Here is a 144,179-nt window from a genome sequence, read left to right as displayed (position 1 = left end):
AACTGGGCTGATGTGGTCCACTCTCTTAGTGTTAGTGAGGACTTGAGCAGCAGTTTTCTGAATAAGCTGGAGATTAAGAGACCAGTGCGCTGCTGTTAAAAGTAGTGTGGACTGGTCCGACTGAAACTGACGGCAAGGTTAGGTTGTGGAAGGATGGATCCTCATCCTGCTAAAAAAGGAGGAAAGTTGGCGCAGATAGGAAGAGGTAGAAAAAGAAAAATAGCATGCGAGGAGGAGGCAGAAAGTAAGGTAGCTAACATTATAAGCCATATTTTCACACAATTTCATATAAATTTGTATTGCTCTTGTTTCTATATTGTAGCCTGGTGTGCACACAGACTGTCAACTAAACAATTTCTCATTTCAACGTTAGGTTATGGCAGACCCTTTGTGACTGGAGACTGTGAGGCTACAAATAAACCACACCTAATGTTACATATGTAATATAATCATGAGACTCCAGCTAACTGTGGGGCTAAAGTCTAACGTTAATAGAACATATTGTTTTGACAGCAAATAATGTCAGATGAACACATTCTGATTGTGTGGGACTGATGTACACAATAAAATCTAGTAAATTCTAAGGACTTTTAATGCACATTTTTACTTCTTATATTTATGTACATATTTATTTACTTGGATTCTAGAATGTAAACTCAAAGTCACAACACCCTTCTGAGATAAATCATTCTCATACTCAGTATGTGAAAGGGCTGTATAACGCATTTTGTGGCTCCAGAGGGAGCGGTGAAGCCTGATGCATGTAGATCTGAAGACAAGTCTGAAAAAATAAATTGTCAGAGGATGTGAAGTTAAGCCCAATTCTTCATCCGTGTGTCCGCGAGGATCCACTTTGGTCTTCATTCCATCTGTGTGCAGCCCAAAATGTGTGACCGTCTGTATACGCTTAGCAAGGGCCAAATTTACATGCTTCAACTTCTTTTTTTTCTTTAGAGGTGAGTTGGTGGTCTGTACATATCTAGCTGGATGCAGAAAACAAGTAAGCCCAAACGTGTAGTGCGGATAAACTGGGAACATCTGGAGGAATCGGAAGTCCAGGAGTCCTTCAACTCACACCTCCGGCGGCGCTTTTCAGGCATCCTTGTGGAGGCTGGGGACATTGAACCAGAGTGGGCGGTGTTCAAAGTCTCTATTGCTTAAGCTGCGGCGGGGAGCTGTGGTCTTAGGTACCCAAAGGGGCGGTAACCCTCGAACCTCCTGATGGACACCGGTGGTCAGGGAAGCCGTCCAACTGAAGAAGAAGGCCTTCTGGGATATGTTATCCCTGGGTACTCCTGACACAGTTGCAAGGTATCGACAGGCCCAAAGGGCAGCAGCCTCAGCCGTGGCCGAGGCAAAGCAGCGGGTGTGGGAGAAGTTCGGAGAAGCCATGGGAAGTACTTTCGGTCGGCACCAAAGTTGTTCAGGAAAACCGTCCGACAACTCAGGAGGGGGAAGCAGGGAACCATCCAAGCTTTGTACAGTAAGGATGGGACGCTGTTGACGTCAACTGGTAGGGTGTTAGGGCGGTGAAAGGAACACTTTGAGGAGCTCCTGAACCCGACAACTCCGCCCTCTATGTTAGAGGCGGAGCTGGAGTATGAAGGGGGATCAACTCCAATCTCACAGGGGGAAGTCACTCAGGTAGTTAAACAGCTCCACAGTGGCAAAGCCCCGGGGGTGGATGAGATGCGCCCAGAAATGCTGAAGGCTCTGGGTGTTGAGGGACTGTCATGGTTGACACGTCTCATCAACAGGGAAGTCGGAAACAGTACCGAAGGAGTGGCAGACCGGGGTGGTGGTTCCCCTTTTTAAAAAGGGGGATCAGAGGGTGTGTGCCAATTACAGAGGCATCACATTACTCAGCCTCCCCGGGAAAGTTTACTCTAAGGTGCTGGAAAGGAGGGTCCGGACGATTGTCGAACCTCAGATTGAGGAGGAACAATGCGGATTTTGTCCTGGTCGTGGAACGACGGACCAGCTCTTTCACTCTCGCAAGGATCCTGTAGGGGGCCTGGGAGTACGCTCATCTGCTCTCATGTGCTTTGTGGATTTGGAGAAGGCGTATGACCGGGTTCCCAGGGAGATACTGTGGGAGGTGCTGCGGGAGTATGGGGTGAGGGGGTGTCTACTCAGGGCCATCCAATCTCTGTACTCCCAAAGCGAGAGCTGTGTCCTTCATGGACAGGATTTCGAGGCGTAGTCATGGGGGAGGGGGTCTGCAGTTCGGTGGGCTAAGGATTGTACCTCTGCTTTTTGCAGATGATGCGGTCCTAATGGCTTCATTGGTCTGTGACCTTCAGTACTCACTGGATCGGTTCACGGCCGAGTGTGAAGCGGCTGGGATGAGGATCAGCACCTCCAAATCTGAGGCCATGGTTCTCAGCAGGAAACCGATGGACTGTCCACTCCAGGTAGGGAATGAAGCCTTACCCCAAGTGAAGGAGTTCAAGTATATCGGGTCTTGTTCTCGAGTGAGGGAACAACGGAGCGTGAGATGGGCCGGAGAATCGGAACAGCGGGAGCGGTACTGCAGTCGCTTTACCGCACCGTTGTGACGAAAAGACAGCTGAGCCAGAAGGCAAAGCTCTCTGTCTACCGGGCCATTTTCGTTCCTACCCTCACCTATGGTCATGAAGGATGGGTCATGACCGAAAGAACGAGATCGCGGATACAAGCGACCGAAATGGGATTTCTCCGCAGGGTGGCTGGCATCTCCCTTAGGGATAAGGTGAGAAGTTCAGGTCATCCGGGAGGGACTCGGAGTAGAACCGCTGCTCCTTCACCTTGAAAGGAGCCAGTTGAGGTGGTTTGGGCACCTAGTGAGGATGCCACCTGGGCGCCTCCCTAGGGAGGTGTTCCGAGCACGTCCAGCTGGGAAGAGAGTACGAGACTGAGGGGTAGACCTAGGACCAGGTGGAGGGATTATATCTCTTCGCTGGACTGGGAGCGCCTTGGAATCCCCCAGTCAGAGCTGGTTAATATGGCCAGGGAAAGAGAAGTTTCTCTGAGAAGCTCTCTGCTGGAGCTGTTACCTCCGCGACCCTGATGGAAAAGCGGGATGGATGGATGAATGGATGGATGGCTAAAGGGGCTAAAAGTAGTTGATCAATCAGAGCAGACTGGGCTCTCGTTTCAGTCAGAGGGGGAAAAGAGGTGTCACAGGCACAAAATACTAATATGAACTTGAAAAGGAGCAGAATATTTTTCCTTAAACTCTTTAAAAACAACCCGTTTTAACTATTAGATTCACAACACTGTTAAATGTCTTTAATGTGTCTATCTTTTAATAGTGCTTAAGGCAGCAGTTGTCTAAACTAATTTGCTGGGGCCTTACTCTATTCAAAACTGCCTTTCATTTGTAACAGTACCTGTTTGTCATGTATCTTTGTTTATCATATCTTACTTTTGTCTTTGTCTTTTTGTTACTATTTAGTGGTTAGGTTTATTTTGTTGTTTGGGTATTTAATTGGAGGAAGATGTTTTTTTAATCTTGTAAATGAACTCATTCCAATTTCTACATGTGTTAGGAACTTACATTTAGAGACCTTTTTTTTAGTTGTCTGCGCCCCTATTCAAAGCTTCCAATAGCTTGACCATTAGGTCTTATAGTGAAATTTTAACTGCAATGTGAATAAACTGTGAGTATTTTTGCAATAATACCTTGGTGGAGTATTTGTTTTCACCGCTGACTTTCTGAAAGCACCTTAACATTATCATTGTGTTAGGAAATTATCTAGAGTGAACAACAATAGCTGCGACCAAAAAGATGTCATGTGTTTGTGATGGATTTAAATTCTCTTGACATTTTGCGTGATTCTCTTTGTTTCCTCTGTTGATTACAACAAAGACCCTGAGGTGACAAACAAATTAAATGTGAAGAAACTAAACAAATGGGAAATGAAATGGGATCATGTGTCACAGTATTGACCCCGGTCTGCTGCTGCAGACCAGTCGGATCAGGACATTTGGTCTTAGCTTAGATAAATAAGCAACAATCCCTGCAAAACACAAATATCTGTAGGTAAAAGAAAAAACACAATCATGTATCTACACCTGGAGCCTTGCTTTTCTTAAATTGCCTTTAGGATGCTACAAACTCAATGTAGAGTATATTGCTGTGGTAAATGTTACTCTTATTTAAACTAAATCTATCAAAACTAATAATACCAGTGAAGTAAAGCAGAAAACGATTGCATTGAATGAGACATTTCCGTGGGTAATCATGGTGATATTATTTTTTGCCCATGGTTGCTATCATAAACCATTTTAACCAACGCTTTATTATTATAAAAGTAAATACAAAAAGAAAGGAAGAAAAAGTAAGATCTTGTCCTGTGGTGTGTGCCTGTAAGCAAGGAGGGAAATCAAAAATATATAAGCTGCCATTTTAATAAAACATCTCAGGACGTTATGGCGTGCTTGCCTCACATTTCACGCTCCGCTGAAAAAGGCTGCTACGAAAATGTAATAAAAGAAAATGAAATCTAATAAATATTAATATTCTTCCAATTAACTGTGTTATCAATGTCATTTCTGTAAGACCCCAGCAATATCTCATAGTGAAAAGTCACACATTTGCAAAGCTCCACTGCACACAGGAAGAGAAGAGAGGTGAGGCGGTGACAAGCTCAGCATCCCCTCTCGCTGAGACTGATGACAGGTCATTGCCTTCAAAAAAACAGGTCACTTTTTTCATGTGTAGAATATGATAGCTGAAAAGCCTGTCTCGTACCTGCCTCTTTTTACCCTCTGTCTGTAACCAGAGCCCAGTCTGCTCTGATTGGTTAGCCCTGGCTCTGTTGTTGTTGGTAAACTGCTTAGACATGTCCCGCCCCTTAGCCTATCATGTACAATGTGTTGGAGCGCTAGCCAATAGAAGCATGAGTGTTACGTAGTGATGTCACTATGTTACGGAGGTCAACAAAGGAGACTAATGGAGTGTTTTCAGAGAGAAACTCCCTCTGGAGGGAAAACAGGGATTTTAGCTTCTGCAGACCATTAACATGAAAAAAAAATGTTTTTATACACTAGAGGAATGGGAAAACCCGAAAAAATAGTGCCCTTCAAAAAATTTGAAAAAAATTCCATTTGAAGTCAAAACGGAGTGATAAACTATTGGAGACCAATTCCTGGTCTTAAGGAACTACTTTAAATGAAGGGAAAGAAACTAACGTTCTAAGGGTGAATTAAAGCCTCCTCTATTGGGATCTTGCTCCGATAACAGGCTCTGCTTCCCCATACACCTCACACCACCGCACATCACTGTACATATATTTGAAAATGAGATGGTATTGTCATTGAAATGTATCTGTGATCAGTGCAGTATCTCATCTTTTGGGCTCCTTTGTTCTCCACCCACACTTAATCATGTCCCCCCTATATTTGTTTCCATTCTGTTCACTCAAGCGGAATTTAAATGCAATATAATTCTAATTAGCAATGAATAACAAGGCCTGATAATTACATTCGAGTGTCTGCAGGCGTACATTTACAAGAGCCACTTGTCATGTCGGAGGAAGAAAGATGAGCAACACACCTACTTTGTTCGTTTTAGAGTACTTGTGGGTGTGTGAATGTCTTGTGATCTAAAACAAAAATGAATTGATAGGACACATCTACATTCACACTTCTGTCCTGTGACGTCAGCAGATTTATGCCAAATACGGGACCTCTTGTACCTGGAAGATGTTATATAATATTTTAATGGATTTCTGATGGGTCTTTAAAAAAAATATGGTTTTCCTTTCGACCAGACTGTAGCAAAATTAGTAATATTTCATTCAGTTTCATGTCAACAGAGTAATTGATTTACTTTCATTTTAAATTTCACTTTTCTCTTTCTTGGACTCTTCAAATATATTCAGAATTGGCTTGATATGGTTTATTATTATATACTTTTCTACTGTAATGTTGTATACGTTTCCTGGTAATGTACATTTTTAGTATCTATATATCCATCTATCTTTCAATAATCCTGAAAAATGTGTAGATGTTGTACTCAAACATGACCTCATTGCATTAAGGATTTATTTAAATTGCAACTACTTTGCACACTTTATAATGCCGTAAATATCATATGTTACATATGTTTATAGTTTATCAAGTAGTGGTAGGTTATTCTTTTATAGTGTTTTCTATATCTTTTTATGTTGTGTATTTTTATATTTCCTCTAGAGATACATATCTCTTAACAGCAGGGTGAAAGACGTGGGCAGGTACTGCATACATGGAGCGCATAACCAATTGGCTGAAATGCTGTACAGGTACATCTGTGCAGATAATGGACTGGCAGCCCCGAGGTCAAAATGAGCGGCATCTCCAAAGGGGGCTGAGAATGACAAAGCTAAGATCTTGTGGGACTTCCAGATCTAGACTAATGAAATGGTGATGGCAAACTAAACGTACACCGTGGTAATTGACAAAAAGTAGGAGAAGGCAGTGGTGATAAACGTAGCAATCCCAAGCCACAGCAATCAGGAAGAAGGAACATGTGAAGCCTGGGAAATATTGAGGGCTCAGATATCCCTTTTCCAACCAAGCGTTTCCAGGGCCAGTTAGGAGCCGGTACCTTAATGCGAACCATTATTTCCTGTTTCCACTGCAGCACGGCCAGCACTAGGCCCCTAAAACTGGTTCGCATTAAGAACCAAAAAACAGTTTGTCAAGAAGGTTCCACCGGAGGCTAATTAAAGCAGCTATCAGGTGCATTCAATACACAGGTTTCCATGTCAGACTAGTAATGTCATGATAAAAAATATGACGGTAAAATATGAAAGTAAATTAGGCTTATGCCACAATATGATAGCAACAAGTAGTCAAGATAGTCAGATTAGCTTTAGTTGCTATGCTAACGTTGCCAATATAATAACAGAGAAACTTGAATATGGCGTTATGCTGCCAAAAAGTGTCAATTCAAATGGAAACAGATCAATTGATGGGGATGGGTGCTACGCATCAGTAGATGTTGCTTGTGTGACAGTCAGACCGTGAATTACTGCTTTTCCAGCCGCTGTTTCAGTGAGTAAAACAGTTGGTGGACGAGCAGTGTATCACTCCAGCGGTCGGCCAATGCCTAATCTAATTGGTAAATGGTCAAATGATATATGGACTGTAGTTATTATCAGGTCTTTTCAAAGCACTTTACATACAACGAGTCATTCACCAATTCATATCTCATTCATCCAGAGCAGTACACCTTGCTCTAGGGAAGCTAAGATTCATACACATTCACACATTGGCCATGTTCAGGGTGAAGTATTTTGTTCCAGTGATGATCAGAGCACTAACCCACAAACCTGGACAGGGTCTCCAGCAAATCCCAGGACCAACACCCGAGATCACTGTCCAGTAGAGTGCAGTCCTAGGAACAGCTAAGATACTGCAAAGAACCCTCGGGCTCACTTCTGTTTTGTAAATCCTTTTTGTATCCACTGTGATTAATACATTTAAAAATAATGAAAACATGTACAAAATAATACTTGTATTTCAACATTTCATAAGAGACTTGACATGCAATAGAATGATGTTTCCAGAGGATTTATTTTTATTAGTTACATTTTACAGTGCGTTTAACAGGGTAATAAAGTGTACTAGTTTCCTTACTCTCCTTTGAGGATTTTACTTCCGTTCTCCACAACATTATCCTCAAGTGCGCTTGATAGCACAAATGCTTCAAATATTTAGAAGACTTTATCATTGACAACCTTATACATCAGTTTAAAAGAATCTGACATAACAGCGGAGTCTTTGAAGCCATGTGCGCGCTGATAAATATGATTAAGTTGTCCACACGATTGACGGACCATGGGCGATGACTGGGCCATTATAGCTTGTATGTGTGTGTGTGTGTGTGTGTGTGTGTGTGTGTGTGAGTGAATGTTTTCTTAGATTCTGCATGGTTTCATCATGTGGCTGAAGATGCTGGTGAGTTCCTGCTAAAATATGTTATCTGTTAATTCAGTGAGCAGGGAGGCTGACTGAACACTTTGTGATGGTTTTAAATCAACAGTGTCTCAGCGAAGATGTGGGAATTAAGGCTTTTTTTCTGGGCTGAGAGCTTAGAAAGAGTTTTCATTTCTCTAGTTTATTGAAAGCTCAAGGTTATTTTTATTTGAAGACAGGAACACCAAAGACTGCAGACATCCATTAGCTGTGGGGATCAGCTCACTGCTCCCTGGGTGTGCTCTGTTTGTGTTTCCTTATTGCTAATTTCCTCCATTTCTTCCTTCCAACCACCTACCTTGTTATGCTACTTGGAGAGAATGAAAAAGTGAGGAAAGTGAATGACCAGAGAATTGAGGTAAAGAGAATTGGAACAGCTGCTTTTATTCATTGTGGGATAATGTGCAACATGACGCTCGCAGCTGGGAGCATGTATAGCACACTTTCGAAATGTTTCGGGTGAGGATTAGTTTAAATGAATTGCTTTTGTTTTGTTCTGGAAATACAGAAACTCAAGCACCTAGCAACGTATAGCTGCATACTATTGGCGAGGCCTAAAGCTGGATTCACATATGTGATTTGCTCTTTGCTCACCGTGAGGTTGTATGTAGAACCTTGTGGTGAAAACAGCTACTAACATTTTGTGGTTACGTTCTCTGCTAGCTTGCACCGCTACATACAGTTGTTATCTGATTGTTTGCCCTTCAAATGGTCAGCAGCCATATATGTCAAAGTTGAAATAATTTGAACTTTGAGGGCAGCACTTGTCGCCATGTGTGTTGGAGGAAATCTCGGTCTGGGCCAGTTGAATATCCGTACCTTCTTCTCAAATATTCTAACAACACTTTCAGTCAGATTCAGCAGAATTGTCTGGAGGCTGTCTACGTTTGATGCATAATAACTTTTATTACGTCAAAGACATAAATCAGGGCAGACCCTGGGATCTGCCCTGACTTTGACTTCATACTGCTATATAAACGTTGTTCTAGAACTTTATAGCTAAGCCTTCTTGTTGCTTATTGGTTGACCTTGGCAGAGGACGACAAACCACCTCCCTGTTTTTTTGTTTGCAACTGTTTTGCAGACGTTTGCATTTCTCTACACTTCCACACACGTATCCTGGACACATTACGTCACATTGACCGCTTCTTGACCTTCACCAAGATTCACGAAGTTAAAGGAGTTTTACTCCTGGTCCTTTCCAAGAGTCCACTACTCTCCTCCACATGAAGTTACACACTCATTCTGATGGAAAAACTGTTCTGACAGTGTAAACACCCTAACATTACATTATATTACTATACTATATTATTGTGAGTATTATAGAAGTATTATGCGGAATGCTTATTATTCCCTATTATTTTTCTAATAGATAGCATTTCTCCAAGGAAAGTTCTACTCCAACAAGCGGTGCAATACAACGATGACCCTTGACCTACATGTATACTTAATACTAAGTAGAAATGTCTGTGCCAGACTAGCCTTTATTAGAGCATGACAGTGATGAGGGGAGTGGGGAGGGGGGTTGGTATGCCTAAACGGAGAACAAGGCAGATTCAAACCTGTGTCTGCTGCAGAAGAGACTGAGCCTCATAGGCCGCCAGCTCTAACTAACAACAAAATACAGAAGAGCCAATTACAAAGAAATACAGTTTCCATGTTAAATGAGATTCCACTCTCCACAGGCCTACTGTAACACATGATTGTGTAAAGTAATAAGCCATAGATAAATGATATCCAAGGATAAAAAACATTGATATGTGATGTTCTATTCCTTCCACTGCTGTATTCTGATTGATCAGTTGGATGTAGATCCCGATGTTGTAATGCAGATGTTTTCTGTGTTTATACTCATGTAAAAGTAATGGAAAGCTATTTGGATAGCTGCAGGGAGACTCATATTTTCAATTTATCTTGCTTTATGGAAGTGCTCATCTGCACAAATCCTTTGTGCAAAGGTGGCATGACTTTATGGTCCCGGTTGAAAAAAGTTAATGGAAAAATATTATTGGATGGTGTGCAGAGGTAAATAAAATCCCAGGGTAATGTAAAAAGAACGGATAGGCTCCATGAACTATTGAGACTCATGAGGGCCAGCCTGGTTGGGCCAGGTAGGGAATCCAAAAACATGCTCATGTTTCACCAAGTAGTTTCAGTCAATTATAACTGTGATTGCGTTAATCAAACACAATAATCTGTGATAATGACTCATCACAAGTTTGAAATACTAATTTACTCAGGAAGCAAAACATACACATGTGGTGTTGTAATAAAGAAATGCATGACAAACTAGATAGAGAAGAGGGTTTTTGCTTTATAATAGCATGATTTCTGAATTATTGGCTTTAGTCCATCATTTTTTCGACAAAGCTTCTGTCCCTGAGAGCCACTGTGATCACCCTCTGTATTATGTGCACTACGCAGGGCAAATTCTCTCTGCTGCTATCATACTTCGAGCTCTATCGGTGCCTACACTGTTGACCCTGTCCACTATCTCACACTCTAAACCTGAGCATGGTCTAGCAAAAGGCCTTTCATCATCTATCACCTCACCTAAAGAAAGAATGCAGAACATTTGTCATGGATCAGGAGTGCTGTTACATCGAGGAAGAGACGGTTTTTATTTCATTTCCCTGCTTTCTTTGCCCTTTTCACTGATGTGCACTTCATATTAAACATTCGCACTGGCATTACGGGAGGAAGTTGGGGTGAAACTTGGTAATGTGATTCTTTATTTTTTTTTATGTGTAAAGGTTTCAGCATTAATCCTGAGCAATAATGTGGACAGCCCTAGTTTATTTTATGTGGCTCCTTCCTTGCATTGATAAACTTTACTTACAGTTATACACTTATATCTCATGATTGTTAAGTCAGACTTTACAACGATCACGGCCCCTGGTAGACCCCCCACCCACAACAACATCTCTTGTGCAATATCACTTATGTGTAATATACCTGTTGTGGAAATTCCACACTTAATCACCTTCTGGTAAGAAAAGAACAAATCTACAAGCTTCAAATCAAAGTTATGTTATTTAAAAAAGAGCAGAGCATTTAACAGAATCAATTCCAGCCGGAGGCCAGATAACATGCACAACCAATGTCGTAGAAGGATCTGACCCCGATCAAACATTAGACCAGATTCTTAAAGGGAAGGAAGAAGGGGAAGAGCCAATCAAATTCTACATTACAGGATACTAAAACAAAGGGAAAGAGGGTAAAGGGGGGGTTGAATCAAGGGACAAGAGGCAGACTCCCTACAATAAAGATCTGACATCAAAGGAGAGACAGCCAGTTGTCTGTCTCAGCAAAAGGATATTTTCTTAGCTGATACTAATTCAAACTGTGGGAAAGTCTAACATGCTAATTTACAAGACTAACACAAAAGAAACAAATGGTCACAGAGATACAGCCAGTTGTCTGTCTCAGCAAATGGATACTTTCTTAACAAGATTCAAACTGTGGGAAACTTTAACTGCAGAAGAAACTTACAGTGACGTGTATATAATTAAATGGGACTATTATTAATTTCTACGATAATACGTATATACAGTGATATATTTAAGTCCTTTGTACAGCTGCTTATCCAGAAATCCTTTAACTTGATTTATCGATACCCCTTGAAAAGAATTGTTAAAGGAGCTGTGATGCTGAGACTATGTTTCCGGTGGCAACCACTGTAGAATGTCCGATTAGAACAATAAAAGGAAACGGTGTCCAAAGAAATGAGTCTTTATTGAGTCTTCACACCCACAACACAGAGTAAGAATGATCAATGTGTGATCAGAGTTTGTATGTATTTATGTGTGTGGTTCTGAAATAAAGAAAGCAAACAAAAGACATTTGGCTAATGTCCTTGAATGACCTTACAGTTAACACAATGGTATTTAGCATCGCTAACTTAGCAGGGCTACATGTAACCTTTATAATAGTTAACTGAAACATGAGGCTAAACATGAAGCTAACCTATGGCTTGCGCCCATACATTATCAGTTAGGCTACACCTAGCATGACATAGCATTAAATAGCCAAAATTAGCCTAAACATAGCAAACCTAGCAATAGCATGCTAATCGCGATTAGCATAAATTAGCTTGAAATAGCATCTGAGGTAAAATACAAATTAACCCAAAATATCCCTATGATAGTTATGATTTTAGACTAAAAACTGATACACAATGATGCCCAAACACAAAAACTCACCACTAGATGCACGCACACCATCAAACACAAAAGAATCAAATTACTTCAACAGTCAGCCTGCAACAGCTGGACTTCGATCCCACTCCTGAAGATGCCAGAAAAGGAAGAGGTCCTAATGAAACCTCAGCTTTATAGTGCTCAGCCATAGGTGGCCAATTAACTGCCTGACCAAAATAACAATAGCCCAACTTACACATTACCAAAATAATATGAATCGATGGGCTTTTGTACACCCCTGTTGCAACACCTACTGTATTTACAATGTTAATTTTTAACCATCCTGTATGCATGTTTTTTTATGAATCTGTGTTTAATTACTGTGTTTCATTTTCTTTTAATTATTATTGTTTTTATTGTTTTCCTTCTGACTTCTGATTGTGTATTAATGTTGATGTAAGATTTACTTTATTAATCCCAGACTGGGAAAAAGCACTTTGAACTGCCTCTGTGTCTGAAAACACCTTACCTACCTTACCTTACTGATACTGTACTTATTGTTGTCAATCTGGATGGGTACTTTAAAAAAAGAAATATATATATATATATATATATATATATATTTGTGTAACTCTTGTCTTTAATATTTCATGCATGCCCCTCAATTAGTATTATCCCCTTTACTTTTGCTGTAACAATGTACATCTCTGTGGGACTAATAAAGGTATCCTGATTCTAAAACAATCTGTTGGTCCAAATGGAAGCAAATAAGTTTACTGTTCTCAGTAAATGTCAATGACAGTAAAACATCTATAAAGCAACACAACACTGTCCTTAAAAACCTCCTTCAATCAATCATAAGAGCTAAAATCCATTATCAGTTTCTAATCAGATGATTACGGGCATAAAATGAACCAAACCAAACCACAAATATTGTATTCAGAGGCCTGTTGCCATCTTATAACTGATAACTTTAATGAGTTTTCCCACTATGCTCAGCAGTCCAGATCCACTTTATTTATTGTTAACCTGAAGGCAAATATGATACTGCATCATCAGGAATTCAACAAAAGACGCAGTATTGACTCTCCTAGGCGGCTTGTACAAATAGCTACAATACAAACATCATTTTTTATTCATTGGTTAGATTCATGCCACCTTCTATGCTGTCTATCTTCCTCATTTCTGTCATTTGTGATTCTGCTTTTGTTGTTTCCTACTAGATTTGTTTATCCAGAAGGACATATGCGCTGGTTTGTAAACACAACGTGCAGCCGCACAATTCATCATCCCAGGTCTCTGTCTCATTAGTGCCATGTGAATGTAAGATAGACTGCCACAGTGAAGGTCAACCAGGCATTACATTTGGCGGGAACGGGCCTCTATAATTGATTGATGGGTCATTGCTTCATCAGTCTTCTTCAATCTGTTTTCCAGTCCATCCAATCTTTGCGTCGTTCCAATGTGTACACCATTGATGCTCAGATGAATGCACTGATTGGGATTAATTTCATATTCACTCATGCCTGTCTGTTTATTGTATTGAATGTTCCTCTTGCTGTGGCTTAAGCGTCACATATAAAAATCATTGGATCCAAACTCAAGACTATGTTGACGTTACCCTGTACCCATTGGTAGGAAACCATAGAGCAAATAAAAAAACACAATAGGTTGTTTTGATGTAGTGCTAGTTTTTATTATTATTCCTATCACTTAGCTGCCATCAAACCATTTTATACAAGCTAAACTTTGAAATACTGGTACTGGGTGCGTATTTTGTCAATTCTAATATGTATAGGGATGGAACAATGGAGCGTTAGATGGGCCGGAGAATAGCAGCTGGAGTGGAATTTCAACAATTTTTGTTGATTAAGTTTGGACCCCAAACAAACACAGCTATGTTGAAAAGGTACCAGTGCGGCAGCACTTCATCTGTATTTGGTTTCATCCATATCCATAAAATTAGTTGCACTTCTGATGTCTTCTTTTTACTTTGACCATGCATATTGTGTTATACAACAACACATATTTTATCATTTGAAGTTAAGGAAGTATGATTCTTCATCTATATTCATCAAGTGTTTCATACACAGCTCCGGCAAAAATTAAGAGACCACTCCAAATTGTTCTTAAATCTTTATCTCTGCATGTTTGGTAACCAGTTCAGTGTCTGTTGAATTCCAACACAGAAAAAAATGTCAGTATTTTATATAATATAATAAAAAATAATTTAACTCAAATACATAATATTTGAAGTAATAAAACAACAGCAAATGATAACGCTGAAGTGGTTGTTTAATTATTTTCTGGAGCTGTATATTAAAAATACCCATAAGGGTCACCTTGGGAGAAACAAATTGCAAAACAAGGATTTCCCTGAACAATTTAAAATTGAATGAGGATCAAGGGTCAAATTAATTAAGAAAAACGGAGTCAAACTTACTGTATATTGCAAAGAAATGCTGGAGGCTAGCTCTGAATAGTGCATACATGATAGCAATGTCAGACTGTATGTTATATTTAATAATGTAGGGTCTGTATAATTAAATTCAGAGACACAGGACGAGATATTTTATACAAATAAAACAAGTGAACAGGTTCTAGTAGAAGCAAAAAATATGAGTATGAACCTGGAAATGAGCATAATATCTCCCAATTAAGTCTCTATGTAGTTTCTCTTTTGTACCCAATTTATAATGATGTAAAAACAAATGTTTATAATATAAATTCAAGCATGGGTGATTGAGATTGGCTCTGCAGCATTGTGACAAACATTGACGGGGTCATCAGAGGGGCATATTACTTTCATATTAGTCGTGGTGACTGGTCAAAATGTACTCCAATCAAAAAACCACCAGCTAAACAGGGTTTTTGAGTGTACGCATTTTCTTTACATTTTTTTCTTTTCAGAGATCCATACTGATCTTCAAGTCCTGGGCCCAAACCTAGGTTCTGATTGCCGATAAATTAGCTATCTCACGGTCATATGACTTCACATCATTACCGCTAAGCTTACGCTGCTAATATTGTGTACGATGATATCAAGTCTCATTTAATAACTTGTTAGCAACTGTCCTTTTTAGGACACTTCAGGCTTTAGACATTCACCAGAGGAGTATTTACTGAGTTAATTGTCGTAGATCAAAACGTGAAAATCTTTATAGCTTGTGTTAACCACATAACTTATTTCAGGCTTACCAAACACAGACGAGGGAACCAGAAAGTGCCAAAACTCATTCCTGCTTCAATCTATTGACTTGATGTGATCCCCTGCTACATTAGTAACCATCCACAACTCTTAGGTCTTCCGGGCCATGTCTGCTTTCTGTCCCCGGAGTCAAAACTCAACATGGAGAAGCATTTATTTTTTTTGTTATATATCTGACGACTTTCCCGTTGACCGCTGCCTTCAATTAAATCAAACAAACCATATCAAACAACCTATTTATATGTTATAATGCGCTGTTTTTGTGTTGTTGTTATATTTGTATTCTTTTAAAAATGCCTTAAATTTATTTTAATGTTATTTTGTAACCTTTTTTGCCCCGTCTTAAATCTTTTAATGTTTTTTGTAAAGTACCTTGAATGGATTTGGTGAAACAGTGCCATATAAATAAACTTGTTTTTTACCTTGAAGAAAATCAAATTATTGGGGGCATTATGAGGAGTGACTAAACTGTTTCCCACTTTCTTTTCAAAAAGACTGTTCGTTGCAAGAGTATTATCAACTAAATGATTTGAAAAGGTCGTACCTCAAGAATACCCCATTGGAGACATTTGTATACTTTCTTACATCGGTTTTCAATCTGTGTACATGCTTTTCCTTTTTTCACAGCAGTGTGAAGACACAAGCAAAAAAGTGTTTGAAGAAACCGTTAACAAGAAAGATTAACAGACCAGCATAACTGAACTAGATTTTTTTGAGACTTGAGACTGTTCTTTTTCATAAATGTCACAAACATACCAGGGACAGTCTGTACTCCTCCAGTGTCCTGCTGGATATTGTTTGACTGCTATAAATAATTCTTCCCACTGTTTAATCATATTTTACAACCCACACACTACTTCTCCATATTTCTTTATCTCTCCCTCTGGTAATATATTTTGTTTAATTATGGTATTTAATGGGTATTTTTTTGGAAACCCTTCTCTGAAAAAGACTTAGCAGAGTCAAGAGCTAAAATGTAAGTGGTTGGAATTTAATTTGATCACATGCTCATAAAGTTGAAATCACAAATGTTTGCCTACAGCAATTGATCTATAAAATATACTTATGGGAGTTCACCACATAGTTGTGTCCAGCATTATTGTTTTTCTTGGAATGCATTATATTGTGTGTGTTTTTTAGAGTGTACATGCACACATGTTTCATAAATGATTTTCAGCGAGCCAGGGGAGAAAAAAAAGTAAAGGAATGCATTTAAACCCACAGTGCCTGGAGCACTTTGGACAACACTGAGTTGCTGGCTGTTCAGAATTAATAACTATACAGAAAAACATAAATAACAAAGAAATATGTTTTTATTGGTCTGGTGGTCCTTGATCTACTATGGTAGAGGCAGAGTGGAAGAGAGGGAAGAGGTCACAGGAATATTGATTCATATAATTACATTTCCCAACTGTATTATACAGGAGCAGACACTGGGGCTACCCAGAGGAGCACATACTGTCAGAAAATCAATAAAGGAAATATATATAAGTGCTTACATGGATGGAGATTGAGATACCCATGCTTGACCTTTGGCCTTCTCCACCTTCTTGTCTGTAAGGTTTGCAAAGACACGTGCTCAGTATACAAACAGGCAGCTCCAGTTGGCGGTATTGTTCATGTAACATAGGATGCGGCTGGGGATTGTGGTTTGCACAGGTCTCATAAAAAAGATGGTCCACCCTTCATAGCATAATCAGCAGAAATCAATGTTCTTAATATTTACGACTCTTTGACCCACCAATTTTGAATACCGACATATATATCCCATTAGCCTTGTTTGGTTCCTATTACTGAAAGAAGCCGGGAACCTTGTAATCCTCTCTCTTCCATTCTTCATACAGTACCTCCCACCACTTACTTCCATCCCATCTAACTCGCAATCTTTAGTGTAGTCACAATCCAGTATTGTCAATTAACACTTAGCACCCCCTCTAATCTCCAAAACCCTAGAAAGAGTGTGGTTGCTGCCCAACTTCAACAACACCATGATCCCATTTGTAAGTCAGGTGACCCTCTGATCAGCAACTACGGTCCAATTAACATCTTACCTGTAGTATCCAAGGAGGCCGAGAATTGGGTGTCAGAACAGCTTGACTCCTTCTTAAACAACAGTCAATTTCAACTTCATCCCATGCAGTTTGGCTTTAGCGCAAATTACTCCACTGAAACAGCCAACTGCTTTTTCATAGAAGAGGTCCGAGCAATGGTTGAAAAAACTAGGTGTTGTTGGTGCAGTATTCGTGGATCTCCGCAAAGCTTTTGATACAGTCAACCATAAGGTCCTTCAGTTCAAACTGTCAGCTTTTAACTTCTCTAACTCTCATATCATACCTCACTGGTAGGCGTCAGCATGTTATTGTCAATTATCAACTCTCTCCAGCTCTAGACTTAAGCATCGAAGGTTCAATACTTGGTCAATTCTTTTTACCTTACATAGTAATGACAGGCTGTCCTGATGTGGAAACACAGCTATATGCCAATGACACCATGATATATGTGCATGCCAACACAAAGCAGATGGCTGCTGCTAAACTGACCTTGGCTTTGTTGCAGATCACTAGCTGGCTGAACCACTCCTGCCTTCAGCTTAATGTAAATAAAACAGTAGGAATGTTTTGTACAAAAAGAAAATGCAACATTGTGTCAAATATAAGCATCTCAGGTGAAGATATTGATAGTGTGCTGCAGGCTAAGTATCTGGGAATCATAATTGACTCTAATCTAACATTCCAAACACAATAAAATGAGCCAAAGAATTAAGCTATTTTAAATACACAAGAAACACAATGACTTTGAATTCTGCCAAATGATACATGAATGCCATGATAATGTCCCACATACTGTCTCACAACCTGGGGGAAGACTAACAGCTCCACACTGAAGCCACTAGCACAAGCAAACCTAATAGCTCCCATCACTGTACCATCCTCAACAAGCATAACATTCTGAGTTGGGAAGATTAAAACAAATATAGGAACATTGTTCTGGTGTACAAAATCCTCCACAATACAGAGCACTTTTGTTCAGTTATCATTCTCGGTCACAGCAATACAAAACGTTAACTCTATACCCACTCAAAGACATACATACTGTACATATACCACCTTTACAGCTTAAAAACATGGTTCACTGAGAACTACACCTGCACACACTAATCTGTGTTGGATATGGCGTGTGTGTTACATGTTGTGTTCATGGATGTTGCCCCTCGTGTCTGTTATGTGATTATAATGTGCTATATGTGTGACATGCATGTAGTAACGTGTGTTGTTTGCATTTTATTGTTCTCTTTTATCCTTGTTTTTAACTAATGCTGTTGATGTATTGTGATTTTAAGGGTGTCTATTATCATCCGGCTGGGGACAACAGCTGGAAATGAGCAATCTTGGCTAAAGCTGCCCCATTTACTGTTATTTGTGAGAATTGATAAATGGGGACTGTCCACACCACTATAAACTAAACTAAACTAAACTAAATTAAACTTAACTAAACTAAATTAAACTAAACTAAACTAAACCCAAAAAACCTCCATGAACACTTCCAATCTAGGGTCAAATCCAAAAACAGTCCTGATAAAAATCACCAACAACTTCCTCCGTGCAGCTTACTCTGGACCTTCACACCATCTCCCACCCACTACTCATCAAACGCCTGGCTGACATTGGCATCCCTCAGGTGGCACTCACTTGGTTTGCATTTTAGCTCACTCACAGACAGCAATATGTTCACTCAAGAACCACAAATCAAGATGCTCTGCTGTTTCACGGGGTTTCCTCCAGAGGGGATTACTGGGTCCACTCCCTTTCATCATTTACCTCCTTCCCCTTGGCACTATCCTACGGCAACATAAGGTTTTGTTCCATCGCTATGCGAGGACACACAGGTATAACTCTCCACCAAACACAACACTACCCTGCCCCCCACCTCCCTCACCAACTGCCTCCAAGATATCGGGAACTGGATGAGCAGGAAGCTTCTTGAAGCTCAGTGGAGGTTAAACAGAGGGCCTGCTCATTGGCTCCAAAACCACCCTCAAGAAGTTGATTCCTCCACTACTCCATATGTCATCATCGATGCCTACTCCATTCCCTTCTCCTGCCAAGTAAAGACCCTTGGTGTCACTCTTGACAGCACCCTCTGCTTTGCACCTCGCATAAAATTATCACCCAGACTGCAGTCTTTCACCTGCGCAACATTTCTAGACTTCGCCCATCACTGTCCAAATCTAGCACACAAAATCTTGGTCAATGCATTCTTCACATCTAGCCTCCCAGGCGTTCCCACCAAACTTCTTAACAAGCTCTAAATGATACAGAACTCTGCTTCCTGAATCATCATCCGCACTAAATCGCCCCCATTCTCATTCAACTACAGTGGCTTCTTGTTACATACCTGATCGATTAAAAAAACCTCCTGCTCACTTTCAAATCCCTCCACAACCTGGCATCCAGGGGCGTCAAAACCACTGAAAGTGACATGAGCTGTTTAATCCGTGTATCAATTAAATGGAAGCACTTCCAATATAGACATTAATTAGCCCTGAGGGATGAGCATGTTGAATAGTTTCCCACACTTTCTGAATCCGCCTGTGAAAACATGTTCGGCATTCAATTTCTCTGAGATTTTGTCTCGAGTGACATTTATTAGGGTTAATTTAGGGTACTGTATATGTTGCCAAGAAAAAAAACAGGAAAGAGGGGAAAAGAAAAAGACTGCCAAAACATGTTTTGAGTGCAGTGACATTGGTTTTCTGTTTACACTGTTCCAGTATACCCATGGACCGTAGAACAAGTGACCATAAATAAGTGAGTGTCTGACCCTCTGGACTGGAAGACATTCACAGATGTGACACTTTAGCTCTCTGCTAACAATATACTGCCAACTCCGACTCCACTAACTCGCTTCTTTGTCAGCTCATGATTGAAGTGGCTACTTTCCACAGCCACTTTTTGTCTCCCAACACCTGTAATACTGTACTGATACATACAGATGATATACTTGGGTGTTTCATGCCAGGGTGGGCACATGAAAAGTATTAAGTTTTCCAAAGATAAACTTTGTTATTCTGTTATTGTTCATGCTCATTTCCCCGTCGGATTAAGTTTGAAAATACACTAATGAATTTACATAGAACTTCAAGCTGCAATACACTATAATTGTAATATATTAATGAAATGACCGTGTGTAATGTGAAAGAGATCACTCATAGTGACTACACAGTCCATTATCACTTCCTCCGCCTTGAAATAAGGAACACTGACCCTGTGGAAAACTTCAGGAAAGAACTCAAGAAAAAAGCCTTCGTCCTCAGTTAACCTTTTCCATCTACATTCATTGACATGTTTGTGTTACTGTTTTCCTTTTTGTCCCCCCCTCCGGCCCTTCTTCCTATTGTAAAGCGTCCTTGGGTTACATGAAAGGTGCTTTATAAATCCAAGCTATTATTATTATTATTATTATTATTATTATTATTATCATTATTATTATTATCATAATGTAAAATAATTTAAATGATGAAAATTCATTTCATTTATCCCACTTCTTTCTACAGGGTCCAGTCATTACTACTCTTTTCAGCTTGTTCTTGAACCTCATGTATCGGATTGTGACTCACTAACACGCTTCCCCACCTTCCAAACTGACTAAAAACACTTGGAGACAAACCAGAGCCTATGGCACAATGTGAAGCTGTCATTGGGACTATAAGAAACATTAAATTGTAATGGCATTTCCTGGGAAATGTTCCCTACTCTATAATGGCAAATGTTATGACTGACAAAGGTTTATGGCTGCGTAACAAATCACTTTAAAAGGTAAAATGGTATCCGGTGGAGTTCTTGATTGTTATTCTCCATGATGTTGTGTCTCATGCCTGTTTAAGGGTGAGGGTGACACAATAAATTATTACAGCTAGTTTCACAATATCCCACTGTTCGGCATTAGTGTGTCGCAGTGAGCCGATAAAAATATAGAGGAACAATTTTATATATCCCAAGAAACACATTTTTTAAAGGTTTAATGAGGAGGGAAATGCACTTGGCTCCTTTCAACTGTTAACACTATAAGAAACATGTTGTTATTGTCACCATTTGATGTTATATCATCAAATGGTGACAATAACAAACATCAAATATAGGTGAAAAATCTGTTTATAAGATGTCCTTATTATTCAATTCAAGAAACACAAATTGTGCTTTGAGAACACACCAGTTGAACATAAAACGCCATCTAACAAGGACTTTCATTGACATCACTGCTGTAGGCAGTCAGTGTTAGCTGTAGCCACAACTAGTGTCTTTGTTCAATAGCTGACAGGAGAACAGCTAACATTAGCTTGATAAAGACAGTTCAGGTTGGAATTTCATACTGATTGTGTAAAATTCGAAAGAGGGATTAATTTAGTTAGTGGTTAGGGATTAGTTCATATCATATATTACATCAAAGCTATTTTTTGCATGCTTTCTCTGACAGATGTCCAGAAAATCAAACTACTTTGTTTTAATAAGTATATTAAGCAAACAGCACATGTCCTATGTTTGTTTGACTCATCACTCAACTCAGAATTCCTCCTTTTGCAGACTTATACTATGTCACCCAACTTTGTAAAATATGCAGCCCTGCTGTCACAGGATAGTGGAGCAGAAATGGTCCTAGATGCAGGAGGCAGGATGGATTAACAACACCTTTAATGTTAAGGTTTCATCTTTGCAAGGTAAAAGACAAACACACAAAGGAACTACATGTTGCTTGACATACAAGAATCAGTCAAAGACTAAATAAACAAACAACAAAAACTTTAGTATAATCTGAACTAATGAGGGGATAATGTGCAGGTGTACAGGAGGTCAGGTGATTGCAGGGCTGATGGGAAACAGGTGGAACTAAGAAGGCCAGGCAATCAAACAGGAGGGAACACCCACAAAGGCAGGAAGTATAAACAGACAGTATGCAGGGAGAGAAAACTTCTCAAAATATAACAAAAACCAAAAACCAGCATCATGACACCTGCATGTCTTTTGATAGGAATAATTGTGAACAGTTGTGAATACCCTGCAAGTTTCTACTGTAGTTATACTCAGGTGCAGTGATCGCTCTGTACAATGATTACATAATTAATTGAAAGCTATTTGGCATGTTATTTACAACACTATTCTGTATATTTCATTCTCAAGCAGGTTAAATTCAACCTTTTGGTTTTTGTGAATGTGTAGAAACCCTGTAGGCAATAAACTGAAGGAAAGAAAGAATAGTGAGGAATGTGACTGAGTCATTTGTCCATGACCCAGCCATTCTGTCTGACTGCTTTCCTCCTCTGTCCGACTGCAGCTAATGAGAGTGACGGCTCCTCATGACAACCTGTGGGAAAGCCATCCCTAAGCTCCTGTGTTGGCTCTAAAAACAGTTTGTTGTGCAAATTCCAAGAGATGGATTTTAAATGCCTCCTGTGTTGGTTTACCTACCTCCATTAACTGGGCAGCACCATGCTGTTCATGCGCTTGACCACATTTCCTCCATCTGTCTGATTTACTTTTTTCTCCATTTTTGAGTGTTTCAAGTGTCAATCCTTGTCTTATTTCTCTTATATCTTCTTCACACACTTTGTTTTCATCAATTTGGATTTGGATTTGGTTGTTTTGAAGCTATTTTCTGCTTGGCTGTGTTCTTTTTCTTTACCGTGAAGAGCTTTGCCCTGGAAGAAGAGGAGAAGAAGTGAAGTCATGGTTCATTCACTCAGCTAGTGAGGAGAATGAAAAGGAAATCAAGAAACATGGCATGTTGCAGACTCTCATCACAATTTTGGAAACTATTCAGTCTAGTTGGCATGCTCCACAATAATGAAGTTTTTAAGTATTCTGCATGGCAGGAGAATGAATTTACTTATCACAAATGTGCTGCAAAGTATTTACATCTAAATCAAAACTCCAAACTTCCTCACTGCTTATAAATTGAAAAAGTATTTTATTCTTTAAAACGCTTGAACATATTGGGGACTGGAGGAAGCGGACAGAGTAATGATTCAGGACTTTTTAAATAAACCGCCCCTAAAGGCCTGGAGAAAAGGGGATGAGGGGTATTTTTTGCGGGGTTAATGTGTGTCCAGCAGATATTCGAGCCAAGAATTTTTTATTTTGGTTACAGTCTGTTGAACAACTTGAAAAGTGGGAAAGCTTTTAGAGTTGGGAGACGATGGATCAACTGCATTGTTTCAAAGACCATTCTAAGCTAATATAAGACTCAAACATCATTAGATGATAACTGTTTGATTTTCAGAAGCATATTTGCATACCTTTGTGTTTTTCTTGTACAATTGTGAAGTTCTTTACACTCCTAGAATCATCGCAATCTCTAGAAAGGGTTTCTGCAACTCAATAAAGACTTCTCAACACTTTTGAAGGAGATATAAGGCATTAAAATAACAACAACATGCACTCGAACTCATTGAATTTGCCAGGAAAATAAGCAACGTCAGTCAGAGGCAATTCACTCTTACTGTTGACTGCTTACGGAAACCCTGTTTGTTTCTGCCTCACACTCTCATACAACTGGCAACCGACAGAGATGGCGACCGTAAGCAAGAGTGAGTCATTGTTTGTCTTTGAAACTTATAATTCAACCCAATAAACAAAATATTAAATAGGCCCTTTGTGTGTTATATAGGTTTTTGTTCATGTAAATTGTCTGCAAAGGCTAAAATCCCTGTGTGGGAATTTCTCGTAACCTGTAACATATTATTTGCAAGCAATGGGGGCAGCCTTACTTCTTCTCCCTCTGGACTCTAGAGGAACTCAGTGGAACAAGTGATATGATAATACAGGAAAGGCTTTCTGCTTAGCATGCTTATGTCAGTATATATCTCTACAAAACAATACATATACATCTTTGATTAACTTTTATGTCAACACTGCAACCTCTGCACAATTTGTTTATACTGTTTGTTAATATTTATAAGCATGAATCCAGAATTCAGTAGCATTTATTTTAATTTGAGAAGCAAATATAAAAGCTTATGCTACAGTTCTTTTTTATTCCAGCTAAATTCTCTGTGGTATGTGCATGGACAGTGTCAGTAAGCTTCTTTTTAAGCATGCCATTAATTCTGACCAGCGGGCCTAACATTGGTCTCAACTGAACTGCAGCGTAAATGTGTTGGAATGTGTTTAGGTGTCCCGAGAGCATGGTGAGCAGGACTAGCCATGCGAGTGACAGACTAAGAAAGGTGGATTTTAGTTCCTCCTAACTAATAAGCAGTTTCTATCTAGTGCCACAAAGCTTTGATCCACTTCTCCTTATTAGTGGAATCTTCCAGTTTTTTGCAGTACTGAGGATTTCCACAGAACCAGGGGGAATTTATACAAAAGGCCAAATGTGAATAGAGCTGTTGAATGTGGGGTTTTCTGGCGACTGGACCAGGGTTAACTTGTCCTCTTGCCCCAAAATCTGGAAAGAAGGGAATGAAGTGAAAAAAAGGTAAAAAAAAGGAGAGTAAGCAGCTGTTTTTAAGTCAGACCAAATTAATTGATCAAGATGCATTAGAAAACACTTCTTTGCTTTCTCAAAACATGAAGTGCTACTCGTATTTCACAGCTTTATCACACTCAATAGATAGTAGTTTATATGGACTGGCTAGTTGTGTTCTGGCATGTGCTAAAATCTCCATTTGGCAGAGTGCAATAGAGTGGACAGGAAGCTGGCGATGGAGAAAATTGGAATTCCATGCCTACATGTACATCCAGCTCCTCATAGCAAAGGACAAAAAACAGACTTATTTCTCTGACTGGATAAGTTCACGCTCTTGAACAAGGAAAACTTACAGTAGCTACAACCAAAGTTTAAAATGTTGAGAATAAATGTGTTTGAGAAAGTACTGTGAAACTGTCCGCTTGGATGCCCCTATCATAGATAAAACATGATAAGGTTCCTTCTTCTGTCCCAAGGGGGTAAGGTTTGTTAAGCTAACTAGCCTTCTACTTAAAACGGTAACCAAGAGAAACTTCCAAATAATACTGAGTATATTAACTTCACAATGTCAGTTTGTGTAGTTCTAGTTAGTGTGACAGCTAAAAGCCCTGCTGACGACTAGCATTAAAATACAGTTAGCTTCCAGGCCGCCATTGACGTTAGCAGGGCTGTCCTGCTCCTTATTGTATTTAGGGAAGTTTGCACTAGCAATCACAGCTAATGCTATCTGAGTTAGTGTTTCATGCTAAACACCACAGTAAGCATTTGCTCTTGGGACTGTAAAGTAATAACATACTATTTGAAAATAGAAATTGGTATGCAAGCTGAGCAGCCATACAGTTTTACTTTATTTCCGTATCATGCTTATAATTGTAGGACTAGGGGTGGGCAATTAGTCTTATGAGCCTAATGAGAAACTGGGACTGCGGTGGAAGGCCGAACCAATACACTGAACTCAATTCTGCTCAATATCAATTTATTTCTTTACGTATAAAAGCATTATATTGTAAGGATTTGAGAAGATGACACTGGTACCAGATTATGAATTAAAGCTATAAAAAGGTGATGCAAGCATTGAAATAAAGCAAACATTGTATTACTATTGAACAACATTCACTAAAACAACGGAGCAATTTGAATTAAACTAAATTAACACGTTTCTACAGTATTTTGTGTCTTTGAATAAAGCAGTACATTTTAAGGTTTTAAGAACTTTCCAATTGGTAGAGAATATGAAATTGAGTTATATAAACTGTTGCAGACATACCGTAGTAACAAAGCCCACATTTGATCACTTTTTAAAGTTTATTCATTTGCAGTCAGGAAGCGGAGAGTGTCTTCTGCTCTGACTGTAGCTGCGGCGCGAGGATGCTGTGAGACGTTCAGTGTGTGATTGCTTTGGGATGGCTGAGGGGCTCAGCGCCCGCTGCTCGTTGAGGGCGATAACTGCAGAATGATATGTGCCTTCACATCAGAGTCTCTTAACAGCAGACAATAGGACAATAACACTAGAACAAGTTGCTAGGTTTGCTGCTGGTCGCTTTTGACAAAAGAAAAGGCACTGTTCGAGTATAATATTGTAGGAGAAAACCTCTGTATTAGAAAATAATAGGGAATAATACGTATTCAGGATAACTCTACTATAATACACAGAATAATACTGTTTACTAATATAATGTAACGTTAGGGATACACTGTCAGAACAGTGTTCACATCAGAATGTTTGTGTAAGTTCATGAGGAGGAGAGTAGTGGACTCTGCTGCTAAGGCTAATAAGCATGTCTGTGTACAGGCCCCTCTCTCCCCCACTGTGTGTGTGTGTGTGTGTGTGTGTGTGTGTGTGTGTGTGTGTGTGTGTGTGTGTGTGTGTGTGTGTGTGTGTGTGTGTGTGTGTGTGTGTGTGTGTGTGTGTGTGTGTGTGTGTGTGTGTGTGTGTGTGTGGGTGTGGGTGTGGGTGTGGGTGTGTGTGTGTGTGTGTGTGTATGTGTATGTGTATGTGTGAGTGTGTCTGTGACAGGTTGAACGAAAAGGCCACTTTTTGGTTCGGGTTTATTATTCTTCACACTGCCTGAAGCTAATGGGGTACGAGGTTACGATTGGGAAAAGACCACTCACTTGATAGTGAACTTCAGTGAAGGTCAAGAAGCGGTCAATGTGACGAAATGCCTCCAGGACACATGTGCGGAAGTGTAGAAAAATGCAAACTTCTGCAAAAAGTTACAGCATGAGGATATGGAAATCACCGGATAAAGCAAAGGAGGAAAAGAGCCAAATTGGCCACACTGCTTGTCTGTTCACCAAATCGGCACAGTGATTGTGAATATACACATGTATATACGTTACTTTAAAATAAAAATGTATTTCATACTATAGTGTTTTATTTGTCAGACAGTTTATAGATTCTTTATATTCATGGTTAACTGTATAATTTTTTACTCTAATGCTGAATTATTTCTATTTCTATTTTGAGATGTTTCTATTTTAGAATAGTTTATTTGTACTCTTTTTAATTGTAACTATGCAATGCCTTGTTTAGTTTTATGCTGCTGCAACAAAATAAATTCCCAATTTGGGTTCAATAAAGTACCTCTTATCTTACATTATGCCCAGGTCTGGAATAGAGGAACAACACCAGTAATTGTTTTCCATGAGTTATACACATTTCAATAACCAGAGGGTGTTCACTTTTCAAATGTTTTGCTCATTTACAGTTATTGTGTTTTTATATTAGATTTTTGATTCATTATTAACTCTAAATGCGTCAATGTTGGATTATCAATTACTCGTCAGCTCGTTAAGCAGTTTGATCAGCCTCTTGTATGAAATGAGAAATTCATGACGGCTGTTTTAAGGTCATGAAGACAGAAAATGACAACGACACAGCTGATACGGGTTGAGAGAAAGAAAAATGACAAACTTTGGATTTGTAAAACAATGACATCAAATTTTTTACAAATAAATAATTTCTTTTTTTCACAATGATAACGTGAAGTTTACCTTTATATTGCAAGGGTTTTCGAAACCCATGTCTTATGTGTAAGTTGAGACCGTGATGTACTTTTGTAGATGAAAAATGCGTATTCATATTTAAATTCAGTATGTACACAAAATAGGCCTTTCACTGAACGCCTAGATTTAGTTGCTGTGTGTTTATTACTGGGTCCCAAAGTCACAGTGAAAGAGCAATCAACACTTCTCCAAATGATTTCAAATGCTCACTAATAGTTACAGTCAGTCAAGCTGAGAGAATGAACACACAATCCATGCAAGGCCGAGATAGACATATCACAATGTTTGTTTACCATAACTGCAGGGTAGAAAATCCGTGCCTCATGTCAATACAATTTAACAATGCCGAAAATGCATTTTTGATCCTTTCATGTCACATTTATAAAAGCATATTCATAAACTGTAAGCTATGTATGAGCTTTGAGGCCTTGCTGAACATTTCCCATGTCATTTTAATTAGCATCATGTGTATGACATAATATTGTTCATAAGGGACCTTTGTGCAAGTGCCTTGTGAGTCACTTTTTTTTTCAAAGGCTGAAGCTGTACACTTTTAAATGTGTGCTTTAGAAAAAGTCAAACACTGCAGTGTGACGAGTGTGTGTGTGTGCCCTTGTGTAGACAGTCTGTGTAAACTCTCATTGTTTGCTTATCCTTTTATACCCGTAGTAGCCTGCGTAGCAAAAATAATAAAAAGGAAAGACAAAATGTTAACAGCAATGACAGTGCATTGGGATATGATATATCTTAATTTCTTTATTTATATATTTTTTCTACATTGAGGTTATACTATCCATTTACAGGTCTGTGCAAAGGACATACATAAGAACATTTTCCAACTGCATGCACAGTTCAAACAGTTAGCTAAATTAAAAGGAAGTTCTTTTTTTTTAATATTTCATTCAATATGTCTCATGGATCTTTGGGTTTCGGTGATGTTTGGCTAAATGAAGTTTGATTAAAGTATACATAAAGTGCCTAATTCCTTCACAGATTCAACAAGAACACAAATACTGTACAGGAATACAGTCATAGCAAACAATACCAAGCACAGAATTACTTTCACTAATAATAACTAAGTGCATTATAATAAAATGTCCAGCCATGGTATGTTGAATACAGAGATTGAGCATTTTTCTTTGTTAATATTGTACTGTTTTGAAAGCATCATAGCAGTGTTGAGTACTGCAACAGTAAAGCTAAAGTGTTGGGGCAAATTGTTGGTTGAGTGGGCAAAAGGAGATTGACAGTAACATTTGACGGTGATAAATACTGAATGCACATAAGTACATTTGCTGCTGTGTTTTAATTTTATAATTTATTGCATTGTCAGACGGATTTCCATGAACGTTTCTCTAGGTGTTGCTGATGTTGTGTAATTATGCCTGTGGTGACCCCCTCGCTTTACATTCGATGGCATAATAGTAAGGTGCAAAAGCGCTAAAGTGGCCCAAAGTAAGCCACTCCAGTTTCGAAAAAGCGATGCAAAAAACAAACAGAAATATGCTAAAACACAGGAAAAGGGAAGAAACTTCTTCACCAACTTAACAGAACATGCAAAGAAAAGCGCTTCATGAATGAAATGCTGCAAATCGAAATTGCTGTTAGAAGCTCAAAACACAACGGAAATGGAGACACCAAAAGGGAATGCACACAGCTGGGACCGGAGCACCGAGTGACGTTTGGATGTTTATGAAGTTGTATTTTTGGCCAGTAGCTGGGCCACAATTTCCCCTTCAGTGTGCTGCAAATGCACTACACTTTGATTAGAGCCCTGAGATGCAAGGGTTGGGATGCAAGAAAGTTGGGATTGAGAGACAAGTTCTAGAAACATATTGTTTCCCACATTGCAAAAACGTTACGCCAAAGGTTAAACATCTGAATTTAGCACCATCATCAGGTCAACCTTGAATTGGTGGCACAGGAATGAGTCCTTAAACCTGGAGAAGACTGAGAATTTTCCAACTTCTGGTTCAGTCGTCCTAAACTGAATGGTTTTTTGAACGTGTTTATGGTTAGACGCCTGAAATAAGATCTGTGGTTAGCATACCACAAATTACTTTTGTTCTAAGTCATAAAATACATTGGTAAATACCCCAGTCGTGAATGTCTGAGCTTTCATGAGTCATACTGTAACAAAATGATGGTTGCTAACAAGTGACTATATACAGTAAGACTCCAAAACATAATTTCACCAACACAAGTCCGCAGCCATGGAGATTATCCTTCAGAACAAAAAGTGTACCAAAATCAAAAGCGGAAATCCCATTTCTCTTTGTCGAGGGAGCCCTTGCGACTCTAACTTCCTTTTTTGGCCTACAAAAATACATCATCACTTCACCACTCATACTTTTTACTATGACCGGATACTAGCAAACCATATGACATTTCCAAAGCCTTAGCTACTCTTTGAGCTCAAGCATCTCTGAAGCCATGTGGTTATCATTCTGTTATAATGACAAAGGTGCTAAATTGACCACCCTCCTTTTCATGGGACTTTGACACATTCCTGGTACACCATCTCAACCTTTGGCACTCAACCTTGCAAACATAAAATCAGCTACAAAAATAAATTGAAAATGTAAGTAGTGCAAACATAGAGTGATTCAGCTGCTGTGACCCTGGTACTGTTTAATTACTGCAGCCTTTTATAATGAACTCCATTGATTTCCATTTGGATTAATCTCGAGGCTTCTTTCATACAGTAAGTTCCAGTCAGGGTTCTCTTGCCACCAGCTGAAAATAATATAAAATGGGCAATTACTGTTGAATCAATGGTCCTATTATTTTTCATTATATAAAAACAATGAAACATAGGAGGGACGGCCATTCACAGGTACAATTAAGTAATTTAGGGTACTATATAAGGTACATCTAGTTCAGTGCAAGCATGAAGACTGCTTTACCTCCACTCTCATTACTGTACACTTCTATTCCTTTTAATACTGACAGCAACAAGCCAACGGTAGTCCGTTTTTATTCACATGATTAGGTTATAACTTGATAAGTATATGTTAACTCTTTGTAGTGGCATTTTGTCTCTAAAATCAAACAATCGTCAGACAAGAATGTTGATATTTGAACTTCCTGCAAAAAATCTTGATTACATTCATGTTTGGTTAATGTTAAGCTGACAGTATGCTTCTGAATTGAGATGCTTGTCAGATTGTTTGAAAATCTTATAAGCCCCACCCACTACAACTTTTCTGAAACGGCGACACAGCTCTTTCCATAGAAACACAACGGCAACGTCAGCGCAGAGCTGTTTTACCAAATTTCATGTGAATGCAACTTAATACCCTCAATGTCTGCAACATGATTCTTGTATTGGCACCAAACATTCATGAACTGTGGAATCGCCCAATGACTACGTAATGGGCTGGTACTCTGGGCAATAATGATCGCTTTGGTTCAAATCATTATTCCGGAATAGGACTACTGTTTAAATGCAATCAAAGCATCTTATGCAACCCAACATAATACAAAGCCCATTTCACAAACTCCATTATCTCGGCCTTTACAAATGATGTTGCTGAATTAGGGTTAAATGATGCCAATGAAATGTGTTGACACTCTGAAGCAATTCTTGGGTTCCAGAAGGTTTCAGATTGTTTAACATCTTGATTCGGCCCCTAAAGGAAACTTTGTAGGCTATATCCCAGATCTCTCCTTGCCTCTAATTGCTCAAGCAGCAGCTGGTGGGGGGGTATTAGGGAGACGCTCAGTGTCTGTTGAAGAGCTGCTTTCTCTGCCCCTGCAGACTCAACTGTTTTTTTCAAGTGACCCTACTTTTGTTATGCATCAATAATTCACAACATCTGTTCAAAAAGGTCAAAAATAATCAGTTACAGCAACATCCGCACTGTCTACACACTCTTCCTATTTTTAGATGAATGCAGAACACCATAATCAGAAATAATTGTAATATTTGCATGATTTACAAAGTCCATGGACCTCCATATTTCAGAGTCTGATCTGAGAAACAGAGTTTATCTACAGATGCTCACCAAAAGTACAACGAGTGATGTTAGAATCAGAACTTTTGTGATAGTGAAAGTATTGGAACATGCCATTTTTTTGAGAAAATACTTTCAAAAGGTTAAAATTGGTTCTTAAAAATGACGACACAGTAGAGTACACTGTACACTGTACAACACCAAGCACATGTTAAGGATGATCCAGTAAAACATGTACTGTAAAAAACATTTAAAATATAGATTCAAAATTAGAAGATGCTCTTTATCTTTATGTAAATCTGTCTTTCGTTCTTCCGTTGTCATATTTTGTTTTTCTCTTTGCCTAAAGTCATGTTAAACAAATATACTATAGACGCAACAACAGTAACACACAATCTGTAACAAAATCACAGAGGTCTCAGAGTGGGCACATCACAATGATGATCATTCCAGTTCCGGATCAGCCTGTGCCAACCATTTCCAAACCAGTTTCAGAACTAATTTGATTCAGTTGGTAGTATTTCGAGTATTCACAAAGTGCCAGTGGATTGGCTTATAGAAGTGTATTCCTTTTCAGCCCAATCAGTACGGCGTCTCTTTGATGATGTTGGTGGAGAGGGTGTGGTTGCTAGAGATGCTGATGGAGTGGCGGGTTAAGGGATGAGGGTGCATCCTGGCAGTTTGGCGGCAGGGCACGAAGAAGTAGCGGAGTGTTGAGAAGAAGATCTGCCGGTAGGTGGCCGACACCAGGTTGTAGAGGATCGGATTGACGGCGGAGCTGACGTAGAACAGGATGTTGGTCAGCATGTAGAAGTAGTGGTAGAAGTCATACAAGCCACTGCGAGGAAAGAGAAGACAGAAAGCCATTGTTATACGTACATATGTGGCATCTTGAACCTCAATGCTTTCTTAAGATATTAAATTACACATACAATGTTCAAAACGCTCTTTATGTTTCTCATACTGCCTGTGCTGCATCACCTATGTTCACCCTCTGTCTGAAACCAGAGCCCAGTCTGCTCTGATTGGTTAGCTGGCCAGCTCTGTTTTTTGATTGGTGAACTGCTTAGAGAAGACTCACCCCTTAGCTTATCACAAACAATATGTTGGATTGTAGCTAATAGAAGCACGTATGTTACACAGTGATGTCTCTATTTTCCGAAAGTAAACAAAGGAGTCCAATGGAGGTAGGGGGGGAGTGTTTGGAAGAGAAACTTCCTCTGGAGGGAACGTAAGTTTTTCTAGCTTTTGCAGACCATTTCCATGCACAAAAACTGAGGAACATAATTAAAAACAAGGTACAAACAAACAAACAAACACAAAAGAGTTATTTCAAAGAACCTTAAAACAATAAAACATGAACAAGGATACTACTGACATTTTAAGGAGACCAGTAAAAAGAGAATTGAAATAGTCCAAGCGACTAGTAATTAAAGCATGTACAGTAGTGTATAACACACTATAGGAAAGGAAAAACCCCCTAAAAGTATAATTGGGTTCAGTGTTAACTTTCACACTGTATATAAACATATATGAACCACTGTAACCAGGGCCGCCATGACCCAGTTGGTTATAGGGTGGCTGTAAAAACTGTACAGTGTAATGAGATTACAGAATAACAGCTTCATTCTCCTGGGAAGATAATTAAATATGTTGTATGGTGGAGAATCGTCTCTCTTAGAAGATTTGTTCAGCCAACCAGAGAGAGTGAAGACTGCTGAGAATGTATTCATCTAACCCAATAATCTTTTCTCCGGATGTCACTGCTCATTTTCGGCTCTGCTGGTCCACTACTGGAAATACTTTCAAAGTCATTAACAGTGAAACATCTCTAGGTTTGCAGTGCAGGCTTCCCATTATTCTCTTGTGTATTCATGGTGTAAAAAACTACAGGGCAATGAAGGGAAGAAGGAACATTTTCTCTGCTGGAAAATGCATTTGGAAGGCAAACTGTTATCTTTAATTATATGCAATTTTATGTATTTGCTCTGCCACAAGTGAGGTTTTTAACTGTGTGTTCTGGCTGTCCCTCTAGCTGCAGTCAGAGAGGAAGCTACACAGCAGGAGAGGAGAGGGGCATTATGGATATGAAGATTATATAAGACAGGATGACAAATGGGAAATAAAACTTAAATGGAATACAAAGTACATCCTCTAAAGTTTGGAGATAGTTTCTCCATTTATGTTTGGGACACATTTGTGCCAGCAGGTTTCCCATGGCAGCAGTTGAGAGACACTTGCAAATCATTGTTCATAAGATTCATGTTTAGAGGTGCGCTACTTAGAGGAGCATGTCATAATTATAAATCCTATGAATGTTGATAAAAACATGTGAATTTCCATTTTTCCAAAAAGCCTTCTGGCATTAACTATCAACAATTCATGATGAGCTGGCTGTTCCTTTAAAACGTTCAGCATTTTGAGAGAAGTCTTAATGCTTTTATATTGGTTTTCCACTCTACAAGTAGAAGCTTTCCAACTAGGCTTCTTTAGTGCTCACTTACAAAGTCATTGCCACAAGACATACCCTTTATTTTATGTTCTTAGTGCATTTCAATTTGTGTGTTAAAAAAACCTAGGAAACACTGGAAAACAGGAAACAGTATGCAGCAGAAGGTTGAAAAGTTGCATTGGTTTAAAAAAACGGTATTAGAAACACTGAGCCTGTCATGCAATGAAAGGTAAGAATGTATATCTACCCCATAATTCATTTCCAACATTTATTGGATTCTTCCTTTGCCAGTGGTATTCCCTCATAGATGAAGTTTGAGTGATGGCAAATGACCAGACGTGTAATTCTGTTGACTGCAACAGAGATCAGGCAAGATGGGACTTAAAACTATTTAAGCCCCTCACTGTTTAACAGTCTGTGTTGCTTTTGGAAATGAACTGATATGATAAACATTATGAAGTGCCAGTCAGCCCCAAACCTTCCATCCTGCCATTGAACACTAATGTGGTGCAACACTAACACTAACACTGTGTAGATACCAAAACATCTAAAGCATAAGCAAGTATGACCAAATAAGTTGATAAGACGAAAAAATGCTTACAGTAAACATGATAAAGAGGGTATACTGATCTTAAAGTTAGCATTTTAGCTTGACTTACTGTTGCCTTTGAGTAACTTAGGGTCTTGATCTTTTTGTTCTAATATTTGGTCTGCGGTTGTTAGCTGTTTTTTCATAGCTAAATTCTGTTTCTCAGTGGAGTTTCTGTGTCTTATGTTGTAGCTGTTATTCAGCTCTTGGTAGTTGTTTTGTTCTCATATTAGTCTTTTTAGTTGTTTTATGTCACTTCATGGTGACTTTAAGATTCTGGTTGTTACATGTCTCTTTGACATTTGTGACATTCTATATGCAATCGCAGAGAAGCCCTTAAAACATTGGGCACCTGGGTCTGTGCCCAGTCACCGTTCAGTAATTAATCCATGCTCCCACGGGATTATATAGTATTTAATTATGTGCACAGCCAAAGCAAGGATGATTGGATCATAAACAGGAGGATTGATACACAGCTTGATACACACAGATAACAGACTCTTGAGTGAAAGCAAAGGGTTGCAAGTCATCATAACACATCAATGGCCTCACACAGTGGAGGTACTCCCACGCAATATCTCAGTTACTAGAATCTGGGGTATTGATCTATTCTGCTCATGCAATGGAGAAGGGTAATTGAAGTGTGCAGAAAGTCAATCATGTGCGTGTCTGTGTGCATACAGTGACAACATTAAAGATGAATGAGGGAAAGATTGGCAGGGACAAAGGACGGTTGACCTTTTCGTTATATATACTCAGGTAATTCTGTGGTTTCTGCTCATGTAATGGAGGATGACTGATGAAGATGGTGTTTCCAGTCTTTTCTGCGGTAGAATTTTGATAGAAATCTCTCAAAGTGCTAACATTTTTCATTATAATTGCACACGACATTGGGCCAAATGTGGACCTCAGGTGCAGCATTTTTCAAAAAGCGGGGATTTTGTGACTCATGCACATCAGTCATGTTCCTCTCGTGGCAGATTCACAAATGAAATGCCTCGCTGCCATGGCTCTATCAGAGAAGTTGCTATTACCAGGCAAGAATTGCAAAATATTTCACGGGTCGTGACTGCTAGCAATCCCTGCGACACTTACTGATACTCTATACTCCAAACCATCAACACATGGTGCTTCTTGAGAGAAGATTTGCTGAATTCGGCTAGAGATCTCACAGAAATAGCCACACAAATCAATGCATTAGGTGGTGGTGACATTTAAAGTGTTCACTGATGATATTTTATAACCAAAGACATAATGCCAATGGAAAGTCAATAACAATCTTTTGTCATGGTGGACACACACTGTCCCAGGTTCAACAGGAGACCCAGGAGACCATTGTTTATGTTCACTAATGTAAACTCAAATAACAAAATAGACATACATATCTTAACCCGAATCAAGATCTTTTCTTTCCATAATCTACTTGAACCTATTAGATTTGAAGGCCCATCATTACGAAACCCTAATATTTCCAAAAATGTTGCATTGGACCAAAAGCGCATTTGTTCGACAGCACAGTGAGTGATACAATGCTGTACTTACTTGTGAAGTAGGGGTGGAAATAAATAATTATTGACAGATTCTTCAACATTGAACCTTTAAAAACCTGCCAGAAAACTACTTGTCAAACTGTTGCCATGCTGACTTTGGGAAATTGTTTCACAGCATAATTTGCTACATGTACTACTTGTTTAAGACTAGATAAGTGCTAGAAATTAAATATGTTGATTACTAGAAGGGCCCTCGAGTGCAGACCTCCACTAAGGCTGTTTCAATAAGTGAATAATAATGAGTGTTTTTGTCCTTTGAATCGGATCGGCTCCGTAATTTATTGGCTTCTTCCTTTGCCAATGCTGTGCCCTTGTACCAAGTCTCATGAAAATCAGGCATCATATTTTCTGTAATCCTGATATTTTAAAAAGAAACAGCTGTGCGTATTTACAGAACCATTGTCTCCTGGCAACTTGTTTGATGATGTGAAATTTGTGATGTCTCGAGGTCAGGATCTTCAACTTGGAGCACTGGAGGTGGCAGCAAGTGATGATTCCCAACTTACAACTGGTATATTTCAGTCTTCTCAAAACTATCAAACTTAGTTCATTTCAAATAAACACTATTTTAAAATCACGACTCTTGCTGAAGTAACTGAAAAACACTGCTTCTCTCTGTGCACCTCAAACATATATAGGTATATCTCACTTTTCTTATTTGTCATTTCCTCACTCCTCGCTCTTCACTCCCGGGTCTCACCAGAAGTTCACTTTTGTGCGTCATCTTAAGCAACGTCCCATGGCGCTTATTTGTGCCGTGGGACCGAGGAGGAGGAGTGATAATCGAGGAACCACCAGACCAGAGCTATATATATACTAAGAGTTGCGACACTCCCATAGATCTCCGTTGTAAAAAATGGCGGCACCTACTTCCGGGGTATGGACATCGAGATAGTTCCAAACATTGGCATTTGGGCGTTGGACCCCGTTCACTTCCATTGCGGGCGCGTCGATTAGTTCCAGAGGTACGTTGGTGAAATATTTACCTCTTTTGAATCAACAACTGTTTGTATTGTATCACAGGCCCTTTATGATGCTTATACTGGTCTTCATGTGTATATGCACAGCGTTATTATCTATATTTTATCTTGGTTGTTACAACCAATATGCAAGCATTGCCTGCTCGTAGCTAGCGCGACTTCCCCAGCTGTGAAGGTAAGAGTTCGGTAATGAATCGTTAGTGACTTTTATATTAATTATGTTGGGTAACTAACAAGCAGAATTTGGATTGATTATCGGGGGGTTTAATTTATTTTGGGTTTTGGCTTTTATCTGCTGAACCTGACCGTGTCCGCCATCGTCAGTTAGTATCTGTATAGCTCTGCACTTACCTATAGACCCAAAACATACAAGCGTAAATTCGTTTTTATTGTTTTGATAATATGAGTATAGCTTAATGTTAAAATTATATTCTTAGTCTTAACATGATCATGTTGGTGTTGTGGTCCTGGGGGTGGTCACTTTCATCCGAAGAACTGAGCTAGGCGAATGCTGAACGGACCACGGCAAACCTCTTAGCGCTACCACGATGGTAGGCTAATGGTTGAATCGGAATTTATAAGCAAAACCACGAATCAATAAAACAGCCCAGTTACGTTGAAATGAAAATCATGAGACGTCTATCATCAGATGAATGATATGGAAAGGAAAAGTTAAGTTAGAACTACTAAAGCCTGTAGTGCGACCCATGCTAACATGAACACTAAGCTTTTCCCCCCAAAATGTAAAACTAATATTAATAATACACAGCTTTCCGTTGTCACCCTGCCTCTCCAAATGCAAAACTGACATTAACAAATATGCAATAATGCGATGAAATATGAAATTAAATATTAACCACAAACGCCACCTTATTTCTACCTGTGCTAGCAGTTAATCTTATATCATACACAAAGCCAACTCACGATGGCTGACACGGTCAGGTTCAGCAGATAAAAGCCAAAACCCAAAATGAAACAATCAATCCAAATCCTGCTTGTTAGTTACCCAACATCATTAATATAAAAGTCACTAACGATTCATTACCGAACTCTTACCTTCACAGCTGGAGAAGTCGCACTAGCTAACGAGCAGGCAATGCTTGCATATTGGTTGTAACAACCAAGATAAAATATAGATAATTACGCTGTGCATATACACATGAAGACCAGTATAAGGATCATAAAGGGCCTGTGATACAATATAAACAGTTGTTAATTCAAAACAGGTCAATGTTTCAGCAACGTACCTCTGAACTAATCGACGCACCCAAATGCCAATGTTTGGAACTATCTCGATGTCCATACCCCGGAAGTAGGCGCCGCCATTTTTTACCACGGAGGTCTATGGGAGTTTCGCAACTCTTGGTATCTATATAGCTCTGGCCTCCTCCAATCATTAGAGGATTAGACAGACAGAGGGAGTTTCTTTACCACACACGCCCCCCCCTGCCTGAAACGCCGCATCGGACTCCTCTTTATACTTCCGTGACATAGTGACATCTCTGTGTAACACTTGCGCTTCTATTGGGTTGCGCTCACACACTTTATATGTGATAGGCTATTGGCCAGGACATTTCCAACATTTCCAAGCCGTGGACCAATCACAACAGAGTCGGTCAGCTAACCAATCAGAACAGACTGGACTCTGGTGTCAGACAAAAGGTGAAAATAGGTGGTGCAGTATAAGAAAAAAAAAAAACAAGAATAGCAGAATATGTCCTCTTCAACAGAATCATGCACAAAGAGGCTCTACTGGAGCTCAAAAGATGCACATTTTCAAAGTGTCTCACAGTGTATTTAAAGACCAAACAGAGATCCCTTGCTAATTCTTGCAAATATTTAAATCTGTCAATGTTAAACAATGGAGAAACAAACTGAAGTGCATTCAAAAATGCTGACAAATGGCTATCAAAGCTTTAAGCAACAGGAGCAGGCCGATGATTTTTATGTTTTCAGCTGTTTCTCCTCAGGCAGCAACAGAGATACCATAAGAGCTGTTTTCATATCCAGAGGAAATACGACGCTTTCCCAGTAACACTCATTTGCTGAATTGGTGTCTGTTTGATTTAATTAGGAAAACCATAAGGTCTATGCAAGACAAATCGTTAAAGGAGAGGGAGGAATAGAGTGAGTCAGCAAGATAGAGAATGAGAATAGTATAAATGAAAGCAATCTCATCAGGAAGCTGTATCTGTCATGCTCCTCTATGTCAGAACGTTTTTAACTGATGGCCCTCTGACAGATGGTTACAGCCAATATCTGTGTGTGCGTACCAGGGAACTACTGAGTGAAGATCACTGTGTGCAATTTTAAATTATTGCACTGCAGCGTCGGTGTGTTTCTGCAAAGGTCAAGTGAGCAAACAAACTGTTAACCTGGAGGTTCGATCGCATGAGAGGCTGAGAAGAATCATTACTTACTTGGACCAGTCGGATATGTAGCAAAACATCAGGCGGCGAGCGTGATAGGGCAGCCAGCAGACCACGAAGGCTATGACCACCGCTCCTGAAAACAAGGGAGAGAGTGAGAGTCAAGGAGAAGAATAAAGTAGAATGATAAGGACCAATGTACTATTTCCGCAAAACTATACAAGAAGTGCAGAAAATGTTGAGGTTTGTTAGCAAATAATTGCACAATGTTGTTCAAAATCATTTTATGGATTCATAAATTTATATAAATATAGAAGTTGAGAAAAGGGACTAGATTATTGTAGATTACCATGGGAATTTTAATAAACATGTATGAAAAAACATCAGCAATAAGCTTCTTTTCAAGCCAAGCAAAACCTTGCCCAGTTGTTAACAACTTGCAGCTAATGTATCACACACACACACTAGCTCTGCTCCTAGCCAACATTAAGTAGCTTTCCTCCAAGCTAACATCAACCAGTATTCCTTCTAGCTAACGTCAACTAGATGGCTTTGCTAACGTTACCCAGCTCTCCTTCTAGTTTATGTTAACTAGCTCTCCTTGCTAATGTCACCTAGCTCTGTTTCAGCCAATTATGACTAGCTCTCTTTGCTAACTTTAACTAGCTTTCCTTCTAGCTAATGTTAACTAGCTCTCCTTGCTAACGTTACCTAGCTGTCTTCCTGCCGATTTCCAACATTGTTGTTTTTTCTACAATTAACAAATAAGCATTACTATTCGAAATTGAACGGTGAGTCCATTGGACCTATAGATAATGAGTTTACTTAATAAAAAATAAAAATAAAGTAAATCTTGCTGGTTTTATTATCTAGAAGGCATTACTGCCAATAACCTAACCTTGTAGACTAAACTAATATTAATGCGAAAGAACCAGACATATATTCAGACTCTAGTTCGACTTTTAACGTAGTGAGAATTCACTTTTTGTCATTTCTCTTCTCCTGTGAAAGATCTACAATGGCTTCCCTAAAATGAACTGGAGGATTAATGGGGGAGAATCTAACCGATCTAATGATGTGTACCATCCAATTGAGCCCAACAACCCAGTACATGAATTGTCACAGCATATCAGCAAAAAAAAGAGATTTTAAAAAAGTAATCTAACATACTTAAAATAAAAAGCAAAAGAGCCATTAGTTATTAGAAATAGTCTATGGTTTTGTGTGGAACCTTTTTCTTAATTTTTCATCAATTTTAAAGGCCTACTGAAGTGCAGCACTACACACCACGCAGTCTAATAGTACATACACAACTGAATAACATATATCATTGCAACCCATGTCATTGCGGTTGAATTAACGGAGTAATTAATCATTTAAAATTGCGCGCCAGGAAATCGCTGAAAACCTTGTTTGAGACCCTTGGGGTTGGAGCCCCGTCGTGACGTCACAAGTGTAACCACAAGTTTGGCGTCCATTGTTGCCGGTGTGTTTCGTCGTATTTTGCCTTGTCAATTCTAGGCTAAAATGACGAAAATGGCGAGAGGGAAGCGATGCATTGCGGCCTTCTGCAGCTAATATAAATATAATCCACATGTGTCTAATCTATACACATTATCATAAGTGCTATGTAGACCATGCATCCCAGTGATGCAGTCCTCATACTTTCTGACTGTACTATGAACTGTGAAATAGTAGGGCCGGGGCAGCTTTTTAATGGATCTCTTGTGTGCAGTGTATGTAGAATTGACTGTTGTATTGGTCATTGACATTATTATTACTATTTGTTAATAAATGGACTCCTTTCAGTTTTACAATTCCAATGGCACGATTGTCTACTGGTTGTTCATTATCATGGGTCCCAAAGGGTATAACAACTTAGCAATACATATTTGATTGGTTTAAGTAACGTTTCTACACACGATGCTGTTTGGGCACTGTATGTCGCCCCGGGCAGGCTGCAGTGCTTAGGACTCTGGCGCTATATGATGCCCAGGGCTGGGAGGCAGTTTAGAATGTTGGCGACAGATGTCGCCCAAGGCGGTAGACGGGTTAAAGAAAACAATAACAATAACAGGCCAGGGTCAAAAGTAATACTAATTACCATTCTGTATTTTGTAGGCGATCTATATCGTGGTCTATCCCTCCACCGGCTCCGTCGCCCTCACCACTGTCACTGTCACTTAGGGTGGCCAGACGTCCGGCTTTAGGCCGGACAGTTCGGCTTTTCAATGCCCTGTCCGGACGCGTATTTGTCCTCCTTCTTGACAAATACGCGTCCGGCTTGATGCTGCGCCGGACGCCGGACAGGGCATTGAAAAGCCGGACTGTCCGGCCTAAAGCCGGACGTCTGGCCACTAGGGTGGCCACCCTACTGTCACTCCCAGCGTCTGACACGGCTGGCTCAAAGATATATGGCTGGACCCCCAGTGGCTCTGCCATGTCGATTTCTCCATCTGATGACGGCTCAGGGGCATCAGAGAGCTCACTGACGCTCAACGTGTTCGGCACCAACAGAAACAGACATTTTCGCTGAAATCACTCTCACTAGTACTGCTAGCCATGGTTGCAACACCGGTACAGTTACACTCGTGACGTCACGTGAAAGTCGTCTGCTACTTCCGGTACAGGCAGACTGTTTTGAGAAGGTCCTCGCCAGCTGATAAAAATCACTTTTTCTTGTCAATTATTTTGCTTGTACGTGCTCCCCAAAAATACAAGAATTTCACCAAACGATCAAGTCAAATACATAGAACTGAACTGCTATCCCCATTAAAGTAAAAAAAACATTGAGCATACATAATAAGTACAGCCCTTGGATTTCCCAACGTTTCTTTTCAAATGTATTTAAAAATTCTGATATCCTTGGAATGACAATAGATTGGAATGATATTGATTGCCCTATAATTTATTTTATTGCTGGGATATCAATTCCCAGTGACTTTGAGATATTGACACAGGTCCTTAACATTTTTTTCCAACTTATTGACACCTCTGCATGGGAATGAAAGACGGTTCACAGTTTGTTAAAAGATGAGTGTCAGTAAGTAATATTTTTCACAAAATACTTTATCAAATTTTAAAGTCATTTGTGAAGGGACTCACTTTTGTTAGTTTACATGGTGTATCTTTCTATTTAAGACCACAATTTATGGATGACTAATTTATAAATGTCCATAATTCATAAGGGTTTACTTTTTTTTCCTTGTTTATTTTTAGGTCCAAGCACCAACATTATTTTGTTTTTAAATACATCAAATCTTAAACATATTACTTAACAAGGGGGTTAGCAAACTGGCATCATTAACAGAATGCTGAATAAGAAATGATCACTTCCTGTTTGCAATATTCCAATGTACACACATGCAACTATAATCAGATCATTATTCACACTGAATATATAATATCATTAAACTGGCTGTGTGTTCAGATATGACTCCATATTTTTCTATGTAGTACTGAAGTTCAATGAAAGCTCGAGACTCATCCATTTTTCATCTGCAGTATGTGTTCTGGACATTGGTCTCTCTTACTAACAAATCCACTGTCGTGATTTATCAGCTTTACAAGGCATGGTAAATGGTATTTTGCCTCAATTGCAATTAAATCTCCTCCAATTATCCTCGTCATAAGCCTTGTGTCCTTAAGTTCAGTGATCACGGTTCGGATATTCCTGTCAGCATCAAATGTTGATACTTTATAGAGAGCCCCTTGAGCTGTGCCACCCTCACAGAAGAAGCACTTTTGAACATCCAGTCGTGGACGTTTCATTGGCTTTCCCCCTCCAGATTCAACAGCATTCCGCACGTTCACGCACATGTTAAACTTCAGGTGGCAAGATTTGTGCCAAGAAGCAGAATGTGAAGCAAATTTGCTAGCAGTTTCATCATTCCCAATATAGAGTTTAGTTGGAAGAGTGTCAATCGCCCTGAATTGCTTGACATTAGCAATAATTGATCTATAGGCATCAGATTTATCATCACTTGTCCCAGGTGTCTGCAAGGGACATCTCAGGGGTTCAGAGGTGTCTTCCTGGCAAATAATACATAGAGCCCAGTTCAGCTCCATGTTGAAGTCTCAGAAACTAATGTTATGCAAGCATAAAAGAACGACCAAATCAAGACATTCTGACCTGCAACACGTCTATAATAGGAAACCAAAATATCTGAAAGTACATCTAGCTATGTATTGCACACACAAATAGGATTTAATGTGATGTGATGCAACCTAACATAAAACTAATGACCAAACTATGAACTCAGCAGTTAGCTATATGAATAACCTAAAGTTGAATTGAAAAATAAAAGAGAAAACCAAGGTTTCTTAACATTTAAGTATTTTGTCTGCCTTTTTTTTTAAATTCTGCCTTTATTATACAGGGCCTTTTGAGGTTTTTTGAGGTATAAAGTGTCTTGGCACTCTATTTTACACTTATAATTCTGAAGATCTACTGGCCTGAGCACAAATTAACATAAAAGGAAACTTATTCAGGGGTCTTAAAAGGCCATTACCATGAAAGTTTTACTTGAGATCAAAAAAACAAAAACGTTTTTCATGGTTATTGATTTTTAACTGATTTGAAAACTAAATTTCAATATTTCAGCTGGGCTCCTACACTGAAATCATTCAGTAAAATATTTGTGCTTTTATCACCTCGGTAACGGTATTATTTAATATGTGCACCACACCACTGGACTACAGGAAGCAGGGTGTGATTTTTTTACACAAATTGTGAAAATTGGGAGATAGGGATCATGTGCCAAAACATTCAGAAGCCATTTCTATTTGTTCATATCTAAACAATTTATTTATTTGTTAACATCCTGAGTGGATACCAATAAAACATGAAGCATTTCTCATTCAAACAGAACCTTATTTACTTAAAATATAATTGAATTTAAATAGCATAAAACAAGCATGCAAGAGGACATTAACCTCTTCAAAAGATTTATAAAAGAAATGCTTTAGAAAAATAAAGGTTTATTCAAATAGCTGTTTTGGTTTCTTTCCCTATTCATATGTTCTTGGCGCTTTATCTGTTCTCTCATTTTCTTTCTTTTACATGTTCATCCATACTATTGTAATAGGATCAGAAGGCTGTACACTGCATCAGAGGATGGGCTTTGTAGTGTTTTGAGACTGAGCACCGTCCTCTTTGTCTCTTCTGCAATACAATTTCATCACAGCTGTCACTACACTCAATATATTTTGCTAGGCGAAATTGGATTCAAATTCCCACTGGAAGAATGGGGCTCAAACAACCCAACTTCAAAAAAACGAATTTATCGCTTCTTTGAAGCCTCGACTTTGCTGTTCAGCCACATAACATGCAGGAGCCAGTATTGATCTACTGATTGTTCAACACCCAACAACAGCTAAAAAAATATCTCAGCTGCAAAATCTGTAACAGGGCAACACCCGACCTTTAAACAGAGACAGTGTTTCCAAGGTGTAAAAGTAAGTAAAGCTGGCTGCAAAACAGAAAGTATTCTCTGAGTTGCCTAAATATATGATTCATATCCCCCATGTAAAGTCTGTTTTGGATTTTCAGTCACTGCAAACGTACATTAGTTACCTGCAGTGAAAGGGGGAACATTGGCGTTGGCTCAACTGTAAAGAAGACAGAGGCTTTAAATAAATGAACTGCATATTGCCCAAGGAAACATCAATATGTTGATTGCCGAGGCTGGGGATTGAATTTACATCCTTGTGTTTGGTGGAAGACTTTCTACCTCGAAGACGCGGTACTCCTTCAATATCTGGAAGTTGAAGTGCAACAGAGAAAGCGAAATACTTCCCATGTCAGTTTCTTCTTTGATCAGTGGACCCTTATTGACTGAAGGAATATTAATAATACGGGAATGGATACAGACTTAATTACAGCTTCAAAGGTAGGTGGTCAAAAGTCTTTTACGTCAGCCATGCTGGCTCATCTCAATGAATTATTCTTTGATGCTTATGGTTTCCCTAAATTCAGCTGAACCACTGAATAATGAAGAATCTAAGTGATCTAACGACTGAAAAGCATGTTGACAGCCCACCAATTAAGAATTGTGTTTATTTGTCAGAACATGTATCCACATCTGGCAGATAAAGGTGACTTTTTATTTAATTGGGGCTCAGATTTCATTTCTTTCTCATTTCCAGATTCATATTTGTATGTTCTGTCTCTCCTGGGACATGTCTCCATGCTTTAATGTTCAAAAAGCTCTTTATTTTTCTCATACTGCCGGATCACCTCTTTTCACCCTCTGTCTGAAACCAGAGCCCAGTCTGCTCTGATTGGTTAGCTGGCTGGGTCTGTCGAGATTGGTCAAACACTTAAAATAGTGTTGGAAATATCCCCCCATAGCATATCACGTATTACTGCTGTCTTAGGATTTTAGCCTTTGCAGATCATCTATATGCACAAAAACTTTTATAACAAACTACAGAAAAAGGGTAACCCAAAAAGCATAATATGGCCTTTTTAATTTACTTGAAGTCTAGTTTATAACCATGGAATGAACTGTCAAGATTCAGATGAAGAGGTGATGATGCATTCACTTATTCTCTCAAGAATTGTAACAGTTTAACAGAACCGTGATGTCAAGCCTCCCTACACAGAACCAAGAGGAGCTCCAGCCTATCCCCCCACATTGCCAAGAACTACATGCAAAAAGATGGATCGATGGACTTGTCACCACAGGGCTTTTATGAGAAATCTATTCTATGGCCAGGTCAAATCTCCGACATTGCAGGAAAACTCTCTTTTAAAAAGGGGCATTTATCACAGCATGATAGGCCAGCCACCCAACAGAGAGCGATCAAACATACATTTGATTGCTGGCTTGTATTGCCTGTGAGAAGAGAATACATCACTGTCTTACATACATTTCCTTTTTCTTGTTCTTGGCTCTGTGGGGAGATTCTCTACAGATGGTATTTTTCAGACGAAGCTTGAAAAGAAACTCTCAGCCCATCACTAGGCCAACGCTTTGCACTGATTATGTTCCATTCTGTGATGGAAGTATGGGTGTGTGCACATTTTACCTCTTAGTCTACATCTTACAAGAACATGATCATGCAGTACACGAATAAGGCACTCTCAAGCAGTGTAGTCCAGTGGACAGAGCCAGCCTTGGTTCCAGTGTTTTATTGTGTGTTTGTCTTCGCACTTCACCGACTCAGCCCATCAATGAACTAGCAGCAGACAGGGATCTCATTTGCCCGGAAACAATTCCAGCATGGCAGATGTGCTCTCAGTACTCAATTTGTCTTTGTCATTTGGTGATCACACACACAAACACAAACTAACACAGCCGTTTATGAGAGGCAAAAGCGTTGAAACCTTGTCAAACCACCTTCTGCTGCTTCTGCCGTCTCAGCTCTTTGAGTACATGGCTTTGTATACCTCAACCATCTAGTGAGAACTGCAAAATGACATCACTACAACTTTTAGCTTGTTCCGAACACAAACGATGTCCTAATACAATCTCACCTAACAGCCACACAGTTTAAACACTATGTCACACAATGTCACTGGCCAATCATTTCATGTGACATTAAAATATTTATTGTTTTATGAAAAACTGCAGATAAAGTTCTGTTAATTTGTGTTGCTAAACCTTACCCCATCTATTTGTCATAACCCTTAACCTAACCTATACATGAATTTGCCTCCAGCATTGGTTCAAGTGAACCAAAACTAAAAACATTTGGATGTATTTTTTGGAGCTCTCTCTTTAGCTGGACTTTTTCAGACTCATCAAGCTTCAAAAGGACACACCATTTAACAAAATTGGAGCCCAGTGAGACAAACACCAGATAAGGTAAGAGCCCACACAAGAATGTAAGGTATTAACCAGATACAGGATTGTGCAGCTTACTGGAAGAGGGGGAGATGCACAGCTTAAACGTAGGGAAACCACCAACACACACATGATTCACACCCACGTAGGTCATGCAACACGCAGTCATTCATAAACCTAACCCATAGAACACACAACACTGCCCCCAACAGATCTAGAAGGCAGTAGTTAACAATATTTGAAACGTATTCAAGCTATACACCACAACACACAGAAGACAAGACAATCACCACTCAATCATATCCACTAGGTTTAACCTTACAAGTTCACAGACTCACTGGTTTCATTACGCCATCTACACCCACAGAACACACAACCGAACCAAATACATCAGAAACGGGATACACACAAACATTGTCATTATACAACAACAACAACAACAATTAAATAATTGGTCAACCTCAAGGAAACACATAAAGTCTGTTGAGAAGTACCACTGAATTGAAGTTGAAAAGGAACATACAGTAAAGAGTATAATGTAGAACAAATGGAAATGAAGCTGATAAAAATATTGAGACTAATAAGAGTACAATGTAAAGAAATGAAGGCAAATGTATTAGACCAAATTCGACCCAATGTTGAACAGTTTGAAAGGCAATACTAGTAAAAGCTCTGGGAAATATGATTGTACGCACTTCTTCAATTTCTTGAAATCCTATGCTTTTAAAAACTAAAAATGGAAATGTGTATTGCCACATCACCTGACTGTTTTATTTTGAACTTTACTATGATTATCTTTATATCAGTTGAGGTTTTTTTTTAAGATTCTACGGTTCTTTTTATTTCATTTTATGATTCATTTCTTGATTTAGACCATGTCCAACAGTGGCCCTCCAAATGTCCCCTGTTCGTTCACTGGTTCAATGTTCCCAGAACAATTGCTGTAATCCATCCACACATACACCCACACACTCAGATAGAGGGCAGGTCTAATTAAGTTAAAGAAGGACAAAGAAAGGGATAGAAGGGGGAGTCAAGAGGGGAAATATGTCTGTGCCCCGTTCGGGTCAACGTCTCAGTCTCATAATTAAAGAGTACAGAACGTGAAGCGCTTTACAGTGAGGATAAGTCAGGCTCTACGTCACATCTGTGTCATAGAGATGCTGAGACAGCTGAAGTAGTATGAGAAATCACCTTTAAAAATCCTTTTCCCGTAATTTGGAATACCAATGTAATTAGTGTCACTAAAGTGCAACAGCACTCTTGACGCTAAGGGAAAGACCAGCAGTAACTGCGTATTAGAGGCACTGTCTGGCTACTACACACATTTTGACCAAATTAAGCTCTGATTTAAGCTGTGATATGATGACATAGGTCAGAACAACGACAGCAGAACCGTTATAGCTGAATCATTATAGAAATGCATAATGCATTTAATTACATATCCCTAATGGAAGGTCAGAATTGTCTAGGAGATATCTAATAGAATTTGAACAAGAGACAGAGCTTAAATATAGAGTTGTGTATTTGCAGTAACGCAAAAAAAAAAGACGTGCAGAAAAGTATTTGTGCATATTATTATGTCACCGGACTACACTGCTAACACTGTGCGATTGTGTTGGACTCCTTTGTTTACTTAGTGAGGTAACTTAGTGACATTACTATGAAAAACTTGTGCTTTTATTGGCTAGCACTCCAACACATTGTCTCTAAACAGTTGACCAATCACAACAGAGCTGGCTAGCTAACCAATCAGAGCAGACTGGGCTCTGGTTTCAGACAGAGGGTGAAAAGAGGAGCTGCGGCACAGACAGTATGAGAAAAATAAAGAGCTTTTTGAACATTAACGCATGGAGACATGTCCCAGTAGAAACAGAAATACTAGTATGAACCTGAAAATGTGCATAATAGGGCCCCTTTAAATCAAATTAAGCTGTACTGTTATCAAGGAATTGTGATAATTTTGGTTTAGCATTTATTAATGATGAAAATCTAGTTATGCTTAAACAAAATAATATCTCAAATGTAACCGCAGCAGTATGATTCAAATGAAGTGATCAGTATGTTGTTTTACGGAAAAACAATTAGCATGTTATTTATATTGTTGGTTTGATGTAGCACTACATCACTGAATAGATAAGAGTGAGGGATAGGTAGAATTTGTTTAAGGGAGGTGAACGAAGTGCAGATTACTGACAGTTTGATGGAGCACCTAAATTGAAGTAACTAAGAAAATCTAGTGGGTGTGTGTTCTGCTTCAACTGCTCTTCATTTCAATGCAGTCATGTATTTTGTCCAAAAAAAAGGAAATAAAACCTACAATTGTGGTTGAGTTTAGATTTTTTTTTAAGAAGTTGGTAGATAAGAATAAAAAATTAAGCATTTGAAGGCATTTGGGCAAGGTTACTGTAGCAACGGCTGCAGCCCAATATCTTTTAAGTTTCCTTCATCCTCTGCCAGCTGTTTTGCATCGGAAATGAATAAAGTCTCTTTCCCTCTTAGTGGTTTGTGTTACTGTTCAGCAGTTGTTTTCGGCACTAAACAGTCAGAAGATGGCTGATGGGTTGAGAGCAGTAAAATAATAAGTACAAAGACACTCTCAAGCAGCGTAGTCCAGTGGACGGAGCCAGCATTGGTTCCAGTGTTTTAATGTTTGTTTAACGTTAGCTCTGTTTCCCTCTTTAATGTCCAATTTCGAAACAAATGAAATGTAATCCATAAAATGATGTGAAACGGAAAAAAGTTGTGTTCTTTAATGTGGGAAAAGCTGAGCCTACCAAGCAAGTGAAAAGGTCAATGAAACCTAGCTTCCCGTTATGGTAAGTCTACAGTTGCGGCTACTGGTAGTCTTCAAAGATGGCCGACTTGATGTTGCTGACTTCACATTTCCATTCACTCTACGTATATAAGTGTGTGTGTGTGTGTGTGTGTGTGTGTGTGTGTGTGTGTGTGTGTGTGTGTGTGTGTGTGTGTGTGTGTGTGTGTGTGTGTGTGTGTGTGTGTGTGTGTGTGTCAGTGTGGATTGGGAGGATGGTCACTTACGGAGAACGAGAACACCATGGCGGAGTGACTGAGCACGGTTGGGCTCCACAGTGACGTTCAGCATGGTGGGATTTCCACCAATGATGCAGACTCGGTTCTCTTGCTCCGCCTCCCGGAACATTCGAAGCAGCTGATTGGCTATGACCCCGTTCAGAGCAGATATGGCCACCATGGGGATCACAAAAGACAGGAAAGCGTTGACCTGTTGGGAAGAGAGGCAGAACACTTGTGAAGCTCAGGTAAAAAACACAGACTTGTGTGTCAATGGTTCCCAAAATGGTGGGTTGGCCCATCCCAATATGATGTTAGTCATTTAGTAACATTGTTTAGTTTATTTGTTGCATAATTAGGATACAAAATATAAATAGGGAAAATATTAAATCTGTACAAGAGAGAAAGGAATTCTTAAAAGCTTATTTAGAGTACTACTTATTTTAACAAATACGGGGAAAAAAAGAATTAAAACAAAAGAACAGAAAGGAAAGGAAGAAAAGAAAATGCTAGAACCAAGAAGGTAAAATACTATTTGGCTCCTTAAGCTGGCAAGGAGGATTTTAGTGGCATATTCAGAGAATTTGATAATTGTGGACGTTAAAATTGTAAAAAAATAAAATAAAATAAAAAACTAAGGTCAATGAAAATCGTTTTTAGCCTTGTTTGATAGGAGTACAATTTAAGAAATCATGAAATATGCCCTTGAGATCTTGCTTGATTTATGTATTTGAACATAAAAAAGTATGATTTTGAAATGTGTACCTTTTCTATGGACAGTGAAACATCCTATTCTGAATCACAAGTCATTTCATTTGGTAAGATGTGATAAATATGTCCTTTCCGAGAACCAGCACCTTATCGTGGTGGAGAGGTTTGTGTGCCCCGATGAACCTGGGGGCTGTGTTGTCTTGAACCTTGTGTTCCTGGTAGGGTCTCCCATGGCAAATTGGTCTCAGGTAAGGGGCCAAACTAAGATTGGTTCAAATAACCTCGTGGAAAATATACATGAAAGCGAGGATACCCGGCCCGGAGGAGGCCAGGGGTCCCCTTCTGGAACCAGACCCAGAAGGAGGACTCGTCGGCGAGTGGCTGGTGGCCGGGCTTGCCATGGAGACCGGCCGGGCACAGCCTAAATAGGCAACGTGGGCAACAACCCCGCTTCCCCGTCCCGCGGGCCCACCACCTACGGGAAACAGCGATGGGGTCGGGTGCGCTGCCAGAAGGGTGGCAGTGGAAGCAGAGGGTTTCGACGGACCAGACCCGGGTGGCAGAAGCTGGCTTTGGGGACCTGGAACGTCACCTTTCTGGGGGGGAAGGAGCCGGAGCTTGTGCGGGAGGTGGAGCGTTACCAGTTGGATCTGGTGGGGCTCACCTCTACGCACAGCGTCGGCTCTGGAACCTTGCTTTTTGATAGGGGTTGGACTCTATTCGTCTCCAGAGTTGCCCAAGGTGTGAAGAGCCGAGCGGGTGTGGGGATACTCCCAAGCCCCCGGTTGAGTGCCGCTTTGTTGGAGTTTACCCAAGTGGACGAGACGGTCGCCTCCCTACGCCTGGGGGTTATGGGGGGGGAAAACTCTGACTGTTGTGTGTGCTTATGCACCAAACAGCAGTTCAGAGTATTCGTCCTTCTTGGAGACCCTGAAAGAAGTCCTGTATGGGGCTCCTGAAGGGGACTCCTTAGTCTTGCTGGGAGACTTCAACGCACACGTTGGCAATGATGGAGACACTTGGAGGGGCGTGATTGGGAGGAACGGCCCCCTTGATCTGAACTAGAGTGGTGGTTTGTTACTAGACTTCTGTGCTAGTCATTGATTGGCCATAACAAACACCATGTTCGAACATAAGGATGCTCATAAGTGTACGTGGTACCAGAGGACCCTAGGCAGAAGGTCCATGATCGATTTTGTTATCGTATCATCGGACCTGAGGCCGCATGTTTTGGACACTCGGGTGAAGAGAGGGGCGGAGTTGTCAACTGATCACCATCTGGTGGTGAGTTGGGTCGAGTGGCAGGAGAAGCCTATGGACAGACCTGGTAAGCCCAAACGTGTAGTGCGGGTGAACTGGGAACGTCTGGAGGAATCCCAAGTCCAGGAGGCCTTCAACTCACACCTCTGGTGAGCTTTTCAGGAATCCCTGTGGAGGCTGGGGACATTGAACCAGGGTGGGCGGGGTTCAAAGCCTATATTGCTGAAGCTGCGGTGGGGAGCTGCGGTCTAAATGTCTTAGGTGCCTCAAGGGGCGGTAACCCTCGAACCTCCTGGTGGACACCGGTGTTCAGGGAAGCCGTCCGACTGAAGAAGGACGCCTTTCAGGATATGTTATCCCTGGGTACTCCTGACACAGTTGCAAGGTATCGACAGGCCCGAAGGGCAGCAGCCTCAGCCGTGACCAAGGCAAAGCAGCAGGTGTGGGAGAAGTTCGGAGAAGCCATGGAGAAGGACTTTCGGTCTGCACCAAAGTTGTTCTGGAAAACCGTCCGACACCTCAGGAGGGGGAAGCAGGGAACCATCCAAGCTGTGTACAGTAAGGATGGGATGCTGTTGACCTCAACTGATAGGGTGTTAGGGCGGTGGAAGGAACACTTTGAGGATCTCCTTAACCCGACAACTCCACCCTCTATGTTAGAGGTGGAGCTGGAGTATGAAGGGGGATCAACTACAATCTCACGGGGGGAAGTCACTGAGGTAGTCAAACAACTCCACAGTGGCAAAGCCCCGGTGGGGTATGTGAAACCCGCCCAGAAATGCTGAAGGCTCTGGGTGTTGAGGGACTGTCATGGTTGACACTTCTCATCAACATTGCGTGGAAGTCGGAAACAGTACCGAAGGAGTGGCAGACCGGGGTGGTGGTTCCCCTTTTTAAAAAGGGGGATCAGAGGGTGTGTGCCAATTACAGAGGCATCACATTACTCAGCCTCCCCGGGAAAGTTTACTCTAAGGTGCTGGAAAGGAGGGTCCGGCCGATTGTCAAACCTCAGATTGAAGAGGAACAATGCGGATTTCGTCCTGGTCGTGGAACGACAGACCAGCTTTTCACTCTCGCAAGGATCCAGGAGGGGCTGGAGCTGCTCCAATGCGGTAAAGCGACTCCAATTGCAGTCGCTTTACCGCACCGTTGTGACGAAAAAAGAGCTGAGCCAGAAGGCAAAGCTCTCTGTCTACCGGGCCATCTTCGTTCCTACCCTCACCTATGGTCATGAAGGATGGGACATGACCGAAAGAACGAGATTGCGGATACAAGCGGCCGAAATGGGATTTCTCCGCAGGGTGGCTGGCATCTCTCTTAAAGATGAGGTGAGAAGTTCAGTCATCCGGGAGGGACTCGGAGTAGAACCGCTGCTCCTTCGCGTTGAAAGGAGCCAGTTGAGGTGGTTCAGGCACCTAGTGAGGATGCCACCTGGGCGCCTCCCTAGCGAGGTGTTCCAGGCACATCCAGCTGGGAAGAGACCGAGGAGTAGACCTAGGACCAGGTGGAGGGATTATATCTCTTCGCTGGCCTGGGAGCGCCTTGAAATCCCCCAGTCAGAGCTAGCTGATGTGGCCAGGGAAAGAGAGGTTTGGGGCTCTCTGCTGAAGCTGTTACCTCCGCGACCCTGACGGAAAAGCGGGAGAAGATGGATGGGTGGATGGATGATAAATATGTAGCAGCACAAACACAATTGTAGTGGCTGATAAAAGAAAAATAAGACTTTTTTGAACTGACTAGTTAAATGAGAGAAAAGAGGGACAAAGAATGAAAGTATCTTCCATACCATTGTATCCAATTTAATGTACATTTAATAATTCTTAAGAATGTAGAACAGTGTTTGTTCCATTAATGAATATTCTTCATTTAGTTCAATTCTACATAAAAAGTGAGTCTCATGGCAGTGCTCTCATGACCTTTTCTCTCTTTATTCAAGTTAGTTGGAATGAAAATTGTCAGATCAAAACAAAAAGGTATTTATATGCAAATATTGCAAATTCTTTCTTGAAAGCAAATCCTGGAAAATCCATTAATCACTGTTGAGCAGACAGAGAGGGCACAAAAAGGAAAGTGTGTGACAAGATCATGAATCACTGACACTGATGGGAACAAATTAAAATGCAGCAAATCTTGACCACTTCTTCTGCTTTTCAAAACCTTTTTGCAACCATTCTAATGCAGCTCTCCTTTGATTACACCACTTAATGTGATACACTATCAATTCCTTTTTTAGTTTTTGCTGGGATAAAAGGATGAAAACAAATTGCATAATTTTTCAAGCAATTCAAAAGTCCCATTGAGAAACTTAAAAACACTCAATGAAATTGCAGTGCCAACCTTGATAACAATTAGAATGGACACTTTTACCCAAACCTTTCTTTTAGAAAACAAAAAAAGGGAGAATGAAGTGAGCAGTGGAAATTGTTAAGATATGAGAAAGATATCTGTTATGACTGATGGTTCCAGAGCTACTGTGTGACTGTGTGGAGTCACTGCAAGAGGTTCTATTACGGCCCGTACACACGGTTCTGTTCCGTTAACGCTTGGTGGACCTCCCCATTCACTTTTCCACCGCATTGTGGTTCTTTCGCTTCGCGTCGACTCCGTTGCTCGCGTCGAAAGTTGAGAAAAATTCAAGTTTTCAAAGCGCTGACGGAAGCGCCAGCCAATCAAATCGCATGTATGTAAATATGCCGGGAGAGCCATAACTCGACTCATTTCCTCATTTACCAAGAAATGGATGAAAAAATGCTTTTTGAACATTAAAGCATGGACACATGTCACAGTATAGGTACAACATCCAAATATGATATAAAATAGCAGGATGGGCCCCTTTAAGACAGAAAACGTTAATGAATGTGTGAGATGTTCATTTGTATAAATAACTTAAGATTGCTTAATCAATGTAACTAACATCGTTTTTTCTTCACACACACACACACACACACACACACACACACACACACACACACACACACACACACACACACACACACACACACACACACACACACACACACACACAGATCCAGTACTGTTTTTTTCCCAAGGGATAATCAAGGATGAAAAATGTTAATGGCTTTAATGAACAGGCTGGCTGACTTCTGACGGCCCCCTGCCTCCTCCACATTGTTCACTGATTTAAGAAGAAAGGGAGAGCAGGAGAAAAGCAGCAAGGCTTCACACTGAGACATAACCTCTGTGTGTGTGGAAAGAAAAAATATAATTAGCTGCAAGAAAAACTGCCAGATCTTATGTTGATATTTAGGACTGAAGACGAGGAGAGACAAGATTGATTTGAGCTGAAAGTTGTAAAACTAAAAGTTATAAGATTGACAGGGTTTAAAGTGTTGACATTTTGATGCATACGGAAGACAAATATAAGGAGAAATGTTACAATGAATGTTCTAGGTAAAATCAACACTTTTATGGCAACTGATATATAACTCTTATCGTGTGTTGAGAACCAATTTGTCTAAATCCCCTCCTTGTCACAAGAAATTTACGGCTAACTGTTGCATCACTTGTCTCTTTTGTGGCATGTCACTGAAAGTAGCTGGCAGCTCCCCTCCCTGATAAGAAATCCAATATATTTTAAATTAGAGGAAATGTTGTTTTTCTCCTTGGGAGCTTGACTATTTTTGTAGAGTAGTAGGAGCAGAGCATTGCTCGCTGGGAGAAATGTTTGTGGTGTTAATAGTGTGTCAAAATGTATATACTGTATGTATTCATCTTTTGCTGATTACAGGGATAGAACATAAAGAAGACTACTTTTAGTTGTGAAGGAAATGCACAATGCAGGACAAAAACACTGACAAGATCGTCAATCAAGAACAAAAAGAAACTTTTTAACTATTAGAGCCGATGCAAACCAACTATAAAAAATTATGGTTAAACCCTCCCAATCTCGATCTGCAAGCTTTCTGCATTTTAGTATTTAAATCGTGAATCAAGGAGCACTTCTATTCCTTGTGAAAGTAAAAGCAGTGATCTAACCCATATTAACCATTCGACCAAAATGTGTAAGGACTAATGGAAATCCAATAAAGATATTAAAACATTTGACCAAAGAAATGAAAGCCGTCTGGGGACAAATTTTAGTGTAATCCAACAAATACTTTGAAATATGTCACTTGATAGGCTCAAATTGTCATCTCTAGGGCACGTGGCCAAAAACAAAAAGTGCAAAAGTTAATTAAAAAACTATTATTTTATGTCCCACGCGTTACAGTAATCAGATTACATTTGTCTGTAGCACAACAATGTACCACATTACTGTTGATATTACTAAACCCAAAATTATCTTTTCACTTGTTTTACTTTAAGGTCTTCAAGTATCTGCGTAATGGGAGGACAGAAAAATAAATCAAACGTTGCTTTTCTAATTCTTTAAGTAACTACTCTCACACTGAAGAACAGTGATCCATGGAAGGGTCCTCCATTCTTAATAAGGACTGTGTGAGTTGGCAACCCTTATTCCTAATGCGCTCGGTGCAGGTGCTCAGTCTGAGTCGACCAGCTGCTCCACTCAAGGGCATGTAAATATCTACATATGGTGCATATAGACTAGACCGCCTGATTGCAACTACATTTTCATTCAGCATTCATTCCAAGATTGTTATTATCGAATGATGTCTTCCATCGTTAAATGAATCCTGTCACCTAGCAAACTCTTCCATGTGAGTTTGTTTGTGGATTTCATGTTAAGGTAATTTGCATAACCCCTCTTCATTTAATTTGCTGAAAAAAAACCTGCCACAAAAAATGACAGTTAATATATTTGATATTTGTTTTAACTATAGTTTATGTACACTAATAGACATCGCTCGATATAAAATTGAATAGTAACAATTACTTTTTTTTTGTCAAATGAAATAAAAATGCATGTAGTAATGTTTAGTAGTGTATTTCAATAAATAATTTGTAATTTTCTTATATTTTCAAGTAGTTTCTAATATTATCAGCACAATGGTTACGCTAACAAGTTTGTTGACTGACAGTTAGCAAACTTGGGACCAAAATGCAGTTTTAAATTCTAACTGGGACAAGCATATGCATTATATTGTGTTATTTACACAGCAGAAGATATAAAAGGGTTTTCTCACATTTTAATGGGTGAGTGGAACCCGGTAAGTCTGCGGTTGTGTCAGGGGGATGCAGCTCAGAACACGACACAGGACAGCTTTTCTAACTGTCTTGATGAGCAGATGACATTATCTGTCTTGTGCCACAAAACAAATCCACTATGCCTGTTAAACCGGGTAACTTGAAAAAAAGTAGAACCCTCATAAAGTTGGCATCCGTGCCTCAAATTTATCACTGAAAGTAATTGAATTATTCAGATATGTCTTCTTAGATTTTGGAGCATTTGCCTTTTCTTGGATCCTGCTGGACGTGGGTCCTCCACCTTGTCAGACTCTGCGTCTCCAGTTGTGGAAGTAAGATCAGAACTCTGTACTTCTTCCTGCTTGTCTCATCTTGTGCTTTGTCAATCTTTCGTAACCTTTTCCTGGATGGAACAGACAGAGAGTCTTCTTCGGGATCCTTAGCAAGTGTGACTCAACCGGAACTGGTACTTTCAGTGTCACTGTCAGCAGACTCATCCCACCATTCAAACACATCTCTGCTGTTCTCATGAATGACCAGTCTCTCCTCTCCTGGACATCTCCTGGATCAGGCCTGGCCAACCCGTGGCTCCCGAGCCGCATGCGGCTCTTTGCCTGATTTCATGCGGCTCTTACGTTCATATCAAAGTTTGTGTTTGTGTTTTTTTAATGTGCGTGTTCGCTTCGCTTGAGTTCAATACGGTATTTTCATCAAACGCGCATATGCGTGAGATGAAAATACCGCAGTTTCCCAGTAGGGGCAAGATCATTTGAGTAAACAATTAGTGTCAACTTCGCTCTCAAAACGGCAGGGAAAAAATGCACAGCAAAGCGAAAATATGAAGATGAACACAGGACGTTTTAACAGGGTAGGAGAGTTTATATTTTTTTGTTGAACGTAATGGCAAGCCATTCTGCCTTATATGTCAGGCGTCATTAGCACATTTCAAAGCTTCATATCTTCAGCGCCACTTCAGCTCACTCCATGCTAACATCGACCAGGAATTTCCAAAAGAAACTGAACTTCGCAAGCACAAGTTGGTCACAGTTTTTCAGAAAATTTACGAAGCTTTCAGAGACCGTAACACTTGCATCGTATCAACTGGTTTGGAACATTGCACGGGCTAAAAAGCCATACAATGAAGGGGAGTTTGTTAAAAAATGCCTCAGTGACGTTGTTGAAATCTTGTCTCCTGAAAACGACAAACTAAAACGAATGGTATCAGACGTCCAAATGTCCCGCCACACTGTTGAACACAGAATATTGGACATAAACTCGGCTATTGAATCACAGATGCACTGTGACCTTCAAGCATGTGAATATTTTAGTGTTGCATTGGATGAGACTTGTGACATACAAGACAAGCCTCAGTTGGCAATATTTGCACGGTCTGTGTCAAACGATTGTGTGATCAAAGAAGAACTCCTTGATATTGTTCCATTAAAAGACAGAACCCGTGGCATAGATGTGAAAGAAACAATGATGGCTGCATTTGCGAAAGCAAATCTGCCCATACCGAAACTAACTGCAATAGCCACGGATGGAGCGCCAGCCACGATCGGATCTGTGAACGGGCTTGTGCAAAGCTGACCAAACATTTCCCGAGTTTTCTAGTCACAGATGAGGCTTCGTCTGAGTTGGAGATGATCGATCTTTATGAGGATGACCAACTGAAACCTGCTTTGTGGGAAGGGACCATTGAGTTCTGGAAAAGCGGGCCAGTGGAAAAATACCCCAATGTCAAACGGGCTGTGCTTAAGATACTGTCAATGTTTGGGTCAACATACGTCTGTGAGTCTGTGTTTTTTACCCTGAAACACGTGAAATCAAAGCATCGATCTGTTGACTGACACCCATGTGGAAGAATTGCTTCGAGTGGCAACAACGGAATACAAGCCAGATTTGAAGAGGATTGTTCAAGGCAAGGAATGACCAACTAAGCAACATGCATGGTAAAAGAAAAACGCTAATGTAAATTATTATATTTTTGTTTGTGGACTTGGTTTGACTAAGAGTTTGTGTGTGTGAGACAGTGCACATAATGTTCATTGTTGAAAATGACTGGCCTGTGGTCTTAGTACTGTAGGAGTCAAATTCTGTCATTATTATGTTGGTGTGTGACATTTACAATAAATCTGGCTGAGCAGAGGTCTGTGTGTGTGAGAGAGGAAGGGATGGGGTGATGTTCATGTTTGCGCATGTGGCTCTTTGCGGTAACACATTAAAAAACGTGGCTCTTAGTCTCTGAATGGTTGGCCACCCTTGTCCTGGATCGTCCGAGCAGAGGGTCTTCTTTTTCTTGTCGTCGCAGATGCCAGCGTGGCCATTGGTGACAACATCATCGTCCAGGTCATCGTGGTTGTTCTGATCTCTGTTGTAGTCAGCGGTCTCTTGTTGTGCAGGTTGATGCAACCGTGGCACTAAGTCAGTCCTGTCCCTTCGGAGATTCAGGAGAAAACTCAGGTGTTGAATAAAATGTCGCTGTTGATAGGGAACTGTAAGCAATACGATTTAATTAAAGCTAATATTCAAACTTAATATTATTGATTTCAACTAACACAGTTATGTGACATTTGTTGATATAATACATTTAATTAAAGTAAATGTTTTCAGTGTACCTTGAGCATGCCTTCATTTAGTTAAAGGTCCCCTATATTGCAAAATGCAGTTTTTGCAGTCTTTTATACATAAATATGTGTCCCCGGTGTGAAGGTAGACTCGCAAAGTGTCAGAAAATACAACCCTCTCTCTTTTCTTCCTTACCCACATCTCTAAAGACAAACGAGCTGATCCAGATTTGCTTCGGTTATGACATCATAACCGCAATGCGGGCTGGCTTTACTTTGAACCAGGGTGGGAATTTCACGGCGGCCATGACGGCCATGGCCTTCATTGCCCCTCGGTCTGGCCGTGATGCCCCGAAAATAATTGTACGTCCTACGGCCACCATGGCCGTTGTGCCCTGTTACTGTTAAAATGTCGAAGTTGCTTTCAAAGTGTCAGAGCAGTGGTCTGGGCTCTGAACTGCATTAGTCCTTGTAGCTTGGATTGGTTGCGCGCACCCGTCATCATCGCATCATTCAATCATCATTGCAGCGTCTCGCTTTAAGACTACAAGGAGGCCTCGTGTCTCTTTTTGTCAGTGAGTTTATTCATTTCCGAGACAGGTTACTGTCGTCATTAACCACGCCAAAACAACAAAGAGGTGTGTTAATTGTCACTCACACACACATATACCGTTAGCTCTCCCATAGCATTCCCCCGTCTCCCTCTCTCTAGGAACCTCCCCTTCTCCTCACCCAGTGGCGTTTTTATATGTTCAAAACTGGTGGGGCACGAACAACTTAGATATATATAGGCTTTTTGTACCTTAATACATGGACTAAAGAGCGCTGTCACAAAGCAAAACTTAACAATAACAACAACCGTGATGCCTCAGCATGAAAACATCAGACTGTAGGAAAACACAGACACTCGTCACCGTGGTTACAATAGCAATCGATCCATCGGTACATAAACTATACTTTCGCTGACCAAAGCTCCAGTAGATGGTCAATTTCTTTCATGTTCTGTTTGTATTATTTGCCGCTGGTGATGTAGTGTAAGAACTCTCGTCTCCTCTTCATAACTACACTTTTCGCACACACACTTACAGCCAATCAGCTCTGACTTATGAGATGATGTTTCAGTGGGGCTGCGAGCGCTTTGCTCCCCTTGTGATTTATTTTTTGCCGCACACATTGAATGAAAAAATACTCTATTCGATGCGCAGTGTAGTAATAAAGTAATTTGTTTTCCATGTCATTCGTGTGTTTTTATTATCAGAAAGTGAAGTTGTTTATTTGTAAGCTCCAAATCAAAATGTTTCCCTAAATGGCCTTTGTGACCTAAAAAAATTTGTGACACAAAAGGCCAAATGGCTTTGCCCCGAAAATGATGAAATTCCAAGCCTGCTTTGAACTCCAGGCAACATCCCGCCCATGTGACACGTCCCAACCTATCGTCCCCCATATACAGTCTTGAGCTGAATCCCCTCCGCAGCACCTCTGTGTGTCTGTGTGTTCAGCAGGATGTCTGCAGGACGGACTTAGAGTTGTTGTAAATATTATACATATAATGTTTCTGTTCTAGAGGTAAACACTGAGAAGTGTTTCAGAAATAATGCTGGATGTGGTTTGGAACATAATATGGGGTTTAATCACAGCAGCTAGCTGAGTATCTCCCGGTAGAAAACTTTCACAGAGGAGAGAGAGCTGCATGACGCTCCAAAGGGGTGTGACCAGCTTCAGCTCAGCTTAAATTTAAAGCGACAGTCACAGAATCAGCACTTCAGGAACAGGGCTGAAATAGAGGGGAATGAGGCATGCTACAATGGGTGATCTGTTTGGTATTTTGAGCAAAATACTTCACAGACAAGTTTTGTATAGATATTGCCCTACAATATATTGTTCAAATATAGCAGAATAGGAGACCTTCAAGTCCAGGTGAGGTCTTATTCAACTGTTAGTTGGCCTACACATCATACACTCCACAGCAATACTCACATGCACTGGCAAAAGCAACATACAGTATGCTCCACCGGCCCCTTTAGATGCGTTTTGATTTCTGTGCTTCACACCTTCGGATGTGTTTCTTGCACCGCTCAGATTTCTACTTCTATCAGTTTACCAGCTCTCACAGGAGATGGAAGATGTTTGGTCGGTGTTAACAGTCTTTCATACATGCGAGCTGTCAGTATGGATAAAAAAGCAGCAACATTTATTTAGAAGCTAGAGTTGCCCTTAAATTGTCTGTGAATACTTTTGAAGACACAAGGCTACAGCTGGTCCAAGCAGTGAGGAAGCTTATGTACGATCAAATGAGTGATTTCAGTTAAAGCATTAAATTAAAGTAAAATAGGAACATCTTGAGGATTCATGTAAATACAGATTCAACCCCAATGCAGACCAAGAAATGGTATATTTCTTGTGTAGCGACCATGTGGTCACAGTTCTTCCAACACTTCTCACTTGCAGAAACTCTACAACTCCACAGCAAAACTTTAAACAAAAAGAAACGGTATTCAGTCATGAAACTATCATAATGCGCTAACAATACCCACAAGAATAAACTATAGCAAGAGCCAAGGTTATCAAAGTGAACCAACGCCAGCTTTCTAAGCTTAAGCTAGCGTTTAGTAGCCTTGTTAACAACACACTGGTCTTAGTCATTTTATTAAAGGGGCCATATAATGCTTGTTGGGGTTTTCCCTTTCCTGTAGTGTGTTATTTATGTTTGTGTGCATGTAATAGGTCTGCAAAAGCTAAAATCCCAAAGTTCAGGCTAGAGGGAGATTCTCTCCCATATCCCTCCCCCCTGCCTGAAACGCCTTTTTTTTTTTACTTCATTCTATCTGCACAAACATATCATATGAAACCTGAGATTCCACAGATTCTATTGGTATAAGTCTCATCACTGTACAGAGCCATATCTATAAACAGTCTTTGCTGTTTGTGATCAAAAGTTGAGCGATAGTTGACTTGTTATCACCATCCTTGTTTCTTTAAGGTAATTCATTGCTTCAGAGAGCTATCTTCTAAAATGTACTCACACACTTATCGTCCACATTGTTTGAAAAAGCCACAGCTTTCTTAATGCAGCGACAGTCTCACATTTGTTCGTTCAGCACTACAGCCTGATACAACAACATAATACTACCGTTCAAATGCTGACATCTGTGTCATCTGTGTTTCTGCTCCACAGTGTTTCACATTCACATTAACACATTCATCAAACAAATTTAATTTAATTAGTTTTTTCAATTTGGGCCTGATACGACTGCATACAGTAGTTTCAAATATTATATTGCGTATTTTGCTGAATTTTAGTTTGTTATTTCTGTTTTGTAATGTGTTTTAAAGTGTAAGGCAAGGTAACTACAGCTTTTTTTTTATAGTATTCTATAAACTACTGACAACATTTTTCTGTGTTGGAATTCAACAGACTGGAATGGCTGCCATACATCTGGAGCTAAAGATTTAAGAAACATTTGGAGTGGTCTCTTAATTTTTTCCAGAGCTGTATGTGCTGTAAGTAAAACTATTATAAAAAATATAATATATAATAATTAGTCTAACCCTACCCTGTAGCTTATCAGAAACTATCTATAGAAATGTCTCCAATCACAAAATGTAGAAGCATAACATCTGATTTGGCGCTGTTAGGAGATATGGCAAATGGAAGCTTAAGAGACCAACACGTTCTCCTGGCCAATGATGATGAGCGGCTCATGAGCCAGTTCTGTTTACTAAAAAGCTGGTATGAATCTATGTTCTGTATTGGGCCCCAAAGCAGCACCCGCATTAACCAAGCTGTGCCGGTATCAATTAAAGTTCTAATAACAAGGTGATTTCTGAAATCTACAATATTTCAAATAAAAAAACACAGTTGCAACAACGTTTTCCTAATCAAATTGGTGCCATTGACAGCATGTCACTACCAGATTTTCCATTATGATCTAAAGCAGTTTCATTCATTTAAATGTCATAATTATCCTTGTTATGGACAGGTTGCTTGATATTGTATTGGCTCGATGCTGTAGGTGTGCAATAATAATAAGCAATTTACAAACCCTACAGTCAGTGGATATACCCTGAAGCGATGGCTGCGGGAATAGGAATAATGCTGAAGACCTCATTGATGGAGTCGATGGTGTTCCTTTGCATCTGCGTCTTTTTTATTGTGTCAATCTCCCGAACATGAACATTTTTGGCCAACACAGGAGCAGCTGGATGCCGGTCCTCTTGAGACTCCCAGTGGATGAAGGAGAGACCTGAAAGCCTTTACAGCAACCAGCATCAATGCACGCCATGTCTGACAGACCAACCTGCTCCATCAACACTGGAATAGTACTGAGTCCCTACCAAGGGATATCAGTTCTTTGCGCAAGTAGAGCTTCACCCTGAAGTGTATGCTGCTCATTTGTTAATGTCTCTTACACTGTTTGAGACATATGGGACCTTGATCAAGAGGACAAATTGGAGTGGGAACAACAAAATAACTCCTCTCTGTCTGACTTGGAAGGACAAGGTTGAGTCTCAATGGTTCCCAGAGTCAAGGGCGCAGTGGCATTAAATCAGGAGCACGACCAATGAGAGACGAGGAGACCCTCAAAATGACTTCTTATTATCGTTATTTTTGTGATGCAAGTTATACAAAGAAAACATTTTTAAAAAGGTGATTATTGCATCTGCTGTCTGGAGACGTGTGTGGGACTGATTCAAAAGCTCTAATAGTAACATTTCCACAAAGGCTGAGTAAATAACAGACTACTAAAGTTTAATTCCGATTCCCAAAATGTCCTCATAGCTTGGGTTTTCACTCAGAAATTATGTTTTATTCTGAGATTTATACAGGTGTCTGCTTTCAAAATCACTCGATGTTATTTACCACAGGCTCCAATCAAGGTATACAGTAGAAACATCTCAAAGTTAATCAAGATGAACGGGAGGCACCTGGGATAGATTTCATGGCAAAGGGTCTGATTGTAAATGTGGATACTTTGGTTTTCTATTTCACTATATTTAAAAAGAAAAATCAATATCCTAACTTGGCTTTGTCACTATGAGATATTGAGTGTATATTCATCACAGTTAATAATTAATCTTAAAGTTTTTTTGGCCTAAGGCTGCAGCATAACCAAATGTGTTAACATAATTCTCTGGTGAATTGTCATTCATGTGTCAACATTTGTCAAGCAGAATAGTGGTGTCAGAATCTACCAAAATGAACGGAGATGAGATGGATGCAAAATCTAAATTCTACATTTACCTTATAATGTGAATCTAGTCTAGGTGCGTTTCCACACACCTGTGTCACGCATATCTTCAATCTGTGCATAAAATATGTCATTTGTGAAAAAGAAAGAAAATAATGACGCCTTTGAAGCATGCTCCGCTGAAGAGGCAAGAAATCATAACGGTCATTTTAAAAATGTTTTCTTTATGCAGATTTTACCGTTTGAGGTTAAACTGCTGCTCTTTAAATGAAGCTGCTGACTGGAGAATTTGCGCAACCTTCTGCATATCACCATGAACAAACTGCTAACAATCACAGTCGCTGCAGTTTTTCTTGAAAGTTGTTTAAAATTCAACACAGCCCTTCAACCCTTTATTACTCTCTCTATACACCCCTATGTCCAACCGTTCCACACTCATCCCTCCCTCTCTACATCCTTTGGAGTCTCATCAATTCCTTCCTAAATCCCTTTGACCCTTCATCTTTACCTCCCTCCCCCCATATCCCTTCATATCCAGTTTCTGTCTTTCCCTATATATTTCAATTAATCTTTTTGTCTTAGTCTAGGTACAGTCAGTCAGTTCCAGACATCCCTCATTCTTCATCACCCCTTCCCCTTATTTTCAATATCTCCTGGAATTAAATCCTCAACTGACATTACATAACATTGTTGTGGCGTGGTTTTGCGAGTGAATTTAGGCTGTGTATATGTGTGCGATTTGGGTCATTAGTTTTTCAATTTCCAGTAGATAAAACACAAATAACTGTGTATACCAGGAGAAATAATTGAAACACAACAAAAGACACATTAAAAAAATAAATAATGGGTGGACCGGTGAAGCCCAAAATCATCGCGCTTCACAAACAACACGAGCCGAGGGTCCTGACACAGCAGGAGAGCACTCAGTAGAGCACAGTAAACAGGCTCACAGGTGCACAGGCCGAGGGGAGAGCATGGTAAACGCACAGCATGGGAAATGTACTGGAAACTGCAGTAAGTACTTCACTTACAGTTTGCTCACATTGAAGCAATGTAAAAAAGTTATCCTACGATCGTTCAGTCCTTGAGCTTATCTCTCATTCAGGAAATGTTATAAAATGTGCTATTCCCTTTCCATTCATTCGGATGAACGAATGATGACCCGGCAAGCAGCAGGTGGTATATCGGCTTAATTTTGGTCACATCCTGCCACGACTAAGATTAAGCAATACTGTCCTTACCGTGATGAATACATTGATTTTAAGAACAAACATGGTTTGGTTTTAGCACATACACCATTTAAACCGCTATGTAAATGCACAGACTGCCGCTGAAGTGCCGTGGTTAGCTCAGGCCAGAGTTGGGAGAAGTACTCAGATCTTGTACTTGAGTAAAGTAGAAGTACCAGAGTGTAGGAACACTCTGTTACAGTAAAAGTCCTGCATTCAAAATGTTCCTCCAGTAAAAGTAGAAAGTACTCTCATCTAAATGTACTTAAAGTAGCGACAGTAAAAGTAGTCATTGTTTGATTGGTCCATTTCAGAATAATATCTCTGATATGTTTTATAATTGTTGATCATTAAAGTGTTCTCAGAGCTGCTAAAGGTGCAGCTAGTTTGAATGGCTTTGTATACTGCAGGGTAGCTGCTGGATTTACTGCAGGTGAACTAAAGTCTGATTTAAGGGTTGATTATATTTCACAGCATTAATCAAAATCTGTAAAGTGCAGTACTGCAAAAACTGTAGTGGAGTAAAAGTACAAAAGTAGCATAACATGTAAAGTACAAGTACCTTAAAATTGTACTTAAGTGCAGTACTTGAGTAAATGTACTTAGTTACTTCTCTAATTTTAGGGAGAAAAATGTAAACTGAAAGAACTTGTAAAGGTTTAAAAGGTGAATCTTTTTTGAAAGTCTGCATTTGGAGGTTTTAAGAAGTTAAAATAGTTTTCAGGCGTTTTTCATTATTTATATTGGACATTTAGGTTCCAGTTTTGCTGCAGTTGAATGTTTGCTAACTGCATGGAAATTGAATTTGGGCTTTGACTGCTCCTGATACTCTCCACACTTGCCCTCTGACCTCCTCATCCTTACCTTTCATTTCACTTTTCCTTCTCACACACCTTCTTTTCCCTCAGTGTCACTCACTGTTTTCACATTGTTTGGGGGTCTTTCATATCAGTAGGAGGTCTCCTAGAGTAGCATGTGGTGCCTACTTTATATACACAATGCAAAAATATTTTCATAAATAAGCATTTTTAAAAAATGTTATTGGGGCCATTGTTTGTCATTTTTAGCTATACAGAACAGTACATGTCCCTAGACTAAAATGCCCCAGCTTATTGATTGAGCTGCTCTTTACCTCAAGTGGAAAATAAACACCAAGTCTCCAAAGCAAAAACTGATGAGTGGAAATTGTTTCTTTGCTTGAACAGAGTATTTTCTGCCTGGCTCATGAATGCCAATCGCCTTGATGGAAGCATGGGGAGACAATTGCTAGCCTTGGCGCTGTCGCTCAGCCGTGATGAATAATGGGAGACATAAAATCACAGAGGAGACATGGAAGGACCGACAAAAGAGGAATCAGAGAAGGGGGAAATATCAGTGTGGGTTTTGGAAAGCGGGTTGGAGTAAAAACAGACACTCCAGCAGATTATAGTGCTGGTAATGAAGACACAGAAGACAGACATTAGACACAGCGGTTGGTTACATTTCCTATTGCTTTTGTTTCAGTGTGTGTAAAGGGGCACCACCCTGACAGATCATCTGCAAAACACCTCACCTAATCATTTCAATCCTCTCACAACCAAACACCTGGGCTTCTGAGTCGTGCTGAGTTTATGCATTGTAAACAAAGCTTCGACCTGCAGCTCAGCTCCATTTATCATGGGGAGCCGTGGGGACAGGTTTGCGATCAATGTGTGGAAAAAGCGTCTTTCTCACTCACACACTTCATAATGACTCACAGGCTCTTCCCATCACAGTCACATTTCCCCTTAATATGCTCATTTTAACTAATGATTACTTTCATTATTGTCCTGATTTATCGAATTCATCATAAGGTGCCAGGTCCCAGTTTGTGTCTCTCGTGTATTATCATCCAAGCCAAAGCAACTAATTTCCCCCCCAAAATATGCATCTGTTTTAAAAATACATTTTACAGTTCTTCTACGTTGGCCAACAGGTGCAAACGCACAACAGTGGCACAGCACACTTTCAATAGGAACGCGCTGTATTTTTAAACCACAAGTGTGCCAAAACACATGCAAATGAAGATCTTCACCAACTTGATGAAACATGCTCAGCATTTACTAAAAGGGCTGCATAAATGGAACCCTCCAAAATGCTCAAAACACAAGAGTAACGGGGAAACTTGGTAACATTCGAGGATTATAAAACTGGCCAACTGTCCCTGTTGACAGTTAGGCTGTTTCATAATTTAAAAATAACTTTTACGAGGCCAGGATATTTTCATCTGTCTCATGCACTGATCACACAATAAAGTCATCGAAAAATAATATGATACGGTAGAAGTACTTCTGGGTCTCTAGGTGTCATTCAAGCTTGGCTCTTTGTGTGTGTGGCACAAGTGCATTTTGTGTGAGTGTGCGAGCCAGCGAGAGAGAGCCCAGCAGTACCGCTACCGCTGCTCTAACGGATATAGGGAGCTGTTTCTAGAACAAGGTGGAGGGAGAGTGCTCACCTGTCAGACTGAGAGGCTCAGATAACTACAGCTCAGGTAAAGAACTCCCTGAGTGTTTGGATAGTTAACTTTGGTCTAAGTTATCTCAGTGCGTCTCAAACGGTTTGGTCACCCTGTAGGTAAACTACTTGTAGGTAAACTATAAGTATTTCCAAGGCACACCTTTATATAATTATTAAAGTTTAAAAAAATAACAGATTAAATAATAAACGGTATGAAATACTATAGGACAGTAAACAAAAATACAGTTTCAAAACTGGAGTGATTAGTAAGGAGGGAGAGAGGAGAAGCTCAGACAGGTTCAGGAGCCCAGACACACTCACAACTATAAATGAACAAAACATTTTAAATTATTCGTTATTGGCTATACACGATGTCATTGGTTATGGCCATGTTCTAATGATTTATTTGATTGTTGAAATATATACAGTTCTGTTTCATATGAGTGTTGAGGGATGTATCCGTAGATATAGTTTCTTAATTTTGCCCCCAAAGTGCACCAGATTGATGCATTTAACTTTAATATTTTAAAAAGATTTTTCCAAGGAGCATGCCCCCGGCCCCCTTAGAGAATGTGAGGTCCACCCCCCACATAAATCATGTTTACATGGCTAGGATACTAAATTGATTGCACACTTTTTATATAGTAACCTACATAATGTCCATATCAAAATCAGAAAATGTTCATGCTGGGTAGTAGATTGGACTAGTATACAGTGGGGCAAAAAAGTATTTAGTCAGCCACCAATTGTGCAAGTTCTCCCATTTAAAAAGATGAGAGAGCCTGTCATTTTCATCATAGGTACACTTCAACTATGAGAGACAGAATGGGGGAAACAATCCAGAAAATCACATTGTAGGATTTTTAAAGAATTTATTTTCAAATTATTGTGGAAAATAAGTATTTGGTCAATAACAAAAGTTCATCTCAATACTTTGTTATATACCCTTTGTTGGCAATGACAGAGGTCAAACGTTTTCTGTAAGTCTTCACAAGGTTTTCACACACTGTTGCTGGTATTTTGGCCCATTCCTCCATGCAGATCTCCTCTAAAGCAGTGATGTTTTGGGGCTGTCGCTGGGCAACACGGACTTTCTCCCTCCAAAGATTTTCTATGGGGTTGAGATCTGGAGACTGGCTAGGCCACTCCAGGACCTTGAAATGCTTCTTACGAAGCCACTCCTTCGTTGCCCTGGCGGTGTGTTTGGGATCATTGTCATGCTGAAAGACCCAGCCACGCTTCATCTTCAGTGCCTTTGCTGATGGAAGGAGGTTTTCACTCAAAATCTCACGATACATGGCCCCATTCCTTCTTTCCTTTACACGGATCAGTCATCCTGGTCCCTTTGCAGAAAAACAGCCCCAAAGCATGATGTTTCCACCCCCATGCTTCACAGTAGGTATGGTGTTCTTTGGATGCAACTCTGCATTCTTTCTCCTCCAAACACGACGAGTTAAGTTTTTACCAAAAAGTTCTATTTTGGTTTCATCTGACCATATGACATTCTCCCAATCCTCTTCTGGATCATCCAAATGCCCTCTAGCAAACTTCAGACGGGCCAAGACATGTACTGGCTTAAGCAGGGGGACACGTCTGGAACTACAGGATTTAAGTCCCTGGCGGCGTAGTGTGTTACTGATGGTAGCCTCTGTTACTTTGGTCCCAGCTCTCTGCAGGTCATTCACTAGGTCCCCCCGTGTGGTTCTGGGATTTATGCTCACCGTTCTTGTGATCATTTTGACCCCACGGGGTGAGATCTTGCGTGGAGCCCCAGATGGAGGGAGATAAGCAGTGGTCTTGTATGTCTTCCATTTTCTAATAATTGCTCCCACAGTTGATTTCTTCACACCAAGCTGCTTACCTATTGCAGATTCAGTTTTCCCAGCCTGGTGCAGGTCTACAATTTTGTCTCTGGTCTCCTTTGACAGCTCTTTGGTCTTGGCCATAGTGGAGTTTGGAGTATGACTGTTTGAGGTTGTGGACAGGTGTCTTTTATACTGATAACGAGTTCAAAAAGGTGCCATTAATACAGGTAACGAGTGGAGGACAGAGGAGCCTCTTAAAGAAGAAGTTACAGGTCTGTGAGAGCCAGAAATCTTGCTTGTTTGTAGGTGACCAAATACTTATTTTACCGAGGAATTTACCAATTAATTCATTAAAAATCCTACAATACGATTTCCTGGATTTTTTTTCCTCATTTTGTCTCTCATAGTTGAGGTATACCTATGATAAAAATTACCGGCCTCTCTCATCTTTTTAAATGGGATAACTTGCACAATTGGTGGCTGACCAAATATTTTTTTGCCTCACTGTAGAGAGTTTTAATTCATTATTTACATTTCATATTCTTGGATGCTCTATTGATACAGTATATATTTTTTTCGAATGCAATTGTCCGGCTGGGCTAAGCCCCTGGTGTTACTAGATCAAAGCAACACTGTCTGGATCTTTAAAACTGTACATGTGAAGTTCACTCTTTTGTATTTGTGCTGTTAATAATGTATTTTCTAGAGAGTAGGGCTGCCACTTTTAAAGTGTTACTTTTAAAAGGGATTTAAATGTGCCACCCTGTTCTGAGTCTGTTCACCAGATTGGCCACCCCACCAAAAAATGTCTAGACCCGCCACTGATTACACCTGTTGCAGCCTTCATGCTGCTTCCATTTTTTTCATCTTTTGGCCCCTCATATGCTCCTGAAAACCCGTTTGCCATTATGAAAAAAACAAACAAACAAATATATATATATATATATATATATATATGTTTGTTTGTTTGCTTTTTATATATATATATATATATATATATTATTCTAGATATTTATATGATTTACCTATTTTATACCTTTGTTCGCCGACATTTTATTTTGCTGCAGTGTCTGTGCCACGTAGCGTGTTTTTAAGGACCAAATTGTGCCTGCATATTGCTGGTAAAATGAAGCTTTAAAATTGCCACTATTTTCTTATTATGCATGTTAAAAATATACAAAGGTTCATTTAGATGTTAGTTGTGCTAGTTTTTGTTTATAATTCAATACATGAACTGCGCATCTCATATATGCCTGTGCGCAATTCTGCAGAAATATGCATCGTGTTGATATAAGTACTTCTGAAAATCTATTTTTTTTGTTGCACAAATTAGCATGCATTGGGGTGGATTCTCTGAAAACCTTGGAGCAAATGTACTGAATTAAACAATCCATGAATGAATAAACGTTACCTTATTTCTGCCAAGGCTCGAATAACACTTGTTTTTAGCTTGGAAAAATCTAAACATTTTTATAAGCACAAACTGGAATTCTGGGGACAAATTGACATCAAAACAGTCAGTATGGAGAATGGACCTCTCATTTAAAGAAAGTAACACCACTTCATGGACTTGTGTCTCGGAACTCCAGATTCCAATAGCCTAAACTCTGGATAAATCTGCGCGTAAAACCAAAACACACACACGCAGTGATATGACACCTACCTGGAGCACGGTCTTGATGGTGACGGGGGACACGATAGAGGTGCATATCTTCTCTCCTTTACGCATCACCTGGCCCATGACGAAGATCATTGGCGTGGCGAGCGCGAAGGATGCGAGCCACATAGCGCTGATGAGCTTCTTGGTGCGGCTGCGGGACATAATGCTCTTGGCTTTGAACGGATGGCAGATGGCCATGTAGCGCTCCACGCTCAGGCTGGCGATGTTGAGCGCGGTGGCGTAGGAGCAGCTGTCCCGCAGGAAATAGTAACCCCGGCACACCGCGTCCCCGAACACCCAGGGGTGGTGGAACCAGATGAAATTGTAGAGCTCGATGGGCATGGAGAGGACCAGGATGAGCAGGTCGGAGACGGCGAGGCTGGCCAGGTGGTAGTGCACGGTGCTCTGGAGGTTCTGCAGCGTCTTTCTGCTCAGCAGGGTGTAGAGCGTGATGGAGTTCCCCAGAGAGCCCACAGCGAACAAAGCAGCGTATATGACAGTGACTATCACCCTGGAGTAAACATCTGTATTGACTTCCAAGTCTTCGTCCTCCGTGTTGGAAGCGGCGGTGCTGTTTCCAAATGCAAACAATGAGTTATTCCCAAAGAGTCGCTGCGCCAGAGCGCCAAAGTCGTGCCCTGACAGCGTGCCGTTTAAATCCATTTTACCTCTATGAGTGAGAACATAGAAACAGAGAGTACAAGTGTTAAAAGTGAGTGGACATCTGTTGCTGTCGCACCAAGTGAGGAGGGTTTCAGTGTGGGAAACTCGGAGTACAGCTGTTTTTATATCCAGCACCACAGGAGGTGCGCTCCTATTGGATCCGCTGCAATGACGCACACTCATTCAGAGAGGAGCCCGTTCAGATTCACCTTGAAAAATAAAAATAAAGCGAACAAATGTTCGCAAAAATCATTGGCATTTTATTTTAAGTTCACTTTCTGAGGGACATTGTTTCTTCCCAGCACCCACGATACCACGTATAACAATGATACATTTTATTTTCAAAGCAACGAAGGACAACTAACAATTGATAAAATATTCTAAAGAAAGGTATAAAACAGTAAAAAAAAAAAAAAAAGGACAGTAGCAGGGAACATGTAGCGAAACAGGGGACATTACAGTGCACTACAGTGAGCAGGCTAATCTGAAGAGGTGGGTTTTGAGGAGGGTCTTGAATGTGGTGATTGTGTCGGACTGTCAATGGAAATGTTGAGGTAGTGTACTTGTACTTTACTTAAGTACAGTACTTGAGTAAATGTGCTTAGTTACTTACCACCTCTGGTTATAGGCAACAGACTGAGACCGCACGACCGTGTCTCACATTGTGTCAGAGGCTGCAGCTCAGATTGTGACTGCAGTGCTAATGATCCATTCTCAGTGTCGAGAAGTATTATCTCTGGACTGGCGGAGGGGAGATGTTGCTCTAATGGATTCATCACAGCTGCTGCCACTGCTGAGACCACTGAAGCAAAGCTGTCCCCATCTCTCCCTCACACACACACACACACACACACACACACACACACACACACACACACACACACACACACACACACACACACACACACACACACACACACACACACACACATACAGTGGTGGTCTTAAGACGAGATGTTTGTTACAAAAAACTCATTACAACTCTTTTGGTGGCGTCTCCATTTATGTATATTTACACCTGTACTGCAAAATATTAGAGGGAAAGTTGGGATTGTATTTACTAGAGTATCAGGAACTAATCCATATTAGAGTATAGTGATCAGCACACCCCAAGTTTGGAGGAACCAGAAGAGGAGCCGAGCAAAGGCTGCTGCAGTTGGGGCAAGAACAAACAATTATTTTAGCCGTGTAAAAATTCAATATGAGTTTAAGTATACACACTTAGAATAGTTTCAGCACTCAAAGAGGCCATATTGTGCTTTTGGGGGTTTTCCCTTTTCTGTAGTGTGTGTTATAGGTTTTTGTGCATGTAAATGGTCTGCAAAGTCTAAAATCCATGTGATCCCTCCAGGGGGAGTTTCCCTTCCACACATTCCAACACATTGTACATGATAGGCTAAGAGGTGAGACATCTTTAAGCGGTTGACCAATTATAACAGAGCTGGCCAGCTAACCAATCAGAGCAGACAGGGCTCTGGTTTCAGACAGAGGTTGAAAAGAGGCGCTGTAGCACAGGCAGTATGAGAAAAATAAAGAGCTTTTTGAACATTAAAGCATGGAGACATGTCCCAGGAGAGACACTAAATATTAATATGAACCTGAAATGAGCAGAATACAGTTTGACCTAAAAAAAATTAATCTGTTGCAAAGTGCTGAAGTTCATGTATGGCACATTGTTTAAAGCTTGTACCACTTTTTGTTTTGGATTCCACTTCCTATCATGACTTCCTATGAAAAGATAAACATTTATTCATTATCCTTCTTCAACAAGAAAATATTTAAGTGTTATTGTGACACATGGGGTAGTTTGCTGTACCAGTATTATGTCACGGCAAGTAGTATTCATGTTTCGAATTGAGTATTTTTCTATATTCTGACATTTGGATAAATTGCTGTCCCTGCATAATTCATTCAAATTGGGCATTTACACTAAAGTAAAAACAATTTTATGCTTAAATAAAAACAACAGACATTATTAAAAAGGATGCTAGATGATATGAAAGATGCATTGAAGCCTTAATAAATATAACATAGGCTGAGAAGGATTTTTCTTAGCCCCATCTTCCATTAGGGTTGTATTTGAGAAGAACCTGCAGGAGAAGGCACAATCATCATCACAGGATCTCTGGTGGATCACTGGTGCTCACATAGAGTAAGAAGTGAGGTCTATAATGGAATGAGAAAGACAAGATGCATCATAACAGTTATTAATAAAATCACAATATGTTCTCTGAATCTCTGAATACCCAGTAGAAAGGTTAGTTGACATAAGTTAGCTAACATTAGCGGTTAGCGGATTACAGTTTTTAAAAAAAATGTGTATCCTAATTATTTGAAGTGTTTTGAATCACTTTTTGTAAACGTTGTGCATGTTTTGTCAAGTGGGTGAAGATGTGTCTTCACTTGCATGTGTTCTGGCAAATTTCTTATATTTGCTTCGTTTTTTAAACTGCAGCACGTTTTTCCTAATTGAAATGATTTTGTACCGTTGTTGTAAAAAAATTGATATAAAAACAACCAAAAACACCATCACATAAGCGTTTCTGTAATTTTGGCAACAATATGTCCTGATAAAACAAAGTGCCTAGTTTACTTTTGAGAGGATTCTTACTTTAGATATATTGTGCACTAATGCACAGCTAGTCTTTATGGGATCCAAATCGAAAACATTCATTACAATGCCATCCAATCAGCACATTTGAAAACATGTAATAAACTTTACAGTTAACACAAATTGCAAACAGCAGCTAAGGACATCGTTTTTTGTTTTTTTTTTGTCCTGAACAGCAACCCCTTTATTGCAGTTTCGGATGAGTCGTTAAAACGGATTGTTCATTAACAACTGATTGTAAAGAAACAGAAATTTAACCCGTCTTAGTACTAGAAGCAGTGGGCAGCTATTGTACAGTGCCTGGAGCAGTGGGGGGGAAAGGAAAAAAATGAAGGTTTGAAATTGCCCTTAATGGTTCAAAGATGTCTGGTTTTAATTTGTCAGAGAAAGAATAGACAGAAGCAATTTCACTGAAGGTAGGAACTGCAGCCACCTGTTGCTAATGAGCTAAACTGATCTATAATGGCATGCGTCAGATATTCAGTCTCAGTGGTCTACCCAGTTAAAAATCCTATAAATGCTAATAATCTCCTTCACATTATCATTTGCCTAGCTTGCATAAACATGTGTTCAGTTAGTATACAAAAAAGATGGAGATATAGTAGTATGCATGATGTTAACTTCAACAGAAGTGGCACAGAATAGCTTTCCACTTTAAATGCATATACATTTGTGAATGCCTTAATATGAGGGAGAGAATAATCCCAGTTTACCATGCTGTCTGCACCTTCAGGAAAATCCTCATTTCTTTCAATAGGAGAAAATGTAATTACTTCATCAAGAGGGGCAGCTTGCACAAAAACACTCAACACACAGCTCATTTTTTTCCTTAAATCCCCTTATTAAAAGTTAGGAGTTTTTGATTCAAGGTCAGATGAAGAAAAGGGACTTACTCAAGAGCAATATTTGGTGCACAGAGAGCTCTTGGCTGAAAAGTTCATAAAGGCTTCATCGTTCCCATTTTTGCATGCAAAAGGGTATGCTATTTCCATAGGAGATCAAATCTGAGTGCTGTGTTTCATTATGTATGCAACAGTAGCACAAAATCAGTCGAGAGAAAGCTGTGGAAGTCCAAACATTGAGCCTCCTGCGGAGAGGCCGCTAACCTCCAGGCCTCATATAAATGCCAGAAAAACAAGTCTAATAATAACCCATTTATCCCAGTCTGCTCTGTGCAGGGAGGCCGTGACACCGAGATATTGCAGCATGCGAATGGTCTGCAATGGGTGATCAGGGTAGATAGCTCAGCTAACCCCAACACTAACCCTGATGCACAGAACATCAGAGCTGTAACATTGGTCCAAGTATCCAGAATTGATATGATTATATTATTCAGTCGAGCAAACAGAAAAACAAAGAGATCACTACCAAGATGTTGACAACCAGACCCTCTAACATTGACCCTCACTACAGTTTTTCAGAAACCAATGGGTGATGTCACTGAAACAATGTCCATACTTTAAAACGTCTCTGGTCTGAACCAATCCAAGACGCTGATGCAGGTCTGAGGCTGCTGCTTCTTGACTGCGCAGACATCGTGTTCGCTTCTTCCAGATAACTTTTTCTCCAGCACTACCATGTGCTTACATTTGTTTGTGATTTTAAATTAAATTCCTTCCTTTACTTCCTGTGTTGCAGATATCTTGGTCATTCCAGACAGCTCATTTGGTAAATCAGCTCGGCGATGACATTGCAGTTGTGTTTCTATAGAGAGAGCTCCACATTTTCACCTTCTTCTTGAGAAGACATGCCCATCTCTCAAGCAGCAGCTGCCGCCCTAACCATACCCCACTGCCATATTGAAATGTAGCTGAATCAACAATATTGAACTATTGGATGGACAGCAGTGACCTTTGGTGTCAACATTCAAGTTGGTCAGGGTAAATTGTCAGGCCCTACTTTTTTCCACTTTTCAGAGGTGGAGAAGTACTCAGATCTTGTACTTGAGTAAAAGTAGAAGTACTCAGATCTTGTACTTAAGTAAAAGTACTCAGATCTTGTACTTGAGTAAAAGTAGAAGTACCAGAGTGTAGGAATACTCTGTCACAGTAAAAGTATTCAAAATGTTCCTCCAGTGAAAGTAGAAAGTATTCTCATCTAAATGTACTTAAAGTAGCGACAGTAAAAGTAGTCATTGTTTGATTGGTCCATTTCAGAATAATATCTCTGATATGTTTTATAATTATTGATCATTAAAGTGTTCTCAGAGCTGGTAAAGGTGCAGCTAGTTTGAATGGCTTTGTATACTGCAGGGTAGCTGCTGAATTTACTCCAGGTGAACTACAGTCTGATTTAAGGGTTGATTATATTTACCATCATTCATCCAAATCTGAAAAGTAACTAAAGGGAATAAATACATGTAGTGGAGTAAAAGTACAAGATTCACTTCTGCATTGTAGTGGAGTACAAGTACAAAGTAGTATGTATGTAAAAACTCAAGTAAAGTATAAGTACCTCAAACGTGTACTGAAGGACAGTAGTTAAGTAAATGGAATTAGTTGCTTTACACCTCTGCCTTTCATGATCAATTAAGTTTAGATCTAAGTCCATCATCAGGTCAACATTTGTATTGGTCCAATGGTTTTATTAGTCACCAAATACTTTTAAAAACTAATGACTGTCTCATTAGCCTAAGCTGAACTGTGTTTGGTGATTATTTTTAGTAACTAACAACACGCTTAACTAAGGTGGTATACTGTACATGGTAAAATACTTACATTAGCAATGTCACATTGATGTTATCATTAGGTCAAAGCAGGCATGCTAACAGCCCTGCTAGCATGCCTTTGTAGATTAATGGTCTTGTTTCTTTCTACAGGATAATTGTTGTTGATTTAATAATTACTCTGAGTAGAGAAACGGTTATTGTCCTGAGTATGAAAATACATTTATGTTTATTTAGGTTCATCCATCATCACTGGTGTACCCGATTCTGAAGATTAATATTTGTCATAATAAAAGTATTTCAAAAGTGTAATTATGTCTTACTTGGCATGCAGGTCACATCTTAGAAAACATGATGACACATTGTCCCTGTACGATACCCACATAGAAAACAGAATGAGCAACTCTTGGTCTAGCTATTGATTTCAATGTAATTATTTTTTGATTACAAAAAATGAAATGACTGTGCTCATTGCCCTTTTATATGAAATGGCCAAAGAAATACTGATATTATTTCAAAAAGAGAACCAGTAAGGTCCACTTGACATTTCAGCTTTCCAAATGGTTACACTGCTACATAAATGATTAGCCGGGGACTATCTGGTGGGTATCTTCTTGTATATAAATGAAAAGTACTGGGGAAAGAGCCCCAACGGAGATAATGCTCCAGTCATCCAAACAGCTGTGTTCTGAATTAGGTATTTCATATTCAATGCCCCAAGGTTGTGGGCTATTGATTTAAGTATGCAGTGAAATCAGAAGAGACCGACCTGTATAACGATTTTAAGAAATGTCCGAGTTGGAGCTGCACATATTGGGAGGTCAGGGTTAGGGGTCATTGGTTAATATACACTTCAGTATGTATAGCTTATGCTTCAGCAGAAGTTATTTTTTGAGAAAAACAAACAGACTGCTAATTTGATGGGACAGATTCTGGGAGGCACAGGATATTGTAAGGGGCAAAGGTAATGTCAGGGCAGGGAGGACCCCTCGGGCTGGTTTATTTCCTGGATTACTTACATTTTTCCTTGAATGTCTAAAACCTAAAACTCATATAGTAGCATTTTTAGTTTTTTTTTCCATGCATATTATTTTAGAATAAGATGTTGTTGTTTTTTTCTACCAGGAATATATATAATGAATATATAAATGAATATGAATTAGACCTGTTACATTTTTTTCGTCCCGGGCTGGATTCAAACCCAGATCCACCGCATGGGGACCAAGCCCCAGTACATGGGCCGCCAGCTCTACCAAGTGAGCTATACAGCGGTCCAACTTGTTCGATTAAGTAAAAAGAAAAAGGGGGAATATGAGAATTATACACTTTTTTATTTTTCAATAATTCAAATGATATCTCATCTTCACATCGTACGATACAAAATATTTTGGAAGGTTTCAAGGTTTCAAGGTTTTATTTGTCATATGCACAGCAGATACAACGTATATGTTGGCAATGAAAATCTTATGTCGCGTGCTCCTCCAACAACTCCACATACATGGTGCAAATAAGATAAATACAATAGTGCAAAAATGGATAAATGGATATACTGGTATGTGATTTAGTCATAATATAAACGTGGATTATTTCCTAGAAGTTTTTGCTTACAGATATTCCTCGTGTAGATAAGGAGCCACATTTTAATCATGCAAGCTTAATGAAAAAGAGATTGAAATGTCTTTAGTTTTGCAAGTATTGGTCATAAACCAAAGTATTAGTGAAATGTATCCCTTCATAAATCAAAAATATATAATGCTGCTCTAGTTGCAGATGCTTAAAGTGTATGTACCCTCTGTACAGCTGTTGACCCACACATCACACAGGACAGTTTTAATTTAAAACGTGTTACATTTAGGTCTAAAAAATATTAAGCTAAAGCAGACATACCAAAACTACATGTAAAAATTCCCTATATTCAGCCACAATTAACAAACAGACTGTGACCATATGCTAAACTCTATTAGTCTTTGTTGTGGCAGTGTTGGATATTGCAGCAGTTACCTCTGTAGCCCATTCTTGTGCCTCCCATCCCTAATTTAGTAGAAGAGTGACTGTACATTTGTGTAAACAAGTAAAAAGTCTATAGAAAGTTAGCACATTTCGAAGTAACACCATTGTGAGTTGTTGTGCTCTGTAAAAACCTGATAGAAAACATGTTCACCACCATTCATACTTTACACTCAAATTGATTTGTTTGTATCAAAATGACTCACCTCATGACACCTTAGATTTCTGAAGAACATGCAGAGGACCTGAATTAATTGAAGTAAACTGTAAGTGTAGCCTTTACATGGTTTTTATATAAGTATCATTTACATTAGCTTTGACAACACTAATGCATCAATAATCATAATCAAAACATATCATGTGTATTATTCTGAAAAGGACCAATCTGCACAATGACTACTTTTACAGTCGGTACTTTAAAGGTTTCCTATTCTGCTATATTTGAACAATATATTGTAAGGCCATATACAAAACATGTCTGTGAAGGGTTTTGCTCAAAATACCAAACAGATAAGCCATTGTATCATCCCGCTCTTTCAGCCCTGTTCCTGAAGTGGTGATTCTGTGATTGTCGCTTTAAATTTGAGCTGAGTTGAAGCTGGTCACGCCTCTTTGGAGCGTCATGCAGCTCTCTTTCTGAAGAGAGAAGTTTCTAACAGAGAAACTCAGCTAAATGCTGCCGTGATTAAACCCCATATTATGTTCCAAACCACATCCAGCATTATTTCTGAAACTCTTCTCAGTGTTTACCACTAGAACAGAGACATTATATGTATTATATTTACAACAACTCTAAGTCCCTCCTGCAGACATCCTGCTGAACACACAGAGGTGCTGCGGAGGGGATTCAGCTCGAGACTGTATATGGGGGACGATAGGTTGGGACGTGGAACGTGGGTGGGACGTTGCCAGGGATTCAATATAAAGCCTGCCCACATTTCGGTTGTGACGTCATAACCGAAGCAAATCTGGATCAGCTCGTTTGTACCCCCGTTTTCAGAGATGTGGGTAAGGAGGAAAACAGAGAGGGTTGTATTTTCTGACACTTTGTGAGTCTCTTTACACACCGGGGACACATATTTGTGTATAAAATACATCAAAAATAGCATTTTGCACACTAGCAGACCTTTAATTATAAGATCTGAGTACTTCTGTTTACAACACTTAAACTACTACTGACTCATGCTTGCCTCCAAACAAGAAACGAATAATGTTTTCTCCAAGAATTCAAGGTACCATGAGGTGAGTAATTGATACAAAAACGGCAGGCATGTTTTTACATGTACGAGTCTACAGGCATGTTAGTGACTATGGATGGCAATCATTGTGTTTCGAGCTATAATCTTATAGTACATGTGTTAGGCCACCGTCTTTGTCTACACACTTTCTTTCCTTATCGACATCAAACCTCTCACCTTTAATGAAAACTAGCTTCTAACTTGTTTAGTATTCCACTCAGATTATTTCATGGCACTCAACCGGTGAACATGTATTCAGCCATTAACAGTATCAGCCCTTTATGCTTCTGGTGTTTCTTGGCTGTGAATAACTTGAGCTGATCACTATGGTATCATCCCACCTGCCTGCCTTTCTGCAACTTGTTTCCCACAGTCAATGTTAATGAGGTTATTGTCTTTGTTGTTTGCTCAGTGCTCACATTTGTTAATCCTATTCCCCCGAGAGAAGAGTAATTACGTTAACCGGCAGTCTTATATTTGAATGTTTACAAAATTAATAATTATTTGGGCCTATAAAATCCCTTGGGTTTGTGTGTTGTCGTATAGGAACATGATAACATTCATCAACATGTTCAGTGAATTAACATCGGAATGCATTCTTATTGTTTGCAACAATGATCCTTGTGGACGGACGTGCATTCTACAGAAATCATTGACGGCAAACGTGAAGGTTATTCAAGACACTGCTTTCTCTTTAAACAAAAACAATGGAATATTGAACAGACAGTGAAAAAAAAAATCTTAACTAAGGGAAGAACAGTTGACGTTAAAAATAATTCATCATTCACTGGCAAATAGATAAAAGCAGCCGCTTCCACTGATCCTCTCTGTACTTGAGTGTTTTGGCTGCAGCCAATTCCATGAACTGCTTGGTATAATAATGAAAAGCTTTATTTATATACCTTAAACAGGAAGGGTCTAATTGAAATCCAAATGAATGAGCCAATAGTCAATAAACACAATCATCTCTGCACTGAAAGGATGCTTCAGGGGTGTCATTATACTTTCATTAGCTCAAAAAGGTCTTTGTGTTTCACAGACGTGGTGGAACACTGCCACAAACACGCTCCATCTGCATCTGAGTCTGCTTTGTCAAAGCACCATGAGAGCTTTCATGGTGCTATTGATTGTGTTATCTAAGAAAACATGAAGAACAGGCAGTGATCTAGTAGTGACAAATGCATGGTTCTGCAAGGAACAGGGCCTTATGGGCTTAACAGGATTAACCATAATCAGAAGTCGACATACTCTATGTCGTTAAGGGGCGATTTTCATGGTTTTGGCGCAGTGGGCTAGGGCGTTGATTCTTAGATCAAAGGGCATTGGGGAGCACCAGTTCAAAACCAGCCTCGACCGCCACTGCGACAAGCCGTTGTGTCCTTGGGCAAGACACTTCATCCTGATTTGCTCCTGTGGGTATTGTCTACAGTATTCACTGTTACATGTCTGATATGTGTGATATGTAATTTGGAAAAGCACTCTAATAAATGTAATGACTAATTATTATTATTATTATTATTATTATTATTATTATTATTATTATTATTATTATTATTATTATTATTATTATTATTATTATTATCATTATTATTATTATTATTATTATTATTATTATTATTATCATTATTATTATTATTATTATTATTATTATTATTATTATTATTATTATTATTATTATTATTATTATTATTATTATTATCATTATTATTATTATTATTATTATTATTATTATTATTATTATCATCATTATTATTATTATTATTATTATCATTATTATTATTATTATTATTATTAATAATAATAATATTAATAATATCCATCCCGTCTACAGCTGAGGACACTGAATTGATTGGTTGGTCTGCATACAACATGGTTCCCAAAGGTTGTTGAAATTTTTGAATTTGATCCGTCTCATAGCTCACCTGCTGCTGTGGACGCAAGTTTGAATCCAGCCTGACGACCCTTGAGCCATCCATCTCCCCATTTCAAATCTATTTATCTGACAAAGAGAAAACTGGTCCAAAATGATGTAGTAAAAAAATGAATACATTTGAAAGATATGGTTTCCACCTGCCATCTGCCACGAAAAAGTGCAAAGTTCACGTGCATGCATTAGTTATTGAAGCCAATTTATGCAATAAAACAAAGAGCAACTTAACCAAAAGGCTAACATTTGGCAAACCTTCGACTTTGCTTGGAACATTTCATTTTCAAGTCATCCGCGTAACAAACTATTATCCAGGTCTCAAACTATTCCGTATTTCAAAAAATGATGTGATGACTCCTTAAATTTAAGGGAATCTGCCTATAAAGTCCTTGAAATACCTCATTTGATGTCTTAGAAGGTGTTGTAACTCTGACTCCACTGTGATCAAAGAAGTGTTGGGTGCACATGGAAACGGGAAAAACAAGATGCACAAAAGGGCAGTGTCACATTTTTTATAGCCAATATTTGCCTTCTAATTACCATGCCCTTGCTCATTGACACACTTGAAACATTTAAGAGATCCAACATGTTTTGATTAAAGCATCAAAACATAGAATTAAAAAAACGGTTAGAAATAATCAGTAAGATTAAAACAAAATCAACAATGTAGAAGATTTAGGTTTTGATCGCGTCTTGAAAAAAGTAATCAGAAATGGTAACTCGGTTGATTATTTTTAAAGCACCGACAACAAAATAATAAAAAGCGTTGGCAAATTAATCAACACAGCAATCATGTGAAATGTTCATTTAAGGGAAAGATCATCTTGACCAAAGAGCTGACAAAATTCATTCATCCGTCTCGAAAAAGGCCAGACAATTGATACATTTGAAATGGCACTTCTTCAGGCTGAAAGGAGGAGATGGCATGAGGTCCTGACTAGGTTGGTGGCCATCATTCAGTCATTGGCAGAGTGCAATATTCCACTTAAGGGAGGGTCAGACAGGCTTTACCAGCCAAACAATGGGAACTTCAGCAGTAAAAGAGTACTTAATGGGGTTCATTGAAGTGGAATCATCCACTGGAGAAAGCCTCTCAACCGTCCTTCTGAGAGAGCTGGAGGTGTTTAACATTCCCTTTGAGGATTGTCGGAGACAATCAAATGACAATGGTGCAAATATGAAGGGAAAGTCAAAGGGAGTGTTGTGTCTCATCAAAAATGTTAGTCTTGTCAAGTTTCTTGTTTGTGTCATCATGCCCCAGGTCTATGGTTGGTCATGTTTTATGTTTTGTTTAGTCATTTTTGTCTTGTCTCCCACTTCCTGTTTTATTTTGGTACTCACCTTCTGTGTCTCGTTCCAGGTCTCTTGACTCCGTCACTGCCCTCATCAGCGTCAGCCCCGCTCCTGATTGTTTCCACCTGTTCCCTGTTACCTAATGGTTAAATAGTCCTGTCTCCCCCTGTCTTGTGCTAGTTCGTCTTGTCCTGTCTGTGGATCAATAACCAGCGTACCAGCATTTTGTTTATTAATCCTCCATGTGAGCGTCTTGAGTTCTTGCTTTTTTTTGTGCATTTTTGGAAATAAAGTATTTTTTAATACTTTAACTCTGTCCCCTGGGTTCGTGCATTTGAGTCCTACGGCATTGTGTTTCAAGTTCGTGACAGAACGAACTGGCCACAATGGACTCAGCCAACCCGAAGGCGCTTCACGCCGCTCTGTCAGCCCAAGGAGTTCAAATCTACCAGCATGAGGAGCAGCTGGGCTCAATCAGCCAAGGAGTCAAGATTTTTGCGGGAAAACAGGCGCGTTCCAAACTTTTAACTCACTGATTCAATCCCTTTTAACGGCGCGGATGCATAAATTCCTGGGTCTTTCCGCGGGGACTGCCCCCGGGTGACCTCGCCCGGTGTTTGACCTCTCACCCCAAGATTCCTGCTGGCGCCCCCTTTCCCCGACCCCGGGCCTGCTTCATCATAAAACTGCGCCCTGGTTTCCCCCGGAGATTTCCCCGGGGAACTCCAACAACTGCAGACCCTTCCTTTTCCCAGTGCGACCTGCATTTTCAACAAACCCATGCAGTTTTTTCATCAAGACCGGGCAAAGGGTTTGGCCTGAAAATCGTTTTTCCCTTAAAAACCTTGGGAGGGCTGCAGCCGGGGGCTACCGCAAAAGGGGGCCAGAGAGTCCATGATCTGTTCCCAAAATTCCCCAAATTTTCATAAAAAACTTTAAGCCGCTTTTTCAAACCTTCATCGCCTGCCACAGAACCCCAAAAGAAGATCCTGCAGATGCTTCAGCTTACCTTTTCGGGTTGGTTGATTATCCCCATGAAGTTCGCACGGGGGCCCGGGCGACAGGGGGGTTTGGGAACTTTTCCAGCACTCCCGCCGCCTTCGGGGCCCGGGCCCTTTCGGGAGGGCGTATGGGGACCAGCTGGCTCCTTGGACTTTCCCCGGGCCCTTTGAGCCCTTATCCCCGTGTCCTTTCCGGGTGGAAAAAGGCTTCGGGAGGGGGGGAAGCGGGGCCCCAGGGCACTGGTGAAATCCTCCCATTTCCCCGGGGGTTTCCCCCTGAAAAAATTCCCCCCGGGAAGGCCCTTCCCCCCATGACTTCGGCCCCCGGGAGGACGGCCTCGGTTTGGTTTCGGGAGAACCCCTAAAGGGGGGTTTAGGACCAGGCTGTCCCCGGGGGAGGGGCACCCACCGTCTGCGAGAGGGCTGCTTTTTCCCAACCTTTGGCCGCAGGACCCCCAAAAACTCCCCTCCTGTCCCTTTTTAAAAAAACCCGGGCCCCCAGCCAAGGGGAAAGGGCGCGGGGTGGCAAGCTGCCCACAAGATTTTCCCCTTCCTCCCCCTGAAACGCGGGTTTTTAAAACTTTTTAAATTTAAATGATCGGGCCCATTGCCCAAAGGGGGTAGTAATAACTCAGGGGCTGAAAAACCCCCAAAAAATGGACGGGGGGTTTGGGCCCAAACGGTGCAGGTAAAAAAAAAAGGTCCCTCTACCTCACCCCTTTTAAGCCATGCCTTAGAGGGCTGCCTTTTTTTCACTGTTACTCACTGATAGAACCCATTAGATATTATAAAAAAGGGGCCCAAAAGGGAAACAAAAATTTTTCCCATTTTCCAATTTTCTCAGCACCCTTTATTTTGGGGTTTTTTCCCCTGGTTTAAAAATACAAAACCAACCCACATTGACGGCGCCCCGGGGAAATTTTTAAAGGGGGTTTGGGGAGAGGCCTGTATTTAATAGATGCAAACCCCTTGCGGTCGTTCATGCATGGGCTAAACCCCGGGTTGGGTTTTTGGAATCACCTGATTATCCGGATCTGTTTAAAGGGGTCCCCCCATGCTCCCAAGGTTTTTTTAAAAAAGGGAAAGTTTTCAAAAAAATTAAAGCCTTGTCATTACCTCCCCCCCCCCCCTTCGATGCCTATTGCCCTCTAAAGGTGCCCCCATCCCCAAAGGTAGATATTTTTTCCCCATTTCGGGTTCCCGGAGAGGCGGGGAATGGACGATAATTCCTCCCCACTAAAAGGCCGGGATTATACCCACTGCCAACTCATGTCCTTGTTTTTTGGATTCTTCGACTGCCAAGGTTTTTTCCCCAATTTGGTTTTTTTGAAAAAACCTTATCATTTGGGCTTAAAAATAAAAATGGGGTGATGAGGGGAAAGAGGGGGTTTTAAACCCCCCAGTGGCCACTATAAATTTTTTGTGATCCCTTTTTGGACTGTGCAATGCACCAGCTGTGTTTCAAGCGTTTGTAATAAAAGTTTTGCGGGAGTTCCTGAATTTTTTTGTTTTCGTGTACCCTCGTGCATTTTGGGATTTTCCCCCCGACTCTAAAAACCCATTTTAAAATCATGCCCTCGGGTTTCCCTGCAAAATTGCTAGAAAACCAATTATTTTTTTAAGGCAAAAAAACATGTGGGGGTTTCACGCAGAGACCATGTCCTTCCTGGGTACATCTTCCAAATCCGGTTCCCAGATGGCCCCAGCAAGGTCAGTGCAGTTCAATTGGCCTTTAACCCCCCCTTGAAAAAAAGTACGCTTTTTTCTAGGATGAGCCCCCTTGTAAGGAAGTATTAGAAGTTTCGTTTTTCTTAAATTCTTAAAGGTTTCCCCTTCAAAGGGACCCCCCAGGCTGTGTCACCTTCCACCCCTTTAAAGAAAGATTCACCCCCGCCCCTTTATCCCCGTTCCGGACCCCCAGCGGCAGTTTGTGGCAAAGGTCGACGCTTCCAATGGGGGAATTTGGGCGGGGTTGTCTCAAAGCCATGGAAACAAAAAAGAAAATCCGTTTGCCTTTTTAAAACCCCCCGTCCCCCAAGGTTTCAGCGCTTTAAAAGAACTATGAGTGGGAAATAAAGAACTGTTAAACAGTCCAAAACAGCACTTGAGGGAAAGGAGGCACTGGTTTTGGGGGGCCCGGAAACACCCCCTTTATAGACTGGGGCCGGGCCCTAAGAAAGGAGTACCAGAAAATTTTAAACGCCCCCCATCCGCCCGGGCCCGGGGGATGTTAAATTTTTTTGTAGGTTCCCCTTTAGGTTCTTTTTGCCCGGGGGGGGTCCCAGAAACCCGGAGGGGCCCGTTCCCCCACTTCCCTTGGTTAAAACACTAATGGATTTGGGAAAAGGGGTCCCCCCCAACCCAAAAGGGAAAACTGCGTCCTGACAGTGGGGGGACCGGTTTTTCAAAGGGTGGCTTATTTATCCCCCCAAACCCAAACTTCCCCTGCCAAGGGGAAAAAAGAGGTCGTAAAAGAAAAAAGGGATTCAGGGTTTCCCGGTTTTTTCCCACGGGCATTGTTTCTGCAGGGGCCCCCAAATTTTTTTCCCTTCGGAAAGAGGGTTCGGGGGCTCATTGGCGCCACCGTTGTTGTCATCAGGCTACCACCCCCAAATTTAAAGGCAGTCGGGGCGCCTTAAAACCCGGAATGGGGACTTTCTTACGATGTTTCCCCTCTCCCAAACCAAGGCCCCCTGGGGGCGCCACCCCCAATTGAGGGTTTTCCCAAAAACAAAAAACCCCACAGTGCCCCCAGGTTTTCATCCCCGCCCCCCTGCGCCAATGACTTCCACCCCCAGTTTTTTTCGGGCCCAAAGAAGGAGAGGTAATGGTGCCCCTCACTCAGGGGCCCTGATCAGGCGCCCGCCGCGGTTTTGGGCCAACCCCCAGGCCCCACTCAGAACTCCCGCCCGGGTGAAGGCTGTAGCAATGTTTTTTCGCAGGGCGCTCCCCCCTACAAACCGGGCCAGAAGGTCTGGTCCAAAACCAAAAAACCATCTTATGTTGCCTCCCCAAAAAATTGGCTCCAGGTTTGTGGGGCCCTTCCCGGGGTCCAAATAATCAATCCCGTGTCTGTGGGCCCTTTCGGGCCCCCCGGGCTATGAGAGGAAAACCCCCCGTTTCCCTGTCCCGCAAGATCAAACCCGGGGGGCATGAGGCAAACTTGTTTCCCCCCCTCCAAGCCCCCCCCCCGCCGGTTCTTCGATGGGGGACCGGTTTTATTAAAGGGGCCCAAATTTTTGGGCGGGTTTGCAACCCGGGGGGGGGGAAACAATTCCAAGTGGATGGAAAGGGGTAAGGCCCCGGAAACGCGCTCCTTGGGGGGTGCAAAACCCTTTTTTGTGGAAAAAGACCCTTATTCGGGAAAACTTTTTTTGGCAGTCAGCCCGGGCCCTCGGGGTTTGGCCCCAGAGGGGGGGTATGTTGGGGTCTCATAAAAATTTTTAGTCTTTCAAGTTTCCCTTTTTTGTGTCATCTTCCCCAGGTCTATGGTTGGTAAAAATTTTTTGTTTTGTTTTGTAATTTTTTTTGTCTCCGGGGGGGGGCTCCCCTTTTTTTGGTATTACCTTCTGTGTCTCGTTTCCAAAAAAAAAAAAGGTTTTTGGATTCCCCCCCGTCACTGTCCCCGTCAGCGCCCGCCCCCCCCCTGAAATTGGGTTTCCCCCCTGTTTTCCCCGTTTTCCCATTTTAAATGTCCTTGGGCCCCCCTGTCCTTTTGCTATTCGTCTTGTCCCCGTCGTGGGTCAAAAAACCCGCGTCCCGCATTTTTAGTCCAAATGGAAAATTTTGTTTTAAAAAATTTTTGAAAAACATTCCCAAACCCCGCTCCTCTACCCAGTTTACTTCTGGCAAAAGTCCCAATCCCCGGATAATTTAAAAAAGGAAAGAAACCGTGCGGGTGGCAAATTTTTAACGGGGACATTAAAACCCGTTTTTGTTTTGGTTTTTTTACGGGGGACTTGGGTCGACCCCCCATTTTCGGACGCGCCCCTTTACCCCACGGAAATTTTCCAATTGCGTCCCCCCAGGTACCGGACAATAAAAAATCAGGGAAGACAAGGGGGGGGGGTGTTTTGGGTTCTGATTAACAACAACCCGGGGCTCAGATGTGGAGATCATTTCCCTTGGACTGTTTTTCCCACCTTTTTGCACTCATGATTTGGGGTGCCGGGTCCTTTTTTTCGCCGAGGGAAATTCACATCTGTTGTTTTTAAACAGCAATGTGGGGTTTGTTCCGCCGCCCGCTGCAACAACCCCAGCGCTGGAGGAGCTGAATGGGGGTTTCGACAGGACAGAAAACTTCCCCGGGCCCAAAGGGGCATTTATTGGGGCCGGGGATTTTAAAAGAGCCCAACATGAAAAAAAGTCCTGCCGAAATACTATCAGCCTTTTGCTGCCCCCGCGCGGGGGGAAAAAAACTGGCCTTTTTTTACACCTTTCCCGGAAAGGATTTTTAAAGCCCCCCCCGCCCCCCTTTGGCAAGTCGAAACCCCATATCTCTTTTCTTCCCCGTTTTCCGGGAGAGGGCTGGGAAAAGGGACCGACCTTTTGACAAGGACAGTGCAGCGGTTGGGCCAACAAATCTGACTCTGCCCCCAATTGCCCTTTGGCTTTACGGGGAAGGGGGTGTTTGAGGAGGCGATATAAACACACACCCCTGACGCGGTCAATTTTCTACATCGGCAAAATTTCATCGATGACGTCGTGCCGGATTCGTACGGACCCTTCCCCAAAAAGGGGCCCGGGTAAAAACGGGGGTTCCCAGCTTTAAAAAATTTAAAACAGGGCCCTTGCGCCCAGCGGTGGTGATTTGGATGAGTAAAATTCCGGTAAAAGCCCTCCGGAGAGCTTTTTCAGTGCGAAAAAGAAATAAGGGCAAGGGGATTCGAAATTAAAAGGGCTTCCCAAACCCCCAAAAAAGTGGGTTTTGACTTAAAAAAAAATAACAGACTACAAAAGGCAACGAGTGGGGGCGGGGAAAATGTCTGCATCTCCTTTCCCAAAAGAAAGGAAACAAAATTTTTTTGCACCTTTTTGAAGCCCCCCGGTGTGGGCACCAAAAGGGCCCCGGATCCCTGGGTCCCCTGGTTTTTTAAACCAAATTCAGATGTGGGGTAGATCTCGAAAAGGATCAACCCCCAAGGGGTTTCCCGGGGCCCGTGGCTTTCCCTGGCCGTGCCTCAAGGTGTGTCAGTTCAGTGGCCGATGTGTTTTACAGACATTTTCAATAGGGCAAATGCTCCAGGGCTGTGTCCCCCCAAAGTTTTAAAAGAGTCCATATTTTCCCTGCCCCAAAAAAAACAAAACCCATCTTTCCCCCCAAAGATTACCGCCCAAATTGCACTCACCTCCCTCATATTTAAGTGTTTGAGCGGTAAATCAAAACTTTTTCACCTCCCCCTCCTGACTCACTGGAACCCCCCCCGCCAAATTTGCCCACAGGGCAAACAGGTCCACGGATGATTGCCATCTCCCCCCACCCCCCACACTGCCCTCCCCCACCCGGACCAGAGGAACAATTTTGTAAAAGCGTTTATTGATTCCCTTCAGGCATTCAAAACCATTGTGCCCCTCCAAGGTCTTTATTTAAACCCCAGGGACCCTTTGGCCTTTAAAAAGGGGCCCCCTGTGGGCGGAAATGACTTTCCCGCGGGCAGATCCCGGGGAGTGCCCGATGGGGAACATCAATCCCCCAAACCCTTTAACCCCCAAAACCGGGGGCCCCCTCCCCCCCCGGGGGGGTGTGGGTCGCCCCCTTCCCTTTCTCCCCGTTCCCGCCCCGGGGGCTGCGTGGCCCCCACACAGCCCAACACCATCATCCAAATTTGCTGACGCCCCGAACCGTAAACGGCCTGATACAAAACGGGACGAGCCGGCGTACAGAGAGGAGGTCCCGAGCCCGACATCTTGGTGCCCGGACAAAAAACCCCCATCTCAACGTCAAACCCAAAAAAAGGAGCTGATTGTGGATACGGGAAGAGGAGAGAGAAAGGGACACACACCCATCACCTCGACGGGGCTCCTGTGGAGAGAGTCAAACAGGGTTCAGGTTCCTCGGGGTAAACATCCAGTAGGAAACCTTTACATGGCCAAACACACCAGGGTCATATCCAAGGGCGGCCCCCGCAGCGGGTCTTTTTTCCCCCGCCCGGCTGCCCGGGAAGGGTTAACATGGACTCCGGGATACTCTGCAAATTCTACCCGGGGCACCATCGAGAGTATCCAACTGGCTGCATCACCCCCTGGTTTTTGGCAGTTTTTCAAAGCCCTCAAACCCAAAAAACCCCAAAAGGGGTGGTGAAAACTGCTCAGAAACACCAGGCGGAGCTGCCATCCATGGGGGGACCCCTTTTTACCCAGCGGTGGTAGGAAGAAGGCCCGGGAAAGGGTATTAAAGGGCCCCCCCCCAAACCCCAGCCAAAAAATCTGTTCTGTCTGCCCGCCGTCTGGGAGCGGGACCCCCAGCCCGGGCCAAAAACCAACCGATTTAGGGGGAGTTTTATACCACAGGCATAAGACTGTGAAATCCCGAGTGGTGGAAAGTCTCCCCACATCTTTTAAAAGCACAAACTCCAAAAAATACATATATATTATAAAATCGGCATACAATCTGTTTAATTTCACATATCAAATATTATACATATCTGCCATATACATCTTTCTTTACATAAATATGCATCTTTCCTTTCCCACCCCATTCAACAGAGTAAAGTATTTAAATACTCTTAAAATTTTTTTCCCCCTATGTATTTTTTTTTTACATCCTCAAATCCCTTTTGTGGTTTTTTATTGTAAATATTCTTTTCTTTTTTTTGCACTATTTTTTTTTATTTATTTGCACCAATTTTTGGGTTTAGTTGTTGGAGGGGCATTTGGGCTAAGTTTTTTTATTGCCAACAAAAATTTCTGTATCTGCTGTGCAATGAAAAATAAAACCTTAAACCTTGAAACCTTTTAAAAAACCCTTGAAATAAACCCTCAAGGGGTTTTTTTGTTCCCCCTGTGGGGGCCCCTTCTCTAAATTTTGTGGTAGCAGATGCACAAAAAGCTCAACCCAAGGCAAAAATGTTAAATTCCGGGTTTCCCCAAAAACGAAGGGCCCCTCATTTTAAGCCCGCACGTTAAGACGAGCCGAAAACCTGGCCCCACACAGATGGGGGAACCGGGAAAACAGTGTCCCGGGTGTAAAAATTTTTAGCGGGCGAAGTCAGAGAGGGTCTGCAGAGGGAGGAATTTCAGCCACAAAATGCAGTTTTTTGGAAATTTAGGACAGTTTCCCAAGCTGAAGAGGTAGGGTCTTTAAAAATTTTGCCCTTTGCAGTATGGTTTTGGGATGACTATTTTTGTCAAAAATTTTGCATGCAGCCGAATGTTGCAGTCCCGTTTTCCCTGCCCTTTGGATGTGGCCTTTCCCGCTCTTAAAAGGGGCAAAACGCCTTTCTCACCCTCTATAGGGGAATGGATTTAGTTCCCGGCCCCCGGTCCCCAGCAAAGAAACCCCCTGTGAGGAGAAGAATGTGGGAAAAGCCTTTAAAACGAAGAGGCTTTCGAAAGGGCAAAGAGACAGTAATTTCCCAAGAATCACTGATGGGGGGGGTGCAAATTTTTAAAATAAATTGGGAAAATTTTCCCTTTTTTAAAATTTGGGGTTGATGTGGCGGTTGAATCATTACAAGAACGTTTCAAAACCTTAGGTGATGTTGAGGATAAGTTTGGAGTGCTGGTGAACTTCCCTAATCTCCCAGAAGAAGAGCTCACAAAGAAATGTGAAGCCCTCAGTCAAACCCTGAGCTGTGGTGGGCAGTCAGACCTGGATGGGAGGGAATTAGCAATGGAAATGCAGAATTTCCCTGATTTGCCAAAAGCTAGCATGACCACTCTGGAAGTTCTAAGTTTGACAAGAAATCAGGAGAAATGTTTCCAAACATGTGGGTTGCCCTCAGAATTGCTGCTACCCTTCCAGTAACAGTAGCTTCTGCAGAGAGAAGATTTTCAAAATTGAAATGAATTAAAACTTACCTTAGGTCAACAATGAGCCAGGAACGTCTCAATGGGCTTGCACTTATGAGTATCAACCAAGAGGTGTCAAGTCATATATCGTTCAATGACACCATTGACGAATTTGCCATCAGGAAGGCTAGGCCTGTACTATAATACTCCCTTGCACTATACCATGGCACACATTCTCCTTGAGCACCTTACAATGCACACTGAACCACTACAACTATGTTTAACCTCTTTGGTAGTAAAATGACACAGTACTTCATTTTTCAATTTGTTCATTGTTTATATTTTTTTTTCTTTCAAATTCTTAGTTTGATGAAGGTCTGTGCTTTCTAATTTATCTTTTAAATGTTCATTTCATTTATTTGGCAGGGACAGTGCAGAATGTATAAATGAGGCACATTAAAGTCACATGGCTAATTCAGTTGTTGGAGTTTGTAAAAAACGATTTGTGTTGATGTTCCAAAGTTACTGAAAATAAAAATGTTCTGAGACCATTCTATTGCCTGTGGTTAATGTAGGGGGGCACCATTTGTACCAACGTGCTCTGAAGGAATCAGACAGCACATAGCTCTGACAGCCAGGCAGTTCCGCCCACAGGGTTAACCGCTGTCACCTCGAAGGTAATCGGAGGCAGTCAGGTTCTCAGAATATAGGTCGGAGACCGGTTGCCCTTGCAAACTCGGCTAAGTAGCTATTATGAGGTCAACGTGACGTCATTTTCCGAATGCCGTTCCCTGATAATGGTATTCGTGATGTCACTTATGACGTCCTTAACTTTTAGAACCCACGTGACTGTGACGCTATGTGCGTCAGAGCTCCAAAGCTCAAATTTTTTAGGACATATTTTGACTTTTTTCTAAATGACATACAAAATGGTTTCATAACAAATGTTGTATGTGCAATATGTAACCGGAGGTCTTCTACCTGTGTGCCGCTGCTTGGCACCGTGCCAGCGCACTAATTGTGCGCACTGTCTATATAAGCAGATGTGGCAAACTTGGTCTTCCCCCTTTCTGCCTCTCTTGTGTCTAATCTGCAAAACATGCCGCGAAGCCAAAGTACCAATTGAGCTTTCAGCGGGAAAAATGTGGACTGAATGGAAGTTGGACTACCTCAAGCGTCACATTCAGCAGAAAAGTCATTTGAAAGCTATTGGAATTGTACGAAGACTCAAGATGGGACAGGGGATTGGTACATTATTGCAGGAGAGCGCAAAAGACCGAGAGACAAGGAACGAGCTGTCACACAAAACAAAATCTGACCACGAGCAAGTTAAAATTCTCATTGAAAATATTTTACTGGCCATCAAAATGAATGCATCAATGTTGTCAGTTCAACAAATCCACAATCACATGGCAAAGTATGTGAGTATACCAGAAAGCTGGCGAAGCAAAAACTATGCCTTTTAATTTGTGAACTCAATCGATGAGACAGTGCAGAATAAGACTATGTGCAGTGTTAAAAATGCACCCTGGCATACCCTGATAGTAGATGAGAGCACAGACATATCAGTACACAAAATGCTGGTCATACATATTAAATACAGGGAGGAAAATGATGTTAACTATAAAACTGTGTTTGGTGGCATCATCCAGCTGACAGGATGCACTGCTTGTGATATTGTGGAGGCAATAACTCAGTTTTACTCCAAACATGGACTGGACATGCAGAGAAGGGTGATGCTGTCCTCCGATGGTGCCTCAGTTATGCTAGGAAAACACAACGGAGTTGCGGCTTTGTTAAAGCACCAAATACCACACCTAACTGAACAACATTGTGTGGCCCATAGAGAGGACTTGGGCATTGATGATGCCTGGAAAAATATACCTTTGATGCGAGATGTGGAAACTCTTCTTAGAACTGTGTATTCCACTTTCTCTCGGTCCACTGTGAAGAGGGGCAAAATGGAGGACCTAGCAAAGATTCTTGATGAAGTTACACTGTCATTCAGGCCTCTGAACGAAGTGCGATGGCTGTCGCGGCACCAAACTGTCAATGCTGTTCTGAGGAACTGCACTGTGCTTACAGAATTCTGCAGAAGAGAATTCACCGACAACAGAGATCCAGTGGCCAAGTACTGCTACAAAAAGCTGAGTGATTCAAAGTTCAAGGTAACTCTCACTGCTTTGGCAGATGTTTTGGGTGAGCTAGCACAACTCTGCCTCACTTTACAAAGACGCAACCTGACTGTGATGGAAGGACACTGCTTTGCTAGAGCGAAGATTGAGAAGTTGCGTTCCCAGTACTTGAACGAGAAGGATGTACAGTGGAGTGACCGTGTCAAAGAGGCAATGGGGACCTCATCAGCTGATGGCAGAAATACTGGTGAGATTACTCTTTTCATTCGTAAGCTCTGTGATCACATGGATGCTCGTTTTCCAGAGGATGAATTAAAGGAGTGGTCTGTATTTGACATTGAAGCATTGAGCTCAGACATCCGTTTTGACTATGGATCAGCAGACATTGCCACACTGGCAAAGAAGTATGAGGCCATTCTCAACCACCCACAGTCTATGGAGGCCATCAACAGTCAATATGCTGAATTCAAGTACATAATGAAGCAAAAACTCAAACAATCAGCACATTCTCAGATATGGTTGCTGCAGCTTCCAGTGCAGATTGTGAAAGAGGATTTAGTCTAATGAATCATATCAAAACAGCATCCAGAAATCGTCTTGAAGTGGCACATTTGGACCAGCTGATGCGCATAAAGTCAAAGCAAGAAGCAGACGAAGCCATCAACCTGGACCAAGTGTACAACCATTGGAGAAGTGAGAAGGACAGACGTGAAAAATAAGGTAAAATTAAAGTCAAATTTGTGCATATTCTAGTGTCATTTATTACGATTTTTTATTTATGGATATTAATCATTAAATGCTGTTACTACTAGATAATTTATGGGTAGTAGAAATGCTAATAAAAAAAACTGTGTAATGATGTATTTTACAGACAAAGAGTAACAGGAGTTTAAACTGTATCACAAGCAACAGCACATGTCATTGAGCAAAATGTGAATGTTTTAATGTGTGTTATGTCTGAAAGGTGTATGTGTCTCTTTTCTTCCAGAACAGGACCCTCAGCCAGGCCACATCTGATGTTGCTCACAGTGGTGCTCAGGGAGCTTGCCTGTATGCTCGGACACTTGAAAAATTAGACGGAACATTGCTTGCAGGTAAGTTATTCACTTCTTGTTTCTCCTCCCTCTCTTTCTTTCTCCCTATCTCCTGTGTACAGTATATGTGTACCGTTTTTTTTTCTCTCCCTCTCTCTCTGTCACGTGTGTGCTCTCTCTCTCTCTCTCTCCATCTCGTGTGTGTATGTTGTTTTCTCTCTCTCCCTCTCTCTTTCACCTGTGTGTGTATGTGTGCTGTTCTCTCTCTCTCACCATCTCCTGTGTGTGTGTGTGTGTGTGTGTATGTTGTTGTTCTCTCTCTCTCCCTCTCTTTCACCTGTGTGTGTGTGTGTGTGTGTGTGTGTGTGTGTGTATGTTGTTGTTCTCTCTCTCTCCCTCTCTTTCACCTGTGTGTGTGTGTGTGTGTGTGTGCACTGGTTCTCTGTGTTGTTAATAAAGATGTACTGAAATGTTTAACACCTTGTGCTTTCCATGGGGGGAGAGCAGTATGTCTCCTGTTCAGTGGTCTTGCCAGCCTTACGCCACTTGTTCAGAGTTATGGAGCCCTCAGACGATGATCCAGTTTATCTTCTGATGTTCAAGAAGGCCTTTACCACAGACCTAGCTCAACGGAAGGATAGCACCAACCTCAAATGGCTGAAGATCACTACTGCCCTTGACCCTAGGTTTAAAGACCTTAAGTGCCTTCCAAAAGATGAAAGGAGTGAGGTGTGGGCCTCAGTACGTGACCTGAGGATGAGAGAGACACATGCACAACAACCACCTGCTGAGACAACAGAGGAGCCGTCACCAAAGAAGAGGAGGAGGATGTCCATGTTGCTGTGTTCTTCTGATTCAGATACAGATGACTGTTGTGGTCACAGCAGTCTGCTGTGTTTTTCCTCCTCCTGGGTTTGCCACTCCCCCTGTCGGTCTCACTTCACACCTGGCCGTCATCTGCAATCATGCTCACCTGGTCGTCATCTCCAATCAACTCCCCTTCATAAACCCTTGGATTCCCTGCTGTCGGTGCCAGATCGTACTTCGCTCTACAGTGGTAATGATACGTACCCGGCTCCAGTTTACCTTGTTACCTTGTTACCTTGTTACCTTGTTACCTCGCTACCGAACTCTCGTCTCTTGTTGCCTTTGACCACAACCTAACTCTGTTTCCCTCTGCCTGCAGTTATCCGGATCACGCACTCCAGCTCGCCTGCCTCACCCTCCCCCCGGCTTCCGCGTCCTCTACCTGCTCCTCCACCTCACTCAATAAACCCCCTTGCATCAATTCAACACCGTCTCTTGTCTGCTCTTGGGTTCAGAATCGTTATCATAACAGAACGATCTGGCCAAGATGGACCCAGCGGACATGGACAGCATCCGCGGAGCTCTCGCCGCCCAAGGCACTCAGGTTGCTGAGCACAGCCAAGCCCTCCGGGAAGCTATGGAAGCCTTTAAGAATCTCGCTACCCGAGTCACTCAGATGGGTGCGCAATTGGACTTACTAGCCCCCCTTACCACAGCGCCTCCACCGTCAGCTTCACCTCCGCCGGCCCCCACTCTCCCGACACACCTGCCACGAGCTCGTGAGCCTCTCATTCCTGCGCCTGAGCGCTACGCTGGGGACATGGGTATGTGCAGAGCCTTTTTGATCCAGTGTTCACTAGTTTTCAGTCAGCAGCCCCTCACCTATCCCACTGAAAAGGCTAAGATCGCCTACATTCAGGCCCGTTTCTAGGATTTTGGGGGCCCTAGGCAAAGAAGTTGTTGGGGGCCTTTAAAAAAAAAATTTCCGCAATTCTGTGCGTTTTAATCACAAAAGAGGTCAAACATACACTGAAAAGTAGCCTTTATTATTTTTTTTATTTCCTACTGAAACTGCTGCTTGCGGCCCTTGGCCTCAGCAAATGCAGACACAATCCCCTCCAAGTCCAAAGACCTGCGGACGTCACTCTCAATTGACATGAGTGCCAGTCCAGAGAGCCTCTCTTGGCTCATAGTTGACCTCATGTAATTCTTTATGCGCTTCAGAGATGAAAAGCTCCTCTCTCCGGAGGCAACCGAGACAGGAAGGGTCAGAAGTAGGCGCAGTGCAATGCTTAAATTGCTGTACAGGTCCAACAGCTTCTCACTGTATATGTAGTCCAGCATTTTAAATGGGCACCTGGATACTTCATCTGGAAAGGTGTGGACAGCAGAGTTGATCTCCAATGCCAAGTCGTCTGCATCAATATCATGGAGGGTTTGTTCCACTTTCCTGCATCTCTCATGCAATTTCCCAGTCTTGATTGTGGCCCTCATGATATCAATGCTGAACAGGAAGTCGTACAGGGCATACACCCCCTCCAGTCTGGAAAATCTGTCTTTTAGGCTGGTGATGGCAGTGTCAACCAAAGGCAGGAAGAAGTCCCTTCTGAAGGCCTCTTCTGGGGTCGATTGGGTTTCATCTGTACTCTCGTAAAGGAACTGCCTTTTCTTTTTACGTTGCCTTTTCTCAGGCAATTTCCTCTCAATTTCCAGATCTTCTGCAATCTCCATTGCATCCGTTTGGCTTGATGCGAGTCCATTTTCCCTGAAATCTTCTAGGTACTCTGTCACTCCCTCGGTTTCTTTTTTCAGTGTTTGCATTGAAACATCCGGGCTCTGGAGGAGCTTGCTCATATGGTTAACCTGATACAAAACGTTGTACCAGGTTATTGTGCACAGAAGAAAGGACCATGTTTTAAGCTCACCATGTAAGCTTTTTGCTGAGGACATGGTCTCTGAGTCCCCCTTCTCTGTAGCATATGTCTCCAGTGCTGACAGTCCGTCTAGTATTTCAGGTAGATGGTACCGCACTACCTTCACACTGTCAATTCGGGCCTCCCATCTCGTCCCTGAAAGTGGCTTAAGGGTGAGCTGCTTCACATGCTGCTTCAAAATTGCCCAGCGGTGCACAGAGGAACTGAAAAGGTTGTACAGTCGTTGCAGCATACCAAAAAAAGACATGGACAACACTGAAGACTTGGCAGCATCTGACACAACCAGATTTAGTGTGTGACTGCTGCATGGGATGCATAGCGCCTTGTTGTTCAGCTCTAAAATTCTTGCCTGCACACCCTGTTTGTGGCCCATCATATTGCTGCCATTGTCGTATGACTGCCCACGGCAATCTGAAATGCTGAGGTTGTGCTTCTCCAACTGGTCAAGCAGGATTTCACTGAGCCCTTTACCAGTTGTGTCTTCAACATGTACAAATCCCAAAAAATGCTCAGCAATAGAAACAGGTGTTTCACAGTTGACAATCCTGAGAACAACAGAAAGTTGTTCCTTGTGGCTGATGTCAGGAGTGCAATCCATGATCACGGAGAAGTATTTTGCTTTGTGCACTCTTCTTGCAATCTCCTGTAGGATTTTGTCTCCGACCAGCTGAATGATTTCGTTCTGAATGACTCCACTCAGGTAATGCACCTTTGTCTCTTTGCATTGTATTCGTCTGATGTGTTCATTCATTACCGGATCAAACTGTGCTAGGAGTTCCACTTGAGCCAGAAAATTCCCATTGTGGCGATCATACACGGTACTGGTAGTTCCTCTCAAAGCCTGGTTGCGTTCTGCCAGATGGGAAACTATGGCAATCACTCTCCGAATTACGCCTTTCCAGTGTTCAACTTCAAGTTGCATCAACTCCATCTGTCTTTGATCAATCAGTGTACTGGTTTGCAGTCTCCTCTGAAGGTCGTGCCACTTTTTCACATTGTCACAGTGCACCTTTGTGCACTCGTGTTTTTTTAGGCGATAGGAAAGGTTCTTCCATCCACCGTAGCCACAGGTCGTTAAGGCATTGTCACGCTCACGCTTCCCGAAAACAGTACAAGGGAAACAGAACACTCCATCTGTGTGGATGGAATACACCAGCCACGATCGATGTATATTCTCACCATTTTTCATGGTTCTTTTGTAACTGTCCTTGGTGAATCTTCGAGGAGGATTGTCTAAGTTTTGCGGGAATTCAATGTCCATGATTTGCACAGGTCCTTTTTTGACTATTTCACAGCGCATACTGCTTGTTAGGACACTGGGCCAACATCCTGGGTCATCACTTAATGTGGTGCTTGCAATACCTACAGGTACCCCAGTTCTGGATGGTGGGGTGGTCTCTGCCATGTCAATGTCATCTTCCTCTTTGTCCTCCTCATGAAGTGGAGATGGAGTTGATGGCACTGTTGAAAACATATAGTTGCAAATTAATTTATAGCACAATTGCCATGTGGTAAGTACAGCAACTAGGGAATGGTGATCTACTTGTATAATGCTTTAAAAAGAAAGGGTCATTTTAATACACTTTCATAGCACATGGGTGTTAGGTGATAAGTTGAAATTGTGCGGCTTAATGCACCTTCTGTTGAACCACTGCTGGGAAGTGGTGTGGATGCTTCCACTTGCTCCTCCTCAAGTCGTGATGGAGTTGATGGCACTGCTGAAAAATATGTAATTACAAATTAATTCATGGCACAGTTTCATGTGTGAAGTACGACAACTAAATGCTTAAGGTATGGTGATCTACTTGTGTAACGCTTTATAGCAAATGGTCATTTTAATACACTTTCACAGCACATGCTGCTATAACTTTGGGTCACTATGATAGGTGATAAGTTGAAATTGTGCGGCTTAATGCACCTTCTGTTGAACCACTGCTGGGAAGTGGTGTGGACGCCGCAATGTTGTCTTCCACTTGCTCCTCCTCATAAACATGTGACGAAGACGATGTTGATGGCCCTGGTGCAAAAATAAATAAATACATAAATAATATTCTTTTTATTTATATTGCACATTTTGCATGCATTGATCTCAACAACTCAGTTATTCATTAACATTAGTGAATGTCCCACATATTTGAAATGTCCAGAAGACTCTGTGGGCAAGTGGAATGAATACACACAACTATGACTTGAATTAGAAAAATGTAAAGTCATTTTGATAACATCAAGTGTGTTGATAGAAGGCACTAATAATAGGTAGAAAAGAACGTTACCTTCAGTAGCACCAGAGACAACACTTGGTAGAGCGGGATGAAGAAATTTCAGCAATGCCCCTTGGAGAAAGAATAAGTACTGTATGATTAGCTTGGTTATTTTTCAAATGCTTTTGAAATCCTATCATTTTACAGTCTGATAATTGTGGTGAAATAGATATTAAAAGCATTACACACAGTTCCTACTAGGCGGTTTAGTGGCGGTTTCTATACGACTACAGGTGAAGCACTGCTTCACCAAAAAAAAGTAAAAAAAATAATAATAATAAAATCTTACAATAATCCCGTTTTCACTGGTTTGAAAACAGAAATACAGTCACTAAGACGAGCTGTTTTCCTGAAATCAATTCTGTGAGTGGCAACAGCGCCATCCCCGCACCCGTGGTGTGTCTGTGTGTGTCTGTGTACTGTCTGTGTCCCATAGAAAAAGCTCAAAGCTATCGGTACAGTTTTTAACGGTGGTCCAGTGGTATTTACAGCTATCATGGAGACCAACAACAACAAACAGCAGAATAGGTTTAGAAAAGGATTAATTGACACTAAAGTGGCTGTTTTCTTCATGTGGCTGATCTGCGCCGGGATGTTAACCGTTAAAATGTAAATAAAGTAAGTAAATCAACCCAATGGTATTCTAGCAAAATTATTGTAAACTCCCATGTTAATCTCCTATTAAATAGCTAGCTACTACAGGATGGAATAACTATTTCACTGGTTGTCTCAAGGCTCTAACGACTGAAAACATATGTGAAGTTTATTTAGGATATTAAGAGGAATTAATCGTTGATCAATTTGGCCAGCTGATAACGTTATGAACTTATAGTGAAGTCAAAGGTAGCAGTTTAAGTTTGGTTAGCATGCTAGCATGCCAAACCACTGGTTCCTAGCTAGTCGTCGTTACAACCTCGCTACTCTAGCAAAATATGGTATACCCTGCCTGGCACAATTTTCATGTTGATTGTGTATATTCTACTTACCGGTGTCTTGTTTTCTTTTCTGCTCCTCTTCCCTTTTCTTCTTCTTTTTTTGATTGCCGGAGAGATAATTTCGCTTCATTTTAATTTTTCACTTTTCACTTGCACTTGACGCTGTCGCGCTAATGCATGGGAAAGGGGGGCCCCCTCGAGCTGGGGTATTTCGACTACAATGTGTCGTTGCGCTTTTCGGACATCGCATGCTCTAGGGAGGCGCTGTTGCTGCCCTCGCAGTCGCAGCAGAGCCCTTCATATACAGATGACTGCTTATTATTATGAAGCTATTTAAAATCGTCATTGCTGTTGAATACATGACCTGTCTTATTGGTATGCATGTTGTTTGATTCATGTTGCATTTGTATCAGACTTTTCTTTGAATTTTGAAAAAAAAAAAAAAAAAAAAAAAAAAAATCTTAACCTGTCGTCTTTGGGGGGCCTCCTCCTACTCGGGGGCCCTAGGCAATTGCCTACCATGCCTACCTGAACGCGACGGGCCTGCCTACATTATGGGGTCACTTAAGGGTAACGCATTAGAGTGGGCTTCAGCATTATGGGACAGTGATTCCCCAGTCAACGATAATTTTGAGCTTTTTGTAGCCGAAATGAGGAAGGTTTTTGATCATCCAGTAGAGGGAGGGGACGCCGCCAAGCGGCTTATTTCCCTTCGTCAGAGCTCCCGCAGTGTAGCTGAGTTCTCCGTCGAGTTCCGGACCCATGCAGCCAGGTCGGGCTGGAACGACAGGTCACTATGTGGGCTTTTTCTTTCCGCTCTCAGCGAGTCAATTAAGGATGAGCTGGCTACTAGGGAGGAGTCTAACACTCTCGATGAACTGATCTCCCTTTCCATCCGGCTGGATAATCGTCTACGCGAGCGGCGTAGGGAGAGGACAGGCAGTTCCGTACCCCCGGCACTCGCTGCTTCCTATTCTCCTCACTTCCCGAGAGCTGCTCTCTCTGCCCCCGTGACACATGCAGTCACTGAAGAGGAGCCCATGCAGCTGGGGCGCACTCGTCTTACCCAAGCGGAGCGGCTTCATCGGATCAAGACCGGAGTGTGTCTGTACTGTGCGCTGCCCGGGCATCTCATCTCCACCTGTCCGTCACGACCAAAAGACAGGGCTCGGCAGTGAGACTCGGGGCCCTGCTGAGCCACGCCCCCTCCGTCCCCGTTCCTCACTATGCACGCTCACCGCTGGAGGCCACTCTGCTATCCCTCGGTCATCCCTTTCCGGTATCGGCCCTTGTGGATTCGGGAGCAGATGAGAACTTCATCGACGCCGGCTTCGCGTCTCAGGTTGGCATTCAGTTGGAACAATTACCCTCTCCATTAAACGCTAATGCCTTAGATGGCCGCCACCTGGCCCTTGTTACTCACTGTACTAAGCCCCTGGAGTTAATTGTTTCTGGTAATCACCACGAGATGCTTCAGTTTCACGTCATCCGGTCTCCCCTTATTCCCCTGGTTCTGGGCCACCCCTGGCTCAAGCGGCACAATCCCCAATTTGACTGGTCTTCTGGCAAGGTGGTGAGTTGGAGCACTTTTTGTCACTCCACCTGCTTACAGTCTGCCCTGTTTCCAACAGAGGGAGGTGTCCCCTTGCCCCAGGAAACCCCCGACCTCTCCTTGGTCCCCCCCATCTATCATGACCTGGGAGAGGTGTTTAGTAAGTGTCGTGCACTCACCCTGCCTCCCCATCGCCCCTATGACTGTGCCATTGATCTCCTCCCCGGCGCCCCTTTGCCCAGTAGTCGCCTGTATAACTTGTCCCGTCCTGAGAGGGAGGCCATGGAGAAGTATATTAAGGATTCTCTTTCGGCTGGCCTCATGAGACCCTCCTCTTCTCCTGTTGGTGCAGGATTTTTTTTTGTTGCCAAGTAGGACAAGTCTCTTCGTCCATGTATTGATTTCAGGGGACTCAATAACATTACAGTCAAAAACAAGTATGCCTTGCCCCTCATCAGTTCCGCATTTGAGCCGCTGCAGGGTGCTACAGTCTTCTCTAAGTTGGATCTACGCAATGCCTACCACCTGGTGCGTATCCGGGAGGGCGATGAGTGGAAGACTGCTTTTAACACCCCCCTCGGCCACTTTGAGTACCGGGTCATGCCCTTCGGCCTCACTAACGCCCCTGCCGTGTTCCAGAACCTGGTAAACGATGTCCTCCGGGATTTTCTCAACCGCTCAGTTTTTGTCTATTTAGACGACATCCTTATTTTCTCTCGCAACCAGGAGGAACACTTCCAGCATGTCAGGCAAGTTCTTCAGCGGCTGTTGGAGAACAAATTATATGTGAAGGCCGAGAAGTGTGAGTTCAGTGTCACCTCTGTATCCTTCCTTGGGTTCATCATTGAGAGCGGGCAAGTGAGGACCTGTCCCGAGAAGGTCAGTGCAGTGACAGACTGGCCCATTCCCGATTCCCGCAAGAAACTGCAGCAGTTCCTGGGATTTGCCAATTTCTACCGGAGGTTCATCCGTGATTACAGCAGGGTTGCAGCACCTCTCACCCGTCTCACCTCTCCTGCCCGCCCATTTGCCTGGACGCCTGAGGCGGAGACTGCCTTCTCTGGTCTTAAGAGACTTTTCTCGTCTGCCCCCATTCTTATCCAACCTGACCCCTCCAGGCAGTTCATCGTGGAGGTCGATGCGTCTGACACGGGGGTGGGGGCGGTCCTGTCCCAGCGCTCAGCTTCTGATGAGAAGATTCACCCCTGCGCCTTTTTCTCTCGCCGGCTGGTACCTGCTGAACGTAACTATGATGTTGGTAACCGCGAGCTGCTGGCTGTGAAACTGGCATTGGAGGAATGGCGGCACTGGCTTGAGGGGGCAGAACAGCCGTTCGTGGTTTGGACCGACCACAAGAATTTGTCATACATCCAGACAGCTAAGCGCTTGAATTCCCGCCAAGCCCGGTGGTCCCTGTTTTTTGGGCGGTTTAATTTCTCCCTCACCTACCGTCCCGGATCCCGTAACGTCAAACCTGACGCCCTCTCTCGTCAGTTTAACACTATGAACACACCGGCCTCCCCTGACACTATCCTCTCTCCTTCCTGCCTCAAGGTTGCTGCTGTCACCTGGGAGATAGAGTCCCTCATCCGGAAGGCCCAAGTCACCGAACCAGATCCGGGCAACGGCCCTCCTAACCGTTTCTTTGTCCCCAGTTCGGTTCGCTCTCAAGTTCTGGTGTGGGGCCACACATCGCGCTTTGCCTGTCACCCTGGCGTGGGCCGCACCCTGTCCCTCCTGAAGAGGCACTTTTGGTGGCCAGCGATGGACGCTGACACCCGGGCATTCGTGCTTGCCTGCACGGTGTGTGCTCGGGCCAAGTCCTCCCATCAACCTCCTGCTGGTCTGTTACGCCCTCTCCCTGTTCCTGGTCGGCCCTGGTCCCACATTGGCCTGGATTTTGTGACTGGTCTTCCCCCCTCTAAGGGCCACACTGTAATACTCACCGTGGTGGACAGATTTTCGAAGGCGGTTCACTTCATTGCGCTTCCTAAGCTCCCCACTGCCACAGAGACTGCCCAGCTGCTTGTGCAGCATGTCGTTCGCCTCCACGGGATTCCCGCTGACCTCGTCTCCGACCGTGGTCCCCAGTTCGTTTCCCAAGTGTGGAAGGCCTTCTGCCGAGCGCTGGGGGCCTCTGTCAGCCTGTCATCAGGGTACCAGCCGCAGACTAATGGGCAGGCTGAGAGAGCCAATCAGGACCTCGGAACCGCGCTGCGTTGTGTGGCTGCGCGCAACCCCTCGGCTTGGAGTGACCATCTCTCTTGGATCGAGTATGCCCACAATTCCATGTCCTGTGCTGCCACCGGCATGTCCCCGTTCGAATGCTCCCTGGGATACCAGCCACCCTTGTTTCCTGCTCAGGAGGATTACATCTCCGTCCCCTCGGTCCAGCACCATCTCCGCCGTTGTCGCAGGACGTGGAGGGACGCACGCACCGCTCTGCTGCGCTCCGCAGAGCAGAACCGGCGCATTGCTGATCGCCACCGGGCTCCCGCTCCTGCCTATCGGGTGGGTCAACAGGTGTGGTTGTCCTCTAGGGATCTCCCCTTACGAACTGGCTCCAAGAAGTTAACCCCTCGTTTTGTTGGCCCTTTCCCTATTATTTCCGTCATCAATCCCTCAGCGGTCACACTCAAGCTGCCTCCAGCCATGCACGTCCACCCCACCTTCCATGTCTCTCGTTTAAAGCCAGTCTCCACCAGTCCCCTCTCCCCCCCGGACGTTCCCCCCCCACCTCCCCGTTTGACTGACAACCACCCAGATTACACCGTCCGGCAGTTGCTGGACATTCGTCGTCGGGGCAGGGGGTATCAGTACCTCGTGGATTGGGAGGGTTATGGGCCAGAGGAAAGGAGCTGGGTTTCGCGGGGCCTCATCCTCGACCCCTCCCTCATCCGGGATTTTCATCGGGCTCACCCAGAGAGGCCTAGGCCGCCTGGAGGCGTCCATTGAGGGGAGGGTACTGTTGTGGTCACAGCAGTCTGCTGTGTTTTTCCTCCTCCTGGGTTTGCCACTCCCCCTGTTGGTCTCACTTCACACCTGGCCGTCATCTGCAATCATGCTCACCTGGTCGTCATCTCCAATCAACTCCCCTTCATAAACCCTTGGATTCCCTGCTGTCGGTGCCAGATCGTACTTCGCTCTACAGTGGTAATGATACGTACCCGGCTCCAGTTTACCTTGTTACCTTGTTACCTTGTTACCTCGCTACCGAACTCTCGTCTCTTGTTGCCTTTGACCACAACCTAACTCTGTTTCCCTCTGCCTGCAGTTATCCGGATCACGCACTCCAGCTCGCCTGCCTCACCCTCCCCCCGGCTTCCGCGTCCTCTACCTGCTCCTCCACCTCACTCAATAAACCCCCTTGCATCAATTCAACACCGTCTCTTGTCTGCTCTTGGGTTCAGAATCGTTATCATAACAATGACGAGGAGGAGTCCATAGAGCATTGTCTGGATCGCTACAGAGCAGAAATGGACATAGAGGGGTGTCCACTACGATGGTGGTCAAAGAGAGAGGGAGCACATGCCAGGCTGGCACCCATTGCACGCAAGTACCTGTCAACCCCTGCAACCACAGTGCCTTGTGAGAGGTTGTTCTCACTCTCAGGCCACATCATTCAAAAGAAGCGAGCTTCTTTGTCCCCTGAGAACGTAAACAAACTGGTCTGCCTCAGCAACTGGCTGAAAGTAAAGAAGGACTAAGTAAATTATGTCTATGGAGTGAAAAATGTTCAATGTCCTGAATTATTGTTTGTATTTGCACTGTGCATGTGTGCACCTAAAGCAATTAAAATGGTCTTTGAATTTAAATATACTTACTCTGTGTTTATTCTACATTAATTTAATGATTGATTTTACATAAATAAATATTCATTATAAGCTTCAGTCTTGAGTAGAAAAATGCAATTAATTTATTGAAAGATTAATCGCGATTAATTACAGAAATGTGTGCGATTAATTAGTTAACTTTTTTTAATCGATTGACAGCCCTAATATCAATATATTTGGCTGCATGGGAAATAATGATTTAACTTTTTTTTTTACCTTTCCTAATGAGGGATTGATGGCAGGGAATGGGACTCTAATGGCTTCAGGGCAGAATGAAGGTACGGGAAGACAGGGCTGCTGTGATATATATATAGTATATATATATATATATATATACTATATATTTTTGATTCAAAAAGTTTCCATGGTATTTTGAGGAAGAAAAACTGATTTTGGCCACTTGACTTTGAATGACTTTAAATTGACCGGACTTCTTTCTGTGGACTGCATAAAGGCACTTGATGTTATTGTCCATAGCAGCGGTCTGCTGAATGTCCAAATTAACTAATCAGAATTCAACCAAGCTGTGAAATAATTATAAATAATTATCAATATTAGTGCAGAAAAAGTTGAGAGATATGATTGAACTGGCAAACCATTCTGTAACACACACACACACACACACACACACACACATACACATACACATACACACACACACACACACACAAGTGGAGCAAAACAAACACTTACCTATTATCCTGATGACACTCACAAATCCATCTGCATACAGAGTTCCGCTGAACCTATCATTACTATACTCATCTGTTCCAGCTGGTTGTATTCTTATTTTGTTTTGGTCTCCTTTCCTTTTGTTGTTTGAGATTGTGTCCCTGTACCTGCAATAAATACATACACAAAATGCAACTTCAAATTAGTAACAAGGTGATTAATTGGTAGAGGATGGCAACAGGACAATACTGGAAGTTGAAAAATATGAATTTAGACATAGTTACCAGTTGAATTAGTTGTAGTGGTATGTCAAATGTATTGGCATCAAATGTAAATGTACCAACAGTAAAAGTAGTCATTGTTTGATTGGTCCATTTCAGAATAATATCTGATATGTTTTATAATTATTGATCATTAAAGTGTTCTCAGAGCTGGTAAAGGTGCAGCTAGTTTAAATGGCTGTGTATACTGCAGGGTAGCTGCTGGATTTACTCCAGGTGAACTACAGTCTGATTTAAGGGAGATTACGTTTACCATCATTAATCCAGATCTGTAAAGTAACTAAAGGGATTACATACATGTAGTGGAGTTACAGTACATTATTTACCTTCGATTTGTAGTGGAGTAGAGGTACAGAGATGCAACCAAATACTCAGGCAAAGTACAAGTACCTCAAAATTGCACTTAGGTACAGTACCTGAGTAAAGTAGTTACTACTGGCTTACAGTCCTAGAAGAAGAAGGACCACTAGTTTGTTGACCCTCCCTGTTTTGTTTTTCCCTTGTTTACCTGTTGTTTGCTTCAGTTTTTTTGTTGGTTTTTTTTATATTGATTCTTACTAGCCCCCCTGTATAATGGCTGTATTGTGAGCAGACTGACAGCTTTTCTCTGAAGTCTCTCTTCTCCTTTCCCCAGTGATCCCCATTTATTTTGCCCTCTAATTTCTTGTTAATGCCTCAGTGCTTCAGTCTGTACACTTTGAAAAAAAAGGGTGACATTTGGTTGGTAGGCCTGAATAGTGCCTGTGGCTTTTACATGACAGCTGAAATGCAGAATAAATTAAACAGCAGGAAGACTGATAAGTTAATAAATCTGATGTTAAAAGGAAAACTTAACCCGTCCAAGTTTATCCAATTTCATGGTTTCAACAATATTTGAATTGGTGGGAGGAATCGACAATTATTGTGCCAAGGGTCCATAAAGACGCTATGATTATCCTCAAGACAGATTTGTTGGATTTACTCAATTTACAAAAGGTGAAAGACAATTGAAAGAAATTAAAGAAAGTGGTAAATTGGGGTGAAATGTGGATGGCTCACAATGAGTCATTTCTTTTCTGTGATGCTGCAGTGACCCTTCCACTCAATTGACAGTGAACATTCACAATTTCTTTCTGGTTTTAATATTGTGTGCCATCAAAGAGATAACTACTGAAATGTGAAATGTAAGGTTAAAAAAAACAACTCATAAAACCATAACAATACATTTTAAAAGCTAAAAAGGCAAGTATTTTGCTTCAAAATAAAAGCATTTTTGTGGCTCCAAGGGCATTCCCAGGAGGGGGGGTGGGGACATACTCTCTTGTATAGGCCGTCCTCTCCTGCAGCTTCGCTCCCACTATCGGCAGAGACAAGCAGCAGTCACTATTCTTATTCAATCAACTTCAGGTCTTTTGCTTGACAGAGTTCAGCTACTCACAAATAAGAGCACAGCCTGAACTCTGCCGCCTTCTGTCTCAGGTCGCACACTTTGTTCTTGACTGCAGTGGTCTCTTTGTTTCTGCTCGCCTCCTTGGCCCCTGCATTTCTTTCTGGGCCTGCTCCTCAGCTGCACTTCTTGAGTTGTGTTCTAATTTTCAGTTAGCTTAGGAACAGTGATGGGCAAGTTACTTCCAAAATGTAATACAGTACATATTACTTATTACTGTCTTTTTAAAGTAATAAGTTACATTTATTATTGCTGTCTCTGAACTATAATGCGTTACACTACCTTTGCGTTACTTTGAGTTACTTTCACCAAAAATAACTGCAAAAGTATGGCTTTAAGTCTATCTATCTATCTGTCTGGCAGTAAATACTGAACATTAGGAAAAGGGCTAGAAATTAAACTCATGCTCCGTTTAAGTGTGCTGAATAATATGTGATACCGGTAACATGACGTCTCTGTGTGTTATTAATAACATGTTAGTGGAGCCTCTGCACGGCCCTGTGACCTGCTGTATATGAACCAGTCTCTATGGCAGCGTTAGCTCACCTTGTCATTGGTGTGTTAACGGTGGTTTGGCTGACAAGCTTTCTAAAAGCCGGCGATTCCACAGAGGACAGAGGCTGCATATCTTCAACACTCTGCCACGAGTCTCTGAACTTCTCGGGGTTCAAGCAGCAGACCCAGAGAAAGTGACCTTCTGTTGCTTCAGCCTGCGCGCTCTCCTGTCTTTCTCTTTTCTTTTCTCTGAGCCTGCAGCTCTGCATTGTGAGCCTGCAGCTCTGCATTGTGAATCTGTTTCTGTAGCCCTCTTAACCAATAGTAAACAGGCTTACTGAGTTACTATTCTACCTGCACAATTATTTCTATGGTGTTGGAATGTCTCGCGATGTTTGTGAATTCTAAGAAACAAAACACCACATCATTTCAGGTTAAAATGTGTTGTAACTGCATTACTGAGAATTGTAACGGGTATTATATTACCCACATTTCAGAAGTAATGCGTTATATTACTGCGTTACAGCAAAAAGTTACATTACTGTAACTCCGTTACTTTTTTAACGCGTTACACCCAACTCTGGTTAGAAAAGATCCTAATGGAGGGAAATGATCTGGAAGCAAGTGATAGGAGATGTTCAAATTCTGTAGGAGCTTTGAAACTTCCTCTATAACCTCACTTAGATTAGGAAACACCAGACCTTCCTTTAGGAAAGGAAAGGAGAAAATGCTGTCCCACAATGCCTTGCGGCCGCAACATTTGCTGTGGCACATCATTTAGCCGCTCACGGAAACAACCGATCGTGACGAGAAATGCGTATTATTTTAGTTACGGTGCTTATTAAGCATCAAACAACTGATGCCGTAACTTTCTAAAGTGCTTTGTCTTGAACGTTCCCTCTTCCCGCAGCTCTTCTTGTATTTATATGTTCCTGGTCAAATTTGACCGGTCTCTTTTAACTTTTAGCTCCACGCAAGATCTCACCCCGTGGGGTCAAAATGATCACAAGGGGGGGACCTAGTGAATGACCTGCAGAGAGCTGGGACCAAAGTAAGAGAGGCTACCATCAGTAACACACTACGCCGCCAGGGACTTAAATCCTGCAGTTCCAGACGTGTCCCCCTGCTTAAGCCAGTACATATCCAGGCCCGTCTGAAGTTTGCTAGAGGGCATTTGGATGATCCAGAAGAGGATTGGGAGAATGTCATATGGTCAGATGAAACCAAAATAGAACTTTTTGGTAAAAACTCAACTCGTCGTGTTTGGAGGAGAAAGAATGCAGAGTTGCATCCAAAGAACACCATACCTACTGTGAAGCATGGGGTGGAAACATCATGCTTTGGGGCTGTTTTTCTGCAAAGGGACCAGGACGACTGATCCGTGTAAAGGAAAGAATGAATGGGGCCATGTATCGTGAGATTTTGAGTGAAAACCTCCTTCCATCAGCAAGGGCACTGAAGATGAAGCGTGGCTGGGTCTTTCAGCATGACAATGATCCCAAACACACCGCCAGGGCAACGAAGGAGTGGCTTCGTAAGAAACATTTCAAGGTCCTGGAGTGGCCTAGCCAGTCTCCAGATCTCAACCCCATAGAAAATCTTTGGAGGGAGTTGAAAGTCTGTGTTGCCCAGCGACAGCCCCAAAACATCACTGCTTTAGAGGAGATCTGCATGGAGGAATGGGCCAAAATACCAGCAACAGTGAGTGAAAACCTTGTGAAGACTTACAGACAACGTTTGACCTCTGTCATTGCCAACAAAGGGTATATAACAAAGTATTGAGATGAACTTTTGTTATTGACCAAATACTTATGTTCCACAATAATTTGAAAATAAATTATTTAAAAATCCTACAATGTGATTTCTGGATTTTATTTTCTCATTCTGTCTCTCATAGTTGAGGTATACCTATGATGAAAATTACAGGCCTCTCTCATCTTTTTAAATGGGAGAACTTGCACAATTGGTGGCTCAGTCAGTCCAGCAGTGGCTCAGTCAGTAGGGGCTTGGACTGGGAATCGTAGGGTCGCCGGTTCAAGTCCCCGAACAGACTTGAAATATGGAAAGTGGACTGCTACTTGGAGAGGTCCCAGTTCACCTCCTAGGCCCTGCTGTGGTGCCCTTGAGCAAGGCACCGGACACCTCCAATCCCCTCTCCCCATTGCTCCCCGGGCGCTGCACGATAGCTGCCCACTGCTCCTAGTACTAGGATGGGTTAAATGCAGAGGACCAATTTCACTGTGTGTGCTCTGCTGTGTGCATGCATGTGACAAATAAAGAGGGTTTCATCCTCCGATTCTATCTGACTAAATACTTTTTTGCCCCACTGTATATGATGGATGAAAGTCATAAATCTGTCTGATTTGACCCGAACACGACAGGAGGGTTAACATGATTAATTAGTCGGATCCTCCTACTGGCCAATGTGCAGGCTTCAGATGGTTGGTTTTTGGACCCACATCAGTTTCCGAACGGATGCTGGGAACCGATGTCCTTGTTTTACTATAACTTGATCTAATCCTGGAGTGTTGGACGGTGCATTCCTTCAGGTGACTCTGACGTGTGTGTGCTTTTTGGTGAATAAAGGAGTTGACAGGACTGCATTTATTTGAAATTCTACCTCAAATGAATTGATGTTACAAATCAAATTGATTGAATTGTCTTGCTTGTTCTCACGTCTCACTGTCCCAAATGAAAATATTATATTTGAAGAAAATCTGCTGAGTGGGAAAATTGTTTTTCTGTTTCATTTACTCGAGACATTTATCTAACTTCATTAGTTTAATGAGGCTTGAATGCAACATCCCCATTTCCTCAGAGCTGTTTCATTTCATCGCAGTGTGAAAGAGTAACTGAAAACCAAATGTAAAAACACTTTCTCCATGTTGTGGAACTTCACTATCTTTACTTGCATTAATAAAGATACAGAAAGCCAAATCTGTGATGCTGTGTTAGGAAATAGAATGATTTGTCAATGATGCCTCATTACACATCTTCCGCAATCTCTTATACCATTTCCCTTTTACCTACTGCTGGATTTAATAATGACTTTCCTCTGTTCATATTTTTGATGCACTCAGATGTGGACATTGTCTTGAAACCTGGCCTGGATGGCTCTCCAGAGGTAAGTTTGATAATGTCCTCTCAGGAAAAAGCATTCCCTGCTGCCACTTTAAGTAATTTCCCTTGCTGCAGGTATGAAATAAAAAGAATAATCACAGTTATTTTATTTTTGACATTACCAAAGTTGGACTGCTTGTGCCTTTCCCATGATAGATTTTTCTGTTCTCACTCTTCATGTTGCTTCCTCATCCTCTCCCTATTATTCTTATCCTTGCTTCTTTTTGTTCCTTCCTCCACTGTGATGTTCAAAGTGACCTTCAAGATAGAACATTCCCTCAAATAGAGGGACCAGAAAAGGCAGTGAAAAGACTATATCAGAGTTTGAGTTCTCTATATTTTTTCTTGAAACCAAGAGAGTAGGAAAACAATTTCACCCTGGAATTGATAATGTCAGAATCTAAAGGCCTTGATCGGAATGCTTTAAATATGTTCAGTCAAAGTAAGAAAATCTACAATTTTCAGACAATATCTATTCTCCCAGAAAAACTAAGTTAGATTGGTGATGCAAAATTACATCCGAGAAAATGGTATCAAGTTCATACCTGAGAGGCATTCAAATTTTTATTTGTATTTTATATGTTTGAACCAACCCAAGCCGGAAGTAAACTGAAACTCTGAGTTAGGAAATTGTTGTTACCATTGTTACAGCTTGCATGCAACATACATAACAAACCTCAGGCAGCATTGAAACAAAAGCAGCCTAACACAAGACAGAGGGTCCATTATTTTTGGCTTGGTTTGTCCGTCAGCAGGATTACAAATGAATAAATACTAGTATGTTTTTTATGAAAGTTGTTTTAAGGGAGTAAATTATTGAAATGTTTGCTGCAGGTCAGAATCACAATAAAGATACACTAATTATGTGTCCCTTTCACTAACACAGTGATAGGGCCCTTGTGCTTTCTTCGCCAGCCAAACAAATCACTCTTCAAATGGTAAAAACTTGGCAAAGGCAAACATACAAGACTAGATTAACATGGCTCTAGGTATGAGCAAACAATCAGCGGTGGGGCCAATAGTCACACTGGCGGGAAAACAAACAATGGCAGGAAGTCAAGGGCTCTGAAACGAGAATGACTGTAACTTAAGTGAAGTGAACAACGAGACCTGACTAAACCTAACTAAATAGGGACTGGTCTTGGGAACAGCTTGGGATCCAGGCGCTGCTCTTATTTTTGGTTATAGGTTTAACTTCTTCCCTCCTTCTCTTTCGTTATGGTGTCCAGTCATCCTGAATGAGTTGAGACTCACACACTCACTGGGCTTGAAGAAATAAATAGTGGTTTTGCTGCACAGTGCTGTATCCATCGCACCACAACATTTCAAGGCAGGTGTGAGAGTTATGACACTTCAGACCCTACAGATTTATGTTACTGAAGCATTATAAGATGATAATCAAAAAACACACACTTTACCAGGGTTACCCAGGATGGTTGCACTCTTCATCCAACACAAACTTCCTTAAGATACAGGGAAATCAACAATTAGTTCACATAACCCGACTTTTATTTTTTTAAGTGTGCAGATAGATACTCAATCAAAACCTTTTTTATTTGGAGCATTACTCTTTCCCATTAAGATGTGTTGCCTCTCACTCCACCTTATCAAGTTTTTATTAGGTTCATTGGACCGTACCATTAAAAAAGACGTTGACTTCACTATAGCCAGAGTGATAAAGGAAATGCAAAAATAGCTCGCTAGACTGCTAAACTAGACTGCTAAACTAGACTGCTAAACTAGACTGCTAAACTAGACTGCTAAGCTAAACTGCTAAACTAGACTGCTAAGCTAGACTGAGTTTCTTCAAATATATAGACATTTGTACTTTAGCAAATGGCATAGACAATGTTTCCTTAAGTAACAGTTTGTTTTGTTTAGAGCAGGGGTGCCCAAATACTTCCCAGTGGAGGGCCAAAATTGAATGTGGGGGAGGGTCATGGGCCAAAATGTTAATTTTGCAGTACATTAAGTTAAATATACGTGTGCAGTACATTAAGTTAAATATACGTGTGCAGTAAATATATGTGTGCAGTACATTAAGTTAAGCATAGGTGTGCAAAATAAACACTATATCACAAAGTAATTTTGAAAAATGAATGACAATGTTTATTGTGCTTCACATTTATGTTCATAAAATTACTGATCATCAATCTAGCTTCTTTAAATTAGAAACATAATTGAAGCACTATGAAATATTTGAAGACAGACATGGAACATTACTAGGCCTTGGGCCTAACATACTCCAAGGTGACACATTGGAGGCCTAGGCCTACACATTCTGCCTGAAGTAGGCCTATCAGTGGGAGTCATGAAGCCTGTTCTTGGTTTTTAAAAGTCTCTCAATATCAGGCTCAAGCTGACTAACTGACAAAGTGAGAATGTCATGTAGGTGAGAGTCAGATAAAGCATTTCACAGTTTGGACTTATTAAGATTCATCAGGCTGAAAGCCTGCTCACAGACATAGGTACTTCCAAAGAGGGATAACATAACCTGGGCATGTTTGCGGATCTTGCCATATCTGTGTGCGGGAACACATCTGTATAAGTCCTGTAAGGAAAGCTCTCTGAACCTGCTATGGAGGTCTGAATCAGACTGAAGTTCCAAAAGTTCCATTTGAAGCTCCTCACTGACTGCATCCACATTTACATAAAAGGGTTGCAAACAGCTCAAATGCTGTTGTATTTGCAAAAAAATCTTCAAAGCGATGGTCGAACTCCACCACAAGATTGCTGAGAATGTTGAGGTATTTTGGTGTGTCTTCCTCCATCAACCCAACTTCTCTGAGGCTGGGAAAATGTGGCAAATTTCCTGAATGTACAGACACAAAGACCAAAGTAGCAATGTAAGATGCAAGGTTGTTCATGAAATTAAATGAAATACCAAACATCAATCAAATGAGAAAAAAACAACTTCTTTTGTTTTGTATGGCTGCAGTAGGCTATGAAAAACAAATACTGCTACTGTTAGTAGATTTAATGCCTGGATTTAAAAACATCTACATGTATTTTCCACCAACACCAAGTATGCATGCATCACACAAATATAATAACATGGTTGTGATAACAAGCCTAATACATCATTGTATGTTCAATAAAATATTAGATCTCACCTTTTGAGAGATGTCTGCTAAGCAACTGGAGCTTTTGCTTGAAGGCTCTGACATGGTCATACATCTGAGTGATTATCTGGTCTCTCCCTTGAAGCTGAAGATTGAGGATATTCAGCAGCTCTGTGATGTCCACAAGAAAAGCCAGGTCTGCAAGCCAGTGACTGTCCGAGGGCACTTGGATGCTGTTCGTCTTCGTGGCTTGAAACACCCTGATTTCCTCACGCAGCTCAAAGAAACGTCGTATAACTTTCCCACGGCTCAGCCACCGCACCTCCTGGTGGTACAACACATCACCAAACTGGGCATCCATCTCATCAAGAAGAGCTTTGAACTGATGGTGTGAGAGCGCCTTTGAGCGGATATTATTGACAATGGCGACGACATCCTGCATCACGTTCTTCAAGCCTATGTGTTTAGCGCACAGTTGCTCCTGATGCAAAATACAATGGTATTTAAAAATCGAGTTTCAAGGCCCGCACAAGTTCTTGGCACACTTCAAAGTCCTCACTGACGCCTCGCAAAAACACCAGCAACTGTGCTGAGTCAGATATGTCGGTGCTTTCATCGCACGCGATGGAGAAGGCAGAAAACCGACCTGCTCTTTGGGCTATCTGGCTCCAAACATCTTTGGCCATGTCCTCAACGCGGCAGGTGACCGTGTTCCGTGAAAGGCTAATCTGAGAAAAAACCCGCATCTGATTTGGACACACAACTTCAGCAGCAATTGTCAGACACTCTTTGACAAAATCACCTGCTGCAAAAGCTCGTCCACTTCTGACAATGACATTGCTAATGAGATAACTTGCCCGAGTGGCATTTTCTTGTGCAGTAGACGGCTGAAGTAAAGTTCGCTGCTGGGTGGTTAGCTTCGTTAGCAAGTCTGCTACCTTCATCTTGCGATGCTCTCCTGTGTATTTTGCGAACTCAGAATGCTTAGTTTCATAGTGACGACAAATGTTGTTCTCCTTTGAAACAGCGACCCTTTGCTATACATACCAGACACACTGCGTTGGAATCGACCTCGGTAAAAAGATAATCGTGTTCCCAACTTTTTGAATTTTCATTTGTCTGTGTGCCACTTCCTAACACGCTCCATCATTGTATCCTCTCACTCACTGGTCTTGGGCATCATCGGATTGGAGCTGGTAGGAGCTCAACAGCGCCACCCTACCATCAATGTATCTCACAATTGTATTATTTGGAAGTGCACCAATAAATAATATTCAACGAGAGATTCCAAGCGCTGAAGGCGGGAAAAATAGGACAGTGGGCAAGGCGCGGCCCGTGGGCCCCAAATTGGGCAGCCATGGTTTAGAGGCTATGGAGTAACGGTGGGGGGGAATAGTTTATCCAGAGCTATTTAACAGAGCTGTGAAAGACTTTTAAAAAGGTCACATTCTGCTGTGTCAAGTGGACACAATAGTAATCCATGCTTCTCCACCTTTGTTAATTTGTATGCTGGAAAGTTAACTCAACTCTGAAGAGTCATGGTCGGTCCCTATGTTACGCACAGATGCAGAGTTTCCAACATGCTTAAAAGTATTGGTTCAACCTGTTGGGATGACCTTGTGGGTGACATCATTGAGTGTCTCTGCCTCTCACCTGCAGGTAACAATTAATCAAACCTGGGCCCGGTGTGCTGAGCTACTTAGCTCCTGCAGTGGCTCTAGTCTCCCCTCTCTCTCCTGGCTGCACTGGCTGCCTTAAAGGTCTCCTATTATACTCACTTTAGGCATATATTATAGGTCTCAGATATACAGTACATATGTCAAGCCTGAGTGACAGGGAAGGATTGCACAGCAATGTCGATCACACTCTGAGCATACAATTGTCCTAATTATGTTATTTCAATTATGTCACTTTTAGAGACAACTGTATCAGAACATTTTGAAATCAGCGCTCTGAACAGTTGCTCTTCTATGAATAATAGCTCACATGCAGCCACTTTAAAGATGTCCACATGCCAGTTTAAGATATGTGTGTTCCTTCATAATTTAATTTGTACATATTCTGTACATAGAGAAGATATTAAGAATCCTTTTTTCTGTACCATTGGCTTTACTAGAAAAGCATTGTTCTATCAATGTTCCCTTTGATGTATACTTCCTGCTTTCTGATAATTGGAATAAGAGGTTGTTCTGGTAATTGTGGTGGTTTGAGTATGATATGGAGCATAAGATCAATCGCATTCATTTCCCTGCATTTTAACATGTTGCAGTGTAATGTACAGTTCTTTATATTTGTTGAACAAAAAAGAAAATAACATCAAACATGATTATATGTGTTCTGTTATGAGTATGAAAAAAAGCATTAAGTTTAATGTTTTAGAAAATATAATAGGCCTACATGTTCTTATTTATTGTTAGCGTTACAGAAATATAATGTGTTCATGGAATATACATTTCCCTATGTGTATCTATTTAGGTCGTGTTCACAAGATCACATGGTTCTAAATGTCTAATCACGTACCACTATGTTCAGTAGTTCAGAAGTAAACTCATTCAGGTCAAGCGCATTTCAGCTATCTATTTTAGTTGTAAATGCGTTGCATTCCAGAACAATCTGACGACGTCTTATGTCTGTCATAGCATCGTTGGTATGTATTCGTGAGATTGTCAGTAGAGTTTCATCATTGTTTTGGACGAAAATGTAAGTTTGTAAAGTGTGAATGGTCGCGATGTATTACGGCTTGTGAATGCTACGTCTCACGTGTGTGCGCGAAAGATGGTATGACCGGAATGTTAACGTGTTTACTATAAGTATTTTCATGTGTTAGTCAAAATAAGTACAACGAAATGCAACAGTGATTATGCAAATTAGCCTTTATTCATTTAAGTTAAATAGGTGTGGTGCTAATTTGTCCTTGTTCTTGTTTGTTGCAGTTTCACCTTTTCTTTGTAAACGTCAATAAACCTGTGGAAGGAATAAGTAACCCTCAGAGTCTTGATGTTGGGAAAGTTTAGCTGGCCGTCAGGATATTACGGTAGACATATCGGGGACGGAACAATATGTTTTATTAGCAGAATAATAATGTAAAATACTTAACTGGGATAGGAAAGTAGCTGCTTAAACTTTGTGACCTACTACCACCTACTGGTTAGGGTCAGATGAAACCAGGCAGACTGAATGGACATCAGTAATATTTTGTTTTCCATTGATGAAATGTGCGATACTTTGTCAGTCAGAGAAGGCTATTTTATAAAAATAAGTATATTTAGAAAATATTTTAGAAATCTCTATACCTTTTCTACCACAGTGAATGTATTTTGATTGTACAGTGCAGACACCCAGTTCTAGTATTCTGGGGCACTACATTATTTCACACTCAACATTCACTGGTGGTTTGGCTCCACCTAGTGTACCAGTTAGGGAGAAAAACTGGGACACCCTTCAGTCACATTTCTTATGACAGACTAATATTAATCAAGGATGTATCAATATGTCATTTGTAATATTTAAACTGCAAGCAAAGACAATCAGGTCTGTGTTTACCACTTAGGTCATCACAACTCACCTGCTGCAGCTGCAAGTACACCTTCATCTGATCATCACAGCAAGGTAAGGGTTAAGGTCTTTGGTTTGTTGAAAATAAGAACATTAGACTATACACCTTGTATAAAATATGAAAAGGATATCATTTGAATGAATCTTTATGAAGTTGTGTTCACTGCAAGGGAAACTCTGCTCATAAAAGTGCAATTAACTCAATTTACTTTAGTAATTGTAAAAAATGTAATGCAACATTTCTTATCCTAACACAGATGGCATCAGTTGTCTACTGCATCGTGCTCCTCTGCTTGACTATTGGACTGTGGATGGAGGCAGATGTAAGTAATATTTGTTATGTGTAGAAAATGGAAGTAATTCATTAGAAAACAATAGGCTTTTATAATTAATATCATTTACAATTTAAATGAAGAAATTATTGGTAAAATTATGTAGACAGCAAAGCTTCTAGTGTTCCGGGGATGATATAAATCTGGGGCTGATCCATGAATTATAACCTGCTCATTCCTAATAATGTGTTCTTTACATCCACAGGCAACATAACATCACTGGGTGGAAATGAACAATATTTCCCATTTGCTTTGACGGTTCTCAAATAATGAGAAATCGATTAAATGACAGTACCATCCCCAGTTTACGAAACATGTAGAAGACGTGGAATAAAGAAGCACTGTGCTTTTAGTTGTGCTTTAATTGATTGGATTGCTGGTCAGCTTTAGTATCACAGTACAGAGAGAGAAATACATGTTCCGGACAGACTGGTGTTAAACCGAAATATTGCTTAGCAGGGTGAATCAGTTTATTGATTAAATATTAAATCGAATAAATCTCCAAAACAGTGATGTCATCGATGCCGGACATCCTGGTAGAAGTGGCATCCAGACTGAAGATGTGACATCATCATTCCATAGAGTAGGAACAGACATAAGGTTGACTGTCGAGACAACCTACGTCGTTGACCTGTGAACCTTTAAAAAACATCAAAATTCAACGTGATATATTTCAATGATGAATAAAAAAAACAACACAAGCCTGGATGTATTGTAACGTAATTGTTTATTTTTTACCTGCATAGTTAATCTCCATACAGTGTTCCTTTCCTCCAGCGTTGTTTGGCTCCCCTCTGGACCAGTTTCTGAAGGTAAACTTAGAGCCATCGCTCCACATCCACACACCCTCCTGAGAGAAATGAAATTAAAAGTCATTGTCTGACTGATGTCTTCCTCTCAGGCTGCAAAAACTGAAGGACAAGATAGGGCAGTCTGTAGCCTGAGATGACAACCCCAGGGTAAAAAATCCCAAAAGAAAAAGCACTAATTGGATTTGGTACTTTTGGTATGTATTTTACTGATGGAAACTCAGACCAGTGTATTGGCTTTTCCACCTGGTCTATGAAGTGCAAGCCAAGAAAACAATGTTCAGAGAGACTTTAATCAATCGACAAGTTACATTCAAACGTCAAGGGGTATTAAACGGTAAGGGACATACCCCCACATTATTATCAGCAGTGGTAGTTCATTGTTTTTGTTTTTTTAAGCTTCATAATGTAAAATGATTTCTTAGAATGGAGTTTACCAGCACAATTAAGTAAAAGATCTCAGTGTGGTAGTCAAATGTTCACGCAGCCATTTCAATCCATTGTTTATTTAAATATATAAACCAGTAGAGATTGGAGTGAATAACATTGTTGTTGTATCTTGTAGTCCTTATATCTTTGATGCACCTAAATAATAAGAGATACAGTAAATCACTCACCCGGACCGCATCATAGCCTCCAACCCAGACGTTTACATCTGTGCCTGTTGCTTTTTTCACCAACTGTCTGATGAAGTTGTATTCGGTGGTCGATCGGATAGAAGCCAGATTCCCTTTGAGGGCAATGCATTCCGTCTATGGTGGGGAAACAAAGTCAAAGTACAGACAGAATAACAATGTTGTTTGAAAATCTGTTTTAGAGAATATGCCAAACATTAGGTGTTCCAGTTCCTGCACTGTTGTTACATTTCAGTACCTCAGCTGTAGCCCAGTCCTGTGCTTGATTCCTGTAGATGAAACAGCGGGAGCCAAGCTGAGTCCAACCATGGTGGCAGATGTTACCGCAATCTACAATTGTCATATAAGAAAGACTTAGTTAATTGAGAGAGCAACAGAAGCAGTGAATGCAGTATACAGATGCTGTCCATGAGGGTGCCATCTTCATTTGGCTGCAGTCAGAGAGTGTTGGATGATGTATTTTGACTCCGTTCTTAAAAGAACCACCGACCATTTTCCTCACCTTGTGCCTGTGGATGTAGAGAACACATTATTTGGAATGAACAGGGTATGATTCATAGTTGAGCCACAGCACACAACGCTCGAAGCTTTGCTTTGGAAATAGTGTTTCTAATTCATTATTTGCTAATACTCCCTAAAGTAACTGTGTCCAAGCTTTGGTTTCTCTGATATGGATCTTCAGTTGGCTATACACATTCTTATCAAACTAGAGTCTCCATCGCTTTCACTTATTATTAAATCCCTTTATCTTATCTCATTATCAAATAAGAGACTTCATCTGTGAAACCTCCTGTGATTATGTTTGAAAAAGATAATGTTAAATGTGACGGAACAATGATATTAATTAAAATAGTCTATTATTTTAATGCACTAATGTATTATCCGTATCAAGCATAACACATATTACTTACATCTGCCTCCATCCACAGTCCACTGGTCAAACAGAGGAGCACGATGCAGTAGACAACTGATGCCATCTGTGTTAGGATACAAAATGTTAAATAAAAAATGTTAGAATTACTAGAGTACCATGGAGTAAATTTTACTTTCATGAGCAGTGTTCCCTTGCACTGGACCCACTTCATGAAGGTCAATTAGAATGTTTTCCTTCACATATTGTACACAAGGGCTATATTTAAGTTTTGACAGTTATTATTTTTAAAACAAACCAAAGACCTTAACCCTTACCTTGCTGTGATGATCAGATGAAGTAGTTCTTGCAGCTGCAGCAGGTGAGTCGTGATAGTCGTGGAAGGGTTAGGGTTCTTTGTATAGCTCATCTAGATGGTATACACGTACACTTGTTTGTCATTTAATATTGCTAAATACATATTGACAAACCCTTGATTCAATATTAGATTGTTTTATAAGAAATGTTAAAAAAAACAATTACTGACGCTTCAGTGTGTTGCTGTAGCTACAGTAAATTAAACTGTGCATGGCAAGGTAAGGCATGTTTATTTAGATATCTTATTGCAACATGACAATTAAAGTGCTATTGCAACAGAAGCACATACTAAAATGACTACTAAATATAGTAAAAAAAAAAAAACAGTCATGAAAATGCCAAAAGAAAAGGAGCGGACCTGCAGGTTTCTATGAATTTGTTCCAGATATTTGGAGCATAATAACTGAACGCTGCTTCTCCATGTTGAGAACTGTTTTACAAGACTCACCAACTGCCCCCCATTCCAGCTCCCCTCCAAGGAAAGTCCACACAAGTCGATTATCGAATGCACCGGAGTTCAGTTCAAGGAGGAATGTTTTGGAATGTATAATTCCAATGAAAGGAGTTGCATGTAAGTTACAGGCATCTCCTTTCATTTCCGCGTCAACACTCACTAAATATGAATTTCCATGGAATTGGAACTGTATAATAACATATCATAAGGGGAAGCGTCATGACTACATCCAGGGGCGATACTAGGGTCAGAGCTTTAGGGGTGCTGAGCACCAAATGAGCCCCACCACCACCACCCACCCTTTTTTCACACAAAAACAAAAAATATGTCTCTTGAAAAATAATTTTGGATAATCATTCTGATATTTGGGAGAGAAGAGCATCATATTTTGGGGAAAAACTGACTGGAAAGACATGCGCAAATCTTTGAAAAAGTACTTTATAATGCCACACTTTATCGTTCCAGAACACTATTGTGACAGTTCACACAGCAGCCCCCTGTAACAAACACAAAACCCAGTCCGGAGACACATCAACAGTCTGTTAACACTGCAGAGCTCAGTCTTCTTTGTGAGTGCCTGTTGTTTAATCTCTGTAGTCTTTTCTCATTTCTTGACATTTACTCTTCTTCTTCTGCTCAATTCAAATGAACCTGTGTCGTCATTACTGTCAGAAACAGTCTATACAGCTCCTATACAGTTCTTATGAAAGTGTTATGTGCCTCCTTTTATATCAACAGTCTCCTTCTGTAAATTATTTACAAATGGCCAACTCTAACCTACTTGGTTGCACACCTGTCTGAACTTTTATAAACCAATATAAGTCATCAATAATTAATAATAAAACAAGCTTCACATCAAGGGCAAAAAAAGAAGGTAAAATCAAAAAGTCCAAGGTCTTGAAAATACTAAGAAAGTATAGATATTAAAAAAAAGAAAGAGGGGGAAATCTTTGAAAGTACTTACCCTGAATCCTCATTTACTCATCTACCATGTATGCAGGTAATACACTCTACTTTGGGAGAGTTAATCTATGTCGCCGCACTTTGAGGGTGGCAAACCTGTCAATGACCCTTTGGTGTTCAATACTTTCAAGCAACTCCTTCTCAATAGACATAACAGATAGACGTTTGTACACTGTTAGCATGTCCTGAACTGTACCAGCCTCACTCTTGCGCTTCAGAAAGTTTTTTGCAACTATCACTTCCTCTGACTGCAGTTCAATATGGTAATGCAGAGCCAGTGCTGTCAGATGACGCTTAGACAAGAAGTGGCCTGAGATTGGACTGCATGCCAGAATTCCATTGAGCACCTCCTCATTCCCACCAGAAAAACGCCTCTCAAGTTCACAGATCATTCTGTCCAGACAAGGGAACAAAAGTTTCCTCTTGAGAGCTTCAGACTCTGAAGAGCCACAGGTTTCAGTGCCTGCCCCACAAGTTGACTCAACAACAAAGTCATCCATTCTCTTTGTCTTCCGCCTGGGTCCTGAGGATGATTCTGAGACTGCTATCTGGTTTGCCTCACACATAGCTTTTGTTCTGGAGTAAACATCTGCAGCGGTGGTATCACTGCGTTTCTGCTTCATGGTGTCAGTCACTGCATTTTTGTATCTGCTTGGGCAATGTCAATGGTCTCCTTCTGTAGGTATCTGTGTAAACCTGCTGTTACAGACAGGAGGAGAGTGTGGAAAACTATCAGCAAATACACTGAGGAAAATTTACTGAGTTTTGACCTCAATCCAACTGCTGTAGGTGTCTTGATTGTGGCGAGGCACTCAATGATAGCAGGGAAATTATCAATCACTGCAGTCACTGAATGATGCTGGCATGCCCAGCGTGTAGTTGACAACTGCACAAGTTCTCTTGGCTGCAACCCTAACTTCTTTTGAGTGTCAACAAACTTATGGTGGTTTACAAGGGAGACACTAAAGAAAGAATGAAGACTTTCCAGCATGTTGAAGAACTCAGTGGCTTCAGAGACAGCTTTGCATGTGTGGCATAAAACAAGATTTAACTCATGTGCATAGCAGTGCACATAAATTGCCTCAGGGTGCTTTTTTTTTAAATGGGCTTGTACACCCCCAACATCGCCACTCATGACAGCTGCCCCATCGTAGGTCTGTGCCACACATTTCAACTGATCAATTCCCTTCTTTAGCAACTGATTTTCAATTGCAGCTGTTATCGAAATAGCGTCAAACTTTGACACCTCTGTAAGGGCTAGGAGCCTTTCTTTGACGGCATCCTCTGCAGACACGTACCTAACACAAAGTGCCAACTGTTCTGTCTTTCCATCCCTGGCCTCATCAGCCATAATGGCATACATTCTTGATCCCTTTATCTCACTGATGATATTTTCTGTTAGTTCTTGCAAAAACAGCACTCTATCATTTCATTTTGGCTATCAGATGAGAGGTATGTGGTGTTTGAAGGGGCTGTGTATCTCTGCAAGAAGGGATCAAATTTGGTCAAAAGTGACATGCATTCTAGGAAATTACCTTTGTTATGACTCTCATCTGTTTCATCATGACCTCTAAATGCTATGCCTTGCTTCCCCAAGAAGCAGGTTACTGCCACGATACGCTCTAGGTACTCCCTTCTTTCACTAATTTCAGTGGCACTCGCTGCCTCTATCTGCTCCACAACATTCCCTTTTGACAGCCTTGCTTTGTAGCTGTTCCAACAAACCACACTATCCTTATGTGATTGTGTTGTTTCATGTTTTTGAAACTTGCCAAGTGCTTTTTGCCTGTCATTTACTCCATTAACTAGTGCACCATTTTTGACATTTTTGCCAAATACCCTACAAGGAAAGCAGAAAGCAGCATTTTTTCTAGCTGAGTATTCCAGCCATTTGAAACTTTTGAACCACTGTTCTTGAAAGGCTTTTTTTTGTGTTCCAAACTGAGTATGAGGGTATTGAGAAAGCTTTAACTGTTTAGGACCGGTATCCTTGGCCCCTAAATCTGAACAGATCTCGTCTGTCCCTGCTGCTTTGGCTTGGTGGCCTGTATGTTGCTCTGTCTCTTAATTTCTTTCCCTCTCATCCCCTTGGGACTCTCCCTGTTCTTCTCCTCCTCCTTTAATATGAAAAGATGTGTTGTAAAATAATGTGTTACAAAAAGTAAACGTAATATAGGCTACTTAAGGCCAATACGTTAGTATAGGAGTATGAGTGGTTACTGTTTTGCTTGCCACTATTCACTATATGTCAATTTATTGTTGTTGTTTTCTCACCTGGTTCTTCCTGCATGCTCTCCCTTTTTCCTTCTCCATCTCCATGTTTCTCCCTTTCCCTTGGCACTAATTTCATACAACATACAGATAGCTGGTTTATATTATCTGTTACTTCAGCTTAACACTTTTCAGAAAAAAACAAGACAGAGGTCATTATGGACTGTCCCTATCTCTCACCTGAATCTGTCTTTTTTCTTTTGAAGAACTGGCGTATATCCATTGTTCACTGGCAGGCCACACACACACATACACAGAGAGAGAGAGAGAGAGAGAGAGAGAGAGAGAGAGAGAGAGAGAGAGAGAGAGTAACGCTAGGAGTTATCTATCTCATACCATACCCATCTCATACCAGTGTTATAAATAGCCTATACAGACCTACTGTGTGTGTGTGTGTGTGTGTGTGTGTGTGTGTGTGTGTGTGTGTGTGTGTGTGTGTGTGTGTGTGTGTGTGTGTGTGTGTGTGTGTGTGTGTGTGTGTGTGTGTGCACTACTACGCCTACATGAATGTGATGTGCAGTGGCAATTCTAGAGTCTGTTGGAGCCCCAAGCAAAAATTCCCAGGGGGCCCTTCCGACCGGTGTCTTTTACAAATGCTGCTTACGGGCCTTGGCTTGTGCAAATGCTGACACTATGTCCTCCAGATCCACAGACCTTCGCACACTGTACTCTATTGAAATAAGAGCCAGTCCTGAAAGTCTCTCTTGTGACATGGTTGACCTGAGGTAGGTTTTGATTCGTTTTAAAGCTGAGAAACTTCTCTCTCCAGAGGCAACAGTGACTGGAAGAGTTAATAGCAGGTGGAAGGCAATGCTGAGATTTCCATAAAGATCCAGAAGCTGTTCCTTGTAAATGTAATCAAGCATCTCTCTTGGGGAGGCAGATACATGATCAGGAAAGGCATAGACAGCAGCCCTGATCTCCAGAACCAAATCCTCAGAATCAATGTCATGTAGTGTGTTTTCCAGTTTCTTGCAGCTGTCTTCAAGTTTGCCACCCTGAATATTTTTTGACATATTTTCTTTGGAGAAGATAAAACCATAAAGGGCATAAACATCCTCCATTTTTGAAAATCTTTCATCCAAACGAGTGAGGGCTGTGTCCACTAGGGGCAGAAAACACTCTCTGTTAAAGTGCTCATCTGGAGTGGACTGCGTTTCTTCTCTGCACTCATACAGGAACTGCCTGGTTGTTTTCCGCTTTCTTTTTTCAGGAAACTTCATATCAATCTCTAGGTTTTCTGCTATCTCTCTAGCATCAGTCTGAGAGGCAGCAAGTCCATTTCCCCTGAAATTCTGCAGATACACTCTCACTGTGCTTGTTTCTCTTTTAAGTCTTTCAAGAGAAACAGTGGGACTCTGGAGAATCTTGCTGACGTGGTTGATCTGATACAATATGTTGTACCAGATTACAGTGCACATTACAAAACTCCATGTCAGGAGTTCATCCTTAATGCTGGTTGCTGTGGACAATGTCTCTGAGTCCTTCTTCTGCACTGAAAGTTTTTGGAGAGCAGACAAAGCTTGTATGATCTCCGGCAGGTGGTAACGCACCACTTTCACACTGTCAATCCTGGCCTCCCATCTGGTCACTGACAAAGATTTTACTGTTAACTGTTTGACATGTTCCTGTAAAACTGCCCAGCGTTGCACAGAGGAACTAAAAAGATTATACAGTCTCTGGAGAACACCAAAAAAGGAGATGGACACTACTGAAGATTTTGCAGCATCTGCTACAACCAGATTAAGAGTGTGACTACTGCATGGGACACACAGTGCCTTCTCATTCATTTGCAATATTCTTGCTTGAACCCCTTGTTTATGTCCCATCATGTTGCTCCCATTATCGCAGGATTGTCCACGGCAATCTGCAATGCTCAAACTGAACTGGTCCAGCTTCTCCAGGAATGTGTCACACAGACCTTTGCCAGTGGTGTCTTGAACATCAACAAATCCTACGAAATGTTCAGAGATAGATGCGCCAACTGATGGCTCGCAGTTCACCACTCTCAAGACAACAGAAAGCTGCTCGGTGTGGCTAATGTCAGGAGTACAGTCCATTATGACAGAAAAGTACTTTGCTTTTTTCCCCTTTTTGACTATCTCATGAATTACTTTGTCTCCAATTAGTGCTATGATTTCATTTTGGATTTGACTGCTGAGGTAGTGCACCTTTGTTTCCTTGTTTTGGATCCTCCTCAAATGTTCATTCATGATTGGATCAAATTGTGCCATTAATTCCACCTGTGACAAGAAATTACCATTATGTGGGTCATATAGCACATTTGTATGCCCTCTCAAAGCGAGGTTCCTTTCAGCTAGGTGGCATATTATGGCAATCACTCTGCGTATGACACCTCTCCAGTGCTGCATCTCAAGATGCATCAAATCCTTGTTGATCTGATCAATGGCTGTTTTAGTTTTGAGCCTCATCTGGAGTTCATGCCAAGTTTTCATACAGTTAATGTGTGTTTTGGAATATTCATGTTCCTTTAGATGTCCAGCCAGATTCCTCCAATTTCTGAAACCTCCTTTTGTAAGTGCATTGTCCTGTTTACCAAAAACTTTGCACGCAAAACAGAAGACAGAGTCTGTGCTAACTGAATAAAGAAGCCATGTTCGCTGTATCTTTTCCCCATTTCTCATTACCATTTTGTAATTTTCCTTTGTGAATCTACGTGGATTTTTCTCAGAATTCTGTGGGAAAACCACATCTTTGATCTGCTTAGGCCTATTTGTGACTAATGCACACACTTCAGTATGGCTTAGAACACTTGACCATTCTGCAGGGTCTTCTGATGTGGTCAAAGCTGTTGTAGAAGCAGGTGACGTGTCATGATGAGGGGTAGGAGTTGCAGTCCTGCTGGAGGTGGACGTTGCCGGAACTGAATGACAAAAAAAAAACAAGGTATACATTGTCATAAAGAATCTATCCAGGGCATGGTATATGTTATCAACTAAAGTAAAATGTATTGATTTATTAAACTCACAGTCATCTGTATCATAACCTGGGATGGGCACTCGATGTGCCTGTGGTGTCTCTTCCTGCTCATGACAACCACCAGGCGGAGTGTCGCCGTCGGCGATAAACATTTACTTTCATAAGGTAACTAGTAGTTGGCTTAACATGCCAGCTCTTGGGGGCCCCCTAGCGGCTCGGGGCCCCAAGCAGTTGCCTGCCTCGCCTGTTCACAAGCTGCACGTCTGTTCGTCTTGTATACTTTCTTTGACTCCCTCCCAGTTAGCAACAAGCTTCGTGTATCGAAGCTTTTCAAAGACGAGACCGGAAGGACCAATGAGTAAAAATGCGTGAGTTAAACAGAAGATCGAGGCCTTTTCCATGCTGCTGTAGACAGATAAACTACTTCAATGTGGACTGTGGTCAGTGACATGGGGAAGGACAGTGGCATAGCTAGGCCTATTTTAGGTGGGATTCAAAAAAATCTGACATGTCAACATCACTTAGGCCAGGTAACATGGACCTGGTTAACATGAAGAATATATTGATGACGCAATTAGCACAATACACTATGTAGTGGCTTTGCTTAGTGCAAAACTCCAGACGTACTTATCCATCATCATGCCATCTGAGTTGCTTTAATGCTTATTTAACACCTTAAAAAAAGAGTCCCCAAAAATGTTTTAGTGCTAGCATTAGCACGCACACAGTTCCACCTCACCTCAGGGCTAAGTCCACCCAAACTTGAAAACCTAGCTACGCCCCTGGGAAAAACCACAGCTGTGTTTCATTTGTAGACTTATCATTTTATTAATAAATGCTGTTAAATTTAGATGAGAAGCTTCTTGGATTCTTTTTGCATATTCCTACTATAGTATTTAGAACCCTACAATACTAAACACGCCGCCTCCAACTCCCACTCATCGACTCTAAAATATCAACTATTATTATGTGTTTAATTTGGTCATTTTCCCAACAAACATCAGAAGGACTGTGTTAACAAGATATTATGAGAGCTGTGTTATGGCTATGACATAGAGGGCGACAGTAGAAGACGAAGCAGAAAGCACCGAGGACCAGCCCCCATCGCCGCCAACCAATGGGAGTAGACTAGACCGGAAGCACCAAAGATGTTAAAATGTATTGTGATAAAGGAGATAGAGGCCTTTCCTATGCAGCTGTAGACAGATAAATACTTCATCAATGCACCTTAATTGATTTTTTTTTTCAATTTAAAACACACCCGGAGTATGGTTTCTATTATCTGTATGTATTTACTTATACTTTAAATATTTAAACAAGATACACCCAAAGCAAGCAAGGATTATGGAAGGCTCATCAAAGACCTTTCTGAGTTTGTATGACTTCAGTGGACTGTGCTTCTACAGAGTGTTTTCTTTGGTCTGGAATTCCCCGAGCTCGTGTCCTGAACGCTTTATTACAGTGTCAGCCGATAGTGTTAGGAAATATACCAATATAGCTCCTTTTGGTTGGACCCCTCTAATTTTTTTGTGCAATATGAATCAAGATTATGTAGTGTTTCCATCAATTAAATACATTCTCATTTGAAGAAAGCAAGAGAAGCTGACGCTCAACCAGTTCTCCTCCTGCAGAACACAACCAAAAAACATGACATCAAATCAAAGGCCAGAGATGTACTGGCTTTTAACACAAATTCATGTCACGTTAGTTTCTGATGACCTACAACCAAAGCTCCAGCTTTCATGCTCACAGGGACAGACAGTATGTATTTCCAGCAAAATAGCACTAAGTGGTAGAGGTCAAGGCTGGTGTAACAAGGTTTGCAGTAAGTAATTGTAACTTTTCAGCTAGAACATCAAATGGTGCCTTGGGGGCCGGTTGAATTATAACTTGTAAGATTTGGGTGTCAAACATCACTTTTCAAACTCTTTTCTTGAGCCATATGCATCTGCGCACAATGTTCCTTAGTGGGATCATGTCAGGGTCTATATTTCAGTTTTACCTTATATAAATGGAGTCTGTGTAGCAATTCAAACTGAGTCAGGGAATGACTGTAAAGACCACATATCCACAGTGAGGGGTTTAATCCAGAACTTGTTCCCAGGCTGTTTTTAATAGCGGTCAACTGGGGAAAGTTTGGCCTTGATATTAGTTCAGCTTGTTAAAGCTTTCAACCCTACCTTTGTTCTCCCCCCAAAGTATGACAGAAATGGTTGCCAGACCTTATAGTACTTTGTGATAGAGCTACGGTTAGTGTGCTTTAGCTGCTCAGGTTTAAGATGAAACATTACTTCCTCTACCCAGCGCTTATGAGACAGCGGTGCAGCCTTCTTCCAACTAAGGAGTATCAGACGTCTAGCAAGTAGGGTAGAGAATGCCACAGCCTCAGCCTGATCAGTTATTATTCGCGTCTCCTGTGGGATCACGCCAAATAATGCAGTCTTTACTTACTCTATGGTAACATCGACGAAGGAACTCCCAAAAGGGACTGGAGGTTAAACACCTTGAAATGTCAGGCAGAAGAGCAGACACAATTGTTCCAAAGAATTATGAAGCACTCGAAGACCTTAACGCTAGCATCATATCAAGTTGCCTGGAACACTAAATTCAAAGTTTCTGTAACCAATCAGTGAAGAGTAAAGCCAGACCAAAGCAATGTGTAGAGGAAAAGTTCCTGACATTGTGAGGCCATGCTGTGAACATTATTCCAGATTGAGAGGACTAAGTATTCATTTGCCTTTGAATATAAGCGTAAAGAAAAATCACTATAACAAGATGCAGAGACCGGAGACAGCAGAACATTTTCCAAAATGTATATATAATAAAACAGCAACATAAAACCACACGGAAAAAACTGAACTTTGTGACGTGTCAAACAAGGAACCGACAAGAACAGGACAGAATACCAGGATTTATATACAAGGGGGGGGGGACAATTAAAAATGGAGGGAAAACACACAGGGCAGGAAGTAAACACAGAGAAGACACAAGGAGAATTAACTTTCGAAATACATAATACTTCCACACATCGAACTTTTTTCTAAGCCTCCCCAAATTGGCCAGCCCAGCTTATGCCATTTTCCATGGCGCCTTCAGCTTCTCATAGGTCGGAAACACTGGCAGCCTCAGAATAAGGGCACAGGTGTTGGCAGTCGGGAAACTTGCTGGCCCGTCCACCGGGTGGAGGAAATGCAGTTGTGGCTGTGTTGGAAAGCCTGTTGCAGGGATCTTCTGAAGGCCAGTGGCAAAGCCCAACACCTCCCGCAACTTCAGCGTGCTTCCTCCATCTGTAGGAAAAATGTGAGATAATGTTGAGGTCTACATAATGATAAAAGCATTAGAAGTCATTTCATCATTTTAGAGATGAGCATGATAATATTTCAGACTTGAATAGACAGTATACCAGTGTTTCTGAAATGGGGGTAGACTTATCTCTGTGGAAACTGGAAATCGAGAAATGTGGTTTTGGAAAAGTGTCTTTTTTCACTAATACTCAAAACGGATTACATTTTCATCCAGCAGCTACTGAAAGAGCTATAATCTCTAAAAACAATTTAAATCATTCTTGAAAATTATTATATATATATATATATATATATATATATATATATATATATATATATAAACCAGTGGCGGCTGGTGGAGTTTTCTCTAGGGGGGGCTATAACTCCAAAATGTATAAAAAAATTTAAAAAGCATGCATACATGTACTAAGGTATCAAACGAGTGTATTTACATAAATGAAAACAACAAAAACAACATTATAGATAGATAGATAGAAGTGCAAAGAGAAACAAGTGCGATATATAGAGTATGTACAGATTATGCAGTTAAGAGTGATTATGTAAAGATAAGGGCAGTATAAAGAGGTGGGAATAATTGGCATAGTATAAACAGATGTAGTATGAACAAATATACAGATGTGCTATATTACTATACAGAGGGCCAATATACATATATAATAAATATCTCTCTATCTATCTCTATCTCTCTCTATCTATCTCTAGATATATCTCTATATCTATATATTTAAATAATATATATCATATATAACATGGACAATACACATACTTTATGACAGAAGGCTGTGACGTCAGCCCCGCCGCCAAATCCAGCTGCATTCAGCTCGGGGCGCAGGAGAGGTGCACCCCAACGTCGTCCTATCTCTTGTATTGAAGAGGAGCTACTGCGCATGTACAACTTTTAACGAGAGTAAAAGATTCAGCAAAGATTCCTGCGCCCCAGGGCGGAAATACGTCACCAATCAGACAATGTCAACGAACGAAACAACTTTACTCATCATTAACTATGAAATATTTATCTTGCACATCTAAAAAAATATATACATATATTTCGAAATATTTTTATTTTATTATTTCATTTTTATTTCATTTTTTGTATGTCTTATTCAAGGAAATGTGGTGAGAGGTGAGTGGTGGGGCGGCGCCCTAGCGCCCTCTATTGGCCAGTCGCCACTGATATAAACCCTACACACTGAAGTAACATATAATCTGTGGGTGCGCATAGTAACCACACAGTTGTGCCACCCTTTGACCACAAGAGGGAGTACACCTTTAAGTGAGCTTAAGGAGTTAATAAATGTTTGCAAATACATTATGCATACCAATATGAAATCAGTAGGCTAGTACTCTTATTCAGATGTGCTGTATTAAATGTAGGTGGTATTGTGTTTGATGGAACTTTGCATAAGGAATGCAATGTGTGTTCATTTGGCAATTTCTTACCCTCCACCTTCAGAAGCTAGTCTCGCCAAAAGCCAATGGTTCTAGCCTCCATCCGCCTGCGGTTGGAACCAGGTCTTGACAGAGTGCCAGTCCTGAAGGCTGCACTGATGTGTTCTGCGAGCAGTGGCGTCTGGTCCTCACAAACACTTTCTGCATCACAGTTGGGTGTGCCTTCAAAAGATCTAACGCTCCAAAAACAGTTAGCCCTTCGCAAAACCTGTAAATGTAAGAATTACCAGAAGAGAGAAAATGACTAAATGTGTTAGTAAATGCTCTGTCCTGTACAACCTTCCGTTGTACAGCATGTATACATTACATATATTTTGTGCAGATAAGGAATCTTGTGAAAGTCCTCAACCTCATAGTGTTAAATATTCATTTTATTTCCATCTAGCTCATGTTGTCAGTCAGCCAGAAGTAATTTAAATGATGAACTGCTATACTTGCGTCCATCGACATAATGGTGAAGGGCGGCCGCCAGGAGGTCATCCCTCTGTGTCAGGTTTTGGACATATTGCAAGGAGCCCAAGAGGGAGAGCTCCTCTGTGGCCTCCTCCACTGCCTCTCTGGCCCCTTCGACGTCTGTTGCATCAGCGATCTAATGTTAGAAATTTGAAAATTGAAATACAAAAATAATGGATAACATTATGCTACAATAATGATCATTTTGAACTGCCCACCCATATAACTTAAGCAAAAATATATTCTAAGAATAAGTATTTACAGTAAGTATGCTATGCCAAATTCAAAACAGTACACACTATAAGCACACACCAGACCGAACCTTTGCGCAAAACATGAACGTGAAATTAATGAATTTGAATGAAAATAAAGGATGCTCTTGCGTTTTGGAGGTTGGCCTTCAGGGTGTGATCCCAAATATTATCTATACAGGCAGGGAGAGGTTGTAGACCACATACCTGCCTGTATAGGCGCTCTGATAAAAATTGGGGCGATACCAAGCCCTGCACTAAACAGATGATCAGCATTTTGCCGATCATCCGGTAGAGCCCTTTCTGTAATGCTGAAGATGGAAAAAAAGTATTACAAGGTTATACAGTGACCATACAATGTAATATAACTTTTTTTTTTTTTTTTAAAACCTATGAAAACTTACTTACTTAGCATTAATTTGATTGGCTCGTACGATGTCATTTTTTAGCCTGCTTTGGAGACGCTGCAACAAAGTTGCAACATCTATGTGTCTGTAAAAGAAACAGAAAAAAGAAAATGGGAATACTAACAATGGCAATACTCTGTGTTCATGTGTTTTACACAGCGTTGCATGAAGGTGGACACAAATCCAGAGACCTGAGTCAGATCATATAATACATTTCTTATTTTCAGACAACAAATGAAGTTGCAGATTTACTGGTGAGACCTGCAGGTAACATGAATTCTGGTGAAGTCTGTAATCTGTACTGTGGCAACTGTAGCCTAACTTATTAAGTAGGCCTATCAGAATAGAGATATCATCTAAGGTCAAATGACCACCAGATCTCTCAAGCTACTGACATTTATCAAATTACCAGATTCTGTGACACTTTTCCACAACCTTGAAAACATCTGAGCGAATATTCATTACTCACACACTGGCTGGTGGGGAGGGACTGCATTGTGCCGAGGAGCTGCCTGGTGGCAATGGGCTGTGAGGTGGTGGGGATGGGCTATGCGGTGGGAATGGGCTGTGAACTGGGGATGGATTGTTAGGTGGGGATGGGCGGTGAGGTGGTGGGGATGGATTGTTAGGTGGGGATGGGCGGTGAGGAGGTGGGGATGGGTGGTGAGGTGGGGATGGATTGTTAGATGGTGGGGATGGGCTGTATTGTGACAATGATTCCTGAAAAGATAAGACAGTCAGTATTCTTCACTCACCTAGATCTGCAGTACTGCTTTAATCTAACTAAAGTCCTGAATTTCGTGTCCTGACTTGAAACACTGACTTAGAACCTTATTTTCATGTAAATGTACGAAAAAGATAACAAGCACAAATGGGCAAGTGGCTGGCTGAGGATGGGAGGTAGAAGCTAAGGGGGAGGCCTGACCTCAGACGAATAATGGATGGCAGCACCCTGTGGATTCTTATTGGAGACTATAGATTTATCATTATTGTTTAAATAATCTCAGAGCATAGAGCACAGAGATGCTAAAGACCTTGTTTCCCCTCTCTCCTGTCTAAAATTCTAAAACTTGTTTTATATGGGGCAGAGCTATCTGTTCAATTACATTATGAAAAACCTATCCGGTTTGAAACACATGTTACTGAGCCGGTTATGACTGTATGACAACATTTGGTAATTGTCTTTATATTCACTAAAATACAAGTTATTTTTATATCATATCTACCTGAACTTGGGGAACAACCGGGTAATGGTTGAGGCTGGGAGGGATCTTGAGTTTGAGGTGGAGCAGCCCACTGTAAAAGAAGGGAGCTTACTTTAGATATACAGAATTAAACAGTGGTCAATGTTTCATTTATTTTATTTGACCTGTTGTTTAAAAATGTAAACGTTCATCTACCAAATATAAAGGTTGGAACGCCCCAATGCATTACCTGATCTAAGGTCCCTTGGACACAGTGCATCGAGGACCACAAATCTCCGTCGTTGTCCAACCAGCCGGCAGGGTTAATAAGAGTGATCATTGTGGATTCAGAGGTGGGAAGTATAGTGCAAATGCTTCGTTACTGTGTTTAAGTACATCTTCCTTTTATCAGTACACTACTTATTTTTCTGACGACTTTTTAATTCTAAACCTTACATTTTCGGCCGCTGCAGAGAAGGAAGGACAGCATTGGTTATACATATTTTAGTACTATTCTTTCTGGCAGATTTCATCATTATGGCCAACTTGTTATCACCATAGTCCCTACATTTTTTAAAGAAATGCAGTTAATGGGGTTCAAATCGAGATAATTTTTTCTGGCGGAGGAACCCCTTTTGAGCTGCTGCACATGTGAGTTGTATTACTCTCCTGCTCCAGTCAGCACATGACTGTCATTTGTTTCCCAGTGCTAATCTTACAGAGGGCGAGCAGCATTGGCACAAACCGAAAACTGTGGCAAGTGTGAGAACAAAGTAATTGTAAATCATACACACATCATCTCATTATTTCTATCTTGCTTCAATTCACAGGGTGTAAAACCAGGCCCATTAGAGAACATGGTTGTGATGAAGCAGAGAAAAATGTCAGAAGTAAGTTGAGACATTTGAGTCAAGTTGAGACAAGTTTTGTTAAAGTAAGATATGCACACAGAATATCTTTTCAGTCGGACAACTCACGTGTTTCATGAATATGTTTATTAGAAGCAGTATATAGTTTGAGTTTGGTGTCTAGGCTCGGGCCTAATCACGCCACATATTTACATAGAACATTGAATGATGATTAGGTAACTATCCCTAGAGCCTACAGATGGAAGCTGGGTGGCATCAGAAGCAGCATTAGCAAGGCAGAGGGAGGCAGATCTGGCAGCTTAAATAGAGTGGCAAGTTATGGAGACTGTGTTTGGATGGTTGTCAGAATGGCAGGGGGGGGGTTATGTGCGAATGTATCATTGGTGCTCGAGTTGACTGCCTGAACTAGCTCGCAGACTTCGACCCATACAGTATGTGTTGATGTCTCTGAATTTGCTTCAAATAGGAGCAGCACACTATCCAAATACATCAGTGGAGAGCTGCTGGATCTGTCTGTCCTCAAAGTACCAGTGATCTACAAGAACTTCACCCCTGCTTCTAGTGCCACTAGTGGACTCTGCTTCCCCTAAAGGTCAAGCTGGCAGTCTCTTATCAGCAACCCACAACTGCAAGAAGTCACATTGCTGCTTACCATGGCCAGATCTACCAGTGTTTGGCTAAACACTGCATCTATTTGCATACATTTTAGTTTTTTTCTGAACATCAACAGCTGCACTTAAAGGGATAGTTTTGGTCTTTTGAAGTTAGGTTGTATGAGGTACTTATAAGTAGTTATTGTATTATATCCAGACAGGAGCAATAAAATATTTTAACCACCTTAAAGGGGCGCACTTGCAGAGGAAGACACGCTCATTCAACACAGACACAGGTATTTGCTTATTTCCACCACAGGGTTGCGCTGGAGGGCGTGCAGTGGAGAAGAAGCAGAAGAGTCTCTTCAGTTTTGTTTTTAGATGTTGACAGAGTTGTGCTGAGAAATAGAGTTGTCACGAGAGACATAATACAAGTTTGCTTGATTGAAGTGCAACAATGGCACTAATTAAAAATGTTTAACTAAGGGATATATTTTGTAATACATCAATGTCAACACCGTTATCTGGTACATTTATTTGTTGAAAAGACATCCAAATGGTCCTGACTATATAAAGGCCAGTCACCATGGCAAAGTGGAGGCATCAATGAGAGACCATTGTTTATACAATGTAATTTATTTAATGAAAATTTAGTAAATACACTTCCATATATACACCCACACAAACTACTACAGCTAAAATGTAAAAACATAGGATAGACATACTTCACACTAGAAAATTGTGCAAAGTAGTTTAATTTTTAATGCAATGACTGTGAGTTCAAAGTGCAAAGAACAGCCTGCGGAGGAGCCGCTGTCAAATGTGTGTTGAACCATGTCTGTGACGAAATCAGAAAGCATTTAATGTTGCCATGAATGAAAGCACATTTTGGATGATGTCCAGTCCAAGATCTTCTCTACGACCAGCAAGAGGATCAAACTGTGCGGTGAGCTGCTCCATGTCCTCATCTCTTAGCAGGTGCTGGTTTGGAGGAACAGTGACCCTCTCTGGCCAGTCCAATACAACATCCTCTGTACCAGCTCCACACTCTCTTTCTGGATCTTCCTGAGCATCTGTCCTCCACCGAAGACGCTCTGCATGGCAGAAGTGGTGAGGCCTTGCCGTTCCAGGCAACCTTGGACAAAAAGTGGTATGGGACTCTGGTGTCTTTCGGTCCTTAAACCATGATTATTCCACTGGTCCAAAAAAACCTGTAGGTCACGGTTTATGTGTGGGAGATAATGCAGGGCACACATGTGCATTTCATTATCTATGTCTATTATGCCTTCACTCTCCAAGAAGTTGAAGAGGTCGTAATAAACATTGCTAACACCTCGCCACAGGTCACCCCAGAGCCGCTCTATTCTCTGGTTGTGAGTGCTTCTTCCACGGAGAGCACTGCCTCTGTGAGAGCCTCTGAAGATGTTCATCATTAGGCAGACAGAGTTGTTTTCGCCCCCATGGTCGGTTCTGACCCTCGAGGGCACACGATACGTGGCCACCGCGTCCATGAAGCTGGCCATCACGGTGCTGCTCCTGTTGTTGTCTGAGGCCCGGATGAAGACGACAAAACGGCTATAGCCATCTATATCCCCATGAATGACAATCCTCCACCTAAAACAAAAATATGAAAAGTATAAATAAGATGCACAATACATACACTGAAGCAGGAGTTTGGGTTTTGTGGCCTATTGATAGAAATGATCCACCTTTCAAAACCATACTCCAAGTCTGGTATTGGTCATATTTATCTTATTCATTTGTGGTTCCCATCTAGGTGCCACAAGGAGTTAGGTCCCGCAACCCGGTATGCTCTGCGGTGCAGTCTCTGTGACATTGCTCGTAGTGCAGCTGCTTCTGGGTTTATCCGCTTCATGCTGTCCCGCACTCTGCGTCTCTGTATCCACATCTGCTGGGCCTTCAGCTGTGCCCCTACAGATTCAGGGCCAATCTGGTCATTCCCAGCCACTATCTCCTTGATGAGGTCGTCTAGTGCAGCATTTGAGATGGTGGAGTATGTCCCAGAGTGCATCATGTGGAACTGCCTGAAACATAAACATGTCGTAGATATATGAGACCTACGGTATTCAGATTTACTTTACACCATGCATAGTGTAACATGGCTACAACCCCTCCTTGAGACAAGATGGCATTTCCAATATTGAAGAAATTGGCACATACCTCAAACACCATCTCACTTTGCGGAGAGATACTTTTAGAATCAGGGCCATCTGTGTTGCTTTAAAACCACAGGTCCCCAAAAAAAGAGAGTTGCTCTGTTGAAATGCTGAATTGTGGGGGACCTCGACCACCCACCAAAATGAGTGGGGCGTGGTAGCCATAATCACCTGCAACAACAAAATATTATTTTACATTTATTGTCACTGTTGTAAAAGCAACGCATTTCCGCCGTTGTGCCAGAAATCCTCACAATGCTCATTGCCCAGGCTAAAGTTATTAAAACAATGAATGCAGTTTGGCATTGAACCAGTGGACATGAATCCGTGTATCATTCGTTCATTTGTTTTTCCGATTTCAAAACCAAAACCAGAAATCGGATTACGGTTCGTTTTCTCGTTTTTCCGATTTCAAAACCAAAACCAGAAATCGGATTACGGTTCGTTTTCTCGTTTTTTCGATTTCAAAACCAAAACCAGAAATCGGAACCAGAAATCGGATTACGGTTCGTTTTCTCGTTTTTTCGATTATGCACCCCCAAAGTTATTTTAGCCTAAGAATTAAAACATTTCATGACATTATTAATGCACCATCATATCACAATATTCATGGTTGGTTTCATAATTTTCCCACAGATATCAGCAGAAGAAAGCATGCGGGAAAATCGTTCAGCAAAGCGTGAAGTCTGTGTCGCCAGCAACACAGAAGAAGCTACAAGAGAAATGGAGAGAGTCAAAGCGGAGATGTAGGGCAAGGGAAAAAGCCACTAATGCTGTCCTTGATCTTACGCCACAATCACCTCAGGATCATGACCAGCCATTTGAAGAGATCAATGACCCCCCAGTGGCAAGGCCAGTTATCAATGGAGCCTCAGTGGCAAGGCCGGTTCTGCATGAAGTGATCAATGCTGTCCCAGTACCAGTACACGTTTTGTGTAGCACACCAGAGAAGTCCCCCGGAAACCAAAATCCACCCAAAAAAAGAAGAAAAACTAAAGTGACCAAAGAACTACGGAAACTACAAAAACAAAATGAGAAATTAATGAAGGAACTTGAGGCTGAAAGAAGAAGAGTAAATACATTTAGGCGAAAGAATCAACGCCTCGTGCAAAGACGGAATATGGATAAACGTGCTAACAAAAAAACACAAACAAAGCGAGGAAACACTGGAATTCAATTAAAAATATATATTTTACCTGTGTTTTGACTGAATTTAAAATAATAAATTTGACTGTACACAACATAGGCATACTAGTATTCTGTTGTCCAACGGTGCAACAAAATGTCCCGTGGTGCGACAAATTGAATTGTGAGGGGAAAAGGTATTTTAATGAAAAATGTATGTAAAAAGTGTTGGATAGTATAACAATGATATCATCACTATGCAGCTTTAAGGATGAAATGAAGATTCCTTGAGTTTTATACATATTATAATGAATGTAACCCAGACATTTGGGTTAAGTCTCTATGTGTACATCTTATAGTATATAAATAACATAATTCTGAATTTGTTGGGGGTATGTTTGATGTGGAAATATAATTGGGACAAACTAATATGCCTTGTGCTTATCTATCTTACCTGTCCAACATTCTCTGAATTAAATAATGGCATTCTTTATGTCGTTGCACCGGTGGACACATTTTAGGACTACCACACCAAAAAGTGAATAATATGCAAAATATATGAAGAATTAGAAATGGACACATTCAGTTTTGAATTATTCACATATAAGGGAATATAATTATATGTCATTGGACATATATTTTTGAATTATTATTTTTTTCACTTTGGATTTGAGTTCACGTCAACCACCCATATACTCATACCTGGTTTTTTTCTGTCTTCTTCCACAGCAATGTGATGTTCCTGATTTGGGATCTGCTTCTCTTGCGTCTGTTTCCGAAGAGTCTTACTTTGTTATCCCACCGGACAGTGTCCTTCAAGTTCCATTGGATAGGCCACAGTTCTCCAAGACTTCATCTTTATTCCTCAACATTTTTCTCTGCAGTCTATGACATCACTCCTGCTTAAGCTTCTCTACGCTGACTACCATAAGAATTAAGATTTATGATAGAGGACCCTCTCATCCCCTTCATCAACTCCCACCAGACAGGAGATTCAATCTACTACCACCAACTACAAGAACTCCTCAGCAGAAAGCTTTCTTAACGGACAATAAAGTTTATTTATCTATCTTATCGTATTGTTGTATTTTGTTGATATCACCCACGTGATAAGCAGTGTTGGGAATAAAGCATTACAAAAGTATTTAATTACTGTAATGCATTATTTATTTATTTCCTGTAACTAATGTAAGGCATTGCAGAGGGGGGAACTGTAATATATACTAGTTACAATGCTAGTAACTTAAGTTACAATACGTTTTACTGTAACCTGGATTTTAATGGTGTTCAGTGTGGTGGGTCAGAAAGCTATTCCTGAACCTGCAATTTTTTTAGTCTGTTAAAGTTACTTAAGTAATGCAAAAGTAATGCCTTAGGCCTACATTTTAAATAGTAATAGGCCTATGGTAGTGTAAGGGTTGAAAAGACAGTAGGCCTATGCCTATTGGGTAGGCCTGATCAGTAGGCTGCTTTACAGTTTTTGAGTAACTTGCCCAACAGTGGTGATAAGGTGATTTCCTAGGTCTACTCTTGTATGCCTATATGGACTTTCATGGGTTTTTCATAGTAAGCTAGCCTGATATCAGCCAACAACAACAATGCACATAACAATGACAGACCTACGCGAATAGGCTACGATGGAGATTGCTAAGGTAAGGATTAAACATATGACGTATTTATTTAGATCAAATGCTCAAAACCCCCATGTTACAAGCTGCTTCATACAGTAGGCACCGATGATCTTTTACCCTGTGGCTCGCGATTGTTTGGTTTCCCTGACAACCAAACGAGCCC

The 144,179-nt window shown here is 41.3% G+C and overlaps 2 protein-coding genes and 3 long non-coding RNA genes across 5 annotated transcripts; 1 reads left to right on the top strand and 4 right to left on the bottom strand.

The window, feature by feature from the left end:
- Positions 1 to 11,660: 11,660 nt before the first annotated feature.
- On the bottom strand, positions 11,661 to 12,318 carry LOC134871627 (uncharacterized). Its single transcript, XR_010166718.1, has 2 exons — positions 12,147 to 12,318; positions 11,661 to 11,758 (listed from the first exon to the last, which is right to left on the bottom strand). It is a non-coding gene; the product is annotated as an uncharacterized LOC134871627 (long non-coding RNA).
- Positions 12,319 to 32,300: 19,982 nt separating this feature from the next.
- Positions 32,301 to 73,152, bottom strand: ntsr1 (neurotensin receptor 1 (high affinity)). Its single transcript, XM_063892875.1, has 4 exons — positions 72,487 to 73,152; positions 50,491 to 50,692; positions 39,710 to 39,794; positions 32,301 to 32,556 (listed from the first exon to the last, which is right to left on the bottom strand). The coding sequence occupies exons 1-4, from the start codon at positions 73,144 to 73,146 to the stop codon at positions 32,301 to 32,303; spliced, it is 1,203 nt and encodes a 400-aa protein (XP_063748945.1). The 5' UTR covers positions 73,147 to 73,152.
- A 27,631-nt stretch (positions 73,153 to 100,783) lies between these two features.
- On the bottom strand, positions 100,784 to 102,681 carry LOC134858385 (uncharacterized). Its single transcript, XR_010164957.1, has 4 exons — positions 102,022 to 102,681; positions 101,667 to 101,765; positions 101,386 to 101,466; positions 100,784 to 101,209 (listed from the first exon to the last, which is right to left on the bottom strand). It is a non-coding gene; the product is annotated as an uncharacterized LOC134858385 (long non-coding RNA).
- Positions 102,682 to 119,897: 17,216 nt separating this feature from the next.
- On the top strand, positions 119,898 to 121,972 carry LOC134880488 (uncharacterized). Its single transcript, XR_010167928.1, has 4 exons — positions 119,898 to 120,032; positions 120,936 to 120,994; positions 121,198 to 121,263; positions 121,478 to 121,972. It is a non-coding gene; the product is annotated as an uncharacterized LOC134880488 (long non-coding RNA).
- On the bottom strand, positions 121,617 to 123,693 carry LOC134880393 (galactose-specific lectin nattectin-like). The gene is made up of 6 exons (XM_063907361.1): positions 123,628 to 123,693; positions 123,207 to 123,225; positions 122,955 to 123,046; positions 122,699 to 122,833; positions 122,011 to 122,122; positions 121,617 to 121,911 (listed from the first exon to the last, which is right to left on the bottom strand). The coding sequence occupies exons 1-6, from the start codon at positions 123,691 to 123,693 to the stop codon at positions 121,844 to 121,846; spliced, it is 492 nt and encodes a 163-aa protein (XP_063763431.1). The 3' UTR covers positions 121,617 to 121,843.
- Positions 123,694 to 144,179: the final 20,486 nt, after the last annotated feature.

This window comes from Eleginops maclovinus, chromosome 1 (assembly GCF_036324505.1).
Source record: "Eleginops maclovinus isolate JMC-PN-2008 ecotype Puerto Natales chromosome 1, JC_Emac_rtc_rv5, whole genome shotgun sequence".
Lineage (NCBI taxonomy): Eukaryota > Metazoa > Chordata > Actinopteri > Perciformes > Eleginopidae > Eleginops > Eleginops maclovinus.
This window is presented reverse-complemented; position numbering and strand designations above follow the sequence as displayed.

What these genes read in the sequence shown, in the direction of transcription:
- ntsr1 (XM_063892875.1), bottom strand. Translation starts at nt 73,146, where the DNA reads ATGGATTTAAACGGCACGCTGTCAGGGCACGACTTTGGCGCTCTGGCG. An exon ending in CCATGGTGTTCTCGTTCTCC is followed by an intron (nt 39,795 to 50,490) that starts GTAAGTGACCAT and finishes CCTTGTTTTCAG; the next exon opens with GAGCGGTGGTCATAGCCTTC. An exon ending in TACATATCCGACTGGTCCAA is followed by an intron (nt 32,557 to 39,709) that starts GTAAGTAATGAT and finishes CTTTCCTCGCAG; the next exon opens with TGGCTTGTATGACTTCTACC.
- LOC134880393 (XM_063907361.1), bottom strand. Translation starts at nt 123,693, where the DNA reads ATGGCATCAGTTGTCTACTGCATCGTGCTCCTCTGTTTGACCAGTGGA. An exon ending in AGGACTGGGCTACAGCTGAG is followed by an intron (nt 122,834 to 122,954) that starts GTACTGAAATGT and finishes TCCCCACCATAG; the next exon opens with ACGGAATGCATTGCCCTCAA. An exon ending in GAGGCTATGATGCGGTCCGG is followed by an intron (nt 122,123 to 122,698) that starts GTGAGTGATTTA and finishes CATTTCTCTCAG; the next exon opens with GAGGGTGTGTGGATGTGGAG.